This window comes from Trachypithecus francoisi, unplaced genomic scaffold (assembly GCF_009764315.1).
Source record: "Trachypithecus francoisi isolate TF-2019V2 unplaced genomic scaffold, Tfra_2.0 Lachesis_group2, whole genome shotgun sequence".
In the NCBI taxonomy this organism is placed as follows: domain Eukaryota; kingdom Metazoa; phylum Chordata; class Mammalia; order Primates; family Cercopithecidae; genus Trachypithecus; species Trachypithecus francoisi.
Window position 1 is genome coordinate 6392136 of NW_022681465.1, and position 144179 is coordinate 6536314.

The following is a 144179-nucleotide window of genomic DNA, read 5'->3' on the forward strand; positions in this document are numbered from 1 at the left end:
GAACAGTATGGGGAAAACCACCCTATGATTCAATTATCTCCCACCAGCTCCCTCCCACAACTCTTGGGAATTATGGGAACTACAATTCAAGATGAGATTTGGGTGGCGACACAGCCAAACCGTATGAGCAGCTGTGCTGCAAGCCAGGCCCCAGTGGCCAGGAGGTTGGTTCCTTAGGCGAACTTGATGAGGCCCAGGTGGCGTCATAGATACACAGGACATGAATTTGCTGTGTACATTTAACATCCCTCTAAAAGGCATAGGAACCAGTTCCATAGAGCAGGCAATTCCCTCTACCATGGGACTCATGAGCAGGGCTCCATGGTGAGCGTGGCATGGGCAACCTCTGCTGCTGTGCACGGTCAGTCTCGGTTCCCAGCCAGAGTTTGAGGACGGGTTTCCTCACCACAAGCCACTCTTTCATCAGAGGCTGACTTAGAGAAGGAAATCCACTCCAATTCCAGTGCAAAAGCCACCACGCTTTCATTCTGACCACACAAATGTTCTCCCATAGTGGTTAACTTTACTGTTTTTAAGTGCCCTATTTATGTTTAACAAGTAATACACAGATGTGGAACAAAATTTAAAGGTATACAATGTGTTCCCCTCTAATTGCCATCCACAAGGCACACAGTCTCCTCTCGAGAGATGAGTCCTGGATCAGGTTCCCTGCATGTCTCTCCAGAGACATTCGTGTAAAGTAGACACCAGAGATTCTGCCCATCTGCACCTTGCTTTTCTGCGTTCACCGAGATGTATTAGAAACACGCATCGGCAAATACAGAGCTGCCTAACTCTTTCAGAAAGTGCGCGATGCCATTCCCTTTTGTGGATATGTGGTAATTTATTCAATCAGTTCCCTATTAGCAGGTGGTTTCCCATCCTTCACTCTTGCGATGCTGTGTGATTAACTTTGCAAGTCTGCCTCAAACATTTACCAAAAGATGTGTTGGATAAATTCCGGGAAATACAATTCCTAAGTCAAAAGGTATGAGTGTTTTTAATTCGATAATTATTGCCAGCCAGTAGGTTTAATCAATGCATACCCTCATCTGCAATATATGAGGGTACCTGGTCAATACAGCTATGGGAGAAAGCTCATTGTTCAACTTTGCACCCTCTAATGAAATGGGGCATATTTCAACATGTTTAATGGCCATTAGTGTATATATAGAGATATATATTTTTACCTCTTTCTCTGTTGATCTTTTTCTGTTTCATTTGGAGGCACTCTTTGTTTATTAAAGAAGAAATTAGTCCCTTGATTTGGGATAACTTACTTTCCTTTTTTTTTTTTTGGTCATTACTACTTTATGGGTCTTTTTTCATTCAGAAGATTTTTGTGTGGTTTTTATTTTATATATATATATATAAAATACATATATAAAATACATATATATAAAATATATATATATACACATCTGGATTTGGGGTCAAAATTTTAAAAGCCTTCCCCACTCCAAGATTGCAAGTCTGCTGACTTGAAATCCCCCCACTTTCCCTTCTCACACACACTGTATCTGTATAAAATTTCACTGTACTGCATGCATGCAGCTAAACTGCTAAATACTGTCAGCCAAAATTAAGGTTATTGAGGCAGAAATAATTTGAGAAAGGTTTACTGGAAGCCAAATGTGAGGATTGTTCCAGGGTCGGGATAGTTCTATGAGAAAGTTTAGGAGCAGGGAGGGGAGGGCACCCCTTACGTTGGAGTTGTCCTTTCCATCGGAGAGTACCAGGATGTCCCAAAGAGGTTACAATCATTAGCTTCAGATTACAACACAAACACAGGCTAAAGCATTCTATCTGCAAGACAACTGGCAAAACTTCATGATTCAGAGACAAATCAGGGCGTGGTGCACTGGTTCATGCCTGTAATCCCAGAGTATTTTGAGGCTGAGGTGGGGGATCCCTTGAGGCCAGAAGTTTGAGGTTACAGTGAGCTATGATCATGCCACTACACTCCAACCTGGGCCACAGGTCAAAGCCCGTTTCCAAAAAATAAAAATAAATAAAACAGAAATAAATCAGTGTCCTTTTTCATACTGATCTGTATGTCGACAGTAGGATGAGGTTACGAGAAGATTTGAGGGATTCACAAGAAGACCCTTTACTCAAGGACAGGATGCAAACCATGTATCACGAAACCTTCCCTAAGCAGATAACTCGGAAGGCTGCCAAGTGGGACCTGTAGGCTCTCAGCACCTACCTGTGGAATGGGTGTCTCCTGAGGTCACCCAGCCACCTGGCGCCAGGGAGCTCAGGCCCCAGGAAGCCCACCCTTTGTCTCCCTCAGATTCTGACCAACGGCCACATCATCTCTTTGCCTGGTTTCTCCGGGGAACCAGGAAAAGAGTTGAAGAGTAGCTTCTGCTTTATAATGTTCACATTCCATTTCTAGTTGAAAGTCAATTGATTTTTAAATAATGCATTGCCTAAGACTGTGGGTTTTGGCAGGAATTTCAAAATACAGATACAATTCCAGAGAGTAAAAAAGAGAAACACGTCTACTGCCAATTTCTTTTGAGGGGAATAGAAAAACACATTTTTGAATAAGCTCAGCCTGGGTTGTTTTCCCTGTGAGAAGGACACATGTTACAATAAGAAATTAAGGGCTCGTCAAGGAGAGGGGCCACCTTGTGCTCACCCCCACACAGCCCTGCTGGAAAACCTAGTGAATGGTGCCCAGGTGCCTGGCTGGCTCCTGGGCTGGGAGGCGACATGGAGGGACAGTGGCCGTCAGGTTCTTTGTGGACACTGGGGATTAACTACTGCCTGTTCTCAGCTCACTGGTGTCCAGGCCATCAATAACCTCATCAATAACCTAACTTTAGTCAATTAGGTTGGAGTTGGAAGGTGACTGATTTGCTGGCAAGGGGTTTTCTTTCTTCCTCTGTTAAATGGAGTCCTTCATCATCCATCGCAAGGAAACACCTCGCTTCCTAATGCCTCTGCATGAAGGAGCCACGCTCTGCAGCTCTTTGGTACCTTATCTCAAATAGATTCACGCGTCCTTCTGCTGACACGGTGGGTACCTCCCAGTGTCCTGCACTCAGAGCATGGACACACACTCTAACTCCAGCTAGGGGAGGGCGAAGCCACTTGCACCTGGGAGGCTAGCGCTCGACTTGGAGGGGAGAGTCTTTAGTGATCCTCCCTGCCTCTGCTCCCACCGACCGGACGGACTCAGGAGGGGCGAATGGAATGTGGGGCGGGGACGGTTTGTTCAGATGGAGTCATGAACCCCGGGTCCGTCTGGTCTTTTTTATTCACTGCATATTAAGGTACATGCGCCCTATGGCTGGTCCCCGCCCTGCACCCTGTATGGCCTGGACTAGGCCCGAGCGCCTCAAGCGCCGGATTCCCTAGCGCCCAGGCCCGTCTCCAAAGAATTCCCCCCCGCTTCCCGCTCCCCCGAGAGCAGGTCCCGGCTTCTCAGGCGTCGGGGCTCGCCGCAGTCACGCTGCACACCCACCCGACCTACGACGGCCCCCAGCCGGGGACTCGCGCCTCTCCCCGCGGCGCCGTCCAGGGCCCGGGCCTCGGAGCCCGGCAGCACCCCCTGCTGGCTGCTGGGCGGAGGAGCCGCGGGAAGCGGGGAACGGAGCGAGCGGCAGAGGGGGCGGAGCGAGCGGCAGAGGGGGCGGAGCGAGCGGCAGAGGGGGCGGAGCGAGCGGCAGAGGGGGCGGAGCGGCAGAGGGGGCGGAGCGGCAGAGGGGGCGGAGCGGCAGAGGGGGCGGAGCGGCAGAGGGGGCGGAGCGGCAGAGGGGGCGGAGCGGCAGAGGGGGCGGAGCGGCAGAGGGGGCGGAGCGGCAGAGGGGGCGGAGCGGCAGAGGGGGCGGAGCGGCAGAGGGGGCGGAGCGGCCGGGGTGCGCTTTAGAGATGGGACAGCCCGGCTGGGGCTCGCCAGCTCCAGCCCTGGAACCCCGCGGGGTCCTCGACAACAGCGCCTTTGCGGCGTGGGCCCCTTTCTGCCGCTCCTCCTCCTGCGCGCTGTCGGCTCCGGGCCACTGGGGCTTCGAAGGGCGCCAGTTCCCTGCCCCACTTGCACGCCTAGGAGGGCGCAGGCCGCGTGTCCCTGTGGGTGGAAAGCCCTGGCAGCTTGCAAAGACCTCACGTCAGAGAAACTTGGCGACGTTTGCCCCTGATGCGCGCGTCAGGTGCTCCGTCCCTTCTAGGTGGCAGAAGAGAGGGAAGAGTCCCGCCTGGTGGGGCCCTGAGAGCCAACGGGGCTGCGGTGCGCGAGTGTGGACGCCGCCCCCGCCTTCAGCGTCTACAGCCAGGGGTTCTAGGACCTTTGGAAACCGCTTTGGACGAAGTTGAGCATCTCTTTCCCCACGCTGACCTCCCCCATAGACTCTGGATGGGGGTAAATGAGGGTAAGGGATGCCGTCACCGCAGGAGGTGGGTTTTCTGTGCTCCACAAGACAAAAAGCTGTTAAGTTTAATTTTCTGCAGTTTATGTTATTTTTTCTAAGTTTGTAATTTCCTCTTCCAAACGTAGAATTTATATTCATAGAACTAGAATTTATATTCATAATGCTAAATACATATGCTTTTAAACTCTACCCCTAATAACAGCACAAGGCAGTGTCTCCCCTGAGGAATTCGACCCCGCCGCACAGTCCCCACTGCTGAGGTCACATCGCAGCTAAAAATTTCAGCAGGAAGTGAGGGACTTGTCTTTCCATGGTATCTTGGATGTTACCTAACACATACACATATACATCACACATGTCATATGTGCTATAGTATGCACATGATACACGACATACTGATTTGAGAATTAGTTTGATTACCCAGGGAGCCACTCCAGGGCAAGCCCTGTATTTAAGGATGTTGCCAGTATCCAGACTGTGTGTGCTGCAAAAGAGAGCAGTGGTAGACTGGAGGGAAGGACCGAGGGAGAGAAGGAGGGGAAAAGAGAAGAGGGAGGAAGTTTTTCCACGAAGCTGTTACCCTGCAGTTCCCCTTGGTTGGTGAGCCCTGGGGTGCGATGGCCAGTACCCTGGAACATGCTCGGTGGGCTTCTTCTCTCCAGGTCCAATCCTCTCCGTGTTCTCCCTGGAAGGGGAAGATGAGATGAGCTGGGGCTTTAATTTTGTCCTAAGTATCAAACCTTTAGTCCAAACCACTCTGCCCAGCCTTGATGATGGGAAGGCCAAGGGTATGGCAACAGTGAGTGTCTCTGTTTCCAGGTCGCAGTGAGGATCTGGAAGGTCAAGAGACAAGGTAGCCCAGCACCTGGCCCTCATGAAGGAAGGAGGCCACTACTACTCCTGCTGCCCTCCTCCACCTACCTTGCTTAGTTCACAAGACAGGAAGAAAAAGAGAAAGCAAAAAGAAAGAAACAAAAGTAAGATAAATAGCCAGACAACCTCGGCACCACCACCCGGCTCTAGGAGTTAAAAAAAAAAGTAATAATAACATCAACCCCTGACCTAAACTACTTGTGTTATCTGTAAATTCCAGACACTGTATGAAAAAAGCATTGTAAAACTTTTTGTTCTGTTGGCTGATGCGTAAAGCCCCCAGTCACATTTCCCACGCTTGCTCGATTTATCACGAGCCTTTCACATGGACCCCTTAAAGTTGTAAGCCTTTAAAAAGGCCAAGAATTTCTTCTTCGGGGAGCTCGGCTCTTAAGACGTGAGTCTGCTGACACTCCCGGCCGAATAAAAAACCTCTTCCTTCTTTAATCCGGTGTCTGAGGAGCTTTGTGGCTCGTCCTGCTACATCATGATAAGCAATTTCTTCTTCGAGATGATGAAAAAAAAAAAAATCCCTGGGTCAGTTCCTTCTTGAGGTGCTGGGCTCATAACCTTGGTGTTCCCCTCACTGCCGTCACCCAGCCTTCTGTGAACAAAGCATCCCAACAGTCAGCATGACAAATCCCTGTCAGCCCCATGCAGTTGTGCTGGACCAGAGTCCATCAGCCTGGCCTTTGGGCTCTCCACCGCGGCCCACCCAGCTGCTCAGGATGGCGAGGTCCATCTTCCATCTGACACTGTGTGCTCCCTGCACCTGGCCCCAGGATGTGTACAGTAGGCTGAACTGTGTCCCTCTTGAAGTGCACGTGCTAAAGTCCTAAGCCCGAGTACCTCAGAATGGGAGCTCATGTGGAGGGAGGGTCTTTACCAAATTAAATCAAGTCATTAGGGTGAGGCATCAGCCCATGTGACTGGTGTCCCTACAGAAAAAGGGAAATGTGGCGACAGACACACACACACAAGGAGAACACAGTGTGACCATGAACACGGCCATGGACAAGCCAAGGAGAGAGACCTGGAACTGTTCCTCCCCACCCAGCCCTCAGAGAGGACTAGCCCTGCCCACACCTTTACTTTGGACTTCCCACCTCCGGAACAGAGAAACAATCCATCTCGGTTGTGTAAGCCTCTAATTTGTGCTGCTTTGTGACCGCAGCCCCAGGAAACCGAAACAATGAGCCAGCAGGCAGTGAAAATGGCAGGCCCACCCCAGGCCAGCTTCACAGTGAGTCATCTTCCCCTCTCCTTTCCTGAGAGGTGGCCACCTTCGCCTGCTGTCCCGGCTCACACCAGACACCGTGCCCAAATACTGGTCAGTCCCCAAAGGGCACGGGAGAAAAGCCATCCATCCCTGAAATTCACAGGGAAGGCAACCACTCGGCACCCACTTATCTTAGGAGCGTCCTGAAAGGGGGTGCAATCAAGCCAGTTCAATTTGGAATTGCTTAAAAATGTGGATTTTAAGCAGAATGTTAAAAGGAATGATTTCAGACAGTGCTAGTGAGGTTTTATTTAACTTTTTACAACTCCTAGGAAATCCAGAAAGTTCACTCTAGAGAAGCTTGTTTGGCCAAACATTGCCTTGGGCGGTGAAGACAGAATATGATGTCTCAGATCAGCGTGTGGTGACTTTGGAGGTATTTACACACAGCTCACTCCAGCTCTGCCACTGGGCTGGCTGAGGTGGCTGCAGTACACGGGGCCCATCCTGAATCCCAGGTTCCTCACATGTGAACAGCATGAAAAGTGCCTCTAAGACATCCACAGGTGTGCAGTGTTAGAGTGGGTGAATGTCCTAGTGTAGACTCAGCAGAGTGGGGCTAGGGCTGTGGGTAGTGGGTGTTCCACCCCTGCTTGCTACCCAGCCCTCCCTCTCCCTCAGACCTGGCCTCAGCCCTCAGGCAGACCCATGTCTTCTCTTCCATCCCCTCCTGCCTCCTCCCTGGCACTCAGCCTTGCCCTTCTACTCTCTACCCTCCCTCTCCAGGCAGCGCCTCAGCTTGGTCAGGTCCCTTAGGTGCTGTGGCTCCCTTAGGACAAGGCTCTGTCCCTCAGAGCACTGAGCGCCATCTAATGCTGGCCTCTTGGAGACGTATTCACTAGGTAAGATGGATTCACCATTGCACCCCAGAGTGCCTGGCGCACAGCAGGGGCCACATAAATACATCTGCTGGGCGCACGAACACTTCCTCCTTCCTTGCCACCAGCCAGCATCACAACCAGCCTGGTCAGGCTCCCAGCCCAGCCCAGCCCAGCAGCTAACCCCAGCCTACAGAGTGTCACAGGCCAAGAAAATCGGGGTCATGACCAACTCAGTATACCACTGGGAGCTCTATCAGTGAATGGAAAAATGTTCTCATGAACGCAGGATGTTGGAAAACTGACAACTGCATCTGCCCCCAGAGGGAGGGCTGAGGGCAGTCACGCCCTGTTCCTTGTGATTATCTATAGGAACATCTGAAGCCTGTTGTAGGAAGAAAGCAATTATGTGCACCTGTGATTAATTAAGCAACTGACCAACCATTACCTCTCCCTCCCTGCTTTCTCCCTAATAAATACAAAGGGCTATGGAAGCTCAGGGCTGCCTTTGCTCACTAGAAGCAAGGAGCCCCTGACCCCTTCTTTTAAAACAGATCCTCTTGTCTTTTTACTTCTGCATTCGGCCCTCTTCGTTCACTTCTGTAGAAACTGTCAGCAACAGCACAGCGTTCATCACATCCACGTGGGAGCCCTTAGGGACCCCCTTCTTTACTATGTAGTAAGTATTTCCTGAACACCTCGTGCCGACCTCGCCAGGCACAAGGCACCTGGAAGCCTCCGTGGACAGAACGTGCTCATGGAGCTAGTGTTCCATTAACAGGACAGATGCCTTAGAAGGTCATCACACATGGGCTTTGGACTGCAAGTTGCGGTAAGTCCCATGAATGAAACCAACAAGTTGCCAAATGGAAAGAACCGGAGGAGCTCAGTGTGGACGGGTTAAGCAATGGCCCCTGGAAGAAGGGAAACTGAAACTGAGACCTGAGCGACTAGAGGCTTGGCAAAGTGATTTTGGGGATGCAAGGGGTGGAGTGAGGTGATGAGATGCTTCCACGCACAGGAACAGCATGTGCAAAGTCCCTGGTTCAGAGTCAGAAGGACCCCTCCTGTGGCCGGCCTGGGGGCATGGCACCAGAGGAGTGGGCGGGACCAGTTGTGTGGGTAGGGCCATTGCTGGCGCTGGCATCAGGGTGGGAGCTTTCTGGCCACAGCAAGGAGCCTGAGCTTGCTTGGAATGTCCTAATCTTTAAAAAATTGCTTCACCACGTTTTGGTAGAAAAATGTGGACTCCAAATCAGGAAACCTGGGTTTCCCACTGGGCTGTCCCTAAATGCAAATCTTTTTTAAGTGACCCTAATTTCTGGGGCAGATGAAAACTCCTTTCCCGAAGCACCTCACAGATCTTGTGTGAACATTAAAGGATGAGCCAGAAAGCCACTGGGAAAGCCACAGTGCCATCCAAGGAGAGTGATGGCCACTCCAGATGCTGTCCTTGTGAGGCAAGAGAGAAACTCCAGCTCCATCCCCCAGCAAGCCCCTCTGCCTGCACCTCAGCTTTTTCATGGAAGACGAGCCAGGTCATGATACCACCAGGGAGCATGTTTCCATGTTGAATTGAGACACTAAGCCCTTGGCAAATGTTGGCTAAGAAAAAAAGGGGACTCCAAGATGGGACCTGTGGTTCAGGTAGAAGACGGTGAACAAGCATTGCCTGAATCAGAGTACGCTACTCTGCTTACGCAGGTGTCCATGGCGGATTGGTCAAAAGCCCTTCCCTCCACTGGGAGAGGGAGGCAAATCAAAGACCCCCACGCACCTCCCTCATGGATGGCCAGAGCGCTGGCCCCACCTCCTTCCTTCCAAACTGCAACCCGGATCAGCACAGCGGAGAAGTCTCCTGTGGCTGGGACTGGTCTGGGATCACACAGAACACTAGATGCTGGGGATTTGTTCACCAACATTCATTCAACAAACACTTACTGAGGCTAACACCGGGAATGGAGACGAACTTCCCGCTCCTCATAGAGCTTGCTTTCAAAAGGGAAGGAGGCAGACAGTAAACAAAACAATCAAGTCAATATAAAGCATGGTGCAGAAAAGGTGTGATGCCACCCTCTTGCATGAGTTTAGAACAAGCAGAAGATATTGTTTTAAGAATTAATTAAAAAGAGTGCAGGCAAAAAACCTGGTCTCGGACTTTCAGGTGTTGCTTAAGAACATAGTTCCAGTTTTTGTTCTGATTCTTTGTGCATCTTGCACTAGTGAAAGATTCTGCCATGATTGCCACCTCTGGAGACGTCACAGCCAGCACAGCCGTGACCAGGGATGAACTTGGCCGTCATCCAGCAGCACCATGGGAGGACCAGCTGCTGTAAGTGAAGGTCATCATCCATCTGATTTGCTGGCTTTTTGCCACTACTGCGGTCGAAGTCTTAGAGTAGCCACCTTCTCTGTACTCAGACCTTCACTTCGCCGGATGTCAGCATGGCAGTGTCAGCAGCTTGATCAAACACAAACACCGCCACCTCTCTGGATCAAAAGCACATGGAAAGCCCACTTTCCAAGAAGACCCAGCGAATCCAAAAGAACCCATATCCCAGTAGCATCCTTTTGGCTGGATGTCACTACTCCTTAAACTTGTACCACTTTGAAGAGTAAAAATTTAAATTCATTCATATTATCATTTTTTAGTTTTTAGTATAAGTGGAGCTGTTTATTGGCCATTTGTATGTCCTTTTTTTTTTTTTTCGCAAATTACTCCTTTGCCAAATTTTCTCTCAAATGACTCATCTTTTTCTTATTGATTTGCAGAAGCTATTTATATATTATGGATGTGGAGTGTCTAACATACACAGCAAATACTTTCTCCCAGTGTGTCACTTTTTTAAAAAATTCCTTATGATGTCTTTCATCCTTATAAAATTATTAAGCTATTGGGGGCTTTTATGCCTTTTCAGTTTATTTTCTTACATAGATAATTATGTGACGTCAAATAGGGGCAGTGTTAGTCTCATCTTCCCAAGGCTGCACCTCAGACGTGGAATGTTGACAGCAATATCTGTTACCTTGTTCCTGTTAAGATTTTACTGTTAAGGCCAGGCATAGTGGCTCATGCCTTTAATCCCAGCACTTTGGGAGGCCAAAGTGGGTGGATCATTTGAAGCTAGAAGTTCGAGACCAGCCTGGCCAACATGGAGAAACCCTGTCTCTATTTTTAAATACATTTAAAATATTAGCAATTAAAACATTTTACCATTAGTATGATGCTTGATAAAGGATTTCTGGTACGTACTCTTAGATATCAAGTTAAATAGGTTTCCTTTTACTCTTGTTTATTGTTTTGTAATGTTTGTTTTGTTTTTTTGGTTTTTTGAGACAGAGTCTCACTCTGTTGCCCAGACTGGGGTGCAGTGGTGAGATCTCGGCTCACTGCAAGCTCCGCCTCCTGGGTTCATGCCATTCTCCCGCCTCAGCCTCCCAAGTAGCTGGGACTACAGGCGCCCACCACCACATCCAGCTAATTTTTGTATTTTTAGTAGAGATGGGGTTTCACCTCGTTAGCCAGGATGGTCTTGATCTCCTGACCTCGTGATCCTCCCACCTTGGCCTCCCAAAGTGCTGAAATTACAGGCTGTTGTTTGTTATTTTAAAAAATAAGGAATGAATCTTGGATTTTAGTGTATCAATAATTATATTTTAGTTGTTCTTTAACTGCATAATATTCCTTATAATTCCTTATGTCATATTAAAGATGTAAATTCCTATTTATCATACAAATGATTCATAAATGTATAAGCATGTCATCATATGAGAGTATACTTCCTTATGTTTCATGAATGCATCGTCACAGGCTCTTTTTTTTAATCACTGCTCAATTTGTGCCACTGATGTTTTATGAGGCCTGTTTATGCCAGCGATGGTAAGAGTGTTAGCGTTTCCTCTGTGGATACCTTCACCTACCATGAGTCTCCTGGATATGCTAGCATCACAGAATGGCAGGGGGACATTTCCAGCTTTTTCTATAGAATGAGTTTAACATAGAAACTAGATCTTCCTTGAAAATTTGGTAACACTTACCTGGAAACCTCCCTGGCCTAGTGCCTCTTTTCTGGGGTATAAATGGTATGAAAATGGGTAGATCTCCAAATGCTTTTTCCGTTTTTCTATGATTATTATTCCTACTCAGGCTTTTCTCTTCTTGGAACAATGCTGCTAACTTGTGCTTACTTGGATATTTCTACTTCTTGTATGTTTTCAAATCCATTGGTGTGCAAGTGGACTTAGTGTGTTCTTGCAAGTGTAAGAGTCTCTCCATTAGTGTAATGACTTTCTCTCTTTTTGTTTTCCTTGAGCAATTAACAAAGATTTCTCTATTTTATTGGTCTTTTCAAAAGAATAAGCTTCTGAGGTTGATCACCCCTACTGTGTGTTCTATCTCACTATCCTGCGTTTACTCAAGCTTGTTAATTGATACTCAAATCTCTGTATTTTGTCAATTTCTGTTAGATGCTAGTATTAAAATTTCTTTATATAATCACGGATTTGTCTACTTCTTATTTTATAAGTAACAGTTTTTGCTTTTTCCAGTATTTTGTTGTAAGGTGCTTTTTAAAGGTCTTTTTGAATTATTTTGTATTTGTGGTTATTGTTGTAAGGTGCTTTCTTAAGTTCCTTTTGAATTATTTTGTATTTGTGGTGATTGTTGTATGGTGCTTTTTTACGTTCTTTTTGAATTATTTTGTATTTGTGGTGATTTTCGCATGGTGCTTTTTTACGTTCTTTGTGAATTATTTTGTATTTGTGGTGATTGTTGAAAGGTACTTTAAGGTTAAGTACTGTCACGTGTTCTTGACAGGTTATTCCTTTTATAAATATCAAATGTAGAAAGTTTCCTTGTTCCCCCATTTACTGTGCCTTGCAATGAAGTATAGTTTTTTGACATATTGACGTACCTAATACCTATCATAATTTAAAACACACATACTCCTTGACCAATAAATATGACTCCTAGGAATTTATTTGAACGCACACACATGTGCAATATTTGAAATGAAAGATACAACATTATTCATCGCAGGCTTTGCAGGTAATAAAGGATTGGAAGAAATCCATATATGTATTCACAGGGGGGTCTGGATACACAAGGGACCCTCTGCCACTCTGGAAAGAATGAAACTACTTATGTACCAATAGGAAATGATCTGTCAGACCTATGATTAAACAAAAACAAATCCTAGGAACAAAACATTCTGTTCCTAGGATTGAACAGATGTCAATATTTGTTTAACAGAGTTGGGCAAGGTGGCTCATGCCTATAATCCCAGCACTTTGGGAGGCCAATGCAGGCAGATCACTTGAGGTCAGGAGTTTGAGAGCAGACTGGCCAACATGGTGAAACCCCACGTCTATGAAAAATACAAAAATTAGCTGGGTGTGGAGGTGCATGCCTGTAATCCCAGTTACTGGGGAGGCTAGGGCAGGATAATCACTTGAACTTGGGAGGCGGAGGTTGCAGTGAGCCAAGATCATGCCACTGCACTCCAGCCTGGGCGACAGAGTGACAACCTGTCTCAAAAACAAAACAAAAGAAAGTTTTAACAGGGGAAAATCACATCTACCTATCTGAACAGAGTATCTCGAAGGATGGACGGGAAACTGTTACTGCTGGCTGCCCACAGAGGATGCGGCTGGGCAAGGGGGTAGGAGGCAGCATTTCACAGAGCTGAATCTCTCAAATATTGAACTCCATGTTTAACTATTCAAAACATAATTAAAATTAAGTGTCCACACCTGCATCTTGCATTAGCATTTGCCTGTGTATGTCAGTTTCATTTCCATTCTGTGAGCTGTTTTGCATTTTCTGTTTAGTGTGTATTCTCGCTATTTCTAACCTTCTAACCTTTTCTTTTTTTTTTTTTCTTTTTTTTTTAGAAGGAGTCTCGCTCTGTCATCCAGACTGGAGTAGTGCAATGGTTAGATCTCGGCTCACTGCAAGCTCTGCCTCCTGCATTCTTGACATTCTCCTGCTTCAGCCTCCCGAATAGCTGGGACTACAGGGACCACCACCACGCCCGGCTAATTGTTTTTGTATTTTTAGTAGAGATGGGGTTTCACTGCGTTAGCCGGGATGGTATCATCTCGATCTCTTGACCTCATGATCCGCCCGCCTTGGCCTCCCAAAGTGCTGGGATTACAGGCGTGAGCCACCGCCCACCCGCCGCCTTCGATCCTTTTTTCTCCCTTTCTTCTCTTTCCCTAGACTGATGCAATTTTGTGACTTTTCTTTTCTAGTGATTTGGAGGTTATACTTCCTGTTTCTGTCTTTCTCATCATTACTCAACCATGTGAACAGATGTATGGAAGTGGTGCAGCAGATAAGGAGGTGTTCAGGGCTGGAGCTGTCCAGGAGCTGAGACAGTGTCAGCTGGGAGCCGAGACACTCTTAGCGAGTTCCCCCAGCTGAAGAAAGTCTCCCTACCTAAGGTCATGATCTTTCCCAGGGCAGCCCACACCCCACATCTAATGACTGGTTGATATTGGAGGTGCGGTGTCAACTCTCACCCCAACTCTGCCAAGTCATGCAGCTCCAGAGCGCCCCATGGGACCCGCTGAGGCCTGTCATGCCTGCAGCACAGCCCCGTGTCTCCTTGAGCCCCATCCACCCAACCCTGCTTCTTTCACTCGGCTGCAGGGAATGATCCAAACTTCCTGCATGCAAATCTCTAGCAGCGGAGTGTTTCCCAGGGGACCTGGCTTCCAAACAGCGATTTCTCTAACAAGTTCTAACACACACCATCACATACAAATGGGCAGTGCCGCTCGTGAAAGGCGATACGAGGAGGCTTATCTGTATATTGGTTCTGGTAATATCCCATTAGTACATTCTCTGGACCCTTTATATTGTAGTTGTTTAAAATGGGTTGAAATTTTAGAGATCTTGATACTGGAAAATGTCATTTGTTGTAACCAAAATCCACCTGGAAAAGCATACCACAGATATTTCCATTTTAATTGTAAAAAGTGAAGTTGTTCTCTTGATACCAACAATGATCTTATAAATAACCTAATTACCTAATTAGAACACAAATTTGCATCAATTGCCAGGTGCCTGGATACTTGGAGCACAGGGCCAATGTTTTCTAGTTTTTATTAGTTTTTCATAAGGTACTTTAAAATAATCTTTGATGTTGAAGCTTGGCATTGAGGAAGTGAGAGGTAGGCAGTAGAAATTTGTGTTTGACATTAAAAAGCAGTAATGCAATTCTGTGTTTCCTGCTGCAACCAGCTCCAGGGTGCGCTGCCACTAACAGCTCAACAGAAGGGCATTAGGCACCTCTTCCCAGACTGACACAAGGAAATGGAACAAGAATATATGAACTACCTGATGCTCCTTGGTTCTCAGGGCTGTGATTCAATGACTATGTTAGTTTCTGCTAGTACTGAAGATTTTGCAGCAGCCAAATATGTGAGCAAAGATGACACTGAAGTTCTAGATGCTTCACCCACCTCATCTTTGGATCCCCCAATCAAAAAGTTTTATTTGCTAGCAAATAGATAAACAAATGATTATCAGTACATGTGCAGTCTTAGCACCTCGCACCCCAACCAGCCCCCACCTTGAAACACTACCTGTCGGGTGCCGTTCTCAGTGCACTGCACATATGTTGGGGTGATCAGATCCAACACCAGGTTGTGGGGGCGACGAAGTCTGGCAGTCAAAGGATTGAGAAAACGTTTGAGACATAGATTGGGACCGGGGGGGGCATCATGATCGTGCAGGCTGCGAAGGCCCCAAGCTCTGGGAGCCCACGCTTTTTATTGGTAATCCAACAGAGAAACAGGCAGCGAGAATGTGGGGGTCAAAAGGGTGCGTTGCATAAAGCACATGATTTACAGTTGTGGATGGTTTAGCATTTGCTCTGCTACTTGAGATAATGGAGAGCAGGTTCTTTTAACTCAAGATACAATCAATCCTGGGAGAGCAAGGAGCAAGGAGCCAGCAAGTCTAGACACATTCCAGAGCCATGAGCCCTAGATTCCATCCAAGCCACCAGGGATTTTATGCCTTGGGCTTAGATTATGGTTCGTCAGGGTAGCCTTCCACCCTTTAGCATAGAGCTTGGTGTTCCAAAGGCCAAAAAGGGTTTTAGACCCTGGACCCCAGACATGTTCCAAGACTCTTTTACGTTATGTCGGACATGCAAGCCCTGCCTCAGCTTCTTCCAACACTCAGCTTTTTCCCAACACACATATTCACTAACTCAGGCCTCAGCACACCTTTTCGGGTAGGTGCTACCATCTGCCCATTTTATAATGAGGTAATAAAGGCCCAGAGATGTTAAGAAACTTGCCCAGGGCCATATAGTCAAGAAGTAAGGGACTGTATCAGTCATCTATAGCTTTGTAACAAATTACCCCAGGATGTAGTGGCTTGAAACAATATTTAATATCTCACAACTTCTGTAGTCAGGAATGCTGGCAGGGCTTAACTAGGTCTTCTGCTTCAAAGTCTCTGTAAACTAAAATAAACCTCTAAGCCCCTTGCTGACTGAATGGATTCCTTGTGGTCAAGTGTACCCCAGAAAAACCTTAACTCAGCTCCCAGCCATAATGAGATGTGAGGTCAGACACCTCATTCTACCCCTTCCCTTTTGTGGTTTAGACACAACTGACCGACATTAATGTTAAAACAGAGAACATAAAACTGGCAAATGGACTCTGTGGCAGTAAGAGACCAGATTGTAAACAGGACCCAAAGCCATGCTAGGCAAGGGTTAAGTTACACATCCCTACCCGTTCTTCTAACTGCCATGGGTTTTTCTTTTTCTCTAGCAACTAAACAAGCACTGGCCTTGAGATACATTAAACAATTCCAGTTCATCCAGCTCAGAGACATTGACTAACTGACCCCGTTCCACCGGCCATAACTGCAGCTTTGACTTGAACTTACTGAAATCTCTTTGTAGTACTACAAAGAGCCTGTAGTACAAAGAGATTGATTTCAGTAACTTTCTCCTGACCATGAACTGGTCCTGGCTGGCTGCACACTTGGACGCCTTCATGTCCTGAAAAGACCTTTTGACATATAGGGTCTAACTGTAGTACATTTAAATGTTAAGTCTCCATCCCAAAGTGAACATGGGTGGTATGTTACACGAATATTTGTTCCGTACACATGTGCCAGGACCATCACGAATATTCATAGCTCCTCCTGTCACCTGTTCAATATGCATGTTTAGCCTACCAGTTCAACATTAAAGCTCCTGTCCCAGCTTCTCTTCCTCCAAGGTGTTTCTCTCTGGTCTTGGCTGGAGGCTGTGCTTCCCAGGCTGCAGGATGGCCACCTTGCAGGCTGAAACCTTTGCGAGAAACAAAGTCTCCTCTGTTTTCTAAATGTATTAATTGTGGTTGATATGGTTTGGCTGTGTCTCCACCCATATCTGATCTTGAATTGTAGCTCCCATCATTCCCATGTGTTGTGGGCGGGGCTTGGTGGGAGGTAATTGAATCATGAGGGCGGTGATTTCTCACACCGGTCTCATGGTAGTGAATAAGTCTCACAAGGTCTGATGGTTTTATAAATGGGAGTTCCCCTGAACAAGCTCTCTTGCCTGCCACCATGTAAGACGTTATTTTGCTCCTCATTCACCTTCTGCCATGATTGTGAGGCCTCTCCAGTCATGTGGAACCATGGGTCAATTAAACCTCTTTCCTTTATAAATTACCAGTCTCAGGTATGTCTTTATTAGCAGCATGAGAACAGACTAATACAATGGTTTTGTATTTTTAAAGTTAACATCTCTCAAGAAGTGGGTTGACTCAAGCCTCAACTAGGGCAAGATCTGTTTCCAAGCTCATGTAAGGGGTTGTTGACTGGATTAGGGTCCAAGGCAGTTGCTGGACTAAGGGCCCCAGTTCCTTGCTTTTCCAATACCACACCTTACTTCATCACAGTAAGGCAGGTATGAGGACTTTACCCAGCAGGCCCAAGGCCACGCTCCCTAAAAAGGCCTGAATGCAAGACTGGACCTTAGCTGGCCTCTGGGAACTTGGATTTTGGGAGTGTTCCCACCATCCCAACTGATACGTGGTTCACTGTACCTAAACTGTGTATGCAAACAATACGCCGAGTGCCTGCTTTCCCTGCCAGAGTCTGGAATGTTGGAGGTGTGAGACAGAAGGTGCCCACATGACCCCTGTAAGCTCCCTGAGCCCTGAGTCTCTAATGAGCTTCCTTAAAAGACAACACTTTTCATGTGTTATCACAACTCACTGGGGGAATCAAGGGTGTCCTGTTTGATTCCTCTGGGAGAGGACTCTCAGCAGCCTGCACCTGTTTTTTTCTAGATGTTACCCCATGTGCCTTTCCCTTTGCTGCATTCATTCACGAGCCTTTTGTGTAATAAATCATAGCAGAGTAGGACTATGTGCTGAGTTCTGGGAGTCCTCACTAAACCCAGGGGTGGGTCTTGGGGACCCCAACACAGCACAAGAGTATCACCACCAAGACAGAAGTCGCAGCCTTCTATATAATCTCATTGGAAGTGACACCCCATCGTCATTCTATGAATTAGAAGCAAGTCACAAGCTGCAGCCCACACACACAGGAAAATGCACCAGGACATGAACCCCGGAGACGCGGGTCAAAGGGACTGTTGTGGAGGCCCACAGGCCACCGCGGCAGAGCCAGCAGTCAAGCCCCTCACCCTCCACCCCAGGTTGCTCAGCATTAGCCAAAGTGAGCAAGAACAGAGACGTCCCAAACCCACTTCCTGAGAAGTGCTAGGGAATGGAGCGCCATTTGCTAGGGTGAAGCGTGTATATATACAATCCCAGACTTGTGCATGCCCAGTAAGAATTTTGTCCTCTGGGCTCACAGAGACACAGATATCACTTTTGCAGCACTTAATCATTACTCACTTACTAAATGAATAGATCTAAGATTACCACGTTTTAACAGAGAGGGCCCCTGCCTTACAATTCAACTCATGATCTTTTGGCTTTATGGTGGTAGGAAAGCAACACATATTCATGAGAAACTGTACTTTGGATTTTGATCTCTACCTGGGCTATTGATCTGGAGTCGATATCCTTGTGATGCTGGGCAGTGGTCCTGAGTTGCTCCATCAGCCATGTGATCACAAGGGTCAACAACCAACCCTCTGCAGAGGACTGTGTTACCAGATGATTTTCCCAACTGTGGCATGAACTGTTCTGAGCATGCTGAAGGTAGTCTAGGTGTACTTAATGCACTTTGATGTAGGACATTTTCAACTTATGCTGGCCTTATCAAGACATAATCCCATTTTAAGTTGAAGAGCATCTGTATTTAAAATCTTGTCATCGTTGGCCCCAGTCCACATAGATCCCCTCCTCTATGAGGGGCAACCAATACTGTCAATGTCTTCTGTATCCTTCCAGTTATTTTACGCAAATTCAAGAGCACGTCTGTCTCTAAGCCTGCATATTTTCTCCCTTTACACAATGGCATCAGAATGCACATTCTTCTCCACACCTTGCTTTTTTCTCTTCGTGGTCACTGGACTCCAGGACACAGTGAGCTTTTTAGCCCCTTTGCTGGCCACAGTGTCCGTTTGGGGGCTCTGCACCATTTGTATCCCAGTGCCTCCTCGTGCATGCTGAAGGGCTTCTGCTATTATCAACAACATTGCATCCAATGACTCTGCAGATGCATCTGACTCATCTGCGGGCCTGTGAAGCGGACTTGCTGGCTCAAAGTTGTCCTTTTTTATTTTAGGAAATTTACTTTATTCATCTACTCAACAGGTATGTCAAAGTTCAAAGGAAACAGTTTTCCGTAAAAAGTTTTTCTCCCATGTAAGCACCCCCACCAGAAGGCAACTGCTATTCCCAGCCCACGGGGCTGGCTACTTCAGAGAGGCCCTCATCATAGACAAGCCTGCCTGGGCGGAGGCAAAAAATCCTTCTTCAGCCAATGTCTTTTCTTCTGCAGTGCACTCTTTGGGACTCGGAAGACCCTTACCAAATGCTGATTAGAGTTAGAGAAAGAAAACCCTTCATGTTAGGAACAGCCTTCTCTTGAATGTTTCCTCAGGCTTATCCATGCACCGTAACTGTCCACCTTATTTATCGTTTTAAGTTTTCTTCTCCCTGTGTGGTCTGTACTTGCTAGCTGCTGCTCTGTTGTCTTTGACCTCTGTGTCCAATGCTGGAGGCTGCTCTCAGGTGTCTGGTTACCCAGGGTTGTCTACTTTAACAAGGCAAGGTGCTCACGGCCAGTGCAGAGTGCGGAAGTGACTCCTCGCTTTGAGCGTAGCCACAGGGTGGTAAGAGTGGGCCATTTCCCAGGAACCCTAAGGCCACTATCTTACGGCTTTTCTGGAGCTGGACAGTTTCCCCAGAGAAGTATCTTCCAACAATCTCCTTCTATAGACCAAGATCTCATTCCCCTAAACGTTCTGGGGGCTGAGGGAGGACAAGGATGCCGAGAGCACTAACCGCATCCCCACACACCTGTGTGGCCCCCAGGTCCCCACCGTGCCCGGTGTCCCCAGTCCAGGGCCTGGACCAGCAAGTATCCTTTATCGATAATGGGGCAGGTACAAAGACACTGAAACTGACTGGAAACACTTCCCACTGGCCAATTCCCAGACAACCTGAGAACCAAAATAAATGACAGTAAAAATAAACAAATGATGGAATAAAATAGAATCCTTGAATCCATACTGATAGAAATGAATAAAGAAGTAAAGGAGAGAGGAGTGCTTATTCTATGTAGAATGAAAACTAATGATGTAGAAGGGATGAAAAACAGGGAAAAGTCATTTGTTGGCTATCGCAGTAAAAACTAGCTAAGGCAAATTATCAAGAAACACTAAAGCTGGCAGCTAAACATTTGATGAGAGAGAGGAATCTAGTCTTGAAATGTCTCCTTGCAAAATACTTACAAATTTTTCAGTGGAGAAACTCAGCAGGCAGACACCATATTAATAAAACAAAAAACAACAAAAAAACTTCACCACCACTGTAAAGAGAAAAACCATCATCAGTCTCCTGACACGATGCAGCGAAAAGAACACAGCACCACCACTGTGGTATTCCTGTCAAAAATGCACAAATCACAGGGCACATTAGACCAAACCAAAAGGAAGCACATTCAGACTACCTGACCGCTATCCTGCAAAACTGTCTCAGTCATAAAAGACAGAGTGGGAACTGTTTCAGACTGCAGTGAACTTGAGACAAGACAGCCAAAGGCAACAGGTGTCACCCCAGACAAAAATTGGACATTGTGACTGCAAAAGACATTACCGGGCCGCTGGAGCGAGCTTGCTGGTTGACCTGCATCTGCATTTCTGACACCTATGCTGCGAGCTGTAAAGAGGGCCTCTGTTTCCAGGAAATACCATAGGAACAAAGGGGGAACGGAACACGTCTGCAACTTACTGTCAAAGGGTTCAAAAAAAAAATGAGTGACATGCAAACACACCAGAAGATGCAAATGCAAATGCAGAGAAATGTTCGGTGGAGAATTTGGGCAAAAAAGAAACAGGAGCTCTTCACGACACAGAGCTTCCAAGTATTTCAGAGTGGAGACTCCAGAGACAAATCCAGCAAAGGCAGTGTGTGGTCGGTGTTTGTACAGACCAACACACAAAATGAGGTAGACAGAGAGACAGCAGCCTTCACAGTAAAACTGCTTTCACTGGAGAAAAGACGGATGTATTCTAACACTGCCATTTAGCAGAAAGTCTGTTCTTTCTGCTTCCTAAGAGCGAAAACAAGAATCACACATGTATATATTTTATCATTCATGACTTTATTTAAATATTTCAAGGATCCCAACCCCATTTAAAAATAAAAATTGTAAAGCACTCTATTCAATAAAAGCACGTAAGTCCCCCTCAACAATAAGTATGACAATTCACGATACGGCTCTTACTCTGGGAGTTTATTTTACCCTTTATTCCGAAAGGCACAGTCATCTGAGGCCTCAGATACTAACCCCACTGTATGTTTATGTCACACCACTAATGTGCAACTCAATGGAATTATTAAAGCTTTTAACACACTTCCCCAACAATTTATAGAGTCTTTCTATAAGCAATAATTAAAAAAATACTGGACCTTAAGACCAATACAGGCTTAACAAGAGACCTGAAATTTCCGCAAGGGGAGTTTTGTTTCTTGATAGAAGTATGACTTCTGAAAGTCTATTCCCAGCAACAGAAACACTAGACCCAGCTTGGCCAAAGAAACAAAGTAAAACGAGTGATTTCTAACACGCTAAAAGAATACGTTTTCATCCGCTCCACAAGAAAGCAGTCCTGGTCATTCAGAAGGCTCCTGTCATCCCACCCGTCTGCAGTCATTAGAAATATATGCTTCACAGGCCACAGGCTTGTCCTGGACTCGGTTTCAGACACCAGTGACACGAAGAGGCCAGTTTCGCGTGTGAGGGATGTGGGCCCCCACTGCCTTGGGCCTGCTCACCGGGATGGGTGGACCCCCGCAGGGTCACAGCCTGCTGTCACGTCTGGACTGCTGGCCTCTTCTGCATCCGGGCTGTTGGGCTCTCCTGCTCTCTGTCCCTCAGGCACCTCATTCTCTGGCTGTCCGGTGCTGGCTGCACTCTCATTGGTGAGGATAACCCCTTCCTTCTTCTTTTCTCCCAACACCTCCAGCCCCATCATCCTGAGATAATGAAGCCGCTCATTCTTGGGCACAAAAGTTCGAATAGAGGCCTTTCCCCGCCATCCACATAAGACGATGGGGCACTGCAGAGCGTCTGGATTCCTGCAAGCGAAAGTGGCTTCATGCAGAACATTAAACATTCCCGTAACTAAATCGAACGAGATATAACATGCAACTGCTTAACAAAGAAGACCACAGAAAACCCGTACCCACAAAACTCCCCAAAACTACTGGGAGGACATTTTCATCTGTGATCCAATGGGCAGGTTTTCTCAAAGGGAGATTAGCTTCCTTCTTTGTGTCCTGAATAAGATTCTCACCCTCACTTTCCCCTTGCCTCTTTAAGTTCACAATGGAGTAGGCCCCAAGTCTACAGATTTCACACACACTTTCAGTGCTGGAATTTCTACATACATCCTGCTCAAACTTAACTTACTGTCCCCCCACCCTGTGCCACCTCACCCCACTAAATGAGAAGCGTTTCTCGACAGGCTCCTTGCAGCTCACCTCTAAGTTTCCTAAGTGAACTGAGGCTCCTGAGAGGCTGGGAGACTCAGCCCCTAGCAGGGCTGCCAGAGCAGGACCCAGGACCACCCATCCTTTTGATTCTCAGCGTTTTGCATGATTTGTTCTGTAGGGACCCCACATGGCAATCTGAGCCCTGCTGGGCACACAGTGCTCATTTCCGTTCCCAGCATACAGTGTTACCCACAGTCAAAAACATCCCCGCCTCTCTGAACCTGCTCCGACCCCCCCTACCTTCCAGGCTCCACCTGTCCAGCCAGCTGGCACCAATGCCCCAACAGAGATGGAAGCCACTATTTCCAACCTCTCTCATGTTACCTAATTTCTTTCATACGGGACTCTGAGCTAGATTTTAGGTTCCTAATGGCCATGTTTAATCACCTTTCCATTTTTCCTAATGTAAAGCAGGGGCACTACGTTGGTTTTAAGAAGTGAGAGGAAAATATAAGAAATTCCCAACTCCCATCTTCTTTAAAAAAAAAAAAAAAAAAAATTATTCCTGAAGTTGACTTTTCACCTGTGTATTTCACCAAGTAGAAAAGTTTAAATATGGAAAAGTGAATCCACACCTTAAAATATCCCAATGTTTTATACGTGGGCCACATGGGACTGTTATTTTAAAAACCATTTCTGTGTCTTTACTCAAACTCTTGTAAAAACACCCAGAAGCCATCAATCACTAGATGCTCCTGCCCCTTCACCATCCAGACACCATCCGCCTCCAGCAGGTCCCCAGGGTGCCCATGCGCATGGCCTCACTGACTCCACAGCCCATCCATCTGTTGTACCTTCACCAAGTGCCTGCCCCTCCCACCTCAGCCCCTACCTGTCCTCTCTCCACATGGCAGCCTGACAGCCTGAACTCTGAGGACATGCGGCCCCTCGGCCTCCCTGCCAACCTCTTACCTGTCCCTCCTCTTTCCCTCCTTGGCTGGGCCTGCCCCGACCCCCAGCTTGCTCCTACTCAGGATCTGCACTGTGGTGGTTCCTTCAAGCTAGCACTGGATCCCCAGTCTAACACTAACTTTCCAAAGAAATCTGTACAATGGTTCTACCTATTCACTCCCCCAAATCCCAGTCAGCCCTGGACCCCATTTTATTGCCTCCTCTCAGAAATGGTGTTTCATGTCACCAAGAGGGAGCTGTTGCAGGTGAGATCCTAATTCTGCCATTCATGAGCTGAGGAGCTCTGAGCAGGCCACCTAACTTTCTGTCCCGGCTTCCTCCTCTGGCAAGTGCTGCCAAAACCAGCACCTGCTCCCCCAAGGTCCCCCATGAGGATGCAGGGTGAATACATGCAAGCAGCATGGAGCAGTGGTCCCGTGGGGACCGTGAGCATGAGCGTGAGCAAATCCCATGCTCCAGCCCTAGCACTCCTGATGCAATAACATGTCAGCAATACACACGGCTGAACCAGCCATGAGGATGAAAGAACGGAACCTCACTCAACCGTCCAATCTTTACACTTACTCTGTACAAGACAGAAATTTTCACTGGTTTCTAATGCTTAAAAAATAAGTACTATGCATTTTATTCTCTATAAGTAAAACTTCATTTAGCCTGAGCTGAGTGTTCTATGAAACAGTATCTTCATGATGACCTATAGGAATATTTTGGTTCTGAAGTTTTCACAAGGTTACTTCTGAGGAACAATCATAAAAGGCGTGAAGAAGGTCCCCACCTTCCCAAGTCACTTTCCTCACCAATGAGAACACTGTAGCTAATGACAAGGCGTGTGCATCTAAGGACAGGGTTTGTACTGACTTACGCAGAATCTGGTTCATACTTCAGCACGATGCTTCCCTTGGCTGGAAGAGAAACAGACACACATTTGCCAAGTTTTCCAGGTAGTGGCTGTGCGCTGAGCACGCTTCTGCACCTAGTGATGTGTTCGGGATTCGGAAGGAAGAGAACAATAAATAATCTACATTCTTGGCCTCAAGGATCTAGATGGTGAAAAGAGGCCGTCTGGACACATGAACCAAGTCCAAATGGCGCAGTAGGGACGATCCGGACGAGGACCGAGGCAAAAGCCATTCAGGGACTTCAAGGGATGTCACCTGACAAGCCACTCTGAGAAGCAAGGAGGCCGATTAACTGCTGGTTCATTCTTCAAAATTCAAGATTAAACAAATGTAACAGCAACTCCCAGAACGGCATGAAATACACACAAACTGTCTAAAACAATACTCCAATCATCTAAGTGCAGGATTAAAAGAAAACCAGTATAAACAGTTCCCTTATCCTTTACAAGAATCTCTACTTTAAATTGTGGTTCTTGCCTGGAGACGGCAGCAGGAGACAGACTCCACAGAGCAAGTTTTATATCCTGAAGGAACGCCAAGTTTTAAACACAAATAAGAGACATAACAGCAAGAAGTGATTCATGTACTTTTGATCAAATGGAGCCAAAAACATTAAACAGCAAGTTATTTAAAAAAATAAACAAGAATGAAGACAACAGAAAAAATTAGAAGAGCTTGGAGAAATGATTTTTATGCGTAGGGGAAAAGGTCACTGGAGTGATGTGAAGCGGAAGTTGATGAAATATAAAAGCAGCAATATGACCAATAATCTACTCTGGCTGGCTAGCAGAAAAGTCAGAACCGCTGGCAAGACTCTGACTTTGCTCTAACACAGGAGATTAAAATCCGCATGTTAGCGAGTCTTGTGAGGCTGTGTACGTTAAAAAAACGAATTTACCGGCCGCGGGCGGTGGCTCACGCCTGTCATCCCAGCACTTTGGGAGGTCGAGGCGGGCGATCACGAGGTCAGGAGATCAAGACCATCCTGGCCAACACGGGGAAATCCCTTCTCTACTAAAAATACAAAAAATAAGCTGGGAGTGGTGGCGGGCGCCTGTAGTCCCAGCTACTCGGGAGGGCTGAGGCAGGAGAATGGCTGAACCCGGGAGGCGGAGCTTGCAGTGAGCCGAGATCGCACCACCGCACTCCAGCCTGGGCGACAGAGTGAGACTGGGGCGCGGGGGGGAACAAAAACAAAAACAAATTTACCCACGCACAGAGACCTACTTCCACCCACCCCCGACCTGCTGACAGGCAAGTGGGTCAAGAGCTCTGGCTGCCGGCCTTGCTAGGGCTGCTCACAGGCCGACCCCTCCTCTCCCTGGCCCAGCAAGGTGAGCGAAGGCCAGCCCCGCACGCCACACAGACACACCACAGGCTGCTGCGCAGCAGCGGGGTGCCACCAGGGCCTGGGGAAGTACAGCAACCCCAAGATAGCTTTGACCCTTAGCATTCTGAATTATCAATCAGGGATCTACAGAGCCCTCTGGAAATTGATGTAACCATAAATAAAATGAAAAAATATGACTGATAAATATGCCCCAGAGTACACCACATGTATTTCTGCCATCCTTTTAAAAGGGAATACAAGCTACGTGTCTATGCATTTCAAACTACTCACCCAGGTCCTTCGCTTGACTGTACGTCTCACTGCTGAGTTTTCTAAAAAAGGGATTTTCCTGGGTCAATAGTATCTTAACATCTTCCATTGATACAGTAATAATTCTTGAATTAATAAATGGATACAATGTATATATTCCCTGTGTGAATAAAGAGAAGGGATGCCATGATGTCAATCACCAGCAGCAGCAGCCTGCTCTCCGGCCGTGGTGACGTGTCGGGCCCTCACTGTGGCCCCTCCTCTTGGACACGTGTGGAACCTGCCCCCTACGAGGGGAAACCAGCACCCTGGGTGAGCTCAATAACCTCTGAGGGTCAAGTGGCTGGTACGTGCCAGCCAAGCCCTGAGCCACTCAGACCATCTGGCTGGCCAGAAAGCCCATCTACTCCCAACTGCTTCAGTCATCTGTGGCCACTGCTGTTTAAATCCACTTCCAAAATTACCTCCTGTGCCAGCCGGAAAGCACAGTCAAACTCTTCACCACTGTTATTTCGACACCAGACTTTTATCCCTGTGTTAATAACCTTTAAGTAAAAAAAAGATGAGTAAGTAAATATAAGATGAAACACACAGAGATGAACACAGGACCACCTCCTGCAAGGACGCTGGGCCACATGGAGCAGCTGTCATGAAATGGGAAAGGAGAGGAGAAGCAGAAACCCACTGAGAAACCGCGGTAAGAACCAATTGATATTCGCAACTTGTGTTGACGTAGTTTAGAGGACAGTAAAACAAATGAAAGAAGGGTCCCCAAATGGCCAAATTCTCAGGGAAGTGTCTCAGTGGACAAATCCCAAGGGTCGAGGCAGCAGGACTCGCAGCCTCTAGGCCCTCGGTACCTTCTCTGCCCAGGAGGGCGGGCTGTGAGAACTACACCAAGGCTCACCCGGCTGTGGGAACGGGGCACAGAAAAGACACAGGCCACCAGATTCGGGACTCTGGTAGGAACCACTCAGCCCTGTGCCAGTCAACAGCTCTGAAATCACAGGGCAGGCTCAGGGACCCACAGCCGTCGCTACAGGTGGGGAGGGCAAATGCCAGGGTCTGCTCCCAAGGAAACCTAAGCGGCTGTGAAAAGCCACACGCATCCTGAATCACACAGCACTCGGTGTCTGTGTGGCGGGCACCTTCATCTTCTCGCTGTTGTTCAGCAGCACGTTCCGCAGCTCCTTAGAAACCATGTAGAGCTGCCTTTTCTTCCCTTCTGTAGTCCGAGTCAGTAAATTCATCCTCGGGAATGAAGGGGACAAAGCATAAAATTTCCTGCACACAGAAACAGTGTTGTTTACACACAAGGAGTTCAACATCTGGTAGACTGTTTCTAAACACCTTATTCTCCTCCTCTAGAATTCACTCCCTAAAACTGCAGTGCGGTTCAAGGGCACTGGGCTCTGTTCTGGACTCCAGCTTCTAAGCGTCATCCACTTCCACCTTCTAAACGTCACCCACTTCCACCTTCCAAACGTCATCCACTTCCACCTTCCAAACATCATCCACTTCCACCTGACACCCCCACGCGACATTTATTTGGGGCACGACGTGATCAGAAACCTAAATTAACAAGTGCAGCTTCTCTCCCTTGGCCGCTACTCCAATGACAACGACCTGGTAACACTACTTCCGAGACTTTTTTTTTTGAGACGGAGTCTTGCTGTCGCCCAAACTGGAGTGCAGTGGCGTGTTCTCGGCTCACTGCAACCTCTGCCTCCCGGGTTGAAGCGGTTCTCTTGCCTCGGCCTCCTGAGTAGCTGTGATTACAGGCACACACCACCCGACTCATTTTTTTTTTTGTATTTTTAGTAGAGACGGGTTTCACCAGGTTGGTCAGGGTGGTCTCAAACTCCTGACCTCGTGATCTGCCCGCCTCGGCCTCCCAAAGTGCTGGGATTATAGGCGTGAGCCACCACGCCTGGCCGAGACTTACTTTTTAATAGACTTTTACAAATGGATGCAAAGGACCAGTTATGCAAAAGACGGTAAGTGACCGCCCTGGTAAATAGATTCTAAAATGCAATGAATAAGAAAGAAATGAATGTCAGACTTATCCTAAACCCTTTTCCTCTATGTTCTGTCTATGTTGTCCCTAATTAGCCCCCACATGCGCGGCTCTTCATTTTTCTACAGAAACTGAACTAGACAGCCTTGGCCACTGGTCTATATAGTCAACTCAGCAATTTAGGTTCAGGATCACAACTAATTTAGATTCATAATCTAAATAATCAGTTTTTTTAATCTATCATGTTTACAACGTTTACTTTCTCCTAAAATTGAAAGGTTGAGTAAATAACCTCTAAAGTTTCATCCTACTCTAATATGCAGTTAAAAAGGTTAAAAAAAAAGCTAGAGAGCTACATATAAAACAATGGTTACATGTGATCAGTTGTGCATTTGATACTCTATAGTCAATTTCTTTAAATGAATAATTAAAAAGGCTGAATCCTTACTCAATAGGTGGAAATAATGGGTCATCTTCAGGAATAAATACAAATGGGTCTTCTTTAAATCCAAATAACTTCATTTTCTTTGATGGAGGAGGACTAAAAAGGGAATCAGGATGAGACAAATCAATCTGTAATGGGTGGTAACCTTCAATACCAAAAGCACATTCTTCCGTTCCGTCAGTTCTGTGCAACATGGGGTTTGCAGCAGCAGGTGCTGACACCTCGCAGCTTCCGCAGGGTCCATCCCTCACACTGCATGTACCCAACACCACACATGCACTGGCCCCTCAAACCCACCAAGAAGTGGCTCTGGGATCCCATTTAATCCAAAAGGACTGTGAAGACACCAGAGTGTTAGATCAAGACATAACCCCCTTTCTTACCCACACACGCCATCTTTCTTATTGCCATTATTCTCTAAATCCTCAGCTGCATGAGATAGTTCTGTGTCACCAGTTCCTGTGAATGACGGACTTTCCAGCTTAGAGGGATCTGCGGGTTTCCCTTCTGCGGGACCTGCAGGGCTCAGCTGTGTGCTTTCTCTGGTCTCTGCAGATCTGCCCTGCAGCTGTCATAGAGAACAATTTCACTGACACACAAAGAGCAGCATTCTTTGTGCTGCTACGAAAAGTTAAAAATAACAAGCTCACAAAATCCATCAGTTCTATTTTTCCTACAGCATTGTATGCAGAGAAAGACAACAGAATTTTTTTAATGTGTCATGTTAAATCTATTTGCTATTATAAACAAAATTCATGGACAGTTTCTTTGGAGTTAAAGCTGATTCTACCTTAATCCCACAAAGAGCATATATAGCCTGTTCCTTAGCAGGGGCTCACACCACCAGCTTGTTCTCATGTAAAAATGCTTATCATGCATTCTGCTCTGGGTAAGGCACACTGAAGGACACACAGTGCGCCAAGCACGATTTCTAAAATACCCGGCGAGGCAAAAAGACAAGTATATATGTAACGGGAAAGGAGGGTAGGAACTGTTCCTGGGCACCTGGACAAACGGCCACAGGAACTAGAAGACAGAGTGCCCCAGGCACCACGGAAACACCTGCCAAAGAATGAACTTCTGAATTAGGGCCATGGTATAATTTAAATTTGGCTTTGGGAATGAGCAAAATGTTTTACTTTTATTAAAGATCTTGAAAAAATACGTGTCCTTTTTACCAAGTCACAAAATTGATAAAAGTCGTAATTTCTCAGTCCCTATGAAGTAAGTTTAAAAAATAGGATTATTTCAGCACAGGCAAGTTCATTTTATTCAGAGCCACAAAGCTACTAAGCAGAGAAGCTGGGAGCATCCCAGGAAACACATTTTATTTCCATGTTAATATAATGTAAAAAAGCAAAAAACAAAACAGATGAACCCCAAGCCTGTGAACAGGTCAGTGAGGGCACACACCCCTCCCGTCCAACCTTAGCTTCTCCCAAAGGGGCGTTCTTGTCGAGTCCAAGGGCACGTTCTCCCATCTCTGTTCTACCTCAACCACCTCATTCTAGACCTTCAAATACCAAGGTCAGTGTCAGCTTCTCTGGCCTGACTTCTAGCCAAGTGCTTACAGGTCTCAGCACCGCAAAAGATCACGGCATCCTGACCACGGGGACTCTACCTGCGTTCCCAGTAGGACCAACAACAGCACAGGCCATGCCAGCACTAGATCTATTGAACTAAATGAATAAGAAACTGACATAGTAACAGAAACAGAGAAGTATTCATATTACTTAAATGAGAAAATGACAATAAGTTGTTCTAAAAAGTAAGATTATACATAAGGGACGAACTGAAAAAAATGTCAAAAACCTTTCTACAGAAGTATTAACACGTCAGAAACGTCAATGTAATCCCCAATGCAGGCCAACCTAAAGCATGCGTCTCTAGGACAGGCTCCTCTGTGACTACACTGTGCTGTGCAGCTGGGCAATCACCAGCCTGTGGGCACTGACCACTTAAAATATGACAAGTGCAAAGTCTAAAAAAACACAAGCTACTGAAACCTAGTACGAGTGAATGCAAAGTATCTAATACTTGACAATATAATTTCTTACACTGATTCCATGAAAATAACATTCCATCAGAGTTAAGATACCTTGTGAGACTTTTAGCCTCAAAGTGAAACACTGTCTAACCGGACAGAAAAACCCTGGTGACGGCAGAAGTGCAGTCGCCCTCTGCCAGTCTGAGGCTGTACGTTCCAACGTCAATCTGCACAAACTGTGCCCCAGAAAAAGGCTGGAGCTCTTTGCGGAACTGCTTCCTTTTTGTTCCTCCACAGGCTGAACTTTTCTGTCCTAATTTTCAAGCATGGATCTTAAAGAAATAGAGACTTCCAGACTTTGATTCCAGGCCAGGTTCTATCGTCGGGGAAGGCAGATTTATGAATAAATAATGCTGGCGTGATACAGGTGAGACAGCATGCTTTACAAAGGACTGTGTGTCAGGATGAAGGCAACACTCTTTCTGCACCACTCTGCTTCCTGGCCCGCCTCGGAAAGCAACCAGCAGGCAGTTTAGATCCATCGCAAACAGGCCGGGCTGCATCTTTCCAGCCAGGTCTGGACGAGGCTGTCACCATTCCTCGCAGCCAAGGTGAACCCGGGCTGGCCTGGGGTCAGCAGACCTCTGCTATCTGTCCTCGGTGAAATAAGCCACTCACAAGGACTGGAGCACAGATACCTGGAGCTTCCGATTCAGAGCTACCGAGCAATTTTTCGTGTCTTTTCAACTTGTATGAAATAACTGGATTTACAGTGTGGCAGGAATACATTCCCCCAAACACTGACTTCTCCACGTAACTATCACCTGTGAGAAATTTCTGCTTTTTGGAAAACTTGATATTTAAATGAATGTCCCCCTCATTCAGGCTCAGCTCTCCTGCTGCCCACAGGAAGTAGCTCTTCTTTCCTCTGCACTTCTACGACACTCCGGCTAGTTCTTGTCTTAAATGTACAAGATCAAATGTTATGTCATTTTGGAAAAAGAAAAACTCACCTTTGGCTGACGTTTATTCCACGGCACTGAAGATTTTTTCACCAATACTGCCACAAAAAACCCTCCAGTATTCTGATGATGGGGTAATATCCTAAGGCTAAATATATATATATATGTATATATAAAATTCACACTTCTGAACTAATCAAATATGCATTCTTTTACTATTAAGACAAATACTGCAAAGATGATGCAAGAGAAAAACCATGTCTTCAACCGTCACTCATAGAATGGCCAATATATAAACTTAATTTTTTTTTTTTTTTTTTGAGACAAGGTCTGGCTCTGTTGCCTAGGTGGGAGTGCAGTGGCATGATCTCGGCTCACTGTAGCCTCCACCTCCCGAGCTCAGGCAATCCTCCTGCCTCAGCCTCCCAAGGAGCTGGGACTACATACAGACATGCAACACTCCGCCTGGTTTTTTTTTTTTTTTTTTTTTTCCTGTAGAGATGGGGTCTTGCCACATCGCCCAGGCTGGTGTCAAACTTTTGAGCTCAAGTGATCCACCAGCCTTGGCCTCCCAAAGTGTTGGGGATTACAATCATGGGCCACTACACCTGGCCCACTTTGTAATCTTTAAAAAGTTCATGAAGGCTGGGCATGGTGGCTCATGCCTGTAATCCCAGCACTTTGGGAGGCCGAGGCAGGCAGATCACCAGAGGTCGGGAGTTCGAGACCAGCCTGGCCAATGTGGTGAAAATCCATTTCTAATAAAAATACAAAAATCAGCCAGGCATGGCGGCAGGCACCTGTAATCTCAGCTACTTGGGAGGCTGAGGCACGAGAATTGCTTGAACCCAGGAGGGAGGTTGCAGTGAGCCGAGATTGAGCCACTGTACTCCAGCCTCGGCGACAGTCAGACTCTGTCTAAAAAAAAAAAAAAGTTCCTGACGTACCCTAAGCATTACCATTTACATTCTAGCCAATTCCAGTATTAATAAATGCCCAATGCCAGCAACTAACAGGCAAGAGAGCCATACTGGCAGGGAAGTTCACACACATGGGGTTGACCCTGGCATAGCCCAAGCCTCACAGCAATGTCACCTGCTGCCTCCAACTCACCCCAACAAGACTCACCAGCTCACCAGGGACGGGGCTTAACCTTCCCCCTCCCCACACCTGGAGGCCCCACCAACTCACCATCGCTCCAGGTGCATGGCCTGCAGCTTTTCCGGGTCTTTTGGAGGGAACATGGTGGGTCGGATCTGGGTATGTCTGCTGTGGGGAACAGTGTCCCAGTCTGTAAACCACTGCCCATCTTTCGTCATTACCTGCAGAACCACAGGGTACCTTCCAGATTACTAGCACTATCCAGTAACAAAAATCACAGGGTAGGAGGGTCCATCCTCTCAAAGGTAACGAATGGTCATTCTCATTTGCTCCAAAGACAGGAAGATTATTTGCCAAGACAAAACAAGACAGTCTTTACAGAAAATCTCCAAATTATTAATACATAAATTCTGTTAAAAACAAAGATGAAATACGTTTATTCTAAAAACCAGTATAAGCATGATAAAATAACACTTTTTATCTAGTTCTTTCTTTTTAAACAAGCCCCAGGCTGTTTCTGGCCTAAAATTGTACTGAATTATTTCATATTGGAAACAAGACTTGAATCCCAGCTCAATTTAAAAAAAAAAATTAAAAAATTAAAAAAGCAAAGCTACCCTTACAGGAATGAGAGTAAAGGAGTTTATTTCTGTACATGGAGTAGAGAAAACTTTTCCACTGCCAGGAATAAACATGCCACTTGTCATGAAATGTGTCATGAAATAACACTCTGAAATGGATTCTAATTGGCATAGCAGATGTAGTATTTACTCAAGTTACCCACACGTGAATGCTTTGAAACTTGACTCTACTTCGGTGATGCTGCACCTACTCTTTAGAATGAAAGTTCTCGAGGAAAGGTTACCTTCCACTGTGTGATTCCAGGCATCCACTTCAGCCCTGGCAGTTCATCAGACACATCAGCAAGCTCCAAAGCACCTGTGTAGCAAAAGCATGGACGTCTTTTGTTTTTCAAAAAAGTATAAATACTATGCCCAGTGAAAAAAACCAGACACAGATCACATATTATGATTCCATGTACAGAAAATGTCCAGGGAAGGCAAACCTATCGACAGAAAGTGGATGAGTGGCTGATGTGGCTCGGCTGGAACGGGGAGCAAGTGCTGTTGGCCAGGAAGGGTCTGCTAGGGTGACAGGAATGGCCTAAAGCTGGACTGCGGTAAGGGGCTGCCAACTAGGTAAACTTACTAAAAATCACTGAACCGTACACTTAAAACGAGCGAACGTTAACAATATGTAAATGACACCTCTAAGTTGTTCCAACAACAGGGCATTGAGGAGTCCTGCCACGAACGCGAGACTACTCCGTAAGAAGATAACCAGGAGGCTGGGCTGCAGGACGCCTGCTCCGTCTCCCCATTCCAGTGCACACCAGGGCGATGCTGTGGGTCTTCATGCAGGCATGTCTAACAAACACCCCAGAGCAATGCTGAAAATGAACTGTGGGAATTTTTAAACCTCAAGTTTGTGGTCCCAGGAAGTTTCCTAAAATTGCCCATCAGGACACAGTCAGCCCGATTTTAAAAACAATGCAGTAATAGCTGTGAACACACACTGGCCTTAAGTGTCCATACCAGTGACACAACAAGAAGCTATAAGGTGAGGCCATTACAGGAAACTGGTGAGACCAGCTACTAGCACAGATACTGATGTGACAGCCTCTCAGCAGAGGAAAATTCAACAAATCTCCCAGAAAATACGAAAATGGGACAATGACAAAAACAAAGCAGAAGAATCCCCAAGACGGAGAGCAGCAGTAAGACACCTCTGAAGCAAGCACTGGACTGACTGCTGCCATCATTTCTGCATTCTCTTCCTTTTAAAAGCTAACACTAAATGACAGTGCAGGCAAACACTGACGGGCTTCTCCACCAAACACTGTCGGGGCCTCATAAACAAGCAGGGCAGGCATCAGGTGTTACCTCACCATCCCAGCACCTGGGTTGGAAGCTGTCAGTGCTGCCCCATGTCGCCCTTTCTCCAGTAAAGCTGTTGAGCACTTTCAGGTGGGGAACGTACCCCACTCCAGTCAAAATCACCAGCAACCACCTACTCTAAGGCTCAGCCAAGGTCTGCTTCTTCCTGGATAGAGCCATATCCATGCACACCACCTCTGACAGAGGAACGGTAGGAAGCATCTCCAATGCGGTCTGAAGTCCTCCACAGGCAGAAAGCTGGCTGTGACGTCATACTGCACACCGGGCCCCCACATGCAGAAAGCTGGCTGTGACATCATACTGCACACAGGCCCCCACACGCAGAAAGCTGGCTGTGACGTCATACTGCACACAGGACCCCACACGCAGAAAGCTGGCTGTGACGTCATACTGCACACAGGACCCCACATGCAGAAAGCTGGCTGTGATGTCATACTGCACACACCCCCACACGCAGAAAGCTGGCTGTGACATCATACTGCACACAGGCCCCCCACACACAGAAAGCTGGCTGTGACATCATACTGTACACAGGCCCCTACACACAGAAAGTTGTGACATCATACTGCACACAGTACCCCACATGCAGAAAGCTGGCTGTGACATCATACTGTACACTGGTCCATGCTGGAAACCCACGTGTCTAGTAAGAAAATGAATACAGAATAGGAGACCCACTCAATGAATTAATTCATTTTTGATACTTCCTAACAGGAGAAACTACTATGACATACTGGAATGTTAGGTGAAAAGCAAGGTATTTAGATACACACAACACAATCAAAACTATTCAACACAGTGAAGACTAGAAGTTGCAAAAAGCAATGTAGTTACTCGAAGGAAAAGAATCCATGTACCTTTTTTCTAAATATGAATGCCCTTACACATAAAACCCACTGGCCAAACGGTGCTGGCTGTTCTCTGAAATCTCCTATGGGGAGGCAGAAGCCAGTCCCTGACCAAGAACTCCCTCCACCCGCGAGGTGTCTCCCCTGGCATCTCAGAAAGCTAAAATGATTCCAAAATTTGAATAAAGAACCTGAGCACACTCTTTCTTCTCGTCTTGCAGTGAAGCTTGCCCTTAGAACAAAGTTCAAATGTATGTCACAGTCTAACACCTTCTGTGCCCTGTGATGATGAGGAGACAGGCCTCATGTTAAAGGTGAGTATTTGAAAGCACATCATCTGCTCTACTGGTAATAAAGGTGCAATTCTGGCCTTGGTGTGCCTTGCTCCATTATCTTATTTGTCAACTGGTTCAGAACCTGGACAGGGAAAGAGGGCGTTATTTACTGGGCTTTCAAAAGAAAGCCTGCCAGGCCGGGCATGGTGACTCACACCTGTAATCCCAGCAGTTTGGGAGGCCAAGGTGGGCAGACTGCCTGAGGTCAGGAGTTTGAGACCAGCCTGGCCAACATGGTGAAACCCCATCTCTACTAAAAATACAAAACTTGGCTGGGCGTGATGGCACATGCCTGTAGTCCCAGCTACTCGGGACGCTGAGGCAGGAGAATCACTTAACCAGGGAGATGGAGGCTGCAGTGAGCCGAGATGGTGCCACTGCACTCCAGCCTGGGCAACGGAGTGAGACTGTTTCAAAACAAAACAAAACAAAAAAGCCTCCCACCTCACAAACACACATAGACAGACATACAGCCAGCTAGAACCACAAATTTGATGAAGTCTGAAAAGATTCGCAAGTGTTCACTCAGAAAACCAGCAGTAACATTCTGAATACAAGAAAAATACAGACACTCCAGCCTGGGGAACAGAGCAAGACTCCATCTCAAAAAAAAAAAAAAAAATGCTTGCCATCTTGCAAACACACATACAGACAGACATAAAGTCAGCTAGAGCCACAAATTTAGTGAAGTCTGAAAAGATTGGCAAGCATTCACTCAGAAAACCAGCAGTAACATTCTAAATACAAGAAAAGGAACCAGCCAGCCAGTCTGAAAATCAGAAAGACCAGTGAAAACCCACAAGCAAGAAAGGTTTCAGACCGATGAAGACGAACCCATCAGTACTCCAGCACAATCCCATCTGCTAGTCCCTCCTCACAGTCTTGGATCACCAGCATTCCCGTTTTCTTTTTCACCCTGCAGCTCTTCCTCACTGCCCCGTGCCTGGGTCACGTTTGCTCACTCTTAACTTTCCAATGCCGTGCACTGTGTGTGAGGTTCTGTCCACTCTTCCCCGACTAGAGATCAGTGGGTTTTCAGGAGAATGATGCCTCCCCACTGCTGCTGCAGAGATACCCATGGGAATGAGAACCAGAACTTGGATTCAACCTGCTTTCAGATGACAACCCCTCACGAAGCCACTCCTTCAAACACTGGCATGTTCAGGAAACAGGAGAGGGTGGCAGAAAGCATCTAGAGCTCCAGGCAAGTAACCCCGTCCTACAGCACAGCCAGCCCAAAGAGCACATAGCGTGTTCTCTGAACGGTGACAATTTCGTGGTAATGAGACAGGCAAACGGCAAGTATCTCAAATGTGAGGAAAGTAAAGCCTGGTGGACTCAGGTCGGCAAGTCCTGCCTGCAAAGGATGACTCCAGCCACGAGTAAGGACAGGCCTGTGCAGACAAGAGCCTCTCTCGCCTAAGAACTTAGGAGACCTGGCTTTTGGTCCCAGCTACAAGCTTACAACAGAAAAAGGGGAAAAATTAACCACCTAGAGTACTTAACTAGGCAACAGAGACTTAGAGTAGCAAACGCTTAAAGAATCTACAAACATTTTAAGTTAAGCAGCACAAGATGGGCTGTGACTGCTTACCCCAAGTTAACAAAGCCGCTCACCAAGAAACCGGGAGAAGCTGTCTTTAAAAAAGACAAAGCGTACCAGCAAAGAATGCAGTGAGAACGCCCAGGAACTGGGGCTCGCCCTCAAGTCTGAGTCGTAAATGGCAACTAGGCATGCAAATTAATAAATGCAATCCATTTTCCTTCTCAGGGATCTGAAAGCAGACTGTGGCAAGGGAAATAGGAGGTGTTTGTGCTGTTCAAGCTGCCTGGAATCATGGTTTTCTAAATTCCTAGCTAATGAACACAAAAATCTGAGCAGGATTCAACAGTCCTAAACAATCGATCCCAAATCACACCTGAAGGAGTAATTTCACTACAACTAAACTATTATGTCCCCCATGCTCCCCCTCACACACCTTTTGGAATAAAGTATCACCAACACCATGGCAATTATGACCACGCAAAAAACATCATCCAGAAATGACATCTTTACAGAGGTCTACGTAAGCACAGGAAAATAAACACTACATTAAATTCCAGCTTAAAGGACTGTGAAGGCATCAGCAACCACAGGGCTGAGGGCACAACCCAGACCAGCCAGTCGCCGAGGGGAGCCTCACTGGAAGGATGGCAGTGGGTGGCACTGCCCAGAAAATGCCTGTCTCACTGGCGACGCACCAACTGACTTCACACACATGGGTATAGGAAACACAGTAAGTTTGAAATTTCTCATTATTGACCCTAAGGAGAATATGATGGGAAAAGTTAACATTTTGGCAAAACATAAAAGGAGAAATATTTTCTATCAATACACTGTAGAAATACGTACGTTGCTGTTTCAGAATATTCTGTATTATCTGTCGGTCCCTCAGTATAAAACTGTATGAGGTGACCTCACACCCACTAGGATGGCTACTAACAACAAAGAGCCCCAGATAAGAAGTGTCCCTGAATGTGCAGAGAAATTGGAGCCCTTGTGCACTGGGTGTAGAAACATAAAATGATGCAGCCACTGTGAAAAAGAGCATGGTGGGGACCCCTAAAATTAAACACAGAATTACTATATGATCCTATGATCCAGCCATTCGACTTCTGAGCATATATCCAAAGAATTGTAACCAGGGTCTTGGAGAGAGATCTGTATACCATGCTCACAGCAGCATTGCTCACAACAGCCAAAAAATGGAAGAAACCCAGATGTCCATCAACAGATGGATGGGTAAACAAAATGCGGTTTATATAAACAACAGAATACTGTTCAGCCTTAATAAGAAATGCAATTTTGACACACACTACAACACAGGTGAGCCTTGAGGACACTGCAGTAAGTTAAATAAGCTCCCAGTCACGAAAAGACAAATACAGTATGATTCCGCTTCTGTGAGGTCTAGAGTAGTCAAATTCACAGAGACAAAAAATAGAATGGTGGCATGAGGGGCAGCGAAGAAAGAGAGAGAGACGGCAGCTACTGTTTAAAGGAGTTCAGAGTTTCAGTTTTGCAACGTGAAGATTTCTGGAGATGGATGGTGGTGATGATTAACAATGGGAATATACCTAACGGGACTGAACTGCAGGCTCAGAAATGATTAAGATGGTAAACCTCATGTTATGTGTATTGCACCACAATTAAAAATTTTACAAAAACAGTGATAAGGATCTGACAATTTTTCAAATTTAGGAAAAAACAGTCAAAGCTCCTTTTGTTTCCAAACCTCCAAATTCCAATCAATTCACAAAATACAGCAAATCCACATATCCACGTGTTTTTAACTAGGACATCTCCTTAATCCATAACCGTAAGTTAGAGGTTCATCATATAAACAAATTCCCAGGAAAAGGTCTACATGAATACAAAACACAAAGAAAAATAGTGTTTCTGAAAAGCACACGCTGTTAATAAAAGATCCATCAAGTGTGCTTACCTTCACTTTTTTCCAGTAAAGATGCTATGACTGCTTCATCCTCAATAGGGTTTAGTGAACACGTGGAATACACCATCCTTCCACCTTCAGCCAGCTGTTCGGCCCCGCGCGTTGCAATCCGCAGCTGTAAGCTAAGGGGAGATATCAGATGACTGTAAGGCCAAACATATCCATGAAGCACACATATTAGAAGCACCTACTTACATCACATATTCATTACAAGTTTTTATAACACAATTATACTTTTAAAAAATCTTCTAGGGATCTAAGTGAAGTTAGAGTAAACTTATATGAAGTATTTCATGTTAATAAAAAATGTATTATATAAATATTCTTACTGGTCTGTTAACCTTTCCCAATATGTCAACCAGCAAAGCATAAAGTTCAGTAACAACAGAATTCAACGTATCAGATGAAATTTCACTATTTAAAAAACGTCCATACTTTCTAAATATGTGGTATTTCTATGAAAAATTGTTATCATACATTCCAGTCCTAACTCTTGTCTTTGTATTGCAAAACAGTAGACAGTATTTTATGGAGGTGAGGCCTCCTGCTATAACTGGCTGTGGTGGATGCTAATTAGTATTCTTTGGCTCAGGCACAGTACAGTCCTGCATGCAAGACCATGGCATTTGACATGTCAAATAAAAAAAAGAATACAAAGTTTTACAGACAGCATGATCAAAAGTATTTGAAAAAAGTACTGTAAAAATCCCTATAAACAGAAAAACAATACACCAAACATTAACAGACATGATCACTGTGTTATGAGATTTCTCTTTAAGAATGTTCCAAATGTTCTTCAATGAACAGTTCCCCATCATAAAAAGCCAACTGAAAAATATTTCTAAGAGATCAAAATGTCTCTTAGCAAAACAATGATACAAGAGAACAAAAACAGAGAGAAAAGATTAGTAACACACACATCAAGAGGTAAATGGTCATTTCATGGAAAAATACATGTTTGAAGTGTTGCAGGAAATTTTTACAGAAGGCATTTTTCATCAACACGTTATCTGAAAGGTCTATAATGTGCAGTTACTGCTCCTGAAAGGTTTTCAAATAACTTCTGACCAAACTGCTGAAGGTGGCCATTGCCCACCCTCTGATGCTTACAGCTCTATAATGAAAGATTGGATGCTCAGTTGCATAACAATAAATCTGTGCTAATCTACTTGTCACACAGCATTAGCAGTGATGAAGTTTTACTTACCCATGGAGCTGCAAGCTATTTAAGGTGGTCCACTTTTTCCAAACATCAATGTTTTTTCTCATAGTGCCGTCTCCACTGGAAAAAAAGGTATTTAAGAGTGTAAAGCTCCCTACAGGTGGATGACTGCACTTCAAAAGATATGTCACATTCAAGCTAAGTGACAAAACAAGCATTACAAATATCAATTAGGAAACAATCTCCATTTTCACCAACTACAATTAACTTTCCGTTTTTGTTTTCGGGATTTTCTAATGTATTATACTTTTAAATTATACTTCAATTTTCAAACGGAAAATCATGGATTTGAACAGCAAACTCCACTCGCTATCTAAAGAGATATTAATGTGCTTCCATTTAGAAAAAATACTAGGCAAGACTAATTTGCAGACCTAGGACACAGACCCTAAAATACTATTGAAAACCTCAGTTAATCAACAATGATATTTTAATCAGAATGACATAATGACTAATAAGAAATTTTCCACAGTTCAGCTAATATATTAAATTTTTCCTACAACCACAGTTAAACATTTCTGACTTTCCACTTTTATTTAATGGAAGTTATCTTCACGTTTTTGTTAATGGAAGTTACTTCCATGTGTATTTCATAATAAAGACTGGATTTGTTACTTTCTGTACCTAATTTTATCTATCCTGTTTTCCCAGAAGGTAATGTGTTTCTGTTGGCTTCCTCTGTAAATGCTGATTTTCCTTGGTGGTCTAGCCCTGTGTACAGGAGGGACTAGGTCTGCAGGATGGAAGTGTCCCACGAGATGTAATCCCCACTTTACAATGGCATTCCTGGCTGTACACTAGTGGCTTGCATGGTAGAAATTCCACTACAATTTCAGAAATTTCCCCAGCTTGCAACCTCTTGCTCATAAGGTCACTGTGTTCTCAGATCTCAGAATACGATACAAGGAACGAGTTTATCTTTCTGATCAAAAAACAGGTGTGGGAAAACATGAGACCCAAAGGAATACTGAAAAATTGCAGCCTAGGGGAAATAAAACTTCAGTTCATGACCTATTTAAAATTTTACTTTCAAGAGGACTTTTTCCAGATATTTTAACACTCGGCTATATTCAGAGCCACCAGCAGCAAGTTTCATCCTGAGTTCTGCCATGAGCAGTAACTCTGCCACTTAATGAAACAAAATGGCATTCTTCCATAACGTGGTATCGTATTTAAACCTTGCATTCTGTGCTAACAAGTTTTGTGGCAGCTTTTGGATTCTGGTCTTGACAAACTTATGTTATTCAGAAGGCATTACCACCTGGGATCATCATCTGTGCACCTCCTGTGGGAACAGAACAGATGACGTCTTTACTTGTGTTTCTTTCCTTTTAAAAAAACTGTTACTCAGTTATACCATGAGTATTATTTTATAATAATAAACTAAATAAACTACTTTAGTTTATTAATAAAACTAGCTTAATAAATAATAAACTATTTTATAAATATAAACTAAATAAATATCTAAAATGTTGACGTATTATCTCAAGAAAGGTATAAATACACAAGTAAAATGAATTTCTTAAGGGCTTGAACTCCAAAATGTCTTTTTTTTCTTTCTTTCTTTCTTTTTTTAAGATGGGGTCTCTCACTCTGTAGCCCAGGCTGGAGTGGTGGCACCATCTTGGCTCACTGCAAGCTCCACCTCCTGGGTTCACACCTCAGCCTCCTGAGTAGCTGGGACTACAGGCACCCACCATCACACCCGGCTAATTTTCTGTATTTTGTTTAGTAGAGACTGGGTTTCACTGTCTTAGCCACGATGGTCTTGATCTCCTGACCTCGTGATCCACCCGCCTCGGCCTCCCAAAGTGCTGGGATTACAGGCATGAGCCACTGCGCCCTGATTGAAATTTCTCTCATTGAACTAAATACCATAAAATCCAATGTGATTGCGTATTATTCTATGACAAAGTTTTTTTATATTCTGTACTCACTGGAAGAACTAATACAAAATAGTTGGGGTGCACAAATTGTTCCAAGCAATAACATCCTAAAACACACCACAATGAGTCTAAGATTCTATTTTCCTCTTAGGTATTTTCTCAGTTTTTTTTTTCTCTTTATCTTTCTGCAGGCTATGGCAACCACCCCTTTCTGTTCTTTATCCAGCATCTGCTGTGCTGTTTATCATTAAGACTCTACGTGTCCATCTTTTGGTTTTGGCTCACGCTATCTCTCTCCGCACCCCAAGACTCACGTACAAATGTGTCATGTTCACGCACAACTTCATCTTAGTCTCTGTTTGACTTGATTTCTTTAGTGGATCTGGGCTTTCTGGCCAATAAGATAAATACCTGCAAGGGACATCACATAAAATTCGATCATAGAAGAGGATCTCTTTCCTGCCGTCCACATCTATCTGGAGCCTGGGTATGCTGGAGGCATCATGGTTGACCACCATGATACAGGGGCTGCTCAGCCTCTTGGCTTGATGGACGAGCAGGTAGCAGCGCTTGTTGTCCACATCATTAGCAATAACAAATCCCTCTGGGGGCACAGAATTGCAGTATCAGGTGAAACAGAGCCTAATGGAGTCACATCCTGAAATATGTGACCTCTAAAGGTCAACCAGTGAGAAGCTGCAATCCACCAAACTTAAGACCCACAGTCAAGGTTTTCTAGAAGTATGTTAACTGGTTCAAAAAAACGGACCAGGTGGCTCTGGATGGATTTTATGGACACTTGAATTTTGAAAGCCTCAGAAGTCATCTATTCAACAATTATTCACTTGTGCCAATTACCATGCCAAAAGTATCTTTTCTATTAATAGTAACAATTACCAAAAAAAGATGAGAAGAAAGGTGTAGAAACAACAAAATCACCTTACAAATGTTTTAAAATCCTGAACATGAGCCGGGACTCTGCTCCGACTGTGAGTCAGGCTCCCAGGGTGGGGCCCCAAGCACCTGAACGTGGAAGCTCTTCCTGGGAGGCTCTGCAGGCTGAGAATTCTACTGGGTGTGCCTCTGCTCATTTCTGGTTCTTCTCACACCCCCAGCAAAAAGGCAAATATACCGACAACATTTATAATCAAAGCCACTCTTCAAAACAGTATAAAACGCAAAACATCCACAAAACAAAGAGGAGAACCTGCTGCTGCTGGGACACCAAGGTTCTTTACTGCCAATGTGGAGAAAAAAACTAAAAACAGGGAAAAGTGAAGCAGGCTTTTTAGCCAAGGCATTATCTTTAAATAACGTAAAAAAGAAGACTTCAAAAAACAGACCTAACAAATATGCCTATTAAAACAGAACTAGAGAAGTTTGCCTGAACAAAGGTAGGACGAGAAGAAAGCTGACTCTAAAACATCACGAGAGGTATTTGTTTCCACTTAATAGAAAGGGGCGCGGTGTCAATAGAACAGCTGCCATTTCCTGAGTACCTCGCAAGCTACATACTGACGCATCCCATTTTATAAGGGATGTCTAACGCTGTAAGTAACTTGCTGATTGGGATTTGAACCCAGGGAGTCTGACAGTAGCTTTCAACAACTACACACTACCACCCTTCATGTAAGGCAGTAAGTAATAATAATAATAATAATAATAATAATAGTAATAATAATGAGAAAAAGTGGGGGAAGGGGGAAGTTGTTACTAAAAATTCAAAGAGTGACATCTATCTTCCGTAAGGAGGCCTGATAAAGAAACACCATTTGCTTTTATAGGAAACACACATAATTCTACAATAAAGCTCCCCCACGGCATGAGTGTGTTGGTCTGAGTACTACTGACGGTGGTAGGCAAGATGTCCAGTTCTACTTCCGGTAGACAGAAAACACATCTGCTTGTCACAGGAGACTTCAGGGCCAAATGAGCAGGCAAAGTTAGAGTCTTTTCCTTGTCTACAATCTGCCAAAGTGGCATTCCTACCCTTCTGAACACAAGTCCAATGCATACCTGGAAAGGGGACATTCATGTCGGCATGTAGCATTTCAATTAACTGTGTGGTCTTTGAGCCAGGTGCTGCACACATATCTAAGATCTATTAACAAAGCAAGAAACTGTTTCATGTTTTTAAAAACCAAATATTCTGCATTTAATTTAAAGCAATTCTAGCTTTTCAATTTCTATTCCCAGATCTAAATATACTTCCTTACAGAGTCTATAGAATGACATATTTTACTTTTAGGGATTCCATCATATACACTGCTTCAAAATCACAGAATGATATAGGTCCAGTCTCCAAAGAGGATGGGAGCAGAATGAAACTGGAAGCCAGTGAGACTAAATATAGAGATGAACAAGTAAGAATCATGAGAATATAATGCTAAGGAACAGAGCTACCTAGGCTCAAATCTCAGCTCAGCCACTTATCAGCTCCGTAACATCAGGTCAATTACTTCTCCTTGCTTCCTTTTCCTCATCTGGAAAAATGGAAATGGTGACAGTATCTGCCCTTGGATGGTTGTGTCAATGATAAAGCAAACTAATTCATCTAAAGAGCACAGAGCAAGGCCAGAGGCCGTGGCTCATGCCTGTAATCCCAGCACTTTGGGGGCTGAGGCAGGCGGATCACCTGAGGTCGGGAGTTAGAGCTCAGCCTGACCAACATGGAGAAACCCGTCTCTACTAAAAATACAAAATTAGCCAGGTATGGTGGCGCGCACCTGTAATCCCGGCTACTTGGGAGACTGAGGCAGAATTGCTTGAACTCAGAAGGCGGAGGTTGCGGTGAGCCAAGATTGCGCCATTGCACTCCAGCCTGGACAACGAGAGTGAAACTTTGTCTCAAAAAAAAAAAAAAAAAAAGGAAAGAAAAAAGAGCACCGAGTGATGCTTGCCATACGATGAGCTCTTGATACATGTTCACTATCATCTTCAACCTAATTTAGCCAATCACCATCACTGAAGACAATCCATATAGTAAACAAATCAATAAAACTAAATGGGAGAAAACAGTTTTCTAAACCATAAAAATTAAGTAGGACAAAAATGAAAAAAGAGAAACTAAGATATGTACATATTACTCTTTCTCCAAAGTGAAAAGGAGAAAAAAGGACTAATTATATTAAGAAAAAATGGTTTCAACAAAACAAACAGGCATGACACTGTTAACAAGCTGCCCGCCCACACGTTTCTAGTTGCTGTACGCTACCTTATGATGAGGCCGGACGTTGAGGAGTAGTGGTGGGATCATGCTAACAGCTTCTTGACGACTGATATTACCCTTGAGGAAAAAAAAGGCAGCAACAATTACAAAAACAAACAAAAAACGCAGAGAATTTCAATCTTTGGCATTGTTTCAAAGGCAACAGGAAAACAGCACAAAATCTTACATAGAACAAGAGAACTCATACTATCGCACAGAACACTAAATGAGGATGGATCTGTACACTAGCGGACAAATGGTAGCTATACCATTCAAGTATTAGAAATTCAGGTAAAATACCAACTTTTATGAAAGAAAAGGGACTTGAAGCTTACAGAATCCCAACTCCCCATCACAGGAGAGCACAGAAGCTAGAGGAGCAGCTCTCAAAGACAGAAATGCTATTAAATATTTAAACAAAAACGTTCAACAGCAGACAGCATCAACTGAGGACAAAAAGTGACTGTCAGATGGTTTTTCCTTCTTGCCTAAAATTCTGTTTCTTAGTCCTCCACTATTTTCAGACATGGCCCATGTCCACTTTCTATTTCTCACAACTACCCTTCAAAGAGATGAAGACATCAACCACTGCTTAGATCTTTCCATCTTTAAACCATCAATATCTAAAATCCCTCACCACACTCCCTGCCCCCCGTCTTCTCCAGCAGGCCAGGGTATCTGTTACAAGGCAGAACTACTCAGGTGCAGACAAAATCCTCCTGCCCTGGCCCAGCACTAGCCTCAACCACACCTCTATTTTAGCCACCTTGAAGCTAAGGCTTTGCTCCATCACAACCCTACAAAAGCTGGGCCTTCTGGAAATGAACAGCCACCCAGGCAGCCATCACTCAGGCTGTGACTGTCAATACAGGCTTTCACATTGATGGCTGCTAATTTTCACCTCATGGGTTTCTGGCCAGCATGAGTCTGTAATGACTCACTCACTAGGCACATTGATTCCAAGCTTTTGAGTTATATGTGTGATCCCGATATGGTGGCCTTCTGTTTCCATCCAAGGTTTAAATTAAAGCATTAAGTAAGATGGGGACATCCCGGCAGACAGTCACCGGATTCATGATCACCCCGTGTAGACGTTTTGTGGCCAACTTTCCATAACCCAGAGGTTACTGCCATTCATCTCAAGAACTCTCATCACGCTGACTCCTAATCAAAAACCTTCACTAGTTCCCTACATCTGCTACCCACACTAAATTCCCATCTCCTCCATCTTCCAAACACGCCAAAACCTGGCTCTTCCAACCTATCCATGTGTATCGCACCCCACAAACCCCCTGCTCTCTTCCAAGTGCAAACCTGAGCTGTTCTCTAGCAGCTTACTGATCTTTACTTGGCCTTCCATCTAAATTAAAAGTTGAGCAAGAGACTCCTCTCCTGCACTGGTCTCAAGTACGGAACGGGGTATGTGGCAGCACTTAGTTCCTGGTTCTTGTTACTATTCAGGAAGGAAAAGCCAGGCAGACACAAGCCCAGTTTAGCCGGTTACCTAAATGACAGAAAACCAAAGTGACAAAGAACCATAATCTGGTGACACACAGATTTACTAGAAAGTAGTAGTTTAGAAAATAGGAAGGAAGAAGCCTCTGATTTTAAATGTGAGAGTAAGAATTCCAAAAAAAACACATAAATACTCAAACTTTACGGGCATTCATTGAATTATTTACTACATGAGCAAATAGCTGTTTTGCCGGGGATGGTCTGCCGCTAAAGGTAAAAATCTCAGCACCTGAACTGCACTCAAGGAATGTGGGTGCCAACAGAGAAGGTGAAGACAGATGCCGCCCTGTGAGGACCACAGATGGGCTTAGGTGTTTTGTGGTTCTTACATGTTTTGCGGTTACCAAGAAGAACATGTGCTAAGAAAAAATACATAGTATAAAAAGTAAAATCAAAAGCTTCATTTTTAGTAAAATAAATTGATTTTAAAAAACAAAACCAAAAACGTATTCCCCACCAAGATGGCCTTAAAAATATATTACTTTTTATGGACAACAGGCATCTGAAATGTGAACCTAAGAAGGAAATGACAGTGCAGTGCTCACCCCAACCCTACAGCCATCCCCAACCCTACAGCCATCCCCAACCCTACAGCCATCCAAATACATGAGCAAGAGGAAACAAGAAATAACTAGCCGGGACTGATATCCTTACTAAACTTCACGATTAGATACACCACACAAGGCAATGGATACACAAATAGTCAGAAATCACAGGTGGTGCAAGCACTGTAGGTATCTTTACTGTGATGTCCACCTATTGCTTCTAGCGACAAGAACCTAAAAACAGAACTATGCTACATCTATGCATTCACAGCTTTAAGGAAACTAGCAAATCTAAAGAAATCAACTTACAGATTCAGTTTCACTAACTAGAAACTGATGAAACTTTTCCAACTGTGGCGATTTTCTCAAGATTTTTCGACTTAAATTTGTGTGCCAGGCAAGTTCTTCAGGATACCTGACCAAAAAGAAAGCAAAACATTTATGGATTATAAACAGTGAAGTCCTCTGTTGACAACTTTGTGCTTCTCTCAGTCACATGCCAAAAGAGACTTCAAATGTTCTCTCTGTTCCTATTCACAATCCTCTAAGGACAGTCAGCAACACTCAGAGATGTCCCTGTAGGCATAAGGAACATGGCTCTAGCTACATCATGTGCCAATCAGAAACAGGAGACTCATGCACGATTATAAGACATATGCATATTATTGCAAAATTATAATGATGAAATGTTCAAGATCAGATGGAAAAGTGAACACTCTTCTGCTCTTGACCAGTATAAGGTAACAACGGTAAGGTCATCAGAAATAAAAAGATACAAGATGACTTACTTAATGTGCAGATCGCACAGAATCAAAATAATGCAGTGTCAGAGTGTTCCACAAACATCTGATTAAGAGTTTAAAATATATTTTTCATTATTTCTAATATCAGTTCAATAATGTACTAAAATATTTTACATACCAAAAAAATCCCTACCTTGGAAACCACTAATGTATTAATTTGAGCTCCTAGGCTGTTACCTATATATAAATAAGAATAAAGCATTTCCTGCCATCATTTCTGTGAATATATCTGAACTTTCTATAAATGATGACATCAATGTTTTTACTATTATTATTACTTTGTCTAATTGGGGGAGAAATGGGGGATACTAAAGACATTGTCCTTTTCTTTTTTGAGACAGTCTCACTCTCTCACCTAGGCTGGAGTGCAGTGGTGTCATCTCAGCTCACTGCAACTTCTGCCTCCCAGATTTAAGCAATTCTCATGCCTCAGCCAGCCACCTGAGTAGCTGGGATTACAGATGTGTATTTTCAGTAGAGATGGGGTTCTGCTGTGTTGGCCAGGTTGGTCTCGAACTCCTGGCCTCAAGTGATCTGTCCGTATCAGCCTTCTAAAGTGCTGGGATTACAGGCGTGTAAGCCACTGTACCCAGCGGGGATGTGCTTTTAAACTTGGCCTGCACCTACACAGGAATCTGCACTGTACGAACGAGCACACTGATGTCACACGGCACCATGCTCCATCCAGTGCCAAACCAAGTGTAACATGTCACGCGGCCATAAATCTTACTGCAGTTTCAGCAATTCTCACTAAATCTGAGATGCAGTAATACACTCAATTTAACAATGCAGGCTCACAATGTTTCCATGCGTCAAATTGTAGCCAGAGTGAAAACCATGAAAATAAAATTGGAATGTTTGGAAAACACAAACATATTTGACTGCTTTTAAACTTCGATTATTTGATGGAAACAAACTCGGGACTTAAAAGTCTAAGACACTGCTCAAGTCATAATATTACAAGATATATCTGAAAAGCATTTTCTACCAAATAATGAAGATGAAACTGGCTGAATCTGTCCACGGCCACCCTCCAAAGGTCCCCAGTGCTTTGATTCTATCTCATAGAAACCAGTTCCCTCCTCGACGTTTAATGTGTTTCAAAAATATAAAGCCAAAATAAAATCATATTCATAAGGCAATTTAAAGAAAGAACTGTTTTAAATAATCTTTTGGACTCATTAAAGGCGAAATAGGAGGTTACATGCAAATTTGGCATTTGCTATCATATTGGGCAAATATCTGCTGTGCCACTATAACCTCTATTTGCAAACAGCCAAATGCCAGCTCATACAGTATCTGGTCTTCCTGAACTTGTCTGTGTCAAAGCTAGTATGATGATGTAAATGAAATATATTTTTCATTATTTCTAACACCAGTTCAATAATGTACTAAAATATTTTACATACCAAAAAAATCCCTACCTTGGAAACCACTAATGTATTAATTTGAGCTCCTAGGCTGTTACCTACATATAACTAAGAATAAAGCCTTTCCTGCCATCAGTTCTGTGAATATATTTGAGCCTGGGAGGTCAAGGCTGCAGTGAACCGTCATGACATCACTGCACTCCAGCCTGGGTGTCACAGCTAGTATGATCATGTAAGTTACCAAATCACCAAAACATCAATATGAACACCACATGCCATTTAGATTTATTGTAAAGAGCTGAAGTTTCATTTTTAAATACAGATAAGCAGTCTAGATACACTTTGAACAAATATACCCTTACATGTCTTATTCGTCAAATTGCTGATGGTCAAAATGTAAATGTACTATAACAAGATTAAAATTTTACAGTATTTATAATTGTGAAGGCTGCTGATCTTATGAATAGAAACATTTAGGAACTCTTTAACAGTTAAATACAAACAAGAAAATAACAGATAAATGTACGTTTCCTCTGGGTACAGAGAACAGCCTGGGCAACAAAGCGAGGCACTGTTTCTACAAGAAATTTTTTTAAATTATGTTTCTTATATAGCTTGAGGAACAGCATCATCTTTTTATGAGCCAAAAAAATGTTTATCGAATCTTTGTATAGATTTTAACATCAAACAAAATGATCTTAAAGAGGTATATTTTTTAGTTACTTAATTCAAATTTAGTCCGTATATTTTAAGAAAAAATCTTACTTGGGCCTTTTAAAGGATAAATTAAAAGGACCACTGTCATCTTCGCACGTCAACAATTCTCAAGTGGTAAGAACTCTGTAAATATATACAATACCTATGACAAACCATCCTCAACCTAGACATTAAAAAGCACATAAATATGCCAGGTGCAGTGGCTCATGCCTATAATACCAGCACTCTGGGAGACCAAGGTGGGCAGATCACTTGAGGTCAGGAGTTCAAGAACAGCCTGTCCAACATGGCAAAACCCCATCTCTACAAAAAATACAAAAGACAGCTGGGTGTGGTGACGTGGGCCTGTAATCCCAGCTACTTGGGACGCTGAGGTGGGAGGATCACCTGAGCCCAGGAGGTGGAGGCTGCAGTGAGCTGAGATCATGCCACTGCATTCCAACCTGGGCGACAGAGACTTGTCTCAAAAAAAAATAAATACATAAACAGCACATAAATAGAATGACAATAAGATGCACTCTGAACAATTGGTTGTCAAAACAATGCTTTTTAAGAATGCTTTAGGATAATTTCTCATTGTTCTGAGTCTACGAATATAAGAAAAAAAATGAAATTGGCCCAAGCTATGGTACGATACATAACTTTCCTTCTAGAAAATGTAGTTCCAAAAAACACTTTCCTAAATTGTATTTCGCTATGTACCAGAGGATTGGGAAGAATATTACACGATCTATTTCTGCATCTTGAGCAATACAGAAAACTACCAGAAGTCCTAAAAAGCTTCTGCTTTACTTGCTTGCTGAGAGATTTAGTATCCTAAAACTGACAGGTGAATTTGAATAAATAAATGTTCAGAGAACAAAGCTGCCAAGAAACTGGCACTGGCCAGGAATGGTGGCTCACGTCTCTAATCCCAGCACTCTAGGAAACCAAGGTAGGAGGATCGCTTGAGCCCTGGAATTCAAGACCAGCCTGGGCAACACGGTGAAACTCCATCTCTACAAAAAAATAAACAGATTAGCCAGGCATGGTGGCATGCACCTGTAGTCCGAGCTACTCGGGAGGCTGAGGTGGGAGGATCGCTTGAGCCTGGGAGGTCAAGGCTGCAGTGAACCGTCATGACATCACTGCACTCCAGCCTGGGTGACAGAGTGAGACCCTGTCTCAAAATAAAATACAGAAACCATCATTGATACATTATCATTGGAAATTTATTGATACATACATTACTTGGAAAAAGCCAAGTATTAGAAACCTAAATCATACAACGTTTTGTTCATACCCTTCAGCTGTGTGTTCAGAAAATTAAAGCAAACAAAAACATAACTGGCTGTTGGCAGACAGCGATTCGCTTTCATTCTTCAACTACAGACAACCTGCAGATTCTAAGAGTTTGGTAATTACCTTGTCACACACCCAGACACGTTGTTCAACAAACAAGGTGGAAAAGCAGCCATTAAATGTTAAAAGGGCTGATTGAATCAAAGTTTAACTGTAGTTTGCAGAGAGTAATAAAAGCTAGCAAGCCTTATTAACATTGCATGGTTTCTCCCAGTTTGCTGGAGCCTGCAGAAGAAAAGGCCCACACTGACGTGCCTTGAGAACACACCTCTTCCCTACAGACGCATGCTGAAACCCTCCTCCTGGACAGGAACTTCATCTTAAAAGCATTTCTTATCCCATCTCTGTACTTCTAAACACAAGGTTTTAGAAACAAATGTTTCCAGGTGATCGTGTGAAGCAGCACATACATCCATCACTGCTAAAATACAAACATGCCCAAGGAGAATCATAATCCTGTCTTCTTAAAATATTTTATATGGTTTGGCTCTGTGTTCCCACCCCAATTTCACCTTGAATTGTAATATTCCCCACGTGTCAAGAGCAAGACAAGGTGGAGATAATTAAATCACGGGGGCAGTTTCCCTCATGTTGTGAGGCTGCAGTGAACCATCACTCTCATGACAGTGCGTCTGTTTTCAGGGGGAGATCGGATGGTTTATAAAGGGCTTCTTCCTTTGCTGGGCACTCATTCTCTCTCCTGCCGCCCTGTGAAGAGAGACCTTCCGCCATGATTTTAAGGTTCCTGAGGAGTCCCCCGCCACGTGGAAATGTGAGTCAATTAAGCCTCTTTCCTTTATATACACATTACTCGGGTATGTCCTTATAACAGCATGAAAATGGACTACTACAGTATCAGACCTCTACTTCAAGCAGAACGTAATCAGTGTCGTCAATATAATCTTCAAACGACTTGAGAAAAGTCTACAACCTAGTTACTAGTTACTAGGAGGAAGAAAAGCTTGATCTCATGAAGGCTACCTCTTCTCAGCAATGCCATAACTAGAGGCTGAAAAATATTTACCCTTTCCACTGACTTCACTACAGTGGACAATTAGTGACCACTAACAGCAACCTAGCACCTGAATCATTTTCCTATACTGTACCCTTCAAGCTTTTAAAAATCTAAGATGTGGCACATCTATTATTTTTTTCTTTTTTGAGATGGGGTCTTGCTCTGTGGCCCAGGCTGGAGCACAGTAGCATGATCTTGGCTCACTGCAACCTCCACCTCCTGGGTTCAAGCAATTCTCATGCCTCAGCCTCCCTAGTGGCTGGGATTTTAGGTGTGTGCCACCATGACGGTCAAATTTTTGTATTTGTAGTAGAGATGGGGTTTCACGATGTTGGTCATATTAATTCCTATATCCCAGAAACACATTCCATGATGGTGGTATTTGGTCTTGATACTGGTTGAATATTGACTTAATGTTTGGCCAGTCTGCATTCATTGTGAATGTATAAGCTAATCTGTGATAGATAATGAAAGTCCAAATAGCCAATGAAAGAAAAGCAAGCAAACCTGTACCCCACGACTAATGAAAATCTGACCTCGATTTGCAAACACTAAAGGTTATCTAGAAAGGAAAGATAACACTATGTACTGGAAGAGTCAAAACCTCAAAAGTTGATGCAAAACACTGAATTCGGCAGGGCGCAGTGGCTCACGCCTGTAATCGCAGCACTTTGGGAGGCCGAGGTGGGTGGGTCATGAGGTCAGGAGATCGAGACCATCCTGGCTAACATGGTGAAACCCCGTCTCTACTAAAAATACAAAAAATTAGCCTGGTGTGGTGGCGGGCGCCTGTAGTCCCAGCTACTCAGGAGGCTGAGGCGGGAGAATGGCATGAATCGGGAGGTGGAACTTGCAGTGAGCCAAGATCATGCCACTGTACTCCAACCTGGGCGACAGAGTGAGACTCCGTCTCAAAACAAACAAACAAAGGCTTAATTCACCTTTTCGTGCATTACTTTTCTTTTCTGAGAACTCAATACCTCAAAGTTAACAATAATTGCTTTTCCACTTATAAGTTAACCGAAGGACTGGCGCCTCTGGAGTTCTCCAAGCATCTTTACAAGATGCTGTCAGCACAAGGGATCACCTTCATACAACTGAGACTAGAACTGAGCCATGAGGAACAGGTAACCCAGAGGGCACCTGCAGGACAGGTCAGGAAAGAGGTGGCTCCCGGAGTAGTAGTACGCATGGGTGCCAAGACTCGGAAATGCTACGCTGGCTGGTGCAGTCTGTACTGGGAAGTAGCAGGAGACAACCTGACAGCAGACAGTGGTAACCTGTCTGTAATGGAAAACACTAAGAGACCACCTACCAGGAGACTGTTGTCAAGCTAAGTCCATCCTTTTTCTGAAGGCAAAGAAGCCACTCTGCAACAGTTTTGATGAGAAAACAAGCGCTGTAACATGGAGCTGGCAGACTTGGTGACATAAAGGAAGAGGTTGGAGGTACTAGGAAGAGTTGGCTGAACTCAGTGACTCATAAAGCTGCAAATCGCATGAAAACTTGGATACCAATGTAATGTTGATAAAAGCACCAGGTACTAAAACATTAGGATGTTTGCCAAGTATACCCAGGCTCTTTCATGTTAACAGCAAATGCAGCACCAAGAAATATAATTCAACTGATAGAGATTAATATCCTAAGCAAATAATCGGCATGAGGCATTGTGGTACCTACCAACTCAGTGGCTGTGGAACTTCAACTTTCTGACCGTCCACCTCCAGGTCCTCCAATTCCTTAAAATATTTGTTCTTTAAGCAATGGAGAATCTCTTTTGCATGGCTGTTGAAAAACAAAAAAGTGTCAAACGGATCTAAAAAGCTAAGTTAATACATTGTATCTTTTTAAATTTAAGACTGCAAGTATTTTAAAACTAAAACCAACTTTTGCATGGAGAGTAAACATTCTTCAGTCACTACTTTTACACTGTATCCCTTCAAAATTTAAGCAATCCACACTGTTTATCCCTAAGAGCACCACTGCATTCCTTCTCTCCTAAGTATACCTACAGTTTTAGTTTTACTTACGACTCATTTAGAAAGATGTAACTACAAAGATGAGGGGGAGGCGCGGAAGGGGGAAGGACCAACGGGTTTTATACATTCTCTATAAATTCTCTTACGTTCCAAAAGGTAAGACCCTCAGCTTCCCTCCTGGAAGATTCCCCAGGAACCGAATCTTCCTCAGATCCCATTTTCATTTCCTCTTCTAACCTTGCACCTGCAATACCTCCGTGACCATTTCACTGGACCCTGTGCTCCCACCTCAATACTTCCTGAATCCAAACCGCTGAAACGCCACGGTTCTCTAGCACTGTAACACTTGTCGGAGAAAACATCATCGCCTTTAACCTCCAGCAACCTGGCCCCAACTCCCAAAAAATCAGGCACTGTCCCCCTACCTTTTGTAACCAGTAATTCTTAAAGTGGCCGGGAGGGGCTCCCTGAGAGCGTCCATGAACTGGCCCCACTCGCCCTCGGGCACGATCTTGAGTTCCTGGTAGTAGTGCTCGAACAGCTTGTTCTCCTTGACGATCTCGGGGTAGCCTCCTTCCCAGCCCTGAGAAAGGAAAGGGACGTCTACCCCGAGGCCCGAGAAGCCGCCCCTCGCCGCCGCTTCGGAGGCCTCGGGGTCCGGGAGGCCCACGAGGAGCCCCTGGCCCGCCCGCCGGGTCCCGGCTCCTACCGCCTCGCCGCGCTTTCCACCGCCCTCGGCGCCATCCTCCGCGTCCTCTGGCCGCTGCTGTTGCTGGAGCCGCCGACCCCGCGACCGCCGCCCCATAGCCCACGCGGCCGCACGCGCAGCACGCAAAAACCTGCCCGCCACGGCCAGAACTCGAGCCCTACAGCTCCCGGGACTTCCGGCCGGAAACCAAGGCCCCACGTGTCCGGGCCTGGTCCTTTCGGGGGCCTTTGGGGACCGTCCAGGAATAAGCCTAAAGCGCGCAACCCGTCTTCCCTAAAAGCAGCGAGAGAGGGAAAACCGCGGACAGCTCTGAGGGGGAAAAAAGCTCCAGGAAGCAGCCATGAAGGCGTCTCCGCGCGAAGCGTCCAGGTTTCCCACGCGGTCTCAGGGAGCTCCGCGGACAGCCTGAGGCCGCCAGTGCGCAGAGCGCCGCCGGGTTACGGCGGCCCGGCGTGGGCGGGGCGCTTGCAGGTCCCTCCCCGCGCAGGTGCTCGCCCCGCCCCCGGGGCCGCGCCCACAGCCCCGGCTGCCCTGGAGAAGCCTGGGTTGAGAACCCTTTCTGCAGTGTCCCGGCAGTGCGGGACTCGGGGAGCCGCCCGTCCCGCCCCCGCGCCGCCGCCTTATATGTTGCCTGCCGCGGCCTCTGGGGCATGGAGCACGCTGCCCTGCCCCGGCGATGGCGACGGCGACGGCGGTGGCGGAGGAGCGCTTGCTGGCCGAGGAGCGCCTGCTGGCCGCACTCGCCTACCTGCAGTGCGCCGTGGGCTGCGCGGTCTTAGCGCGGAATCGTGAGACGAACTTGGCGTACGGCCGCCACGCGCCACCCAGCTTTAGGGTCCGAGTGCCGGCGCGGGCCGCCTGGGTGGTGCAGGAGCTGCCCTCGCTGGCTCTGCCGCTCTACCAGTATGCCAGCGAGTCCGCCCCGCGCCTCCGCAGCGCGCCCAACTGCATCCTCCTGGCCATGTTCCTCGTCCACTACGGGCATCGGTAACCTCCCCGGCCCCCGACTCCCGGCCCGGCGTCCTCTCCGACCCTCCCCTCACTGCCCGGTGCCCTCTCCCCGAAGCCTCCCCAACCCAGATACCCTCTCCCTGCCAAAGCCCCGGGGCGTCCCGCATCTGCACGGGTCCCCTTCCCCTGCCGCCCCTGGGGTCCCCCTCCCCGAGTTCCCCGGCCCCGGGAGTTTGGAAACCAAAAGGGATTCGTTTAGAAAGGGCGGGAAGCAAAGGACTAGAAGGGAGTGATGGAAAAAATCATGATGAAACTGATCTGGAAAGAGCCACTCGGTGGTCCTAGGTTTGGTTTCCTTAGCCGGGCGCGGTGGCGCCTGTCTGTAATCCCAGTTACTCGGGAGGCTGAGATGGGAGAATAGCTTGAACCCCCGGGAGGCGGAGGTTACAGTGAACCGAGATCTCGCCACTGCCCTCCAGCCTGAGTGACAGAGCAAGACTCTGTCTCAAAATTAAATAAATAAAAATAAAGAATTAAAACGTAAAAATGTAAAATTAAAATGAAGACTAGATTTTGTTCCCTTAGATCACAACTGCGGGGGCGGGGGGTTGGGTGGGTGACCTAGAGTCTAATGCTGATGGTCTTCAGTCTTGAGGGCCACTGGTTTCTACTCCTTTATGCCGCTTCCCCCTTTGGTATCTTTGGTGATGGTGGAGCTGTTTTCTCCCAGCCAAGTGATCAGCTGCAACTGGAAACCTGGTATGCTAAAATTGCCTAGGAGTTTCTCTAAATAGGCTTGATCACTTTCACACTTTCATCTCCACCTTATGCAAGGGACCCCAGGATTGTGGGGGTGGCTTTCCAGGCAACAACCTTAAACCTTAAACGAATCAAGTCTTAAAGATGACTTCTAAATCTTTCAAGGTGTTTTTTTTTTTTTTTTTTGAATATTTGAAAACTGGCTGTGTCTGAAATCTTCAAGTCTTCTAGTAAGTTGGGGTTCTCTCCAGGTCCTATCTTTTGGCTTTTACACAGCTAAAGCAAACAGCAGGTCAAAAGTTTAAAATCAAATTTTAAATGTTTTCATTCAGGCTCTGGAAAGCTTCACCGTTAAAAAGGATGTCTCTGCACCCAAGGAAGTTGAACTTACTAGCTATGTGACTATGGGCCGTTTACCCAACCTTTCTGATTTGGGGTCCCACCTTAAAACACCCACTTCCCACCGAGACAGGAAGAACTCAGTGTGTCTTTATAAGCCTCTGTTCTTTATCCTGGTGTCATGCATTCCAGCGAAGAATTTTTTTTTTGGAATAGGATCAACCATTGCTACACATGTGTGAATGCACATCCAGACATGTACTCTGTGTGTCATTCATGTACACTGCTGCCAGCCTCATGTGCCAGCAAAATTGTGGCATTGGAAATGGAAAATGGAGCACTTTACAAAGTTTTGCCTGACATCCGAAATGGAAGCTTTTTCACTGGAGACATCATGTTTAATTGTACCTACATTCACTCAAGCAAAAAAATGAATGCAACCTCCCAAAGGGCCAGGGTCACCTTGAATGATAGAACTTGAATGGCTCATTCATACAGAGTAAAACATGGAGACACAGCATGCTGCTGTCTTCCCTGAGGCTGTTGGATGAGGAGCTGCTAGGACGAAAACCCACTTCCTATACTAATAGTTTAAAAGCTGCTCCAAGAGGATTGGCTGGGTCAGGTATAGTTTTTGTAAACTGCTAGGCTATTTTTTTGGGGGGGGGCGGGGTTGTACATGTTATTGTGTACATAGCCTATGTGGTTTGGGGACATTTACGTTTTCCAAATAGAAGAGATAAACATTTTCCATTCTACCCAAGCAACTAATTTATTAAACAGTCATTTGATCTAAGTCATGAGCACTTGGAAGAGAACCAGAGTGGAAATAGCATTTAGCACTGAGCACAAACCATCCCAGCAGCCCCTGGAAGCGTCCTGGAGCCCCTTATTTGCACAGGGCCCTGCAGAGAACACCAGACCCAGTGAGAGGAGGCTGTGGGCACAAGGATGACTCTTAGAGGCAGGAGAAAGGTGAGCCTGAGGAGGCGCTGGCCAGGCAGAGCCAGTAGCACCTTACAAAACCTGACAGGTGTGCTCACAGGCCCTGTGCTGAGCTGTGAGGTTTCGCAGGAGTGAGGTTGGGCCCTGCCCTGGGGAGCTAGAGCCTCTTTTGGGAGTGGCGAGGACCAGAGCCCAGTCCAGGGACTTTCCACAGTCCATGAGGCCTGAAGGCAGCAGCAGAGCTACAGCTCTTGCCAGAGCAACTGACAGTTCCAGGAACAATGAGTACAGGACAGTCAGCTCAGGAGAGAGGAAAAGTGCAGGAAAGGATAGAGGGAATAGTGCGCTTTCATTTATTTATGCAGCAAACACTGAGGACCTACATGCCAGTGAGGATTTCTGGACCTGGCGTTGTGCTGGGGATATAGTGACAAGACATTCCCTTTTAGTTGAGGAGTAAAAGACAGGTTGTGGAGAATCTATGGGGACTTTTGGACACAAACACCAGGGAGGGAAGGACAGGCTGCCTGGAAGGGGACAGGGCTGGGGTGGGGCGATAGCCGTGACGCAGGACGAGCTGTGGTCCTGACCAGTTCCCCCAGGACGGCAAAGGACATTTTCAGGAACATCTTTAGGGCTCGCGGTGGCGACAAAGATTGCCTGCATCCTATCTGTGCTGAGGCCTCCTCCTTCTGATCCCAGGGCGCTTGGGTTCTTGGGGGCAGGGGCGGCAGCGTCTCACTGGGGCCTTAGTCATGCAGCACGTGGAGTGGCGTCTGGCACGGTGGCAGCCCCTGGAGGCAGGTGCCTTCCCCAGCCTCCTGGCAGGCCTCCCTAGGGCCTTCCGAAGCCTATGCTTACTCCTGTCACCTTTGCCCTCTGCTCTGTGGTTACAGTGACGCCCCGCTGCATCTACCCTGTTCCCTAGCCCTGTATTTTGTTTCCCTGGGCTGGTGCTGTAACCCAGGTCCTCATCGCCTGTGTAGGTTCTTGCTGGGCTTCTTCACTCTTCCCCACTGGTCTTTCTTTACCCTCGTTTGTGAATCCTACTTTGCTAGATACAGCAAAAGTCTCCTGGAGTCAAGGGCATTAGCTCTGAACTGTGTTGGAGTTGCTGGGTGGCTTTGCAGACTGCTGCCTGACCTCAGGCTCTTTCTCTCCACCCAGGCAGGTTTGTTCAGTGTTCCCTGAACCCAGGCTGCTTTGCTCATGGATTTTCCTTCGCCACTATCAGCAGTGAGTTAGGGGATTGTCTCTTCGTTGCACATTCATTTAACAAATAACTCTGAGGAGCCTGAGCAGGAGGTGCTGCTTGCCACGGGAGCCCTCAGTGACTGCCTCTGTTAGGACTGGTGGCCAAGTGGTGCCCAGAGTGCAGACAGTCAGGTGCCCTGAGATCTCCTCTTTCTGACATCTGCCCCAGGTCTGTACTCAGCCAGGTCCATGACCTTGTGGGACTTTGCTTCTGTCTTTATCTCTGACGATAGTGCCTCAAAAAAATTGCACCTACTTTTATTCCTTGTTTCTCGCATGTAATTCTATTAATGGGCTCTTGTGGGGAGCCTAGCCCAGCTTCACTTTTAAATGTCGTGGGTAATGATAAAACACAGCAGGGAACTTTGAGGGTGAAGTATGTTAAAAGATAAACTCAGGTGCATTAAAATTGTAGTTTTTTAGGCTGGGCACAGTGGCTCATGCCTGTAATCCCAGCACTTTGGGAGGCTGAGGCAGGTGGATCACACGAGGTCAGGAGTTCAAGACCAGCCTGACCAACATGCTGAAACCCTGTCTCTACTAAAAATACAAAATTTAGCTGGGTGTCATGGCACATGCCTGTAATCCCAGCTACTTGGCAGGCTGAGGCAGGAGAATCACTTGAATCCGGAGGTGGAGGTGCAGTCCAGCCTGGGCAACAAGAGCGAAACTCATCTTAAAAAAAAAAAAGTTGTAGCATTATTTTGGAGCAGACCAATTCATGAATCAGCACCAAACCACAAGCAGTGTAAGCTCCACCTAGAAGGCGTGTAGGAAAGCGATTTTGTAAGATGTGTTTGCACAGGCAAGACAAAGGAAGCGTTTGGTTGGTCAGAGTGGAAAGTCCCAGAGATTAGTGGGTGGTTTCTGATTGGCACAATCTCTCATTAGAAGTCACTTGGCAGTTTCTGATTGGTTTAAGTTTCCTTCCACTGTTAGGTTTCCATGTGCTTATGTAAGACATAAGACACCATCTCAGCCTAATGGCCTTCTAATTAATTTGTTTTAATGAGGCCATACTGAATCCTTGGCCCTTGTCTCATGGATTGGAATAATCTGAGAAAAGAAAAACTTCTATTCGAAAGTGTAGAATGATGAAAAGTGAAATAATGATGGCCAAGTGCTTATTTTAAGCATGCTTTGTTGGCAGCTGTGCAATTTGGCCATCATTTCAAAAGTCTTTTACAGAAGGAAAGGCTAGGCGAAAGGAACAGACCCAAATCTAAGAAGTGCTATAGATTTCAATGGTCTCAAGTTGTTGAGGGAAAAAAGCAATAAAGTCAATTATTAAAATTAACCACTCTCAGTTTTAAACATTTAAAAATGATTAAATCCACCATGGCCTAAATTACTCCCATATAACCAAATTCTCTATTTCATTGTCCCCAAACTTGGGGGTACAACATTACAGGTTGTCCTGAAAGATGACGTCCAGTTGCTTTGAGAGTCTAATCATTTGCTGAATAAATGCCTATTTGTTACAAGTCAACCAAGGGATTATCATTCCCAGTTTGTTGGGAAGATATTTCAAGACATACTTTTTTAGTTCACTGTGTGAATTAAATAGGCATAGAACTTGCTTCCAAGATGACAAAACCCAAGAATCTTACTTTAAACGTTTGAAAGACTAGTCATTCCAAGTTTGCATTTTCATCCCTGGAATGCATACTGTATTATATTTTGAGTCTTTCCGCTTTGGAGCAGATGACGTCAAGCAGATGAGTAGGAACAGTTATTTACCAGTTACTTGGGTTTATACTGTATGGGTAATTCTGCTGGTTTGAATAGCTGGAGAAATCACTCGAGTGCTGCTTAGGAGTAGACGTTTGAGAAGTTCGGAGTTCTCAGTGCCCTTATGTGGGTGCCACCCCACAGACCTCGCGGAGAGTAAGAATGGACAGGGAAGCAGCCCCAATGATTTTGTTCTTCTCGATAATCTATTTTTCTTCTTGGGTGCTTATAGGGTATTTTCTTTTTCTTTAGATGGATAATCTGTGTTTGCTTCTTTATTAATTTCGCCTGCTTCTCTCTGAGCCTTTTTAGGAAATTGAATTTAGCCCAGGAAACTGAATTTCTCCATGTCTCCCATTCTGTCTGTTCTGAATGTTAGGTGCCAGGACGTAAGACACTTGTCAATATTGTATGTGAACAAACTGACAGGTGAAATACATGCTTGTTGTAGAAAACTTAGAAAATAATTCAAGGAAAGAAATAAAAGGTGCCTATAATTGCATCTTAGAGATAAAGCGGACAGTATTGTGGTACTATCTTTTTCCCATATCTTTCATTGTTTTTAATCAGTTTTTTTTTTCTAAGCAGTGGAAATACAAACATACAAACACATACAACATCTTGTAACCTACTTTTGGCAGTTGGTATTTCTTTTGACTTAATAGAAACACTTAGTGAAAATGACTGACAGCGACAATTTCATATGGTCGAGCCAGACATTCCCACGTCTCAACGGGTCCTCATGGTGTGGTGGCTGGAGCACCTGGGAAGGGGACATTGCCAGCCAGCCCGGCCACTGTGATGTTCTCTGGCCACGTCACCATATTCCTGCGAGCTTCCATGTTCTGATCTGTAAAATAGGGATAATAGTCACAGGTTTGCAGTGTTAAAAAAAGGTGGCATTTAGTATAGGATTAGGAATTACAGAAACACTTCTATAAGGAACTATAAGATGCACTTTTATATTATATCTAAGCTTGTAAACTCAACCAAAAGGCAACTGCAAATCGTCCCGGTCATTGAAGCACCAAAGAAATTCTGGCTCATTAATGCTCTCAGTTCAGCTCCATCATCAAACATGTCTCCCATTCCTGGTGGCCTCACAGACACCAAGGTTTGCAGTTTTCATGGGTTATAAAAACAACTTGATGAAAAGCAAGTGTCATTCTTTTTTTTTTTTAAATTGAAATGAGGTCTCCCAATGTTGCCTGGGCCGGTCTCAAACCTCTGGGCTCAAACAGTCCTTCTGCCTTGGCTTCTGAAAGTGGTGGCATTACCACCACACCAGGCCAAAGTCTGGTTCTTTACATGGAAAGAGATAAGATAAAATAGGAAAACTAACATGACGGAGAACGAAGTGTCAGATTTAATCTTACATTTACTCTGATGAATCAGCAAACAGAGTCTCTGTGTAGCTTCCCAGACCTGACTGTTTTGTATTCATTAGCTTGTAATCAGAACAGAAAACAGATTTATAACACATTACTTAACGTTCTTTTTAATCCAAGTGCTTCATAGTTTCTCTTAAATATGGTTTCCATCCTAAGGGATTGTCACCTTGTTCAACCCTTTATTTTCTCAAAGAGAGGGGATAGTTGTTTCCCATTGTTCCTCTGTGGAATGCTGACTGTGTGTGCGAATGGGACGGTGTAGGAGAACGGGCTGTGCGTGCCCACGCCTGTCCTAACTGGGGTAGTCTGGGCCGCAGACTGATGTGCTGTGAGTTCCATGAGTAATTTATATCCAGGCAGGTGCGCCCACCTTGCTTGCTCTCTGAAATTGGCCCCATGGCCCTAAGTAGGACCCTGTCATTTATGCTTGGAGTCCACTGCACTCTCCGAAGTGCTGTTGTCCCTCTAGAGTCTAGACAAAGACTCAGGTAAAAGCCATGCCTAGACACCTTCTTCCCGACCCTACCCCATGCGAGTTCCAAACTGACCACAGTCAAAGGAAAATCTTTGCCGACAACAATGGATTTCCAAGGAAGGAAACTGAATAAAACTAAAGGGAATGGCCCGAAACGAGAAAAGCCTTCCAGAAGGTGCTGAGAGGGGCAGAGCGCTTCCTCGGAGCGGAGTGCCTAGGTCCAAGTCAGAGCTCTCTAGAGAGAGGGAAGTCGGGGGAAGATCTCACCTTCTCCTAGTGGTTGGAGGCAGAGGCAGCATTCCCCTCCCCTCCCCTGTCCACCGCTTTGTTGACTTCAGCGGTTTTATGACAGGCCTAGTCATCATCAGGGTTACTGGTGTCCCCTTCCAGGGCAGGAATCAGAGAACAGCGGAAAAGACTGGTGTCGATCTTTGTAAGGCTTGGTCTCTAGTCCTTGCAGTTCTGAGACATTCACATGAGACAAAAAAGAGGGACAAATCTTATCCTGAGGTTCTTTGTGAATGTCTTATCCAGGGCATGTGCTAGAGCAGAAGTCATTCAAAAATGCAGATACACTTCCAGAGCACAGCCAAACCTAGATCGCAGCAGCTCCAGCCATGTAGCACCAGTGCCCTGAGCAAGAGCACTTTCTAAGGAAGTCAAGTTGATGTCTCCAAAATATAACACTTGTGCTAATTCAGACTAATTGTCAGCAGGCTTTTCTGGAAAGAGCCAGGTAGTCCATATCTTAGGCTTTGTGGGCCAAGATACTGGGTAGGTATTTATGATGAGAGAAAACAAATTTTCACAAAAAGTTTCAGTGGTAAATTCAAAATATATTATCTTAGTGCATTTTTTGTAATATATGTCTAATGAGAAGAATAGAATTCTTTTGGTAAGGGATAACATTTCACTTACTAGGATTCACAGTTAGTGTTTCCTATTGTCAACATCTATTGTAAATGTTCATCTCGTAGTGTTGATCTGTAATGAGATTGTGCGTATTTTCTCTCTGTAAATGGAAGCGTCAACATCAGTCCACGTGTATATGATTTTAACTGAGCACGGTCATCTCTTGGAAGGCACTCATGGAATCCTGTTAGATTCTTCTCTTGATCTTTGCCTTTCCTTATCGTATTATGTTGCAGATTCATATCTTCCTGTGGAAGATTAGATGGCAGCTCTTCCACTGCACAGCTGAATGGATTTTGAAATATGCAAATCCAGGTTCACAAACACACTGTATTTAAACTTAGAATTTATATTCTCTGCAAATGTGTGTGAGCATGGAGATCTCACTTCTTTTAATTTTAATAGCATGGAAAGTACAGAACGCAGTTTGATATGAATTTGATTGGAACAATGTCAGTTGTCATCAAAATGACTTTAACACAGTATGAGTTTTGCACGAGTGCTGTTTTGCCTTGCAGCTAGCTGTAGGTTGAATTTATTATCAAGTCTTTAGTAAAAGCTACTTTCCAAAGCCCTTCAGAACTCAGTAATGGTGGTGAGGGCAGTTCTTGTTCAGAAAAGTTTCAGTCTCAGCTCTGAGCTCAAAATAACGCAGTAAAACTTTATTAAGCCATCAAACTGGTGTATTTACGTGGGACAAATCAGCATAGTCAGCTTATTTGTGACAAAAAGTTAGAGAACGGATGATGGTTGAGTCCATGAGAGGGATTGTCATTCATTGTTGACACTATGGGCTCAATCACACACAATAGATTTTCTGCAAAAGACCTGCTGCTACAAAGAATAGCATGAAACACCTTACATTTTTACAAGCTTTCTAAGTTTGTAATTTGTTTGTTTTTTTGTCCCATACATTCTTATCACCATCAATTGTAATGGCTTAGCAGATTCCACCTTGGATTCTACTGAATTTGTGTTTTCTCAACATCTTTGAAAATATTCTCACCGGTAGTTGTTCTACACAGACTATCTAAAGAGCCTAATCCTTCATTCACTTCAGCCTTGATGTGAACTCCTCAAATAAACAACTGAGCCGTGTCAGTAACATCCATAGACTCACCCAGAGCCAACAAAGAATGCTCATCATCTGCCTTGCTTTTTTTTTTTTTTAATTATTATTTTGAGACAGGATCTCACTCTGTCACCCAAGCTGGAGTGCAGTGGCATGATCCTAAGCTCACTGCAGCCTCCACCTCCCAGGCTCAGATAATCCTCCCACCTCTGCCTCCCGAGTAGCAGGGACTACAGGCATGTCCCACCACATGCAGCTAATTTTCATATTTTTTGCAGAGAGGGGGTTTCGTCATGTTGCCCAGGCTAGTCACGAATTCCTGGACTCGAGCAGTCTGCCTGCCTCGGCCTCCCAAAGGATTACAGGCATGAGCCACGGCACCTGGTCTTGCCTTGTTTAAATTGACTGTCGAGGTTGCTCCCAGTGTCCTTAACTCCTATAGCAAGTGTTCTCCCTGAAAGGCTAATTGTGAGAAACAAGTGTGTATTCTCTGGACACGCCTCTTTGGCTGCCGTGTTGATTAACTCACCATCGATGCGCAGCTTTCCTTCCTTCACTAACCCATGAGCCGCCTGATAGCCTACTTTGGTTGCAGCCTCATTTTCCTTTGCTTTGTGAAGAAATTCTGCTGCCTCGACCTCCCTGTCTTAAATGTTCTAATTTCTCTGACCAGTGCTTTTCTGTGAGTTGGGAATAGGCTGGTGAGTGCAGAGTCTGGTAATATTATCCTCTATTATATTCTTTTGACACAGTTCTAGTGTCATTGCCAGCTGACGTTTTTCAGGTCAGTATTCAACCCACGAGGTTCCCGGAGGGAACGTCCACCCCATACGCAGAATGTTTCCCGGGCGTTGCTTCTCTCGCACTGCATTTGTCCATTGTTTAAATGGGTGACATCCAATGCAGAAGTGTCTTAGACCATTTTCAGGCTGTGCATTTCAAGCTTGCTAATATTTTCTCTTCCTCTTTTTCACCTTGCCTTCCTGTTATCCATTATTGAATTTAGGATGGAATTTTTCCAGGTCCAGAGGCCTGACCTCTTATGAACTGAATCCTGTCTATTTCAACAGACTGTTTTCTAAACCATATCCAGGCCTTATATTCCCCACAATTTTTATGTCTTGCTCTTTTTTTCCATATGTCTTCTGACTTAGAATTGGAACACTTTCTCAGCTCCGTCCTGCAGTTTGCCTACTGGGAAATATCTTGAAGCCATAATTGTCAGGGAAGTTTTCTCTCAACTTTCTCATACCGGTGTCCTTTCTGCTCTTTGCCACACTGAGAATCTCCTAAGCTGACTTCAGAAGTGGGCTGCCAGCTTTTGGTGCTTCTCAACTTGGTACACTGAGGGGTAGAGTGAGAGCCACTCTGTCTTCTGCCATTAATTCTGTCCATCCGGGTCTAACACAAGGCCTCCTGTTCTGGTTGACCAATGGGCAGAGGCAAGAAGGATGTCTGATCACAAGTCAAGGTTGCCTCCTATTTTTAAGGGCGCCTATGACAGTCCAAGAAGTGCACACTTATCTCCATCAAAACCAAAGTCTGCTTGTTCTACAGAAAATGTTGGTATGCAAGCGCTTGCAGTGTGCCTGCATCCCAAACGCCAGCCCGCGGTACCCATTGTCTGCCTGGATCTAAATCGTGATTCCAAGATGCAGAGAGAAATTGCTGGGATTCCTTGTTCTTATTCATTGCTTGGCAACACTACAGCTTCCAGGAGAATACCCACCTCACTGATGACACAACGCCTGAATGCACACTTACTGGCCAACACGTACTTGGCTGTAAATCAGTATGAAGTCTTCCTAGGGATCCTGGCCTGAGTGAGAGGAGAACCTTGGAGGCTGCTTTTGACTTATGTGAGTGTCTTCCCCAGGAGTTGAGTAGGAGTGCTGGGGAGAGAGTGGCTTGAGGATGCACAGCCAGCATTACACTACTATTATCACGTGATGACTGTTGATGTTCATAACCGTAACTGATGACTAATTATGATTTTACCCTGCCACAAATGGTCAGAATGGAAACAAATAACAAGCTTTAAACTTTTTCCTGCTCTATTAAGGTATAATTCACAAATAATAAAATTCACCCATTTTAAGTCTAATTTGAGCTGGGCGCGGTGGCTCAGGCCTGTAATCCCACCATTTTGGGAGGTAGAGCCGGGTGGATCACCTGAGGTCGGGAGTTCAAGACCAGCCTGACACACATGGAGAAACCCTGTCTCTACTAAAAATACAAAATTAGCCGGGTGTGGTAATGCATGCCTGTAATCCCAGCTACTCGGGAGGCTGAGGCAGGAGAATCGCTTCTACCCGGGAGGTGGAGGTTGCAGTGAGCCAAGATCACGCCACTGCACTCCAGCCTGGACGACAAGAGTGAAACTCCATCTCAAAAAAAAAAAAAAAAGGTCTGTAGTTTGATGAATTTTGGTGATTGCATATAGTTGTATAATCATCACCGCAAATCAAGAGATGGAACAGTTGTATTCCTCTAAAAAAACTCCCTTTGTGTCTTTGCAGCCAGTCTCCACCCTGACTCTATTTTCGCCTTGTCTGGATTTCATAAATCTAAATTCAGTTTCACAATATTTTTTTTTAATTTTTTTTTTATTATTATACTTTAAGTTCTAGGGTATATGTGCAGAACATGCAGGTTTGTTACATAGGTATACACGTGCCATGGTGGTTTGCTGCACCCATCAACCCATGGTCTACATTAGATATTTCTCCTAATGCTATCCTTCCCCCGACCCCTCACCTCCCGACAGGCCCTGGTGTGTGATGTTCCCCTCCCTGTGTCCATGTGTTCTCATTGTTCAGCTCCCACTTATGAGTGAGAACATGTGGTATTTGATTTTCTGTTCCTGTGTTAGTTTGCTGAGAATGATGGTTTCCAGCGTCATCCATGTCCCTGCATAGGACATGAACTCATCCCTCTTTTTTTTTTTTTTTTTTTTTTTTTGAGATGGAGTCTCGCTCTGTCGCCTAGGCTGTAGTGCAGTGGCTGGATCTCAGCTCACTGCAAGTTCCGCCTCCCAGATTTATGCCATTCTCCTGCCTCAGCCTCCTGAGTAGCTGGGACTACAGGCGCCCGCCACCTCGCCCGGCTAGTTTTTTGTATTTTTTAGTAGAGATGGGGTTTCACCAGGTTAGCCAGGATGGTCTCGATCTCCTGACCTCGTGATCTGCCCATCTCGGCCTCCCAAAGTGCTGGGATTACAGGCATGAGCCACCGCGCCCGGCCGAACTCATCCTTTTTTATGGCTGCATAGTATTCCATGGTGTATATGTGCCACATTCCAGACTATCACTGATGGGTATTTTGGTTGGTTCCAAGTCTTTGCTACTGTGAACAGTGCTGCAATAAACATACATGTGCATGTGTCCTTATAGTAGAATGATTGATAATCCTTTGGGTATATACCCAGTAATGGGATTGCTAGGGCAATGGTATTTCTAGTTCTAGATCCTTGAGGAATTACCACACTGTCTTCCACAATGGTTGAACTAATTTACACTCCCACCAACAGTGTAAAAGCATTCGTATTTCTCCACATCCTCTCCAGCACCTGTTGTTTCCTGACTTTTTAATGATCAGCATTCTAACTGGCATGAGATGCTATCTCATTGTGGTTTTGATTTGCATTTCTCTAATGACCAGTGATGATGAGCATTTTTTCATGTTTGTTGGCTGCATAAATGTCTTCTTTTCAGAAGTGTCTGTTCATATCCATTGCCCACTTTTTGATGGGCTTGTTTGTTTTTTTCTTATAAATTTGTTTAAGTTCTTCGTAGATTCTGGATATTAGCCCTTTGTCAGATGGATACATTGTAAAAATTTTCTCCCATTCTATAGGTTGCCTGTTCACTCTGATGATAGTTTCTTTTTCTGTGCAGAAGCTCTTTAGTTAATTAGAGCCCATTTGTCAATTTTGGCTTTTGTTGCCACTGGTTTTCGTGTTTTAGTCATGAAGTATTTGCCCATGCCTATGTCCTGAATGGTATTACCTATGTTTTCTTCTAGGATTTTTATGGTTTTAGGTCTTATGTTTAAGTCTTTAATCCATCTTGAGTTAATTTTTGTAGAAGGTGTAAGGAAGGGATCCAGTTTCAGCTTTCTACATATGGCTAGCCAATTTCCCCAACACCATTTATTAAATAGGGAATCCTTTGCCCATTGCTTGTTTTTGTCAGGTTTGTCAAAGATCAGATGGTTGTAGATGTGTGGTATTATTTCTGAGGGCTCTGTTCTGTTCCATTTGTCTATATCTCTGTTTTGCTAACAGTACCATGCTGTTTTGGTTACTGTAGCCTTGTAGTATAGTTTGAAGTCAGGTAGCGTGATGCCTCCAGCTTTGTTCTTCTTGCTTAGGATTGTCTTGTCTGTGTGGGCTCTTTTTTGGTTCCATATGAAATTTAAACTAGTTTTTTCCAATTCTGTGAAGAAAGTCAATGGTAGCTTGATGGGGATAGCATTGAATCTATAAGTTACTTTGGGCGGTATGGCCATTTTCACGATATTGATTCTTCCTGCTCATGAGCATGGAATGTTTATCCATTTGTTTGGTCCTCTCTGATTTCCTTTAGCAGTGGTTTGTTGTTCTCCTTGAAGAGGTCTTTCACATCCCTTATAAGTTGTATTCCTTGGTTTTTTATTCTCTTTGTAGCAATTGTGAATGGGAATTCACTCATGATTTGGCTGTTTGTCTGTTATTGGTGTATAGGAATGCTTGTGATTTTTGCACATTGGTTTTGTATCCTGAGACTGCTGAATTCGCTTATCAGCTTAAGAATATTTTGGGCTGAGACGATGGGGTTTTCTAAATATACAATCATGTCATCTGCAAACAGAGACAGTTTGACTTCCTCTTTTCCGAATTCAATGCCCTTTATTTCTTTCCCTTGCCTGATTGCCCTGGCCAGAACTTCCAATACTATGTTGAATAGGAGTGGTGAGAGAGGGCATCCTTGTCTTCTGCCAGTTTTCAAAGGGAATGCTTCCAGTTTTTGTTCATTTAGTATTATATTGGCTGTGGGTTTGTCATAAATAGGTGTTATTATTTTGAGATACGTTCCATCAATACCTAGTTTATTGAGAGTTTTTAATATGAAGAGCTGTTGAATTTTGTTGAAGGCCTTTTCTGCATCTATTGTGATAATCATGTGGTTTTTGTCATTGGTTCTCTTTATGTGATGGATTACGTTTATTGATTTGTGCATGTTGAACCAGACTTTCATCCCAGGGATGAAGCCAATTTATTGTGATGGATAAGATTTTGATGTGCTGCTGGATTCGGTTTGCCAGTATTTTATTGAGGATTTTCCTGTCCATGTTCATCAGAGATATTGCCCTGAAATTTTCTTTGTGTGTTGTTTCTCTGCCAGGTTTTGCTGTCAGAATGATGCTTGCTTCATAAAATGAGTTAGGGAGGATTCCCTCTTTTTCTATTGTTTGGAATAGTTTCAGAAGGAATGGTTACAGTTCCTCTTTGTACCTCTGGTAGAATTCGGCTGTGAATCCATCTGATACTGGACTGTTTTTGGTTGGTAGACTATTAATTATTGCCTCAATTTCAGAATTTGTTATTGGTCTATTCAGGGATTCAACTTCTTTCTGGTTTAGTCTTAGGAGGGTGTATGTGTCCAGGAATTTATTTATTTCTTCTAGATTTTCTAGTTTATTTGCATAGAGGTGTTTATAGTATTCTCTGATGGTAGTTTGTATTTCTGTGGGACCAGTAGTGATATCCTCTTTATCGTTTTTTTGTTGCATCTATTTGATTCTTCTCTCTTTTCTTCTTTATTAGTCTGGCTAGCAGTCTGTCTATTTTGTTGATCTTTTCAAAAAACCAGCTTCTGGACTCATTGATTTTTTTGAAGGGTTTTTTATGATTCTGTCTCCTTCAGTTCTGCTCTGATCTTAGTTATTTCTTGTCTTCTGCTAGCTTTTGAATTTGTTTGTTCTTGCTTCTCTAGTTCTTTTAATTGTGATGTTAGAGTGTCGATTTTAGATCTTTCCTCCTTTCCCTTGTGGGCATTTAGTGCTATAAATTTCCCTCTACACACTGCTTTAAATGTGTCCCAGAGATTCTGGTATGTTGTGTCTTTGTTCTCTTTGGTTTTAAAGAATATCTTTATTTCTGCTTTCATTTTGTTATTTACCCAGTAGTCATTCAGGAGCAGGTTGTTCAGTTTCCATGTAGTTGAGCGGTTTTGATTGAGTTTCTTAGTCCTGAGTTCTAGTTTGATTGCACTGTGGTCTGAGAGATTGTTTGTTGTGATTTCTGTTCTTTTACATTTGCTGAGGAGTGTTTTACTTCCAACTATGTGGTCAATTTTAGAATAAGTGTGATGTGGTGCTGAGAATAATGTATATTCTGTTGATTTGGGGTGGAGAGTTCTATAGATGTCTACTAGGTCCACCTGATCCAGAGCTGAGTTCAAGCCCTGGACATCCTTGTTAATTTTCTGTCTCATTGATCTGTCTAATATTGACAGTGGAGTGTTAAAGTCTCCCACTATTATTGTGTGGGAGTCTAAGTCTCTTCGTAGGTCTTTAAGAACTTGCTTTATGAATCTGGGTGCTCCTGTATTGGGTGCATAGATATTTAGGATAGTTAGCTCTGCTTGTTGCATTGATCCCTTTAACATTATGTAATGCCTTTCTTTGTCTCTTTTGACTTTTTTGATTTAAAATCTGTTTTCTCAGAGACTAGGATTGCAACCCCTGCTTTTTGCTTTCCATTTGCTTGGTAAATATTCCTCCATCCCTTTATTTTGAGCCTATGTGTGTCTTTGCACGTGAGATGGGTCTCCTGAATACAGCACACCGACGGATCTTGCCTCTTTATCCAATTTGCCAGTCTGTGTGTTTTAATTGGGGCATTTAGCCTGTTTATATTTAAGGTTAGTATTGTTATCTGTGAATTTGATCCTTTCATTATGATACTACCTGGTTATTTTGCCCGTTCATTTATGTAGTTTCTTCATAGTGTCGATGATCTTTACAATTTGGTATATTTTTGCAGTGGCTGGTACCAGTTGTTCCTTTCCATATTTAGTGCTTCCTTCAGGACCTCTTGTAAGGCAGGCCTGATGGTGACAAAATCTCTCAGCATTTGCTTGTCTGTAAAGGATTTTTTTTCTCCTTCACTTGTGAAGTTTAGTTTGGCTGGATATGAAATTCCAGATATGAAAGAAAAGAAAATTCTTTTCTTTCAGAATGTTGAATATTGGCCCCCACTCTCTTCTGGCTTGTGGGGTTTCTGCCAAGAGATCTGCTGTTAGTCTGATGGGCTTCCCTTTGTGGGTAACCCAACCTTTCTCTCTGGCTGCCCTTAACATATTTGCCTTCATTTCAACTTTGGTGAATCTGACGATTATGTGTCTTGGGGTTGCTCTTCTGGAGGAGTATCTTTGTGGTATTCTCTGTATTTCCTGAATTTGAATCTTGGCCTGCCTTGCTAGGTTGGGGAAGTTCTCCTGGATAATATCCTGAAGAGTGTTTTCCAACTTGGTTCCATTCTCCCTGTCACTTTCAAGTACACCAATCAAACATAGATTTGGTCTTTTCACATAGTCCCATATTTCTTGGAAGCTTTGTTTGTTTCTTTTCACTCTTTTTTCTCTAATCTTGTCTTCTCGCTTTATTTCATTGAGTTGCTCTTCAATCACTGATATCCTTTTTCCACTTGATCAATTTGGCTATTGATACTTGTGTATGCTTCACGAAGTTCTTGTGCTATGTTTTTCAGCTGCGTCAGGTCATTTATGTTCTTCTCTAAGCAGGTAATTGTAGTTAGCAATTCGTCTAACCTTTTTTCCAGGTTCTTAGCTTCCTTGCATTGGGTTAGAACATGCTCCTTTCGCTCAGAGGAGTTTGTTATTACCCACCTTCTGAAGCCTACTTTTGTCAATTCGTCAAACTAATTCTCTGTCCAGTTTTGTTCTCTTGCTGGCAAGGAGTTGTGATCCTTTGGAAGAGAAGAGGAGTTCTGGTTTTTTGAATTTTCAGCCTTTTTGCACTGGTTTCTCCCCATCTTTGTGGATTTGTCTACCTTTGGTCTTTGATGTTGGTGATATTGATACTATTTTTTTTTTCTGTTTGTTAGTTTTCCTTCTAACAGTCAGGTTCCTCTGCTGCAGGTCTGCTAGAGTTTGCTGGAGGTCCACTCCAGACCCTGTTTGCCTGGGTTATCAGCAGTGGAGGCTGTAGAACAACAAAGATTGCTGCCTGTTCCTACCTCTGGAAGCTTCATCCCAGAGGGGCACCTGCCAGATGCCAGCCAGAGCTCTCCTATATGAGGTGTCTGGCCCTTACTGGGAGGAGTCTTCCAGTGTGGATATACAGGGGTCAGGGACCCACTTGAGGAAGCTGTCCTTTCTCAGAGTTCGAACGCTGTGCTGGGAGAACCGCTGTTCTCTTCAGAGTTGTCAGGCAGGGACGTTTAAGTCTGCTGAAGCTGCACCCACAGCTGCCCCCTCCCCCAGGTGCTCTGTTCCAGGGAGCTGCGGTTGGCTCCACCCAGTTTGAACTTCCTGGGGCTTTGTTGACACTGTGAAGGTAAAACCATCTACTCAAGCCTCAGCAACGGTGGATGCCCCTCGCCCCACCAAGCTCTAGCATCCCAGGTAGACTTCATACTGCTGTGGAGCAGCAAGAATTTCAAGCTGGTGGATCTTAGCTTGCTGGGCTCCATTGGGGTGGGGCCTGCTGAGCCAGGCACTGGAGAGAATCTGGTCTGCTGGTTGTGAAGACTGTGGGAGAAGCACAGTATCTGGGCCAGAATGCACCATTCCTCCTGGTGCAGTCTCTCACGGCTTCCCTTGGCTAGGAAAGGGAAATCCCTCAACCCCTTGCACTTCCCAGGTGAGGCGATGCCCCACCCTGCTTCAGCTCGCCGTCCCTGGGCTGCACCACTGTCCACCCAGTCCCAGTGAGATAAGCCAGGTACTTCAGTTGGAAATGCAGGAGTCACACACCTTCTGTGTTGATCTCGCTGGGAACTGCAGACTGGAGCTGTTCCTATTCAGCCATCTTGCCTGCCCACCCTTCACAATCTATCAATATAGAGAGAGCAGTAATATTGCCCAAAAAGGGAAGGTTAATCTTTGTAGTTAATCCTCTCCCTTGAGTCTCATTTTGCCTTTTCTAGAATTTCATAAGTCTAAACTGGATTTATTTCATTGGTAACAGTGCTATTCATGTTGTCTTTCTTCCTTCTTGGGTCAGTTTTGGTCATCTGTGTCTTTCAGGGACTTTGTCTATTTCATCAAGTTGTCAAATTTATTGGTATAAGGTTGTTCATAATAGTTCCTTATTATCTGGGTGGATCACATGAGCCCAGGAGTCCAAGACCAGAACTAGATACCAGACACAGAGAGACCCTGTCTCTACAAAAAAAAGTTTTTAAATTAACCAGGTGTGGTGGTATGTGCCTGAGGTCCCAGCTACTCAGGAAGCTGAGGCAGGAGGATCACTTGAGCCTAGGATGTTGAGGCTGCAGTGAGCCATGATTGCCCCACTGCACTCTAGCCTGGGTGATAGAACAAGACCCTGTCTTGAAAAAAAAAAAAAAAAAAGAGTTCCTTATTATCCTCTTAAGATCTGTAGGATATGTAGTGATGTCCCCTCTTTCAGTGTGTTATACACTGATATTAAAAAGAAAATTCAGGCCGGGCGCGGTGGCTCAAGCCTGTAATCCCAGCACTTTGGGAGGCCGAGACGGGTGGGTCACGAGGTCAGGAGATCGAGACCATCCTGGCTAATCTGGTGAAACCCCGTCACTACTAAAAAATACAAAACACTAGCCGGGCGAGGTGGCGGGCACCTGTAGTCCCAGCTACTCGGGAGGCTGAGATAGGAGAATGGCGTAAACCTGGGAGGCAGAGCTTGCAGTGAGCTGAGATCCGGCCACTGCACTCCAGCCCAGGCGACAGAGCGAAACTCCGTCTCAAAAAAAAAAAAGAAAAGAAAATTCAAACAGAGAATAACATTTAGCATTCGCTTTATAATTTTCTAATTTCTTGTCCTTTTATTTTCACTCCTTAAACCTTTAGTAAAGTGCATCTAAGCCAGTGTGGTACAACAGAACATGATATTTGAATTGCCCCAATTTATGTTTAATCTCAGCCACTCACTAGCCCGTGGCCTTGAGCAACCTACTTAACCACTCTGAGTCTTAATTTTATCCTCTATCAAATGTGGATAAGAGTGCCTCTGCCGGGTTAGCTGGGGGAGGCGGGGGGGCGGGGAGTCGCAGGGGGAGTGGGGGGCGGGGCTAGCAGGTGAAAGTGCTCAGTGAATGGAAGCCATTGCAGTGGTGATGGATGATGTGATGATGTGTTCCAAATCTCATTGCTCAGACTAGGACTAGTTAATGGTTTTAGGATAGTGGAAATTTTGAAAGCCTCTTGAAGCCCCTAGTTTTCCTAAATTCAATGTATTCTGTTTTATATTGTATGTAAGTAGAATCTGGAGTTTGTACACTGTGGCGAACATAATTGAAACGTGGTAATGCTTTATTTAAAAGTCTGCTTTTTGGCTGGATACAGTGGCTCACACCTATAATCCCAGCATTTTGGGAGAACAAGGCAGGAAGATCACTTGAGGCAGGCATTTGAGACCAGCGTGAGCAACAGAGTGAGAACTGGTCTCTACAAAATAATAATAATAATAATAATAATAATAATAAGTGTGGTGGCACATGCTTGTAGTCCCAGCTACTCGAGAGGCTGGGACAGGAAAGTCGCTGAAACCCTGGAGCTCAAGGGTGCAGTGAGCCATGATCATGCCACTGCAGCCTGGGCAACACAGCAAGAACCTGTCTCAAAAAATAAAATTAAAATCAAAATCCACTTTTAGCTTAGATATAATAAATCAGTATGAATGTTACTGAGGATGACGTTTGTACAAGAAAGTAAGATTTAAAACCCAAATCATTTAAGGCAGGATTACAGAAACGATTATCTTTAAGTTTTTAAAAATGTGTGCCTGTTTCTTATTTCCTAAGGTGCTTAATTTACCCATTTCTGATGCGAGGAGGAAAGCCTATGCCACTGTTGGCGTGTACAATGGCAATTATGTTCTGTACCTTTAACGGCTATTTGCAAAGCAGATACTTGAGCCATTGGGCAGTGTATGCTGATGACTGGGTAACAGATCCCCGTTTTCTAATAGGTGAGTGTCCACAGCAGTGAACTCCGCCTTGTTCACATCACTACTTTTATGTGAGAACAAAGACTCACAGCAGAGAAAGCAGCAGGACCCTGGAGTCCCAGGGGTCTCAGCACAGCTTGGGGCAGGGAGGTGACACAGGTGATGGGAACCTTCCCCCGCATGGGCAGGCGCTGAAGCACAGGTGCCTGGTCAGGCCAAGAACCCAAAAATAGCAGCGCACTGTAGCAGAATGAGCAGGAACTAAAGATTGAGACACTTTGGCCACTCATTGACCACTTAATCTAAGACAGGACCCAAACCTCCTGCGGTTTCTTCTGTGACATGAGAAAAACCCAGCCTGGGTTATCTTCCTACAGTGCAGCTTTTGTGATTCTATGAACTTGAATCAGCTTTTAGGTTTATGAAGTTGATGAATTTTTTTATTTGTGTCCGTTCATGTGAATTAATGTACATTTTCAACCTCTAATTATAACTTTATAAGTTCTGAGCAAAAATGAAAATAAAACAGCCATCAACGATATTTGCAAGAGCATTAAAAATTCATAATCTGGCTGGATGCAGTGGCTCCCACTGTAATCCTAGCACTTTGGGAGGCTGAGGTGGGCAGCATCATTTGAATCCAGGAGTTCAAGACCAGCCTGGGCAACGTGGCAAAACTGCATCTCTACACAAAATACAAAAATGTAGCCGGGCATGGTGACACACATCTATGGTCCCAGCTTAATCAGAGGCACTGAGGTGGGAGGATCACCTGAGGCCAGGAGGTCAAGGCTGCAGTGAGCCATGATTGTGCCACTGCGTTCCAGCCTGGGTGACAAAGTGAGACTCTGTCTCCAAAAAACAAAACAAAACAAAAAAACTCCGGAGTCTTGTATATAAGAAAGGTTCTTCTATGTATTTGTTTAGTCTATCCTAGCATTTAGATATTAAACCATACTGAGGTGTAGCTTACTCACAACGGCAGCATGCTAAAAGTTAGTCTGTCAGATTTGGAAACTACCCTGCAGTGCTTCCCCTTAAGCTACATAAAGTGACCTGACATTGCATTTTGCTGCTTCTCCATGAGTATTAATTTATAATCATAGAAATAAACTAACACTTGGATAGCACTTTGTTGCTGAGAGGTCCCTTTCACATTTCTCAGTCATGTTTTTTGTCGGCGAATTAGAATTTTATTCCAAGGTTTCACCATACCTAAGGATTGTTACAGTGAGACACCTGTCCCTCCTCTACAAAAGGAGGGTTGGCTGAGAAGGCGTTTCAAGATCCTTTTCTAGCCCCAGAAATCTGTGCCTTCATGAAATGCTAGACTAAATTGTTTGGTACTCAATTGTTGTACAGTACTCCCAAATATCTTCTTGGTTTACCTGCTTTTTGACTACTTTATTTTCTTCTGCCCTACCTGTCAAGAGGAAGAACAGGCTTTTGAGTTCCTATGCCAATCACACAATTTATGCCTCCCCGTGTTCTCTGAGGCAGAAAGGATGCCCATAAGACGTGAAAGGTCAGAAGAGTTACACAGCTGGCCCAAGATATCTAGACACAGTGAATGGCAGAGCGGTGATTTCTGCCGCCTCGCCAAGCTGAGTGCCCACAAGTGGCAACAAGAAATAAGAGGAAAGGGAATTTCTTTTTTTTTTCTTTTTAACTAAAGATATAGATTTTAAATGTTTACTAGAGAGTCTTGTGGGACTCACTTCTATGATGAACAACAACAAAAGAACCTTCCTATTTAAAGTAGCTCCGCGGATGGTTCGCATCACGTAGAGGTGACTGTGAAGCTGGTCAGAGATTCCAAACACCAATAAATACAGACCTCTTGACTTCTCTACAATTAAACAGAAGGATTTGAAAAGGAAAAAATATGCCAATTGGAAGACAATCTAGGTTACGTTTTGTGTGTTATATTTATTGCCTAGAGTTGTTTTTGTGAGGGAACAGACATGAAATTACATAAATAAGTAATTATGCCTACTGTAGTTACCATGAAGTAATAACCAAATAATAATAAATTTATTTTTCTTTGTTTTATTTTTGAGACGGAGTCTCACTCTATTGCCCAGGCTGGAGTGCAGTGGTGCAATCTCGGCTCACTGCAACCTCTGCCTCCTGGGTTCAAGAGATTCTCCTGCCTCAGCCTCCCGAGTAGCTGGAACTATAGGTGCATGTCACTATGCCCAGCTAAGTTTTGTATTTTTTTAGTAAAGACAGGGTTTTATCATGTTGGCGAGACTGGTCTTGGACTCCTGACCTGGGGTTATTCACCTGCCTCGACCTCTCAAAGTGGTGGGATTACAGGTATGAGCCATCGTGCCCAGCAAATTTCTAACAAAAGGTTTTCCAAAACAGCAAAAGTGGTTAATCTAAAATATTTTATAGAAAGATTTTAAGATTTTTTTTTTTTTTGAGGCAGCCTGTCATCCAGGCTGGAGTGCAGTGGCACAATCTTGGCTCATGGCAACCTGTGCCTCCCAGGCTCAAGCAATTCTTGTGCCTCAGCCTCGGAGTAGCTGGGATTACAGGTGTGCACCATCGCACCTGGCTGATTTATGTATTTTTAGTAGAGATGGGGTTTCACCATGTTGACCAGGCCGGTCTTGAACTCCTGGCCTGAAGTGATCCACCCATCTTGGCCTCCCGAAGTGCTGGGATTATAGGTGTGAGCCACTGTGCCCAGCTAGATTTTAAGATTCTTATAAATGGAATTAAATATTTAGCTTAGATGAACACAAGTACTAGTTTTCTTCCAATCTAAGCAATAAAGGGAGCTTGTCTCCTAGAAGAAACATAAAGTAGCCATGGTATTTAGACAACATGATTTCTTTCTAGAACCTCATATTGGAAGCCCAGTTACCTAGGGGTGAAATACTAAAATCCCAAAAAGGTAGCAAATCAACTATAAATGTATGGATCCAATAAATGACTTACAAAACCTATTATAAAATGTTATGAACTGCTTAGAAAAAAAAAAAAAAAAAGCTGATTACAGTGGCAAAATCAGAAGGAAGAAATCTTGAAACCCTTGCTATAGACCGGAAGGTTTTCCATGTCCTTGTTCTAACTGTGAAAAAATGTTCAATGTCACTGATGTGATGACTCAAATAATAATGATACCCCACGTGTACACTGATTTAATATTGAACTAAATGCCAGCATTAAGCAGCATGTGTCTTTCACATTTTTAAAAAGTATATCAGAACCATCAAGTTAACCCCTTTTTATCAATATTTCTTTTATAAAGCACTGTTTTGGCCTTTGCCTTTTCTTGATGGAATTAATTGATGTGATACTAAGAACTCTCCTTTAAGTGATGAAAAATCCCTGCAGATTTGTTAGAATAGGAAGAAAACTTGGGATACCGTGGGATTCTGGGGAGAGCCGTGCAGCCAGCCATGGTAGACTGTTGTCAGTAACCGAGGAAGAAGGACTGACCAAGGAATGCTGATTGATGAGCCGGCAGGAATTCTGCGGTAGGGGAAACGTGGATGTGCATTAATTTGTTTAAATGAGGTTGTAAATAAGAGAAGATCAGAGATCGGCTCCTAGGAACTGCCATTCCTCAAGGGGCAGTGTACAGCCAGTGGGGACAGAGCAGCACAGGAGCATCACCCCTCCTGATCCATGTGGTGGAGATGGTAGCAGTGCCTCATGCGGATTTTGTGAGAAATAAGTGGGATGAGTCTGATTGGTGGGCTGACTCCCTGATGCTCCCTAGAAAGAAGCCTTGTGCCCAAGTCAGATTTCTATCCATACCTGTCATCCTGAAAATGTAGATTGTGATGATCAGGTCAAAATATTTTGAATGCATTAGATGATGTATTTGTATTATTAGAAAAACAAAGCCCTGCTTAGCATACCTGACAACAGTGCTTGATGGTTTTTACTATCAGTTATGGCTAATATGTTGCACTAACAATGGTAATATGAAGGGTTGCAATAATACTGTTCAGTCAGGCTGGGGCTCGTAGTGAAATTTTATGGTTTATTAGTCATAATCATCTTGCAATTTTTTTCCTTTAGGTTTTGGCTTGTGGTTAACGGGTATGTTGATAAACATCCATTCAGATCATATCCTAAGGAATCTCAGAAAACCAGGAGACACTGGATACAAAATACCAAGGGGTACGTACTGAAAGTGAAGAATTTCTGTGAAAGTTGTGTGCCATGGTGCCTGTCTATTTTAGTGTTGCCAGCTCTAAGAAGTAGTAGCATGGTATTTATTAGCTACAAGTTTTCAGTGTAAGTCATCATTATTAATAACTAGTGCTGTTGTTATTGTCTTATTAGAATAACAAAAGAACCAAATCTGGCTAACTGAACAGTTATTAAACAAAGCAGAAACTCCAGTTATATCTGTGCTTGGAAAGAGAGGATGAGGAAGAATGTATGATTTACAAGGAGTGTCTGACACTTCTGTTTCTAGCAGTATAATGGAATAGATACTTTGACCCTCCTCTGAAAACAGTTTAAAATGTTGAAATATTTTGAAAATCTTCTTAAACGCATCAGTATACTATCAAGAAAGGAAGTAATCATCAGAGGACAAGATCTAGGTGAATGATGGAATCTGGAGTGTGTCTTTTGAAAATCTGTGACGAGGCACCAACCCCCATGCTGGTTTATAACCCAGATTTGCACTACTTGTATAGTATGAAAAATCTCAAGCCTTGAATTAATTTCCATGGCCTAGGGTGGTGGTGGACTCTCCTGGCCAGCAAAAGCCCAGATTCCCAAGGGGATCTGCATTCAGCCTGAGTCTCAACCCAATGTGCCACACTCCACAGAGTAAGAGGTACGGTCACAAGGTACAGAACCCACAAGGAAGTACAGCACCATGAGGGAGAATGTAATTCAACGTGAAAGATTTCAGATGTTAGAATTAATGGAAACATTATAAAGTGAGTACTTTAAATGCTTTTTATAACTAGTAATTACAATTAGGAGTAAAGAAGCAATGTACCATAAAAAGGACTAGAAACCAACAGAGTTTCAGAAAAAAAATTTTAAAGTACAGAAATCTAAAACTTTAATGGAGAAAGGGCGTGACATCACTTAGTTTGAACTTCTTCCACTTATGTTCCAAGAAACCATATGAGAATAGCAACAAAAACAAACAATGCTCCAAATCCCAAATTACTAAAACTGTGACCCTGAGAACCTGGAATTAGCAATGCCAGCTCCAAACGTGATGGTAGTGTGATAGAAGCGGCAGAGAAGAGAAAACATGACAGAGTCCTAGACAGGCTGCTGATCACGCATTCAGCCCCTGGGCGGATTGGGGAAGAATCTCCTCGTTGGTGTTGGGCTTATAAGCAAACTACACCCTCATGGAGTCATCCCAAGGAGCCACTTCCTCTGGCAGGTACAGTGGCTGGGAGAGTGCAGTGTAAGCTGGATGGTGGCCCCTCGCTTCATGCCCAGCACCCTCACATGGGGAATAGCATGATTCCAGATTCCTCGGCAAGTGTTTGTCCCCTGAAGGAGAGGGCCCTGTCCTAAGGAGGGGCTGCCATGAGCCAGACAAAGAAGGGACAGGGCACAGTCCTGGGGGAGGGAGAATGAAAAGGTGCAGAAGATGCCGGAAGCCACAGACTGGCAGATTTGAGAAACACCACTTCCAAAAGAAAGGGCATCCCCAGAGATGGCAGGATCCCATGGGAGGGCCCTCCTCGGCCAGGCTGGTCACGGAAAGGCCTGACGTGCCTCATACAGAGGGTCCTGTCCACTGTCCCACAGTAGTTGAGATGCCACAAAAACTTTTCAGCCTCTTTCCCTCCATTTCCTGCTCTCATGTCTGATCCTTGTTCTAATCCAACATATTGAAACCTGAAGAACAAAAAAGGTACGATCCCCAAATCTGTGCAGTCATAACATTGGGACAGCAAAGAAGCAGCAAAACTTACCTGAGCAGAAACATGTTTCACAAAGCAGGGGAAAATTGTGATCAAAATTCCAACATGAGTTTTAAAATGTAAATGGAGGCTAGGCGTGGTGGCTGCACCTGTAATCCCAGCACTTTGAGAGGCCGAGTTGGGCAGATCACATGAGGTCCGGAGTTCAAGACCAACCTGGCCAACATGGTAAAACCCCATCCCTACTAAAAACACAAAATTTAGCCAGGCGTGGTGGCACATGCCTGTAATCCCAGCTACTTAGGAGGCTGAGACAAGGCTGAGACACGAGAATCGCTTGAACCTGGGAGGCAGAGGGTACAGTTAGCCAAGATCATGCCACTGCACTCCAGCCTGGGTGACAGAGTGAGACTGTCTCGAAAAAGTAAAAAATAAAAATAAAATGTGAACGGAGCAGTTGCAGGGTCTATACCCATCAGCTGAAGAACACCTGCAACGAACCTGCAATCTACAAACTTAGCTTATTTTCTGTCTCAGTAAAGGGAAACCCCTCCCTGCCACATTTCCCTACAGTGCATAGCCTCCTTCCTGCAGCTAGTAATCAACCCAGCTTCCCGACGGCCTATGGCCATCAACGGCATCTCTGAGAACAGATAGGCCAAAGGACATGTAGAAGCTTGGCTGCGACTCTCAGGCAGCAGGAAGTAGCACCAGACGTCGGTGCAGATGACATGGGACACATGAGACTTAGGGAAGAAAATGCTTCTAAAATTTTTAATTTCTCCTATCCAAGTACTAACTAGGCTCGACCTTGCTTAGCTTCCAAGATCACACCAGATCAAAATTCTTTATTTCTAATCATTAAATTTAAAAGGCCCACAAGACCAGGAAAAAAAAAAAGAAAACACCACAGAAGCATGTCAGAAGACAGAAATGAAAAAGCAAAGAATATGATACCTAGACTGGGTGCAATGGCTCACACCTGTAATCCCAACACTTTGGGAGGCTGAGGCAGGAGGATCACTTGAGGCCAGGAGTTTGAGATCAGCCTAGGCAACATAGCTAGACCCCCATCTCTACAAGCAAAATGAAAGAAAATTAGCCAGGCATGGTGGTGCACACCTGTAGTCCCAGCCACTCAGGAGGCTGAGGTGGGAGGATCACTTGAACCCAGGAGTTTGTGGCTACAGTGAACCTCAATCACGCCACTGCACTCCAGAGGGAGACTCTGTCCAAAAAAAAAAAAAAAAATCATTTTTATTGTGAATGACGTTTTTGGTGATAGCTGGAGAAGTAGGGAAAATATATCCATCCTAGGCACGTTGAAGTCCATGAAGAAGAAATCCAAAGCATTGGAACAGAACATATTTTAAAAACTAATTCAAGAAAGCTTTTGTGAAGTAAAACAAGACGTAAGAGCGTCTGCCGTTTGCAAGTGCACACCCTGTACCAGGGAAAGTCGACAGGAAACAGTGACGATCATCTGCACGTGCCGTGAGTGGCTCATAAGGGAAAGTTTGTTAGATTCTTCAGGGCAACATTCAGTGCCAAGGCCTTAGAGGCAGCACCATGAGAGGCCCGAGGAATGTGGAAGCCAAAATTTTATCCTAGCTTTGGAGTCCCTCGTGTAAAATCTGTCAGGTTTTGAAGACTGCAGGTATAGGGGGTCTGGGTGCTGAGCCCCATGAGGACTCCACCACGGTCGGCTTTGTGACCGGCCCCCCTCACTGCAGACTCTTCATTTGCAGGGTGTTTTTACGTGACACACTCATGGTTTCTAATACACAGGTGTGCCGTCTACATCCAGTGATTACGTGAGGTCTTTCAGAAATGCTTCCCAGGACTCTGTTAATAATGGTGCTGTAACTGGTTAGGGTCAAAGGAGCAAGTGACAAAATGAACAAATAAAGAGATAGAGAGAGGTGCACAGATAGGATGCCCATAGTCGGTACATACAGGCTGAACTAGGGTTTAGGGCAAGTGCTGTGGGCTGTGTGTGACAACCAGTTTGTGGTTTTGTAATGCGGCATCTGTAAACAGCCTGTGTCTTAAGATGACATTTTTTGGCAGATTGGCATCTCCAGGTTTTCCAGTCTAATTACATGCTTACTAGTCCACCCATGTGGTTCCACCAAATAATGTGCCCCACACTGGACCCTTAGAGAGAAGGTTCACTGAGCAGGCTGCATGCGGGAAGGCATCACAGCCCCCCAGCCCTCCCCACAGGCTGTCTGCCCTTTGGGTGACTGGCATCTGCAGGATGGGGTGCAAAGGTCCTTCCACGTCTGGGAGTCAGCCGCCCAGGGCTCTGAAGAAATACAGATGATCGTTCATGTAGTCTTGTAGAAAGTTGAAGCAGTTACAGACATGGGTGAATAAGAAAGTGAAAGTGACTAAGCTCCACGGTTCAGAGGGAACAGCACTGTGAATGCTTTGGGTCCATTCTTACAGGCTCTTCTGCAGGTGCATATGCCCACACATTGTGAATGACATTCTATGTATTGGGCATTAAGTTTGATATTTTTATGTATTATATTGTCATTAAAAAGTTTACTTGTCAATGAATATTGATATTTGTATCAGTCTGTTTTCACTGTGCTATAAAGAACTACCTGAGTCTGGGTAATTTATGAAGAAAAAAGGTTTAAATGACTCACAGTTCCGCATGGCTGGGGAGGACTCAGGAAACTTACCATCAGGGCAGAAGGCGAAGGGGAAGCAAAGACCTTCACATGGCGGCAGGAGAGAGAGCGAGCGAAGGGGGACCTGCCTCACACTTTCAAACAATTACATCTCATGAGAATTCACTAGCACAAGAAACCGCCCCCATGATCCAGTCACCTCCCGCTGGGCTCCTCCCTTGTCCTGTGGGGATCACAGTTCAAGATGAGATTGGGTGGCGACACAGAGTCAAACCGTATCAGTATTATTTTACAATTATGAATTATTTCAAGCTTACAGAAAAGTAGTAGAAAGCTCAATATTGCAAACATCTACACACCCCCACCTTCCTTAAATAAGAAAAAGAAAAGCACTTTGCTGTCTTGGGCTCAGCAAAACCATTTTCTTTCTTTTTAAAAAATAGACCATCTCAGGCTGGGCGCCATCGCTCACGCCTGTAATGCCAGCACTTTGGGAGGCTGAGACAGGTGGATCACCTGAGGTCAGGAATTCAACACCAGCCAAGCCAACATGGTGAAACCTCATCCCTACTAAAAATACAAAACTCCAAAAATAAATAAATAAATAAAAAGATAATCTCAGCTCCAGCCAAAGCCCTCACGCACGTAGGTTGCAGTGTGCTCAGAGAACTAGTCTCTACCCTATGCTGCAGTATTTGTTGAAATTGGTCTTACGACTTAGGGTGTAATTGGTTTGTCTTCTTTTTTTTTTTTTTTTTTGAGACAGAGTCTAACTCTGTCACCCAGGCTGGAGTGCAATGAATGGCACAATCCCGACTCACTGCAACCTCTGCCTCCTGGGTTCAAGCGATTCTTATTCATCAGCTTCCCGAGTAGCTGGGACTACAGGCGTGCACCATCACACCTAGTTAATTTTTGTATTTTCAGCAGAGACAAGGTTTCACCATGTTGGCCAGGCTGATCTGGAACTCCTGACCTCACATGATCCACCTGCCTCAGCCTCCCAAAGTTCTGGGATTAAAGGTGTGAGCAACCACACCCGGCCTAATTTTTTAAAAAATGCTCTGTCCTTATGTGCCTTCCGAATTTTCTCAGCTCTGCAGACATAGTGCCCAACCGGAACCCAGGGCAGAATACATCAGGCCTCTCTAGAACAAACGAGTAGCCACAAAGCTACAGCCTGAGGGTGAGTGCCAAGTCCCAAGGAGGGGCCTCCTGCCCTCCTTCTCTGCTAGGACCCCTCTCCCCACCCCTCGTCTGGTCCTTGGAGTGTGCCAGCCATTGCTCTCCGCCTCAGGGCCTTTGCTGCATCTCTTCTCTTGCCTAGAGCACTCCTGAGAGCACCCCCAGCACCTGCCAGGCTGGCCCTCACTTGCAAGCCTTGAATCGACCCTCACCTTCCCTGGGAGGCCTGTTCCCAGCCACTCTGTGATGGTGACCTCCTACACCCCATCCCAGTTCCAGGGTCCCTCACTCTGCCCTGTCCCTCGCTACTCCTCCCCCTCCATGTGCTGCCTGCTCTCTTTGTTCATGACATTGGGGTTTATGGTTCTAGATGTGGGGAGGGGGTCTGTCCAAGTGCCTGGGCAGGGCCTGGCCCATAATACTGACTCAGCACATTTGTGAAGATGTGATGAATGAATGAATGAATGAGTGAGTGAATGAATCTGCTGGAAAATGAATATCTTTGTCACTCATTGCTCTAGGGTTCTATTTAGGTCCATTTTACGTGCTAGTTCATTGTTAGTTGTTACTCTGTATTCTCTGCTTGCATGATCCATCAACAGGTGCAGTGGTTTAGTGGTATCTTCCACTGTAACTGTACATGTATGTATTCACATAGACGGGTATTGATATATATATATGTAGTTGATGATCAGAAGCTGTGATATGAATTAGTAAACCATGTAATGCTGGATATGTCTTATTGATTAACATTCTATAAGGGAAATGTTTTTCCGTTCTTGAATTTATGTTCTCCAGGTAAGTATTCACTAGCATCTCTGAAGTCCATATTTCATTTTGTAGTAAATGTACTACTTTGGTCTGTGTTTTCTTCTAGGAGGCTTATTTGAATATGTAACTGCAGCCAACTATTTTGGAGAAATCATGGAGTGGTGTGGCTATGCCCTGGCCAGCTGGTCTGTCCAAGGCGCGGCTTTTGCTTTCTTCACATTTTGTTTTTTATCTGGTAGAGCAAAAGAGCATCATCAGTAAGTTTTAAAACACTTTTACCATTTGTAATTGGTTCTTTGACTATATTATTACTCTTTTTCAGGATAGATTTTTGAAGTGTTCATTTAAATTGCTGAATTCCAGTTTATTCTGTGCTTTGACCAAACAAGTACGAAACCAAACCAATAGCTGTAGAATCACCCAGCTCTAAGGAACTGTCAGATCCACATAAGTAGAGTTGTTCTCTATACCACGCCTTTAGCCTCTCTGCATTGACATTGCTGGAGTCAATGGTCCAGCTGGACACCAAGCAGGGGATTCGGGGCTCTGAGTGGGAAACACTGATTAAAACAGAACCATGACTGAGCATAGCCAATGGCCAGCTTGTGAATGCCACAGGTTGAGGAAGTCCCGAAAAGGAAGGTGAATCCCAGAGCCCGGCAACACTGGCAGAACTCGTGCACACAAGAGCTCTCTAGCTGTGTGGTGACTCAGGCCATGGCTCTGAACCTGGGGTCCTTGATAGGCTACAGAGGCTCTGTGTGCCCCCTAAAATGACATTTTCCAGAGACCAGGTCCTTGGCTTTTATCTGATCCCCCAAAGGGCTTGTGAGCCTTTTGACCAACACACTCATAAAGAAATCAAAGGGACCGGGCATAGTGGCTCACACCTGTAATCCCAGCACTTTGGGAGGCCGAGGCCAGTGGATCACTTGAGGTCAGGAGTTCAAGACTGGCCTGGCCAACATGGTGAAACCCCATCTCTACTAAAAATACGAAAATTAGCCAGGCATGGTGGCGGTCGCCTGTAATGCCAGCTACTCGGGAGGCTGAGGCACAAGAATCACTTGAACCTGGGAGGTGGAGGTTGCAGTGAGCCGATATCGTGCCACTGCACTCTAGCCTGGTTGAGAGAGTAAGACTCAGTCTCAAAAGGAAAGAAAGAAAGAAAAAGAAATCAAAGGATGTCAAGGCTGAAGTGAATTTAGAGAACATCTTTCTAACCCAATGGATGAGGAAACTGAGGTTCAAGGAGCAGAGTCTGAGGCCTGCCAGGAGCCCTGTCTCATTGACAGGAAGAGATCTCAGCCACAGCGTGGAATCTTTACCTGCCCTGACATGGGCGTGTGTCCCTGACAATAAATGATGCAGACTGGGCTTAGCAAGCGCCCAGCCTGGTATGCACATTTACCGTGTGCCCTGAGCCACTCACTTCATCCACTCAAAACATCTAATCAAAATCTCCAAAGCTGCCAATGCTACGAGGCATGCAAAAATGTATAACTCTGTCCTTCTTCATGGAGTTTATCATGTTTTTTGGGACTGAGGACAGAGAGAAAAAGCTAAAAGAAGAATAGATTGATAGCATGGTATAGTGGGAAAAGTACCTAGGTGTACTTCCCAGCCTCACCACGTGTTTGCAGATGCAAAGGATGATTATTGGAGATAATAAGAAGAAAGGTCATATCTGAAGTATCTCTTTGTCTAGTTTTCTTTTTTTTTTTTTTTTTAAGACAGCGTCTCGCTCTGTCACCCAGGCTGGAGTGCAGTGGCACAATCTCAGCTCGCTGCCACCTCTGCCTCCTGGGCTCAAGCGATCTTCCCACTTCAGCCTCCTGAGTAGCTGGGATTACAGGCACACGCCACCAGGCCTGGCTAATTTTTTATATTTTTTTGTAGAGTTGTGGTCTCACTACATTGCCCAAGCTGGTCTTGAACTCCTGGACTCAAGTAATCCTCGCACCTCAGCCTCCCAAAGTGTTAGGATTAGAGGCATGAGCCAACGTGCCTGGCCTCTGTCTAACACTTGAAGAAGTGATAGCATAAATGTGAGAGCTGATGAGAGCTCTCAGGGCAGTGCCCTGCATTCTTTCGAGACACTCCATCGTGCCAGTGACCTGGTATTTTCACGCATAGACAGTGAGGAGAACAAAATCAGAGCCACGACGTACCTAAATCCTGCAGCTGCTGAGAAAAACAGAGGGGTCTGCAGAAAGTTGAGTGAGTGCCGAAGGCAGAGAGGGTTTGAGAAGGAGGCTCGATACCAGGCATGGCAGAAAACACTATGGGCCAGGAATGGGCCTTCCGTGCTGGGAACTGTGTTTGCCAAAAGGTCATGTGGGAGTCCTAGGCCCTGGTACCTGTGAAAGCGACCTTACTGGGGAACGTCTTCAGTTGAGATGAGAAGGGGAAATGTGGATACAGACATACACCAGGTGATCACACAGAGTGGGAAGGCCACGGGAAGATGGACAGAGAGGCAGGGGCAATGCAGCCACGAGCCCAGGAACACGTGGCACCACCAGAGCTGGGGCAGATGGGACTGGAACCTTCCCTGAACCTCCAGAGGGAGCGGAGCCCTGCTGCCACCTTGATTTCCAACTTCTGGCCTCCAGAACTGGGAGAGAATCGATGGCCGTTATTATAAGCCACCCAGTGTGTGGTAACTTTGTTTTAGCAGCCACAGGGAACTGATACACCAGCCTTCTGGCCATTTAAAATTGACTGGGAAGGCCGGGTGTGGTGGCTCAAGCCGGTAATCCCAGCACTTTGGGAGGCCGAGACGGGTGGATCACGAGGTCAGGAGATCGAGACCATCCTGGCTAACACGGTGAAACCCCGTCTCTACTAAAAAATACAAAAATCTAGCCGAGCGTGGTGGTGGGCGCCTGTAGTCCCAGCTTCTCGGGAGGCTGAGGCAGGAGAATGGCGTGAACCCGGGAGGCGGAGCTTGCAGTGAGCTGAGATCCGGCCACTGCACTCCAGCCTGGGTGACAGAGCGAGACTCCGTCTCAAAAAAAAAAAGATATTTTCTCAAATGAAATCAGGAAACAGGAAAACCCCTCTCAGTATATGAATATGAAACATATAGAAACATATAGAAAATAAGGAATTCAGTTATCTAAATGAAAGTCTTTGCTAATAAAAACCCAAAGATACTCTTTGCAGAATTCATGAGTTGAAAGAGCTCTTTGTCATTCATTGGCTGTTACATTGGTGTCAGTGTGAAACCAGTTTTAAGTCCTGAAGAATTAATCACTTCAGTTTTGCAGAAGTATGTTCAGAAATGTAGGACTTTCACGCTGAGAATAAAATAAAAACTCTTTTTTAAAAAATATTTTCATAAATCCAACTAATTAAGCCATCAAATAAACGTATTCCAAAAGAAAACATGCCAAGGATCTATTCCTTGCACTCCATTTGATGGATTATAATGTTCTTTTTTTTGTGTGTGTGTGACAGTCTCGCTCTGTCGCCGAGGCTGGAGGGCACTGGCGCAATCTTGCCTCACTGCAAGCTCCGCCTCCCAGGTTCACGCCATTCTCCTGCCTCAGCCTCCCGAGTAGCTGGGACTACAGGCGCCTGGCTAATTTTTTTGTATTTTTAGTAGAGACGGGGTTTCACCGGGTTAGCCAGGATGGTCTTGATCTCCTGACCTCACGATCCGCCCGCCTTGACCTCCCAAAGTTCTGGGATTACAGGCGTGAGCCACTACACCTGGCCAGATTATAATGTTCTAAAAACAAAACTGTATTACAATGAAATTCTTTCTAAAATAATTAGTATTTAAATTCATAAATGATTGCATTGATAGTTAAACTCTAGGTCAGAAACAGTCAACTGTGCTGGGTTGCTAACAAATATTCTGTTTAAGGGCAAAATTTAAAGGTATTCTAAGGAGCGAGAAAAATTTAATCATTTAACAATAAATATTTTATTTCCATGTAATGGTTTCTGTGAAATACATTTAACCTCTTCAGCCAACATCCCTTCATTATGTGAGAACGTTCTGACCTCACACGTGTTCTTTCTGATGTCACGGAGTCCAGCCTTGCTGCCCAGCCTGGCTGGAAGGAGCGTTTTTTCGGCGTCCTGCGGCAGTCCTGTGTCTGCTGTGTCCCGCCTGCCCCTCTTGTGTTTGCCCATTTCAGGCTCTCCTGCTGTCATGTACTCTGCCCTTGACTTTTCGGGCCAGGGTGCCCATCTTCCACGGGCAGTTTCTGGGTGAGAGGAGCTCACCCGCTATGTCCCTGTGCGGCATCCAGTGCCACTGGCCCGTGGGGAAGCTCTTCGGCACTTGGAAGGGGTGGATGGCCTGGATCCTAGCAGGCCTGTGAAAACCTTCAGCCTCTCACCAGCGAACATGTTTGCAATCCACTTTCACAGGTTTCACACCAGCTGTTGGGCGTGGCCACGTTGTGTGTTGGGCACTCAGGTCCATGTGCCACCACTGAGCCACATAGCCGGAAAGGCTGCCGTCTGGAGGCCTCATGCCAGGGGAAGTGACGCTTGACCTGGAAGTCCTGACCGACTTCTTAGAATTGTTCTTACTACATGCCCTTTTGGGGACACAGAACATAAAAAAGTAACTCTAGCCGCCCAGTATGTTCAAATTCTCTATTTGTGGATTCTGGTGTTAAACTTAGCTAAGACCAGCAGGGTTTTGCCAACTGCCTCTCAGTTTCTCCTCCTCATATGTTTCTACCACATTAACAACGAGCTAATTGCTTTCTCTTATGATTTTTAGTCTGTTGTTTAATCTTTGTGTGTTTATAGAAACTCCCTTTTATGACTATTTCTCCATCTTGTCAAATTATTTCTAATTTTTACTCCATCCACTTAGTTGCCACCTTTCCCAACTAGCTATTACCCCCAAAACAAATGAGCATGCCTTCGTTGATACAATTTATATCAAAACTGAAAATACTGTTTGTTTTGAGCACAATGCTGAATTGTGGACAATGCCGTACTGCATTTTCCCAGATTTCGCTGACTCCTTACTAAGAGCTGCTCCTGAGCCTCCTGGTACACAGCTGGGTGCCCACTCTACACACCCTGGGCTAGGCCAGTAGTTCTCGACTGCAGGCTGGAGAAGACTCTTAAGAGTCACCAGCAGATATTCAGAAGCACCTACTTGGTCCTGCCCCTCCTCCAGCCTGCATGCTTTCCCCAGGGGCTGAAAAGACAGCTCCACAATGTGCTGTTCAGTATTTTCATCAAATGTCAGTAATTTTCCTTCCAGATAGAAAACTGAATTCTATGGGCTACTTCTTCTGAATCACACTTTATGATTAGATATATTTAATTCTTCATGATATAGGCAAAATTAAACTATAAGCATGAAATGCCAAAGTTTTTGTTACTACATTTAAAAACTGAGTAGTCTTTTGTCATGAAAAATATTGTCACTTTTGTTAGCATCTGTTAAATGTCTAAGTGACAGAATTATTCCCTTTTTTAATTTTTTTTTTTCTTATTTTTAGGTGGTACCTCCGGAAATTTGAAGAGTATCCAAAGTTCAGAAAAATTCTAATTCCATTTTTGTTTTAAGTGCATTTTCAACGAAATTATCTTCAATTTGAAGCTTTCCAATGGTGTTTCTCTAGGGACTTTGTAAATAAGTTATATCTTTGTAATTTTTCTGCTACTTCATCATTTTCAAGATGTCCTCTAGAAATATTTTTTCCAGTAATTTTGCAAGCTACCTAATAAGTACTTAAATAAACTGAATGGAGGTTGAAGTATCCTACTGTGTAACAGATCAGAATTTCAAACTCCAAGTAATAACTGCTGACATTTTTTCTAATTTCGAATTTACCTCTTTTGGCTATGTCTTGCCAAGTGTGTCTAAGACTAGAGTTTACAACTGTCAAATTGACGGCATTTTCAGAACAATAAATGTCACAATCCCTTCTATAGCCCCTACAGTGATCCCTTCAAGGTGAACAGCAGTGTTGCTTTCCTCTCCTTGTAGGGCTGGGATATGTCTTGGAGCCCTCTCTCGGAGGCCACAGAGCCTGGGGGTAGCCATTGTGCAGTCATGGCCCAGGGGAAACTTGCCAGCCTTCGTTGTCAGGTGCTGTGTGTAAGTGGAGAACTTGGGGATAGAGGAGGAAGCTCCTTGTGGCCCTTCCAAGGCGGGGCAAAGGCATCTGGACTTGTTCCAGCCCAGCCTCCCGGGTGACATCACCAGGCAGGGAGGGGTGCTGGTGGTGGTTTAGACGGAGTAAGTTGCTTTGCCTGTGCAAGTGGCTCGTGGGCCCTAAACAGGCACCTTTAGGCCATGGGTCACTCACCGTGAGCCATCAATATGCTCTGGTCTGACATGGTTTCTCTTTGTCCTCTAGTCTAGACCTAGTTTTTTGTTCTGTTCTCCACGTATGGATATAGTAGAGATTATTGTCTGTGAAATTTCTCCTTTGTGGATTTTGAGTTTTCCCTTGTAGTGCAAAGAATGATCACCTTCTGTAACAATAACAAGACCACTTTTTAAGATTTATCCTGTTCTTTATCAATTGAAACATAATTATATTGTTAAGATTCTCTACAGCCTTCTTTTTCTTCCATAGCTAATCTTCTAATAGTTTTTTGCTTTCTGTTTTGCTGTTGCTGCTTTGCAAAGCTTTTCCCTTATAGCCTGTACCTGTTATCAATATAAAATAATCTTCCTGTTGAATGCTTCATGACTTGAATTCTACTTTGATAAAAACATTGCCATACTGCTTTTTATCTTGATGAATTCATCTGGCATTTCTTTGCTTTATCATCTCATCTGGAGTTTTTAAATGCCATTTGTTTTAGTTGTCTTTAACAACATAATAAATAGACTTTGCCATTTAATAAGGTAGCTCAAATTCTTTTTTTTTTTTTTTTTTTTTTGAGACGGAGTCTTGCTCTGTCGCCCAGGCTGGAGTGCAGTGGCCAGATCTCAGCTCACTGCAAGCTCCGCCTCCCGGGTTCCCGCCATTCTCCTGCCTCAGCCTCCCAAGTAACTGGGACTACAGGCGCCCGCCACTCGCCCGGCTAGTTTTTTGTATTTTTAGTAGAGACGGGGTTTCACTGTGTTCGCCAGGATGGTCTTGATCTCCTGACCTTGTGATCCGCCCGTCTCGGCCTCCCAAAGTGCTGGGATTACAGGCTTGAGCCACCGCGCCCGGCCCAAATTCTTTTACTAATCGTTACATCGAAACATTCTTTCATCGTGTTTCCTGTTTTTATTTGGTTTTTTCAACTTCTTCTGTTTACTCTCTACAGTGATTTGGAAAGGAGATTTCCTTTAAAACAAACAAGCTTATTGGGAATGGCTTTTATGATTTTTAAAGTAGCCTTGAGAGCTTCCAGTTAAATCTGATGAGCTGAACATACACCTTTCCTTCTCCCCTCTCTATCCTGACCCCAGTTGAAATCACCTAAAAGGAGTTTAAGTGGGGGAGTGGTCCCACAAAGAGAGTGAGAGAGAGTCATCACTGCAGACAGATCACAGCACGGGGGGAGATGGGCCTGATGTGGCAGAGCAGAGAGGCCATGACAGCATGCGCCCAGCCGAGACCCTGGGTCCTCACACCTGGGCTGACAGGGCAGAGGGATGTGAGCACCTCAAAGTGAGACCAAATAAACATGGTGCCCGCAGCAGAAAGCAGTGTCCTCTGCACTCCCACTTCCCACGGAGAGCACATAGAGCCCAGAAATGAGCACAGAGAGCCCAGAAATGTCCTCTGCACTCCCACTCCCCACGGAGAGCACATAGAGCCCAGAAATGAGCCATGTGCCCATTGCCGGGGAACAGAAAGGTAGGCTGAGGAGGTGGTTTGTCCTAACACAAAAATTAACTAAGTGGGGAAAACAGAGAACTAGGTGTTGGCATCCCAGGAAAGAAAATAAAGTCTCCACATTTTGATCTTCAGGGATCCTGCCCCATAATGGCTGGTTACCTCCTGCCTCAAGCTGCAGGGAAGCTGGGGGTGGCATGGTGCCCCTGCAATTAACTCTCCTGCTCAGCCTTTCTGGTCCTTTTTTGAAAATGTGAACCAGTGAGCAAGAAGCACCTGGTACAGAGAAAAATCTGCATCATGAAAGAACAATGAAAGCCTCTTCAAGAAAACATGATCCTAGGCATCAAAAGGGAATTTTTAAAAAGAAACTGTAACTTCAGGGAGATTCAATGTCCACAGAGGAATGGCCATCACTCACTGTGGGACATCACATACTGGAATACTACTCAGCAATGTGAAGGAATGGACTGTTGATGAATATTTATAAATCACATATCTGGTAAAGGTTTTAATATTCATAATATGTAAAGAATTATCAAAATTCAATAATAAAACATAAGTTTTGTAAATGGGCAAATGATCTGACACTTCACCAAATAATACATACAGTGGCAAATAAGTACATGCAAAGATGCTTAATGTCTTTGGTCACTGGGGAAACATTAATAAGGTATCAGTACACATCTGTGAGCCTTTCACAAAACTGATTTGAATGCTGAAATCTATAAAAAGTCATTCTGTTGAACAGTAAGCTGAGGCACAAATAAATTTTAAAGAATTTATTTGATCAAACAATTCATGAACCAGGCAGCTCCAAACCAGACATGGTTAAGGAGCTCCACTCGGGGGAGCAAGGAGAAGGCCTCCATAGGATGGACACAGAGGAAAGCAGCACAGTTTGTGGCTCCAGCTACACAGCTGCCTCATTTGGTCTGTTCCCTTGGAAGATCCCTGGTTATGTAAATTTGGTGCCTGTCCTGGTCAGTTGAGCTTACATCCTGTTTTTCTTCAGTATAGGTATTTACAACAAATAACTCAAGTTAAGTTTTGCTTATGTTTGCAAAGCAAGCAAGGGTTAGGTCATTTATGAGGCCTAACTGGTTTTGTCTGCCCAGGGATTCTTCAGGTCTGGTCTCCATTCTAATTTACTTTAACGCTTCTACATATGATAGTCCCCAAAATATGAACATTTTCCCAATAACACTTGTAAGCCATAACTTATTTTCCTCCATTAAATATTGTTACATTTACTTCAGATAGTTTTAAACCCCTTAGAAACTACACATTTGCTCAAACAGCCTGTTCTTCAGTTAACGTTCAAACCTGTTTGACCAGAGAAAAGCAAACATTATTAACTAAGAATATGATTGTGTTAGTCTGTTTTCATGCTGCTGATAAAGACATACCCGAGACTAGCTAATTTATACAGAAAAAGAGGTTTAATGGACTCATGATTCCACATGGCTGAGGAGGCCTCGCAATCATGGCGGAAAACACGTCTTACATGGTAGCAGACAAGAGAGAATGACAGCCAAGGAAAAGCGGAAACCACTTATAAAACCATGAGATAGCGTGAGACTTATTCACTGCCCTGAGAACAGTATGGGGGAACCGCCCCCATGATTCAACTACCTGGCACTGGGTCCCTCCCACAACACGTGGGAATTGTGGGAGCTACAATTCAAGATGAGATATGGGTGGGGACACAGCCAAACTATATCAACCATTTTTTTTTCACTTGTGAAGGTGAAACATTTAATTTAAAAATGTTGACACTACAATGTATTAAATAGTTATAAATGGACACAGTGTATTCTATAGCTGCCAAGTTTACTTTTTTTTCTTTTTTTTTTCTTTTTTAAGGAAACTGTAAGTTATACTGTGGTTAAGACTTGTACCTTCACCCTTGATAAAACCCACATTCTATCACAGCGATGTATGGTCAGACTTAACAGCCCAAATTGTTAAACACTTGGATCAAGTCATAACCGGTTTTATTGCAAAAGGACCCTGTACACATTTATCAGTTCTAGTACCTTAATAGCTAACTGACAAGTCATTAACATACAGAAATATGCATCATGAGAAGCAAGAAATATCATCCATCCCTTCTGCCTATTAGCAGCTTGTCACTCCTGAGCAACAGTGCTCACATCCCTGCGGTCTGTGGACACTCACCTTCCGCATTCCTCCTGAGTGAAAGATGGAATGACCTAAGTACAAATGCAGCATATTATAAACAATTTCTTACAAAAGTCACAAACCAAAGTATTTTAGAGAATTTACTACAAAACGCCATAAAAACTGCCTTCACTGAAGCTCTCTCTCCCGGTATCCGGCGAGCCAGCTGGATGTCTTTGGCCATGATGGTGACTCTCTCAGCTTGGATGAGATAGTATCTTCTCATGGATGAGATAGTGTCTCTCAGCGTGGATGGATAGTATCTTCAAACAGACCCACCGGGTAGCTTCCTAGCCTCCTGCGGCGCACGGATAGCTGCGCTGGGAAACCTCAGGTCGGTTTTGAAATCTGGCGCCATCTCCCGCACCAGCCTCTGCAAAGGCAGCTTCCGGATGAGCAGCCGGGCGGACTTCTGATAACCACGAATCTCTCGCAGCGCCCCGGCCCCCGGCCTGTAGCTTCTTCGCCGCCCCCGGAGAGGGGCGCTGTCCTGGCGGCTTTCGTGGCCAGCTCCTTGCGGGGGGCTTTCCCCTGGGGGATTTACAAGCGGTCGGCTTGGTTCGGGCTATTTTTTTTTCCCCAGCGCCGAAGTTTGAGGCCACAGTTGCGGAGCGAAAAACCGACGCTCCTCCAACGAAAGACCAAACCGCTCTGCGCTGCAAAGACCTGACATAAAAATTTAACCTTTTTTATTAATTAAAAAAAAAAATTCAGTCTAAAAATGGTTTCATTCTACAAAGAGGCATCTTTTCCAAATCGCAGTGAAAAAGACGAGTAATTCTCAACTTTACTTTCTATTACTTGCTTTGGAATTCCCTCACAAAATTGCTCTCCGGCACACCAGAACAGCATTTGTAGAATGGTATTAGGGTAATGACAGTGTGACGCTAATTGTCTGATACACATTAACAAAAGCAGGTCACTGCTGGTCACCACAGCAAGACATTCAGCTAATAAATGGTTACCCGCTGAATCTTTACTTAGGACATTAATTGCTTCACCCACATAAAAATAAACAGCAGCCAGGAGACTACCCTAGTCAATGCCCAGAGGGTCCCCTTTCTTTCCATTTTCTGCAGGCGAGTCCTTTATGTTTAGAAACCTTGCCTGCGCGGCATGCTCATGCCACCATGAGCAGGAGGTCACCGGCAGCTCAGGAGCCTCCTATTCTCCAGGCTGACTGGGGCCGCGGAGGCTGGGGAGTGGGCACACACGTGCCCCCATTAGCTAGATGAGGCTTACGTTCCGTTTCTTCCGGAAGCGCCGCGCTAGACTGTGGCCTGCTGGAGTGCAGCAACCAATTCTAAGCCATTCGCTGCCATCCACCCTAAGACCTGGTAGGAGGCCTGGGACGTAGTCAGGGCTCAAAACACATTTGCTAAACAACAACAAAATGACTCACATATTGCTTCTCACTCAAAGCAGAAAACCAAGGTAGAAAGACGACAGGGAAACGCAGCCAGGGGTGTGGATCCTGAAGAGATGCCTGAAATGAGTGTCCTGTACAGTGGGAAGGCTGGAAAAGCGTTTGCCAGTTACTGTTCCTGGCAAAACGTCATTCAGGTCCACATGCCCAAACACAACTAATCTGTGCATTTTGAGATCCGTGGACAGCCTCGTAACCCTGTGTCCTTGAAAGCAAATTAGTGAGTGCCCAAGGTAGCCTGGGAGGGTGTCCCCTCTGGGGTCACTTCTGGGTAGAAGCAACTTTCAAAGCCAAAGCCTCCCAGGCCAGTTTGGGGCCCCCACATCTGCTTCTCCACTTACTCTGTTATCTGATCTTCTTAAAGTGCTGGCTCAGAGCTGACCAGCATCACCACTGATGAGACTGGGTTATCTCTGGGTTCTGATGAAGCCCAAGATTGCCAAATAAATCATGACTCCAGAATCTGTAGCTTAACCCTGGTTGGGTGTCCTGGGTCCCTCCAGCCTTCCTCTAATGTCTCCTGGTGAGGGCCCTCTGTCTGTTCTGGCCGCTGACAAAATACCATAAACTAGGTGACTTATACTCAACAGAAAGGTATTGCCCACAGTTCTTGAGCATGGAAAGTCCAAAATCAAAATTCGGTGTCTGGTGAGGCCCCTGTTCATGGTTCATAGGTGATACCTCCCTGTGCTCTCACCTGGAAGAAGGGACTAGTCAGCTCTGTGGGTCTCTTTCTAAGGACACGAATCCCATTCATGAGGCCTCCACCCTCATCACCTAATCATCTCCCAAAGGTTTCACCTCCTAACACCATTGCATTGCGGGCTAGGCTTGAACATTTGAATTTTGGGCTCACAAACACTGGGACACTGCAGGCCCACTGGCTTTGCTTTTCCTATCTGAACACGTCCCCAGCCCATGCCTGCAGTGGCCAGCCCTTAGGAATTCAGCAAGGGGACTGTGCCACTGCCCACCATCACACCCCCATCCCAGGCAAGGGGCCCATCCCATGGAAATGGCCCTGCAGTGCTGGGGTTGTGAAGCCTGCTCCTCAGGGAACCTGGGGGTCTGGCCTCTCTCCAACCCATCAGGGCCAGTGCCCCCTCGCTCGCTCTGCCCTCTGCCACCCTCCTCTGTGGTTTGGGGTTCTCAGGGAGCTCACTGCACCCAGGCACCCTGCCCCAGTCCTTGGCCTAGCATGGTGAGCCCCAGCCTTGCCACAGCGCAGCTTCCTTCTGAACTGCCCTCGGGTGTCTGTGGGCACCAGACTGGGTCCCCTTCCTCCACTCCATACTGGGGATGGGATTGCTCTGAGGTGGCCACCCCAGGCTGGTATAGTGGCAAAAGCCCCAGCCCACAGTGCTCTCCTTAGCTTGTCTAAGCCTCTTCTCTACCCCGGGCCAGGGGCTGGAGGGAGGAGCGCAGAACCCAGCATCTCCCCGCTGCACTTTCCTCCTCCCTCCAGGACCCCAGGGCCCCCTAGGGCAGGCATCTCTGTTGGGTCTCCCTTGCCTAGCTGGGACTCCTTTCTAAGGGCTCCCTGACCTCAACCTGTGGTTAAGCCTTGATGGTGGGTGGGGTGCAGTAGAGGAGGCAGAACTGGCTTAGCAGGAGAGGCTTTAAATCAGGCAGTACTTCAGAAATCGTAGCCATGCTGCGATGGTCAGTTGCCTTATTTGTTTTAAACCAAGCACTTTCCCAGCAGCCCTAATGGTCCTCTGCCTTTATTGCCCAAAAATCCCCTTCAGCAATCCTAAAGCCTCTCCCAGCTTGACTTGGCCCTTTCCCTGGCGGAGACATCAGGGCTGCCAAGCCTTGCTTCTCTCTTTTCCTACCTTTTACCTGCTTCTGACTCAAACCACCTCCGTGCTAGGCTTCTTCCTCGGAGAGGCCTCTGTGCATGACTTCAGTCACCCAACACTGACAGAACTTAGAACGCAATAGCCCATTTCTCTCCTTCCATCCAGACCCTGTCTGCTGTTATCTGAAGGAAGACCACAGCCAACTGCTATCATGACCAAAGCTAAAATCCAATGAGACAGAGGACAATAGTTGTACCTGTCTCCTCCTTAATCTCCAAGGCCAGTGGTGCATGCATTTGTGCATTCAACAATATTTGCCAAGCACTTACTATACGTCAAGCACAGCAGTGAGTGCCGAGGACAGATGCGTAGACAAAACAGTCCTGGCCCAGGTGGAGTGACAGGTAAGAAACAAGTAAGTAGCTAAAATAGAAAAAAATGGGTAGAAAAAAATGACAAGAATAAAAGTAAGGAAAAGGGAAGGGACCCTCTCTTGTGTCTGATACAGCCATAATCTTCTCCATAGGCCATTGCTATAACCAAAGTTTGCCCACCTTTCTTAAGATACTCATCGACCAGGTCATTGCAAGTACTGTTAACTGATTCCTTTTTATGGCTGAGTAGTATTCCATTGTGTGTGTGTGTGTGTGTGTGTGTGTGTGTGTATGTGTGTGTGTATATATATATATCTGTATATGCGTATATATATATATATATATATCCCACAGTTTCTTTATCCACTTGTTGACTGATGGGCATTTGAGTTGGTTCCGTGATTTTGCAATTGTGAATTGTGCTGCTACAAACATGTGCGTGCAAGTATCTTTTTTGAATAATGACTTCTTTTCCTTTGGGTAGATACCCAGTAGTGGGATTGCTGGATCAAATGGTAGTTCTACGTTTAGTTCTTTAAGGAATCTCCACACTGTTTTCCATGGTGGCTTGTGGCTGTACTGGTTTACATTCCCACCAGCAGTGTAGAAGTGTTCCCTGATTGCCGCATGCATGCCAACATCTACTGTTTTTTCATTTTTTGATTATGACCATTCTTGCAGGAGTAAGGGGGTATCGCATTGTGGCTTTTATTTGCATTTCACTGATCATTAGTGATGTTGAGCATTTTTTCATACGTTTGTTGGCCATTTGTATATCTTCTTTTGAGAATTATCTATTCATGTCCTTAACCCACTTTTTGATGGTATTGTTTTTTTCTCATTGATTTTTTGAGCTTGTTGTAGATTCTGGATATTAGTCCTTTGTCTGATGTATAGATTGTGAAGATTTTCTTTGACTCTGTGCATTGTCCATTTACTCTGCTGACTGTTCCTTTTACCATACAAAAGCTCTTTAGTTTAATTAAGTCCCGTCTATTTATCTTTGTTTTTATTGTTGGAGACTATTATTCTAAGTTAAGTAACTCAGGAATGGAAAACCAAATATCGTATGTTCTCATTGATATGTGGAAGCTAAGCTATGAGAACACAAAGGCATAAGAATGATACAATGGGCTTTGGAGACTTGGGGGGAAGTTGGGGGCGGTGAGGAATAAAAGACAACATTTATGTTATAGTATATACCACTTAGGAGATGGGTGCACCGGGATCTCCCAAATCACCACTAAAGAATTTACTCATGTAACCAAATACCACCTGTACCCCAATAACTTATGGGAAAAACAAAAGATATTGATCAACCTATTCCAGGCCCTCTTTCCACCAGTGAGCCTCTTGGGGACATAAAGAGCTGCCTGTCCTCCCCTGTTCCCCTTGCCTGTTTACAGCAGGTACAGGCTTCGTCACAGTGCATCCCTTCTGAACTCCTCCAGCAACTTCCATCTGTCATGGATCCAGGGTAGAATTCTGTCCTGGATTCCAAGACACTGCAGGCTGGATCGCTCTACCCCACTGCTCCCATCTCTGGAACCTCCTATCCTGTTGAGTAGGATCCTCCTGACATTACAGATTACAGAAGAGGAATGCCAGGAGGCTGGATGTTGGATGGGCCCCTTCCCACAGGGAGGTCATCACCAGAGGGCAGTCTCACTCTCCCCTGGCCAACCTTGGTAGGGAGGGAGACTCTTGTTGAACAAGCTAACCCCTGATACCCACGTGAAACCTGTGCTCTGAGACTTGCAGTCACCACTGGGAGTCAGAAACAGGACTTTTGGCTCTAAAACAGTCACGTGAACCAAGTCTTTATGAAATTCGGGTTCCAAAAGCAATCATGCATTTGAAAATCCAAGTATATTTTAGAACAACTGAAAGAAAAAAGACATCAGAGATGATGCAAATAAAAAGATGAATTCATAAGAGATAAACTCACATCTTGCCTTTTTTATTTTTCTGGAGACATTTGGGGGCTGTTTTGAAGGAACGAGATGAGCTGGCCCACTGAGGCTACACCTCTTGGCGCCATTAGCCAAATTCATCACAAGAAAAGGTGCCTTGCTGTCTACCCTGGACATTCTGCTGGAGCTTTTGTGACCAACCGCACTAATAACTGGCCCTTTTGTCCCACAACCAGCCTAAACCTCTCGTTCTAATGGGGCCACTCTCTCCAGGCACCCAGGCTCCTGGTGCACCTGTCCAAACTCCCAGCACCAGTTGCACATCTTCATGCTTTTCCTCGCTGTGTTTCAACAGTCCCTCTCTCAGCCCTGACATAACACTTCTCCTGCCACCAGATCACTCCCTTGATTTTTCCTTATGTCCCAGCCTTCCCTGAGATTCTGAGTTTCAGGTGGCATGAATGAATGATTAATTAAAGAAGACCTCTTCCACCACCCTGACTCCCAGCCCTAGCTTCCAACTTAGCGTAGAGTGATAGAACATGCAGAGCAGTTAAAAGGACTGCCCCAAGTCCTGGCTCCACTGTTTCATATCCATGCAACCCTGAATAAGTCACCTAGCTAAACGTCCTGCACCTTAGTTTCCTCATTTGCAAAACAAAAATAACAATAGCATTGACCACATGGGGCAGTTGTGAACATTAAACGAGTAACATTTGGAAAGTTATCAGATACTGTCTGGCACATGAATGTACTTAATAAGTGTTTGTATATATATTTTTTCATTATTGGTGCATTCAACCCTCATACTGAATGCTTCAGTACACTGCATTCAACTCTGTACCCATATACTTCTAAAATCACATTTATGAGAGACACTCTGCTGTCCCATGGTCTTAGCGTATCAATTTCTTTTTTAGTCCATGAGTACAGTTAGCTCCTTATCTCATGCTCTTAGAGTGACATATTTCTACATATAACCAAAAGCTCTAATAACTTTATAAGATGTATTATTGCAGCAGAATGAATCTATGGTGGCCCCTGTAATGCCCACCTCCTGGCATTAATAGTTTTGTGTGATTCTCTTTTTATGGCTGATATGATTTGGCTCTGTGTCCCCACCCAAATTTCATCTTGAACTGTACTCCCACGATCCCCACATGTTGTGGGAGGGACCTGGTGGGAGATAATTTGAATCATGGGGGCGGTTTCCCCCATACTGTTCTTGGGGTAGTGAATGAGTCTCATGAGATCTGATGGTTTTATCAGGTGTTTATGCTTTTGCATCTTCCTCATTTTCTCTTGCCACCACAATGTAAGAAGTTCCTTTTGCCCCCGCAACACGATTTAGAGGCCTCCCCAGCCAGGTGAAACTATAAGTCCAATTAAACCTCTTTTTCTTCCCAGTCTCAGGTATGTCTTTATCAACAGCATGAAAATGGACTAATACAATGGCAAAAGTGGCAGAATGTATGTGATTGTGATACATATGATTGTAACACCTGTCTCTGGAGGACACACTTCTTAGACAGCTTTGAAGAACCCAGCTGCTGTGCTATGAACTTACCTGTGGAGAGGACCATGCAGTCGGGAGCTGAATGTTGCCTCCAGTGGACACCAAGCAAGAAACTGAGGCCCTAACTCTGGCAACCACAAGGGCTGAATACTGCCAGTAGCCACATGAGTGAGGAAACAGCAATTTCCCCAGTTGAGCTCCTGATGAGACCACAGCCCAGCTGATACCTTGACTGAAGCTTGGTAAAACCCTGAGCAGAGAACTCAACTAGGCTGTATGTCCCCAGACTCCTGACCTACAGAAACTGTGAGATGACAGATGTGTATTGTCTTATTCCTCTAAGTTTATGGTACTATGGTTATGCAGCCATAAGTAAATAATGCAATAATGAAGAATATCATACCTTGCATTGTCTGAAAACTACAATTGACTAGAGAAAAAAAAAAAAAATTTTCAAGATAGCCAAGACAAATATCCACATGTCAGGACATCAGTTGTCCCTCACAAAGAACCAGACCACTTTTATTACAAGACTGCCTTTTGTCTACTTGTTTGTGGTGGTGAGTGCAGTAGAGCACTGTCACATTACCCTAGCTGCTTTAGGTCTTTTAAAAACCTGACTTGTCAGAGGAAACTAAATGGAAATGCTAAGTCAGCAAAATAGTTTTTCTGAACTTCTAGAACCTTTTCCACATTGAAAGAATCTAATTAACACTATGAACTGTGGACCATTTTAAAAATTGTGCAGGTTTCATTTTTTCTTAAATTACATTCTCCACTTTTCCCTGAATAAAATAGAGCTGGGAAGACATGTTTATATCACTAGTGACTAACAGAATCTGAGTAATATTTTATAATGTTCACCTCTCATTTATGAAAACTTCATCTCTGTCAAATAGAATACCAATGAAATATTGTATTATTACTTCTTCAATTCCTGGTTCTCCTAAAGCAGTCAGTTTTTTTTTATTTTTATTTTTTATTTTTTATTTTTATTATACTTTAAGTTCTAGGGTACATGTGCATAACGTGCAGGTTTGTTACATATGTATACTTATGCCATGTTGGTGTGCTGCACCCATCAACTCATCAGCACCCATCAATTCATCATTTATATCATGTATAACTCCCCAATGCAATCCCTCCCTCCTCCCCCCTCCCCCTGATAGGCCCCAGTGTGTGATGTTCCCCTTCCCGAGTCCAAGTGATCCCATTGTTCAGTTCCCACCTATGAGTGAGAACATGCGGTGTTTGGTTTCTCTTCTTGTGATAGTTTGCTAAGAATGATGGTTTCCAGCTGCATCCATGTCCCTACAAAGGATGCAAACTCATCCTTTTTGACGGCTGCATAGTATTCCATGGTGTATATGTGCCACATTTTCTTAATCCAGTCTGTCACAGATGGACATTTGGGTTGATTCCAAGTCTTTGCTATTGTGAATAGTGCCGCAATAAACATATGTGTGCATGTGTCTTTGCAGTAGAGTAATTTATAATCCTTTGGGTATATACCCAGTAGTGGGATGGCTGGGTCGTATGGTACACCTAGTTCTAGATCCTTGAGGAATTGCCATACTGTTTTCCATAATGGTTGAACTAGTTTACAATCCCACCAACAGTGTAAAAGTGTTCCTATTTCTCCACATCCTCTCCAACACCTGTTGTTTCCTGACTTCTTAATGATTGCCATTCTGACTGGTGTGAGATGGTATCTCATTGTGGTTTTGATTTGCATTTCTCTGATGGCCAGTGATGATGAGCATTTTTTCATGTGTCTGTTGGCTGTATGGATGTCTTCTTTTGAGAAATGTCTGTTCATATCCTTTCCCCACTTTTTGATGGGGTTGTTTGTTTTTTTCTTGTATATTTGTTGAGTTCTTTGTAGATTCTGGATATTAGCCCTTTGTCAGATGAGTAGGTTGCAAAAATTTTCTCCCATTCTGTAGGTTGCCTGTTCACTCTGATGGTAGTTTCTTTTGCTGTGCAGAACCTCTTTAGTTTAATGAGATCCCATTTGTCAATTTTGGCTTTTGCTGCCGTTGCTTTTGGTGTTTTAGACATGAAGTCCTTGCCCATGCCTATGTCCTGAATGGTACTACCTAGATTTTCTTCTAGGATTTTTATGGTATTAGGTCTAACATTTAAGTCTCTAATCCATCTTGAATTAATCTTCGTATAAGGGGTAAGGAAAGGATCCAGTTTCAGCTTTCTACTTATGGCTAGTCAATTTTCCCAGCACCATTTATTAAATAGGGAATCCTTTCCCCATTTCTTGTTTCTCTCAGGTTTATCAAAGATCAGATGGCTGTAGATGTATGGTGTTATTTCTGAGGACTCTGTTCTGTTCCATTGGTCTATATCTCTGTTGTGGTACCAGTACCATGCTGTTTTGGTTACTGTAGCCTTGTAGTATAGTTTGAAGTCAGGTAGCGTGACGCCTCCAGCTTTGTCCTTTTGACTTAGGATTGTCTTGGCAATGCGGGCTCTTTTTTGGTTCCATATGAACTTTAAAGCAGTTTTTTCCAATTCTGTGAAGAAACTCATTGGTAGCTTGATGGGGATGGCATTGAATCTATAAATCCCTTGGGCAGTATGGCCATTTTCACGATATTGATTCTTCCTATCCATGAGCATGGTATGTTCTTCCATTTGTTTGTGTCCTCTTTGATTTCACTGAGCAGTGGTTTGTAGTTCTCCTTGAAGAGGTCCTTTACATCCCTTGTAAGCTGGATTCCTAGGTATTTTATTCTCTTTGAAGCAATTGTGAATGGAAGTTCATTCCTGATTTGGCTCTCTGCTTCTCTGTTACTGGTGTATAAGAATGCTTGTGATTTTTGCACATTAATTTTGTATCCTGAGACTTTGCTGAAGTTGCTTATCAGCTTAAGGAGATTTTGGGCTGAGACAATGGGGTTTTCTAAATATACAATCATGTCATCTGCAAACAGGGACAATTTGACTTCTTCTTTTCCTAACTGGATACCCTTGATTTCTTTCTCTTGCCTGATTGCCCTAGCCAGAACTTCCAACACTATGTTGAATAGGAGTGGTGAGAGAGGGCATCCCTGTCTTGTGCCAGTTTTCAAAGGGAATTTTTCCAGTTTGTGCCCATTCAGCATGATATTAGCTGTGGGTTTGTCATAAATAGCTCTTATTATTTTGAGGTACGTTCCATCAATACCGAATTTATTGAGCGTTTTTAGCATAAAGGGCTGTTGAATTTTGTCAAAAGCCTTTTCTGCATCTATTGAGATAATCATGTGGTTCTTGTCTTTGGTTCTGTTTATATGCTGGATTACGTTGATTGATTTGCGAATGTTGAACCAGCCTTGCACCCCAGGGATGAAGCCCACTTGATCATGGTGGATAAGCTTTTTGATGTGCTGCTGAATCCGGTTTGCCAGTATTTTATTGAGGATTTTTGCATCGATGTTCATCAGGGATATTGGTTTAAAATTCTCTTTTTTTGTTGTGTCTCTGCCAGGCTTTGGTATCAGGATGATGTTGGCCTCATAAAAAGAGTTAGGGAGGATTCCCTCTTTTTCTATTGACTGGAATAGTTTCAGAAGGAATGGTACCAGCTCCTCCTTGTACCTCTGGTAGAATTCAGCTGTGAATCCATCTGGTCCTGGACTTTTTTTGGTGGGTAGGCTATTAATTGTTGCCTCAATTTCAGAGCCTGCTATTGGTCTATTCAGGGATTCAACTTCTTCCTGGTTTAGTCTTGGGAGAGTGTAAGTGTCCAGGAAATTATCCATTTCTTCTAGATTTTCTAGTTGATTTGCATAGAGGCATTTATAGTATTCTCTGATGGTTGTTTGTATTTCTGTGGGGTCAGTGGTGATATCCCCTTTATCATTTTTTATTGTGTCTATTTGATTCCTCTCTCTTTTCTTCTTTATTAGTCTTGCTAGCGGTCTGTCAATTTTGTTGATCTTTTCAAAAAACCAACTCCTGGATTCATTGATTTTTTGGAGGGTTTTTTGTGTCTCTATCTCCTTCAGTTCTGCTCTGATCTTAGTTATTTCTTGCCTTCTGCTAGCTTTTGAATGTGTTTGCTCTTGCCTCTCTAGTTCTTTTAATTGTGATGTTAGAGTGTCACTTTTAGATCTTTCCTGCTTTCTCTTGTGGGCATTAAGTGCTATAAATTTCCCTCTACACACTGCTTTAAATGTGTCCCAGAGATTCTGGTATGTTGTATCTTTGTTCTCATTGGTTTCAAAGAACATCTTTATTTCTGCTTTCATTTCGCTATGTACCCAGTAGTCATTGAGGAGCAGGTTGTTCAGTTTCCATGTAGTTGAGTGGTTTTGATTGAGTTTCTTAGTCCTGAGTTCTAGTTTGATTGCACTGTGGTCTGAGAGACAGTTTGTTATAATTTCTGTTCTTGTACATTTGCTGAGGAGTGCTTTACTTCCAATTATGTGGTCAATTTTGGAATAAGTGCGACGTGGTGCTGAGAAGAATGTATATTCTGTTGATTTGGGGTGGAGAGTTCTATAGATGTCTATTAGGTCTGCTTGGTGCAGAGATGAGTTCAATTCCTGGATATCCTTGTTAACTTTCTGTCTCGTTGATCTGTCTAATGTTGACAGTGGAGTGTTGAAGTCTCCCATTATTATTGTATGGGAGTCTAAGTCTCTTTGTAGGTCTCTAAGGACTTGCTTTATGAATCTGGGTGCTCCTGTATTGGGTGCATAGATATTTAGGAGAGTTAGCTCTTCCTGTTGAATTGATCCCTTTACCATGATGTAATGGCCTTCTTTGTCTCTTTTGATCTTTGATGGTTTAAAGTCTGTTTTATCAGAGACTAGGATTGCAACCCCTGCTTTTTTTTGTTCTCCATTTGCTTGGTAGATCTTCCTCCATCCTTTATTTTGAGCCTATGTATGTCTCTGCATGTGAGATGGGTCTCCTGAATACAGCAGACTGATGGGTCTTGACTCTTTATCCAGTTTGCCAGTCTGTGTCTTTTAATTGGAGCATTTAGTCCATTTACATTTAAGGTTAATATTGTTATGTGTGAACTTGATCCTGTCATTATGATATTAACTGGTTATTTTGCTCGTTAGTTGATGCAGTTTCTTCCTAGCCTCGATGGTCTTTACATTTTGGCATGTTTTTGCAATGGCTGGTACCGGTTGTTCCTTTCCATGTTTAGGGCTTCCTTCAGGGTCTCTTGTAAGGCAGGCCTGGTGGTGACAAAATCTCTAAGCATTTGCTTATCTGTAAAGGATTTTATTTCTCCTTCACTTATGAAACTTAGTTTGGCTGGATATGAAATTCTGGGTTTAAAATTCTTTTCTTTAAGAACGCTGAATATTGGCCCCCACTCTCTTCTGGCTTGTAGAGTTTCTGCCGAGAGATCTGCTGTTAGTCTGATGGGCTTCCCTTTGTGGGTAACCCGACCTTTCTCTCTGGCTGCCCTTAAGATTTTTTCCTTCATTTCAACTTTGGTGAATCTGGCAATTATGTGTCTTGGAGTTGCTCTTCTGGAGGAGTATCTTTGTGGCGTTCTCTGTATTTCCTGAATTTGAATGTTGGCCTGCCCTACTAGGTTGGGGAAGTTCTCCTGGATGATATCCTGAAGAGTGTTTTCCAACTTGGTTCCATTTTCCCCCTCACTTTCAGGCACCCCAATCAGACGTAGATTTGGTCTTTTTACATAATCCCATACTTCTTGCAGGCTTTGTTCATTTCTTTTTCTTCTTTTTTCTTTTGGTTTCTCTTCTCGCTTCATTTCATTCATTTGATCCTCAATCGCTGATACTCTTTCTTCCAGTTGATGGAGTCGGTTACTGAAGCTTGTGCATCTGTCACGTATTTCTCGTGTCATGGTTTTCATCTCTGTCATTTCGTTTATGATCTTCTCTGCATTAATTAGTCTAGCTGTCAATTCTTCCACTCTTTTTTCAAGATTTTTAGTTTCTTTGCGCTGGGTACGTAATTCCTCCTTTAGCTCTGAGAAGTTTGATGGACTGAAGCCTTCTTCTCTCATCTCGTCAAAGTCATTCTCTGACCAGCTTTGATCCGTTGCTGGCGATGGGCTGCGCTCCTTTGCAGGGGGAGATGCGCTCTTATTTTTTGAATTTCCAGCTTTTCTGCCCTGCTTCTTCCCCATCTTTGTGGTTTTATCTGTCTCTGGTCTTTGATGATGGTGACGTACTGATGGGGTTTTGGTATAGGTGTCCTTCCTGTTTGCTAGTTTTCCGTCTGACAGTCAGAAGGACTGTCTGTTGGTCTGTTGGAGATTGCTTGAGGTCCACTCCAGACCCTGTTTGCCTGGGTATCAGCAGCAGAGGTTGCCGAAGATAGAATATTGCTGAACAGCGAGTGTACCTGTCTGATTCTTCCTTTGGAAGTTTCCTCTCAGGGGTGACTCCACCCTGTGAGGTGTGGGGTGTCAGACTGCCCCTAGTGGGGGATGTCTCCCAGCTAGGCTACTCAGGGGTCAGGGACCCACCTGAGCAGGCAGTCTGTCCGTTCTCGGATCTCAACCTCCGCGTTGGGAGATCCACGGCTCTCCCCAAAGCTGTCAGACAGAGTCGTTCGCGTCTGCACCGGCCCCCGCTGCTTTCTCTATTGGACTTCAGCTGTGGGCTCTCCCCAGAGGTGGAGTCTACAGAGACAGGCAGGCTTCCTTGAGCTGCTGTGAGCTCCACCCAGTTCCAGCTTCCCAGCGGCTTTGTTTACCTACTTAAGCCTCAGCAATGGCGGGCGCCCCACCCCAGCCTCGCTGCTGCCTTGCGGATAGATCGCCGCAGACTGCTGAGTTAGCAGTGAGGGAGGCTCCGTGGGCGTGGGACCCTCCCGGCCAGGTGTGGGATATATTCTCCTGGTGTGCCTGTTTCCTTAAAGCGCAGTATTGGGGTAGGAGTTACCCGATTTTCCAGGTGTTGTGTGTCTCAGTTCCCCTGGCTAGGAAAACGGATTTCCTTCCCCCTTGCGCTTCCAGGTGAGGCGATGCCTCGCCCTGCTTCAGCTCTCGCTGGTCAGGCTGCAGCAGCTGACCAGCACTGATTGTCCGGCACTCCCTAGTGAGATGACCCCAGTACCTCAGTTGAAAATGCAGAAATCACCGGTCTTCTGTGTCACTCGCGCTGGGAGTTGGAGACTGGAACTGTTCCTATTCGGCCATCTTGCTCCGCCCTTTAAGCAGTCAGTTTTTAACATAAAATGAATATATATCTAATGTAGCAATATAAATATTATTCAGCATTTAGTGGTCTATCTAGACCATCTGTTGGCAAATGAACAAATGCCTGCCTATAGAGCAGAATATGAAGTGTTAAACATCATTCCCCTGAATGTTAGAAGGTTGGTGTGCCTCTTCATCCCACAGGAAATAAAAGAGAAGGGCATCCCAGGATGGTTAGGAGACAAGATTGGCCCAGCTGGAGAGGAGCATTGTAGGCGGAAGAGGGCCATGAGCATTGAGCTGAGGATTTGGGGTTTGCACCATCTGCGCAACTAGTCCTGTTATGAGGCATCATTTCTGCTTCAAATGGAGAAAGGAGTTGGTAGTCTACATCTCTCAAGGACCATGTGTATGCAGTAGAAGAAAGAGCCTACCTATGGGCCCCCCTTTTCCACTGTGCCTCCTTAGCTTTGCATTCCCTCTGGGAAGATGCTGGAAACCAGATTACTTTATGGATTATACTGGGAGAATTGATTCTTCAATGTCTACAGATGAGCTGGTTAAAAAAGAATAACTGAGATTGTTAAAACTCTATGTTTTAAAGGAAACACTGGGAAAGTTTTACGTAACACTCAGAGGTGAGTGAAAATGGTAGTAGGTGACGGGCTTTGGGGCTAAAGACAAACTTTAGACAATGTTAACAAGCTCCTTTCCCAATCTTGCTTCTTAAGTGATGGTAGTCATGATTGGCCAGAATTAGGATGAAGAGAAACAAAACCCATAGTTGAGATCCAAAAGTCTGGGAGAACTTAGGAGAAGTGTAACCTGGATTCCTGAAAATGTTGACTTATAGAGACATTTTTGAGATATGAAAGTTCATTATTTCCTGGTGCTTAAGGAAGAAAATAATTGATGTTGTGAGCTGGGCAGGACTTTAGGGACCATGCTGAACAATCCACTGACCACTGCAGGCTCCCATTTAGGATTTTGGGCTAACAGCCACCAGCCTCTGTTCATGCAGTCTCACTGAGGGCAGTTACTTCTTTGGAGTGGCACACCTCTGAGCAGATAATTCCAATAATCAATGTCAAACTCGATATTGAAACAGCCCAGGTATCCTGGTCAAGCTAGCTGTTGATACTCCTGTTGCATTATTTTGTTTTTTTGTTTTGTTTTGTTTTGAGACAGAGTCTCACTCTGTCACCCAGACTGGAGTGCAATAGTGCGATCTTGGCTCACTGCAAGCTCTGCCTCCCAGATTCAAATGATTCTTCTGCCTCAGCCTCCCGAGTATCTGGGATTACAGGTACATGCCACCATACCCGGCTAATTTTGTATTTTTAGTAGAGATGGGGTTTCACCATGTTGTCCAGGCTGGTCTTGAACTCCTGACCTCAGGTGATCCATCCACCTTGGCCTCCCAAGGTGCTGGGATTACAGGCCTGAGCCACAGCTCCCGGCCCAACTGTTGCATTATTATTTGCAGATGTTGGCTATCCCTGCAGTTGTCTATATATCAATTCTGTCTACCCAACACAGCTGTAAACTTCTCAAGGTGAGGAGTGAGCCATCACTCTTTGCACCTCTTGCTGTGATTGACATGGTATACCTTAAGATATGTGTTAATTCCTATGTTTTAATAAATATTGGCTTAGGGAGAATTTGCTGGAGCAAGTACAGACAGTGTGTTTAACTTCTTTTTATTCAACAGAATTAAAAAACTAGCTGGTTCTCTCAATGAAATAATACTTTCTTTTCTTTCTTAAAATCTAGCTGATCTGATCTCAAATACACATGTGGGAGGTGGGATTGTAGAAATATCTCAAATTAATCGGCATCTAGCTCTTTGTAAGGCATTTGACAGTCTGAGTTGGTCGCTTCTCCCACTGCAAAGCAGCAAAATCTGCTCTCAAAGGCTTCACGTGGTTGGGAAAACTCTGTTCCCAATTCAGATCCTCTGGGGAGGGCATCAATTATTTCCTCTTGTTTTTAGCACTGATTGTTCTGTCTAATTTGGAAGGATCCAAAAAAGGAAATGACACTTAGCATTAGTATCATTCTCCATCACTTTTGAAAGATATATGAAGAGAATGTTGGCGCAATCAGTCTAGAAACATATTTCTCCTATAAGAGTAAGCCAGTTCTTTTTGCTTTGAATCAGAAACAACTCCAGTAGACCCATGAAGGAAAGGGAAACAAAGCTGAGTGCCAAGCATATGATAACATGCTCAGCATCATAGCACATTAGGGGCTTGCAAACTGAAATAACAATACTGCTACACACCTATCAGAATGGCCAAAATCCAGAAGACTGACATCACCAATGCTAGTGAGAATGTGGAGCAACAGGAACTCTCATTCACTGCTGGTGGGGATGTAAATTGGGGGAGACACTTGGGAAGACAGTCTGGCAGGTTCTTAAAAAGGTAAACAGGCCGGGCGTGGTGGCTCATGCCTGTAATCCCAGCACTTTGGGAGGCCAAGGTGGGTGGATCACGAGGTCAGGAGATCGAGACCATCCTGGCTAACACGGTGAAACCCCTTCTCTAGTAAAAATACAAAAAATTAGCCGGGCATGGTGGTGGGCGCCTGTAGTCCCAGCTACTTGGGAGGTGAGGCAGGAGAATGGCGTGAACCCGGGAGGCGGAGCTTGCAGTGAGCCGAGATGGCACCACTGCACTCCTGTGCAGTGTCTGGGAGACACAGCAAGACTCTGTCTCCAAAAAAAAAAAAAAAAAAAAGGTAAACATACTCTTACTATACCATCTAGTAGATTTGCTCCTAGGTATTTACCCAAAGGAGTTGAAAACATGTCCATGCACATGAATGTTTATAGTAGCTTTACTCAAAGTTGCCAAAAAATTGGAAGCAACCAAGATGTCCTTCAATAGGTGGGTGGATAAAGAAATTGTATCCAATTCTATTTCTATAAGGAAAATATATTCATATAATACAATATTAGTGTCAGAGTTTTTTTTAACAAAGAGCTATCAAGCCATGAAAAGATAAGGAAGAACTTATCTTCCTTATGTTCCTGAAAAAAGACAGTTTGCAAAGGGCTACATACTATACGATCCCAACTGTATGACATTCTGAAAAAGGCACAACTATGGAGACAATAAAAAGATCAGAGTTTTGGGTAAAGGGAGGGATGAACAGGCAGAATGCAAACAAATTTTAGGACAGTGATTATTATTATGATACTGTAATGGACATAGAATATTATGCATTTTTCAAAGCACACAGAATATACAACATGAAGAAGGAATGCTAAAGTAAACTCTGGATTTTCAATAATAATAATATATTATTATTAACTAAAATGATTTATTTTATTTATTTTCATTATTATCTAAAATGTTATTTAATTATTAAATTTAGATGCTACTTAATTTTTGCTTTATTATTATTATGTTAATATCATCAACTGTAACTAGTGTACAACACTAATGCAGGATGTTAATAGGGGAAATCGTGTTGGAGAGGGAGATATGTGAGAACTCTTTCTCACATACTTTCTTTTCAATTTTTCTGTAAACATAAAGCTGCTCTAAAAAATAAAATCTATTAATTAAAAAAAATAACTGAGTGGAAAAAGAGCATTTTGCTCATTGGACGGACTTTTTGTCCTCCCTGTGATGGAATCAGCTGGCTGGGTGTTAACCTGCAGAAGGTGGGAGAAGGCTCTGCCAGCCTCACCCCTGAGGTTTCCACCCTCCCATGCTCTGATTTCCTGGGGTTATGCTCTGTTGCCTCCGGTGAGAGGTGGTCAGTAACTCTACGAGCTGCTTCTGGTGCCTTTGCGCCAGACAGATTTCACAAAGGCAGGTGTGTCAACTACAACCAGAGGCCAATTTCCCTGGAGTCAGATTTCAGACCACATGCATCACTCCTCCTCACAATGTAATCTCCTCCCCAGGCTGAGCCCTGCCAGAGGGGAGAGTTAGGACAGGTGGGAAGGGCTTGCCCCCTTGGCTGCAGGAAACTCAGGTGGCACCTTGGGGAGAATCCTAAAAAGATGCTCTTCTTCAAGATGCCTCACATCTACCTGTCAGAAAATTGTCAGACTGTTCTGATGTTTCAGACAACTCACTTTCATCTGCTAGCAAACTGTCTAGATAAATACAAGCCTGTGATGTCTGTACCTCTGATGATGTCCCTTAGACATGGTGTCCTCCTCCACCTATTGTCAGAAGGTGGCCCATCTGACCTCCTGGTGGCCAAGTTCCCTCCATCCACTAGGACAGGCAGGCCACTGGGAAGCATCCTTCTCCACATCCACAGGCCCTGTTCTTGGGAGCTGGGAGACATCTCAGATGACGTGCAGAATCCCTTCGTGCAGCCTCATCACGAGCCCTTTGTTCCTTAGGGTAATAGCAAACAAATGCGCCGTTGTTCCTCATTTCCATGTATTTCCATTGGTTAATTGGAAATGGTTCTGCCTGAATAGGAAATTTTTCTATCTTGGGCTTCTTGAATAGAGAAGCTTTGGGGCACAATCCTAAATCTTCAGAGGACAGAGAGCCCACATGCCACCCTTCCAGTACTGAATAGCAGCTTGGGTCCTGAGAATTTCCAATACCCATATTTTAGGGATTTTTTGTCTACTAAAAGTAACAGTGTCATTCAGGACAAGAGGTTATTCAAAAATACATAAATAATGGCCTCTACTGAGGACTTACATTGTGTAGAGAATAACGCATTGGAAAATGCTAAACTACCTAGTGAATAGCAAGTGTGGAGGCAGGGAGGAGGAACAGGCTTCCATCTGGATTCAGTGAAAAATAAAATAATGATGCTTTCATTTTTATTAGACAGTATGTCATATACAAAATCCCAATTTTTCTCTTACTAACAGAGAAACCGCATCTTGCCCTGCGGAGAGGACCAACTCTTTAGGTCCACTCTAAACCTGTCCTCCTTCCTGTCTTAGCATTTGCTCTACCAGCTTTCATTCAGCACAGAGCCTGGGGCACTGGTGCCATGAAGATGAATACAGGAGAGATCTTAGCCTTAAGGGGCTCATGGCCTGATAAGTGCATAAACAAAAAAATTTTTTAATACAACATGGTAGGTGCTATGATACAAATTATGTACAATACACATATAAGCAGAGAGGGAAATGTCTGATTATACATGGGGGTTCCAAAGAAATCCGATGACAGTTGAGATGGTCACGGTAGAGCAGGTTATTAGGCAGATATGAGCAGGGCATAGCGTCCCAAAGAACATCAGGTGACTGTCAGGTTACTGACGGGGGTGGTTGTTGACAGCCAGGGAGCTGGCAATAGGGAGGGGAACATTTCCTAACAAACAGGAGACATCTTGAGCTTGTGGGCAACAACTTCCCAATAAAAACTTAAAATGGTGAAGTTTGATCTTCCTTTAGGACATGTCTAAGCATGCACAGTAAGGAGCAAAATGGCAGCACTGGACCTGTATATGACCTTCCTCTGACCAGTAAGGGAAAATTGCCCTAAGACAGCATGCACATAGCTTCAACCACCAAATGGCACCTGTGGTCCCTCATACACTAGCAAGTCACTATGCACTTGGCAATTAGCCAAAGCCCACCCAAAGGGAAAGACGAGAGGAAGAGATTGGGAGAAACTGAGAAATTATAAATCTATGAGAGCCCTGAGCCAACAATCAGGGGAAGCATTCAAATCTTTTGAGTTGTCCACTTGATCCCTTCCAAGTGTACTTCACTTTGCTTCAATAAACTGTCATGTCTGTCTTACATCTACCTTTGTCTCTTGGCTGAATTCTTTCTCCCAAGACAAGGATCAAGGACTAAGGGGAGCCCATCCAGACTTGCCACCAGTAACAGTCATGGCAGAAATAATCCAGAAATAGCTCTAATTATGGCCAACCATTTAATTCTCTTCCTGGACACTCAGGAGGATCACATTTACCCTATACCTGAGTAGAGCCATGAAACTAATTCTGACCAAGGTGGATATATGGGCAAATGTGATGTGTGACACTTCCAGGCTATCCCATGAACTGTCTCGTAAACATCCAGTCCTTTATCCTCCTGTGGCAAATGTGAAGTTACATGTTGGGGATTGCAGTATCCCAAGATGCAAGGAGCCTGGGTCTCTGAGTCACTCCACTGCCTGGAGAAGGATGACCCAACTGGAACATCCTCACTGGACAACAGGTGGGTGGGAAATAAACTTTTATTTTATTAAGTCACTAAAATTTGGAGGTCGTTTGCAACAACTGGCATGATTTATTTAATACTACGGAAATTGGTATTCTGAAGTGGGTTGCTGCATTAACAAAAATATGTGGCCATTTTCTTAGCAGTTAAGCAAGAGGTGGGGTGGAAACAGCGTGCTGGGTGACTGGACATCTGTGTTACATAGTGTCAAGACATCTGGCAAATGGTCACGTGCAGAGACTTGGAAGGCTGACTCCATCACTATAGGTTCATGGCAGTTACTGGACAATGGAATGTTAGAAATGTGTACAAATTGGAATTTATTCTCTTTGGAAAGGCAAGAAATACAAGAAAGAGATGAGCATGGATGTAATTGGCTATTTTGGAAACAGAAAACCAAAGGTAACAGGCCAGAAATTTAGGGCCTTATAGGGTTGTAAGAGGTAACTGCTTTTGGTCCCCAGACAGTGAAACATGAAAATAAAAAATTATTTGAGCTGACAAAGGTCTAGTGAACTTTCTCTAAGCTCATTAAAGTAACTCAGGGCAAATATGTGAGTAAGGGTATAGACTTCCCACTCAAGCCCAGTGGCATGAAAGAAGCTGCCATTCTGCTGAGCAGGAGGGACACCGTGGAGAAGAGGTGAGAACCAAAGGAGATTAGAGAACAGTGTCCAGAAAAGGTCTTTAAATGTGGTCACTGATACATGGAATTGACTGGAAGCAAACAGATCAGAAGTCACTAAGATTTTGAGACAGCTGCACTGCCAAAAATACCATAACCCTGGACCAAAAAGTTCTTTGAGTATTGGAGACTTAAAAACAATCTTGGAGCACCCAATCTTTCCTGAACAGAAAGTGACTTCCAAAAGCTGCACTGCCCCAAGCCAAACACATTGGCCAACATCTATTCTTAGGTGACTGTGGATAATAATGAGGAAGGAAGAGCCCCTCAGAGGGTGAATTCTGAAGCCACAAGAACAGGATCTAATCAGAGTTTTCCCAGCATGAAGAACAAGGAAACATCACTACGCAACATCGACAGGACTCAAGTATGGCTATGGGCTAGAGATGGACATCACTACGCAACATCGACAGGACTCAAGTATGGCTATGGGCTAGAGATGGATATCACTACGCAACATCGACAGGACTCAAGTATGGCTATGGGCTAGAGATGGGTGTGAGACTTCCATTCCTCCATTCCAAAAGGAAGAATTACACACAGTTCTGTTCTCGAATCATCACTGTCTATCAGAAAGCAGGGTGGCAGATAGCACATCACGCAGATCATAGGAGCTCAGACCAACAGGAGCAGTTCAGTTTCCAGTGGAGAGTCCTGAACGGCTCAGGGATCCTGGGCTCCAGCTGCATACCATGACTGAGTGGGCACCTGTTTTCTCTCCGTGGGGCAGAGGGGGAGCAAGTTTTATCATATGGGAAGAGAAGTAAAACAATTTGGTGACCAGAATGGTGGATAGCTATGCCTTCATTAAACTGTTTTCCTCCCGGCTCCAGCAGACCACATTCCCCAATCCTGTTGCATATGGATGGAGCCATGCGATCAGCTTTGAGCAATGTAATATGGGTATTACAGCTGCTGGCGCCAGGCTATGGCAAACAGGCAGGAAGATTGGTCCTCTTTGCTTTCTCTCTTTCTTCTGGAAAGGGACACTTTTCTCCTCTGGCCTTTGGACATCAGACTCCAGGTTCTCCAGCTTTTGGGCTCTGAACCTGGCACCAGCAGCCTGCCGGGAGCTCTTAGGTCTCAATGGGGGCTGCACTGTCAGCTTCCCTGGTTCTGAGTCTTTGGACTTGGACTGAGCCACTGGCTTCTCTGGTTTTTCAGCTTGTAATTGGACTATCATGGGACTTTGCCTCTGTGATTTTGTGAGCCACTACCCCAGTTCCGGTAGCCACCTGAGACTCTACGGCAGAATGGAGTCTGGCCACTTCCCCACTCTCCAAAGATTTTACAGAGCCTTTCTGCCCTTAGGCTGCACGTGCCCAGCATACAATGCAAATGACCATGTATCAAGGGCGCTGGAAGCATACAATGCAAATGACTATGTATCAAGTGTGCTGGACTGAGGCCTCAAGGCAAGCTTACCCCTGTGCAGGGTTAATGACAAACCCAAGGTGGGCAGCCTGGAGCTAGCCACGGTCCGAGCCAAAAGCTCCAGTGACATCTGCTCTGTGTCCAAAAAGGTAGAAGGAAAGGAAGGAACACAGTGTGCTAACTTATCTCAAATAAAATAATTATTTATTGCCAACATCAAGTATGAAATGTGAAGCTATTCAGTGCCAGTTACAGAAAAGCTATATTACTATGTATCTTACAGAATAGTTAAATTACTAAGTTTTGACTAGAGAATAAAATTTGCCTTAATTTCTAATAAGTTTTATTTGTTGAAATACAGACTCACAACATTCAAGACAGTGCTGGGTGTCGACTTCTGAACGCAGCACACGCTGGATAGTGTACGAAATGCTGTGCAACACAACAGGGCAAGAAATTGGAAACCTGCTTTTCTGCAGTAACTTTTCATTCGCCCTTAGACAAGGAACATTGCACGGCTTATTTTGACAATGATGCTCTTGTATTCATTGAATAAATCACCTAATTTGTAAGAATCTACATTTTATTCCCATGGGAATTAATAAAGCATTTTCATTCTGAATAAAAATGTGAACTGCATAAACATTTGTGTGTTTTTTTTTTTCATTGGTCCTCTTAAGGGGGACATAGGGCATTGTTTTTCACTGCTTTATACAAATGTAAGGCATAGAATCATTCTCTTAAAAAATTAAAACAAAACTTTTCATTAATTATTTACTTATTTGCCTAAAAATGTCTTTATGACCAACAAATGGAACAGCTTTTGCACTTCAAAGTAAAATCTTCACTTTCACAAATCACTGGAGTCTTTGGCTGCTGGAAACTGGGCTTTGAATTGCTTCCCCCTAAGTAACTGGGACTCAGTGGACCCTGTCGCAGGACATCTGGCTTGGTAACCATTGTCATGATGAGTGCATGCCTCCTGACACTCTGGGCTTGTGGAGAGGGGCCAGGCAGGCAGGTCCTGTGGCTCCTCGTAGGTGGAAGTAGGGGTGCGGTGTTTTACTGCAACAGATGTGCTTAGAGGACACAGAGGGATGACAGGAGGACCCACGGAAAGTAACAAGTCAATTAGAATGCACAAGGGACTTACAATGCGAGGCCTGTCTGTTTCATAATCAGAATGATGAGGCCTCTGAGCACCCTTCCTGGGACCTGGGAGGCTTCACTAGTGGTCAGAACATCACTCGGCTGAGCATGAAGTGAAAAGTAGGTTTTCTCAAAGGAGATATTGCTTGGCCCTGGAAAGGCCTGTCTGCCCAGGTAGCTTCCTCTCTCCTTTGAACAACATCAACTTTGTCTTCCTAGGTTCTCTTTCTGAGCCATTCTTTCTTTGTACACGTTTCTGGCCCAGCCAAGGCCTTCTTGTTCATCGATTTGATCCCACTTGTAGAAATATCCCCTGATTAGCCAGATCGGTCTTGGGAGTTCCCAAGTCTCCTCTGCCCCCTCTCAAGTGCCAGGTACTTTTACTCACCCTCCAATTACTCATTCAGCTAATATTTAATGTGGACCTGCTATGTGCTGTTCTAGGCATTGTCCAGATACTGCAACACATCAGTAAACAAAGCTTGTATTCTAGTGGGAGAAGATAAAAACCAATCAATAAAGAGTAAATAAGTGGGCCAGGTGTGGCGGCTCACACCTGTAATCCCAGCACTTTGGGAGACCGAGGCAGGTTGATCACCTGAGGTCAGGAGTTCAAGGCCAGCCTAGGCAGCAGGGTGAAACCAAGTCTCTACCAAAAACACAAAAGATAACTGGGTGTGGTGGCGGGCACCTATAGTCCCAGCTACTCAGGAGGCTGAGGTAGGAGAATTATTTGAACCTGGGAGGCAGAGGCTGAAGTAAGCCAAGATCGAATCTTGCCACTGCACTGCAGCCTGGGCAACAGAGCGAGGCTCCGTCTCAAAAAAATTGATGGCAGGGTAGCAAACAATTGAAAGTCATGCTAGGCAGGACTTGGGGGGCAGGAGTGCAAGGGAGGAGAGGTGAGTCTGGGTTCATCAAGGTAGGATCAGCCAATAGGGGAAGACATGAGCAAAGTATTGTGGATGAGGGAATTAGCCAAGGGGACACCTCGGGGAAGAAGGGCTCCCAGCAGAGGGAAGAGCAAGGCAAAGACCACAAGGTGTGAGTGAGCCTGGCACATTCAAGAAGCAGCAAGGCAGCCAGTGTGGTTGGAACTGCAGGAGCCAGGTGTAGCGTGGGAGTGTGGAGAAGGACAGAGACGGCAGGGCCGGTGTGGGCAGAGCCTTGGAGGACTGTGACACTGTAATGACCGTGGCTTTCCTTTCAGCCAGTTGGGAAAGGGTTTCCAGCAGAGGGGGGCCTTGAGCCTGCGTAGGTTTTCACAGCATGACTCTGGCTCCTGCATGGAGAATAGCCAGGGAGGAGTGAGGTTCAGTGCAGGGAGATTCACTAGGAGGTTATTGCATTGACTCTGGGAAGGGATGATGGCAGCTGGAACATGCTGGCAGTGGGGCTGCTGAGAGGGGCTGGGCCAGGGTTCATGGTGAAGGGGAACCAGCAGGTCTTGCTGAAGGGGTAAAGCCAAAAGAGAGGAATAAAAGATGACTCCAACGTCCTAGGTCTGAGCAACTGGAAGGATGAAGATGTCATTGTTAACAGAGGTGGGGAAGGCTGCAGGGGTGGGGACTTGGCTCCTGGAGAGGACCGGCAGCTCAGGTATAGATGTGTGGGATGTGAGGTACCCACTCACAGCAGGTCTCTCCTCTTGATTCTGCCTAGTTTCACTTTCACAGAGATTTATCCCCAGGTATTAGATCCCCCTACAATAACAACAGCTGGATATTAATTTTCACTGCAAAATGACACTGTTCTATAAAAACAAGTAGTAATCAGATGTTGCATATGCATAGGCAACGTAAAGTTAAATGTCATATATTGATACTTTTATATCAATAGGTTTCTATAAAAATCATAACATGTAGCTAAGTAACATTAATCACACATTAGTGACTTGATTTCATCTCAGTCAGATTCTTGAGGCATAAGAAAAACAAAAATGACAGAAATTTCCTAATTGACTTTATTCAACTGATTGATACAGAAAGAAAACCAGATACCTCTATCAAAAAGCTTATACTTTATATGGGTACGTTCATCTATTCCTAATGCAGGTGTTTTGATACCTGTATTATATTTCAAATACGTACATGTATCCCTCAGAGTTTTCAAGAGACATGGAACCGATAGAGTGGATAGATGGACAGATAAATGTATGTATTTTAAGCATTACCTCACTGAGCTGTGGGGGCTGGTAAGTCTGGAATGTACAGGCCAGCAGGCTAGAAACCCAGGCAGGAGATGGTGCTGCCATCCTGAGGCGGAATTTCTTCTCCGGGAAACTTCAGTTTTTGTTCTTATGGCCTTCAACTGATTGGATGAGGCCCACCACATTATCAGGGGTAATCTCCTTTACTGACATCTACAGAATGCCTTCACAGCAACACCTACATTAGTGTTTGACCAAACAAAGAGGCACTATATCCTACCCAAGTTGACACATAAAATTGACCATCACAGCAACCTTTACAAGTTAGTGTCCCACTCTTTTTAGAAGACTTGGAACTGGGAAATATCAGGACATATATAAAAAATTACCAATTTCAATGGAGAGTAACTCATAGAAAGGGTTTAAGACCCTCCTGGTTCGAGAACAGCCTAGCCAACATGGCGAAATGCCATCTCTATTAAAAACACAAAAATTAGCCGGGCATGGTGGCTCACACGTGTAATCCCAGCTACTCAGGAGGCTAAGGCAGGAGAATCACTTGAACCAGGGAGGCAGAGGTTGCAGTGAGCTGAGATTGCACCACTGCACTCCAGCCTGGGCAACAGAGCAAGACTCCATCTCAAAAAGACCCACCTGGGCAGGTGGAGGCACAGATATTGTGCAGAGGCTGTCACAGGTGACCCTGGGGAGGCAGACGTGCTTCTTCCCACATAGCAGACAGTGTGGGACACACAGCCTGTGCCTGCTCTACTGTGTTCGGAGCATGACTCCAGGGCCAGGTGAACCACACGGGTTCTTGGGTTTCCACCTGTGCCATGTGTTGGGGTGGGACAGGAGAGAAGCTAACTGTTCATTTGCTAGTGCTCCTGCCCCCAAGCCCCTGTGCCTGTGCTGCCCCTCCTTTCAAGGTGGATTCACTCCATCCTTCTGCATGCCACTCCTGCTGTGGGCCCTGGAGATGCGAGGATGAGGAAACTGTGGGTTCTACTCCAACAGAGCCCACAGTCTGAAGGGGGAGGCTGCCAGGGAAACCATGACTGAGGGTGGAGGGGTGAGTGTGGAGATACATTAGCCTGAAGGGAGGGCACTGGCAGCTCTGAGGTTGGCTTTTGGGGAGGTAGGAATGGCCTTCCTACATTCCAGGAAAGTCAGGGAAGGCTTCTGGGAGGAGGTGACCCTTGAATAATTTTGAGAATCCTTCAACAACATCATAAATAAAGATCAAACCACACATGTCTCAGGGCTATTTGTGACAGTTTTGAATTGCCGCAAGTAGTCTCAGGAAAGATGGGTACTGATCCTGAAGACTTTTCCTATAGCATAGATTATAAAAATATGAATTAACCCTGGCTGCTCACCCTTCTCCCCATTCTTGTGTTTCTGACAGGGTCTCAGAAATTATCTCCTGGGGTACCATAAAAACCTCTCCAAAACACACACATTTAATATGTAGTGTGATAAAGCAGCTTAAAGTTGAGCATGTTAGGGGAAAGTGATTAAAACTCAAACAAGAACAATGGCCTTTCCCATTTCCAAAAGGGATGAAAATTTCCATCACAAGGGTGAAGCAGGTCAGATGGCTGCCACGTGTGCCTTTGAAAAACCAATCAAGACGTGTTCGGGAACCAGAAAACGGACTAACCCAACAGGAGTATTTTTGAGTGCACATTTACTGTCTGAGCCCTTATATCTGAAGGAAATTAATTGCCTCACCACCACACTACAGTTACTTATAGAGCCACTTGCTGGGTAGGCAGTGGAAGCCCCTATTCATGGGCAACTCCTAGATGAGAAAGCCAATGAGCCAGTACCCGCGAAGAAATGTGTGATTAGAATCCAATTCACGCACGTGTGAACCTCATGGGGCACAGTGCTGGGAGGGGCAGGGGGCCAAAGAAGGCCTCTCCAAGAATATGACATCATAGCAAAGATGAGGCAGGACAGGCGAGAAAGGTGGGAAGGAGCCAATCCCTCCAGTGCTTCCAGACAGGAAATAATAGCCTGGTGCTCCAGGCAGGAGGAGCCTGCCTTCTGGAGACATTGACAGTGCTCCAAAGTGGAGGGTTGGAGAGTGAGCCACACCAGATCTGCCGGATCACTGCAAGGGCTCTGGGCCAAGCTTGATGGAAATGAAGGGAGGACTCGGCACAGTTTTAACCCACAAGTTGTTCTTACTTTCCTGGTAGATATTTGCTATTATGTTTGGCAGAATTGGGCACCTGGAATGTTCTCTTGGTCAAGTAATTTTGATGAGAGTTCCTTTCTTTCCTGAAGGTCAGTCAGATGTGCTTGCTCCCTCTTCCCATTATCCCCAGCAGGTCTGCTGAACAAGTGCACTCAACTGCCTGGGTGCACCTCTTCCCATGACATCAAATGTCTAGCTTGTGAGAGCTGCACTATCTTGCAGTGTTTCTATTTCTTGCTCTCAGCAGTACTGTAGTGGGGCCTGTATCTTGATAGAGGCAAGGAAACCTGGGTCTGGAGGCTCAGAGGTTCTTGACACTGGCTCTCCGGTAAGATCACCATGGACACTAAAATGTTTCTGTTAAGGCCAGGGCCCCCACTCAAACCTGCCTTTCTGGGTTGTCCTGGCCCCAACTGCCCTGTTCAGGTTTTCAGACATTCAAAGAGAAGAGTCGAGGTCAACCAACATTTATGCCGGCAAATGATCAGATTTCTCTTAGGAGAGTAGACATTTTCTTCTCTTTCCTGTGAGTCCCAAATGATAAGCTGCAAGTTGTTCCCTACTGCTCACACACAGCCCCTCTGAAAAGCAGAAAAACTTTGAGGTATTGAGAGAGGTGTTTTAACACCATGGACAGCGCCCCTGGTTCTTTGACCCGAACGTGCTTCCTAATAAACCCCATTCCAGGTTCTAGAAAGCATTTCGGCAAAACAGGCTCAGAAACACCAGATTCAAGAGAATAACTACTATATGTGATTACACTTAAAAATAGATCACACACTCTAACAACTGAAATGTACAGAAAAGATGAAAGTGCATCCGTTAACGTTTAAATGCCCATTTCTACTGATAGCATTCATCTGTACGCTCAGCACAGCGGAGCAGCTAACCTCTAGGACAGCGCCTGGGCAGAGCCAGCAAGGAGCCAGCGCTGCACAGCTGTGAGGGGCGGGCTTTAGGCTCACACCGCCTGTATCCGAAACGCTGGGACGGGTATTTAACCCCCTGAACCTCGCTCCTCTTGCCTGTGAAATGTGGATGCTCCAGCGGGAGTTTCCGAAGATTGGAAGCTTGACATGTAAAGGCCTTAGCAGAAAGCTGCCCTTGGTTTTAGGACCACTTAAATACGCAATCAGGTTTCCCTTCACCACTTTCATTAAAGCTTTTTAAAAAATATGATGCTTCTTCCGTGGAGCTATTTCCTCCTTCTCTCCACACCCAAAATACAAACAAAAACACACCCACCTGCATACATTTGCACATGCACTCGATCACATTCACAAGCATTCACACACTCATATCTATGCTATCACTCACACCCAGTCACACCCACCTGCACACTCTCACACTCCCCACGCACATATTCATGCATACACGCACGCACACATTCACTCACGCACCCTCACACACACACAGCAGGCTCAGATGAATTTGAGATGTCCCTCTAGCTCTCCCACATCTCAGGTATTATGCTCAGAGCTCCTGGCATTGATGTTTGGAAAATGTGAGAGACCTCTGCCTCTAGACCACATTATTATATTATTCATTTTCTATTTCTTCTATATTTTTTAGTTTTATGATTTTTATTAGAAAAATGACATGTGCTCATCACAGCTGAGGAGGGGACAGGGAGAGAGAGAGAGAGAGAGAAAGACTTAAGGGAGGGTTTTAAATACTTCTCCTGACTTCAAATCTCTCACCTCTGAGATAGCTGCTGGTTTGTTTATGTAGTTATTCTTAACTGTGGTCAACTGAAAAATGGCCCCAAATATGTCATTGTCCTAATCTCTGGCACCTGTGATTGTGACCTCACATGGCAAAAGAAATTTTGCAGCTATGATTAAATTAAGGATCTCGAGATTGGGGATTACTTTGGATTTTCCAGGAGGACCCAGTGTCATCTCAAGGGTCCTTTAAGAGGGAGGCAGGCAGGTCAGAGAGGAGAAGGCCACGTGATGCTGGTGCAGAGGACTAAGTGATGCGCTGTAAAGAGGGAGGAACAGGCCACAAGCCAAGGAATACAGGCCACACTGGAAGCTGAAAAAGACAAGGAAAGGGACCCTCTCCTTAGAATCTTCAGAAGAAAACAACCCTATCAGCACCTTGACTTTAGCCCAGTGAAACTCATTCTGGACTTCTGACCTCCAGAACTCATAACATAATAAGTTTACATGATTTTAAGTCACTAAGTTTGTGGTAATTTGTTACAGCAACAATAGAAGATTAATACATCAAATGTTTTCTATACTCGTGTGTGTGTGTGTGTGTGTGTGTGTGTGTGTGTATACTTCACTTTTTTGGCCAAATGAAATTATGTAAAATATGTATTTTTAAAAATTTGATCGGGAGGCTGAGGCAGGAGAATGGCATGAAGCCGGGAGGCAGAGCTTACAGTGAGCTCAGATCACGCCACTGCACTCGAGCCTGGGCGACAGAGCAGGACTCCATCTAAAAAAAAAGATATCAATTCCTATAACACTATCTTTTTTAAGAGTTTTATGGTAATCCTTTGTATGGGTGAACATATTGCATTTAGTCTACTATCAACATATGCATACTTATTATCTTTGCATTTCCACTATTAGAAATGATCAATGAATATTCATATCCATGTCGCTTTGGCCACATATGGCTGTGTTTCTGTAGGATAGATCCCCAGCGGCAGAAGGAGGTCTAGGTTCATTAGACACTGTTGAATGCACTTCACACTCACTGTGGCACAAGAGTGGCCACTTACCCACATCTTAGCAACAATAGATAACATCATCCTTTGCCCACATTTTTCTATTGGAAATGTTCATTTTTTTCTTATTGATTTGATATCGATCTTTATACACTAAATATACTACTTATATGTTGGATAAGTTGCAAATATTTTCCCTCTTTGTGTTTGTCTTTTAACTTTTTCCTTTCGGCAAGAAAATGTGCTCACTTTTTATGTCTTAGAAGTAGGAAAAAGGCTTTTTTAAACCCAAAAGTCTATCAGAAAAAGATTTTCTAATAAATACCCTCCTATAATTTCAACTTTGTAGTTTCACTTTAAAATATCTTAATCTCTAATACATCTGAAATTTGTGTGTGCATTGGGAAACAGAGATACAACCTTTTTTTTTTTTTTTCCTTAAAGAAAAGCTAATCATTTGTATTTTCCTCAGGTATTTGAAACACTACCTCTTTTCATTTACTAGGTTCCACAGCTATCTGGGTCTGTTTTAGTGTTCTCTGTGTGCTTATTAATTTACTATATATGAAGCCAGGCACGGTGGCTCATTACTGTAATCCCAGCACTTTGGTAGGCTGAGGCGGGTGGATCACCTAAGGTCAGGAGTTCGAGACCAGACTGTCCAACATGGTGAAACCTCATCTCTACTAAAAATACAGATTAGCTGGGCATGGTGGCACATGCCTGTAATCCCAGCTACTCAGAAGGCTAGGGTGGAAAATCGCTTGAACCCGGGAGGTGGACATTGCAGTGAGCTGAGACTGTGCCATTGCACTTCAGCCTGGGCAATAAGAGAAAAACTCCATCTCAAAATAATAATGATAATAATAATTTACTAGATATAAGATTCTGGGAATACAACATTCTTATAGTACTTTTGGATCTCTGGAAGGTAAACTTCCCTAATTCTTTTTCTTTTTTTTATTTTTAAAACTTTTTGAATGTTTTAATACACTTATTATATTATTTTATGTTTTTAGTTCATTTCACTTTAATTTTTAGTCAATGGAGGTAGCCAAAACAACCCATAACAGACTCTGCCAATGTGTAATGAATACGCAAGTTTTCAGCAGAATGAGTTACATGAAAATGTGCTCCTACCGGTTGAGACAAAGCAAAGCCAGCACCGAGAAAGACAAAGTTATAGACAAGGCTGGGAGCGAGCACAAGACTGTTAGAATACAAAGAACAAAATTATTCTCAAAAGAGAAGATTTGGAATGTCAAATAAAATAACAGTGCAATTTAAAAACTGCATATGAGATACCAGATTCAGTTAAACGTGTGGAGAAGTGGCAAGGAGAAGACAATTAAAATCATTGTGGAGTATGTGTGTGTGCGTGCAGTTATACAACGGTGAATCGGGTGGATCGGGGCACTAGGTGGTAAATTTTAAAAAGCATTTGAATTTTAACTCTGAAAATTAAGGAAGACACTTACATTTAAAAATCACCAATATAACCATTTCTAGAATTAAAAGCCAAGATATATAACTTCAAAGTAGTAGAGAATATAAAATGCCTCCTCAACACCAGCAAAAAATTAATTAAAAGACAAAGGATGAAACAATAAGGAAATGGAAGATAAATTCAAAGAACAAGATTATAGAAGTAAGCAAAAATTTATCAATAAGATTTTTAAAAAATAGGTGGTACAAGTATCCATGTAAGGAAGAAAACTTTCAGAAAGTTTCTTAAAACAAAGCACAAGCAACTGGCTGGGAGCAGTGGCTCATGCCTGTAATCCCAGCATTTTGGGAGGTTGAGGCAGGAGGATTGCTTGAGTCCAGGAGTCTGAGACTGGTCTGGGTAACATGGCAAGACCCATCTCTACAAAAAACAAACAAATAAAAAGCACTACACACACACACACACACACACACACACACACACACACAGGCAAGTGCCATTTATGAGTTATGCCTACAAAAAACTGATACTAACCGGCTGGAAGTTGAAGGAAGATACGGGGAACAGAGGTCTACAATTTTGTCCTTTTAATTCAAGATTCTCTTGGCTAATCTTAGCATTTTGCATTTCTATATGCATTTTAGAATCAGCTTGCTAATTTCCACAATAATAATGTGGGAATTTTACTTAGGACTGCATTTAACCCGCAGATCAATTTGAGGGAATTGTGGCACCTGTAATCCCAGGTACTCAGGAAGCTGAGGCAGGAGAATCTCTTGAACCCAGGAGGCAGAGGTTGCAGTGAGCCGAGACCGTGTCACTGCACTCCAGCCTGGGCGATAGATTGCAAAATTGGTTTTTCCAATCCATGGAGATGACGTATTCCTCCATTTACATAAATATTCTTTAATTTCTCTAAAGAGTTTTGCAGTTTTCAGTGTAAAAGTCCTATACATCTTTTAATATATCTATTTGTAGGTATTTTATTTTTATGATAATGTAAACAATATATTTTTAAAAATCCATGTTCTACTTATTTATTGTTGGTATACGGAAATACAATTGATTGTGTACTGACTTTGTATTGTGTACCCTTGATAAATTTGCTTATTGATTTGAATACTGTGTAGATTTCTTTGGATTATCTATGTATACAATTATGTTATCAGCAAATAATGAGTTTTATTTATTTCTTTATAATTCTTTTGCCTTTATTTATTCATTTTTCTTGGCTTATCACACTGGACAGGACCTCCAATATAAGGGCAAATAGAAGTGTGATAATGGATATCTGTGTCTCATTTCTAATTTCATGAGAAAAAGTTTTAATATTTTATCATTAACAGGTTTACTTTAGTTTTTTGTTAATTTTTAAATTAAACTACAAATTTTCCATTCTATTTCTGATTTCCATTAGTTTTTTGTGTTTTCTTTTTATTCACAAATAGGTGTTAAATTTTATTTTAAAAAATTATCTGTATCTACCTAGATAATATATTTTTCTCCTTTTCACGTTAATGTAGAAATTACATAGATTGACTTTCAAATATTAAACCCATCTTATATTGTCATAAACTCACATTAGACCTGATGTATCATCATTTTTATATCTCGCTAGATTCAGCTTATATTTTATTTAGGATTTTTGCATCTATAGTCCTTAAAGACATTGGCCCATAATTTTCCTTTCTTGTAATATAATCGACAGATTTTGGTTCAAGGTTACACTGGCTTCAAATGTGACTTGAAAGCTGCATCTTCTTCTTCATTCTCTGAAACAGTTTGTGTAAGATTGGTGGCTGTAGGATGTATAGTAATTTCCCTTTCTCTATTCCTGATGTTGGTTATATATAGTCTTCCTTTTTTCTTTTTCTTGATCAATTTTATTAACATTTTCAAAGAATGAGCATTTTTTCTTTGTTGATTATCTCTATTGCATATTTGCCTTCTATTTAATTGACTTCTGCACTTTTTTATTGCATTCTTGTTTGTTTGTTTGTTTGTTTATTTTGAGACAGAGTCTTGCACTGTCGCCTGGGCTGGAGTGCAGTTACTGGATCTTGGCTCACTGCAATCTCCGCCTCCCAGGTTCAAGCGATTCTCATGCCTCAGCCTCCCAGGTAGCTGGGATTACAGGTGCCCGCCACCATGCTTAGGTTTTTTTTTTTTTTTTTTTTGTATTTTTAGTAAAGATGGGGTTTCACTATGACCAGGCTGCTCTCGAACTCCTGACCTTGTGATTCGCCTGCCTTGGCCTCCCTAAGTGCTGGGATTACAGGCATGTGCCACCATGCCAGGCCTCTTCTATTTTTAAAAATTTGCTATTCTTTTTCCAGTTTCTCGAGGTTATAATGAAAACTAAAATTGACTTTTCGGTCTTTTTTTTTTTTTCATTGTAATATATGAATTTCAGGTCGCGCATTTTTATTTTAAGAATGGCTGTTTTAGTCCATTCTCACACTGCTATGAAGAAATATTTGAGACTGAGTAATTTATAAGGAAAAGAAGTTTAATTGACTCACAGTTCTGCATGGCTGGGGAGGCCTCAGGAAACTTACAATCATGGCAGAAAGCACCTCTTTATAGGGCAGCAGGAGAGAGAAATGAGTGCCAGCAGGGGAAATGCCAGAAGCTTGTAAAACCATCAGATCTCATGAGACTCCCTCACTATCATGAGAACAGTAGGATTCAATTACCTCCCACTAAGTACCTCCCATAACACGTAAGGATTATGGGAACTACAACTCAAGATGAGATTCGGGTGGGGACACAGCCAAACCATATCAGTGGCTTAACATCTTTGCCAGGTTTTGGTATGTCAACAGTCTTTATCACTCAGTGTGAAACAGTCTCTAATATTCCTTCTGATATCTTCTCTCACCCATAGCTTATTAGAACTGCAGAGCTTAATTTTCAAACAAGTGGGGATTTTCCAGTTTCTTTTTTCCCAAGCTAACTTAAATGATCTTCATTGTTTAAACTTTTTGAAATTTTGGGAGCTTGATTTACTGACCAGCTATAATCAATTTTGGTAAACGTTTTATGTGCAATTAAAAAGAATGTGTATACTATGGATTTAGAGTGCAGTATTCTATAAATGCTAATTAGACCAACCTTGCTAATTGTGTTACTCAAATTATCTGCTTTGAAATATTTGTGTTAAAATCTACCATTATGGTTGTGAATTTATTTACTTGTTCTTCATATTTTGTTAGTTTTGCTCTACATATATTTTCAAGTTCTGTATTGGATTCATGCAGATTAAAATTTATGATATCTTCTTAGTGAATTGACTCCGTTATCATTTTCAAATGTTTATCTTTAGTAACACTTCTTGCCTTAAAGTCAATTCTGTCTGATATTAGTATAAATATATTAGCTTTCTATGCCTATAATCCCAGTGCTTTGGGAGGCCAAGGTGGGTGGATCACTTGATTCTAGGAGTTCTACACTAGCCTGGACAACATGGCAAAACCCCTTTTCTACCAAAAATACAAAAAATTAGCCGAGTGTGGTGGTGCATGCCTGTGGCCCAGCTACTCGAGAGGCTGAGGTTGGAGGACTGCATGAGCCTGGGAGGCAGAGGTTGCGGTGACCTGAGATTGCACCACTGCACTCCAGCCTGGATGACAGAGTAAGACCTTATCTCAAAAAAAAAAAAAAAAGCATAAATACATGTATATTTAAACTAGCTTTGGTTTGGTTTTCCTGGCATATCTTTTCTCATCATTTTACATTCAATCTTTTTGTAGCCTGATATTTAAATTATTATCTCTTGGAAGCAGCATATAGCTGGGTTTTAATAGCCTCAACTGACAATCTTAAATCTTTTTCTTGGAGCATTTAGACAATTTATGTTTAATGTAATTACTGATATAGTTATGTTTATATCTACCATGTTACTATTTTGATCCACCTGCTTTGTGTTCCTTTTTCCTCCTTTCATGACTTCTTTTACATTAATCAAATATTTGTATCATTTATTTTCCCTAAGCTAACATGCTAGCTGCTACATAAACTTGAACTCTCTGATGAAATAGATATTTTGTTATAAAGGTGCAAATAATTCAAATGGATTTGTTAAGAAATAGAACACCAGAAATGGCTCTTGAAAATTTAAAATTCATCAAAAATCTGTCTTCAATGTTGGGATGGCCAGATAATTCTTACAAATAATCATGATGATATCTTTAAGAAAAAATGCCATGATTTAAACCAGAGGAGTATCACAGAAGTGAAACCTTTAATAAAATATTAGTGTATATTGTCTAGTGGTATAGTTTGGTAATAATATAACAAACCTAAACAGATTTTATTACTTGAATGTGAATGTGGTTTAACATAAATGAAGCCTCTCTATAATTCTTGAATGAATAAAAAGGTCAAGAAAGACCATAGGATATTTTCGTAAACATAAAAAAGTATTTGAGAGTATTTCTTTCTGAATTTTAAAAAGCTTCTAGAACTAGGGATAGAATATCATTTTCTTAATAATGTAATAACCTACTGGAACCAGCAACTAAAGAATATTTAACAATTATAGAATATAATTATTTTCATTAAAATCAAGAAGAGAAAATGCCTACTATTACTCATATGGTTCATCATTGATTTGCATTTGCATTGTCTAATGATTTCAGACAATGCAGTGAGAAAAATATGAAGTTGCATACTGCAAAGTAGGAAATGATATTTTCTGTCTTTACAGATGATTTGATTGTCTATCTGGAAAATCCAGGGAAATCAATTAACACTACTTTAATTGATAACAAATTCTAATTGGATGGTTGGTTAGGTATCCAAGACACAGAAATCAGTATTTTTCCAAAATAGCACCAATAACTTGAAAAGCTAAAAAACCCACATATTTTCCTTAAAAAATATATAAATACTAGTAATAAACTTAAAAAATGTGCAGAGTCACTGCAAAGTAATTAACACTTTACTTCAAGACATAAAAGTTTTGAATAAGACAGCATTCTTCTGGATTCGAGACTTGTATTAATTACTTTTTTTGAATGATAGAACCACAAATTTACATAATAAAATATAATTTTAAGCCTCTCTCATGCTCACACTCATCGGCAACTTCACATACTTTTAGTTGTACATTTACATCTAAACACAAACATATAGCTTTCATAAAAATAGAATCATACCGAACATGCTATTCCCCAGGTTGCTTCCCATTCAAGAACACATTTAGGAGTTCTTTTTATGGTTGTATAGTTATATCTCATTTTTAACTCCTACATAGGATTTCATAGTATGGATATGCATGATTTATTTACATATTTCCTTTCTAATGGGTTGTTTATAATCTTTTAATTTATTAAAGCTACTTACATATTATAGGCATCAAACCTATGTTTGTTTATTTTTTGAATTTTATGTTTTAATTTTAACTTTAAATTTTTAATTTCAATAGCTTTAAGAGTCCAAGTGGTTTGGGGTTACATTGATGAATTGTACAGTGGTGAAGTCTGAGATTTTATTGTACCCATCACCCAAGTAGTGTATGTTGTACCTTATAGGTAGCTCTTTGTCCCTCATGCTCACCCACCCTCCCCACTTCTAAGTCTTCAATGTCCACTATACCACTCTGTATGCCTTTGCATACCCATAGCCCAGCTCCCACTTACAAGTGAGAACAGGCAATATTTGGTTTTCCATTCCAATCCTGAGTTACTTCACATTGGATCATGGCCTGTAGTTCCATCCAAGTTGTTGAAAAAGACATTATTTCATTTTTTTATGGCTGAGTAGTATTCATATATATATATCATATTTTCTGTATCCACTCATTGTTTGAAGGGCACTTAGGTTGATTCCATATCTTTACAATGGTGAATTGTGCTTTGATAAACATACTTGTCCAGCTGTCTTTCTGATTTAATGACTTCTTTTCCTTTGGGTAGATACACAATAGAGGGATTGCTGTGTTGAATGGTAGATTTACTTTTAGTTCTTTGAGAAATCTCCAAACTGTTTTCCATAGAGAATGTGTTAATTTACATCCCCACTAGCAATGCATGAATGTTCACTTCTCATCACATCCATGCCAACATCTATTGTTTTTTGACTTTTTAATAATGGCCATTCTGGTTGGGGTAAGGTGGTATCTCACTGTAGTTTGAATTTGTATTTCCCTGATGATTAGTGAGGTTGAGCATTTTTTCATATATTTGTTGGCTGCATGTATGTCTTCTTTTGAGAATTGTCTAATGGCACTTGTTCACTTGTTCACTTCTTAACAAGATTATATTTTTTCTTGCTGATATGTTTGAGTTCTTGTAGATTCTGGATATTAGTTCTTTGTCAGAGGAATACTTTGCAAATATTTTCTCCCATTGTGTAGGTTGTCTGTTTACTTCGTTGATTATTTCTTTTGTTGTGGAGAAGCTTTTTAGTTTAATTACATCCCATTTATTTATTTTTGTTTTTGTTGCATTTGCTTTTGGGATCTCAGTCTTAAATTCTTTGCTTAGGCCAACGTCCAGAAGAGTTTTTTCTAGGTTTCCTTCTAGAACTTTTTTATGGTTTCAGGTCTTAAAGTCTTCAATCCATTTAGAGTTAATTTTTGTATATGGTGAGAGACAGAGCTCGAGTTTCATTCTTCTACATGTGGCTATCCGATTTTGCCAGCATTGTTTATTGAATAGGGTGTCCTTTCACTGGTTTATGTTTTTGTGTGCTTTATCAAAGATCAATTGATGGTAAGTATCTGGCTTTATTTATGGTTCCTTATTCTGTTCCATGGGTCTATGCATCTACTTTTATATCAATAACAAGCTGTTTTGGTTACTATAGACCTTGTCGTATAATTTGAAGTCAGGTAATATGATGCCTCCAAATTTGTTCTTTTCGTTTAGCATTGTTTTGGCAATTCAGGCTCTTTTTTAGTTTCTTGTGAATTTTAGGATTGTTTTTCTAATTCTATGAAAAATGATGCTGGTATATTAGCAGGAATTGCATTGAATCTGTAGATTGCTTTGGGCAGTATGGTCATTTTCACAATATTGATTTTTCCAATCTATAAGCATGCGATGTACTTCTATTTATTTGTATCATCTATTATTTCTTTCAGCAGCATTTTGTAGTTCTCCTTGTAGACATATTTCACCTCTGTGGTTAAGCATATTCCTAGCTATTTTGTGGTTATTGTAAAAGGAATTGAGTTCTCGATTTCATTCTCAGCTTGGTCATTGTTGTTGTATAGCATTGCTATGGACTTGCCTACACTGATTTTCTAACCTGAGAGTTTACTGAGTTTATTTATGAGATGTAGGAGTCTTTAGAGTTTTCTAGGTACATAATCATATGATGAACAAACAGTTCTGACTTCCTCTTTTCCAATTTGAATGTCTTTTTTCTTTCTTTTGCCTGATTGCTCTGGCTAGAACTTCCTGTATTAATTCTTATGTGTAGTTAGCCCAAGTTGATAAAATCCATTTATAGAATATAAAAATGTAATATAATAGATTTACATTTATAGAACTCCATTGGGGTTTTGTTCTTGAACTTATCAAAATTATCCTGATTTATCTAGAATAATACATTTGCTTGAATATACAAAATGTTTTCAGTAAAATAACATTAAATTTTTGAAGAGAAGTATCCTCTTACTAGATAGTAAACATATCAATTTACAGTCTAATAATCAAAACAGTATTTTTTTGGTCAATAAATTAATAGACCAATCACTGGAACTCAATAGAAACTTTAGAAACGTACTCAAGTTTCTGTAAGAATTTATGATATCATTATCTCAGTAATTGGAGAAATAGTATATTGGAATGAATTATCATTTAGAAAAACATAAATTTCCTATCTCATGTCTTACACAAAATAAATTCAAAATGCATTAAAGTTTTGTTTTGTTTTGTTTTTCTCTGGAGACAAGGTCTCGCTCTGTTGCCCAGGCTGGAGTACAGCAGTGTGATCATAGTTCACTGCAGTCTCAGACTCCTCAAGCAATCTCCCACCTCAGCCTCTGGAACAGCTGGAACTACAAAGCACATGCCACCACATCCTGGTTAATTTTTTATTTTTATTTTGTAAAGATGCAGTCTCACTATGTTGCCCAGCCTGGTCTTGAACTCCTGAACTCAAGTGATCCTTCTGCCTCAGCTTCCCAAAGTGCTGAGATTACAGGCATGAGCCACTGCACCCAGCCTGCATTAATGTTTTAAATGTGAATTGTAAAGGCAGGTGATGAATATACGTATTTGATTGGGTGAGGAAATTCTAAGCATGACTCACGGTCAGAAAAAGTACTCAATGAATATTTTTCCCCTTCACAGTGGTCATTACTCTTAAAATATTATACTAACCCACTGAACCACTGTTTTATGTTGCATGATCTGCTAGTTGGAAACTTTTTTTTGTCTTCATATCTTTCTCTCATAAAAAACTTATATATTTAGAAGATTTATCCAATAATGGGCTTACATTTACCATAAATATCATTTTTTTCTCCCATGAAATTATAAGTCACATTTTAGACATCAGGAGACTTTCAGTCCTAAGAAGTTACAATTTGAAATTAAACTTATCTAGTTTTTAAAAACTTCTAAGCTAGCAGGATATAAATAATGTGCTGGTGTTGGCAATAACTGTTCATAGCTGTTTCAAAAATTTGAGTTCTGGAAAAGCCTTTCCCTCGGCAGCATGTTTTGTTTGCTTCAGGCATTTTGCAAACACAATACTTTTAAAACACAGCTTTCTATCTCCCCCATGAAATAATTTGAGAAACACCTTTATGGTTTGTCATTTTACTGTTTAGACTTGAAATGGATTCATCTGTCTTACTAATCAAGCCTTGAACTAATAATATAATTACAGTACTTATGCATGTATTTCTTATGACACTCCAAACTTCACAAACTCCTCCTTAGAATTAGTGTAAAAGAAAGAGGTGAAATTTCTCCCATCTCCCTCCAATAGCTGTGTGCCGTCTGGAAAACACGTGCTATGATCTGTGTCTCTAAAATATGCTGAGTGCTTTGTCCTGAAAAGAGTCAGCTTCTCTGGAAAAAACGTTAGCCAAGATCCCTCTCTAACTTTATGATGAGAAGTAGCATTCCAGTTGAGACGCACAAGTCCCATTCAAAAGTAATGGAAGTGAATTTTACAACGATTATGTGATTGACCTGAAGAGGAAGACAAAGCAAATTGAATATATCTTCTCGTACCATATGTGACCGTTTCTTTGAAAGTTTTAGGACCAGGAATATGACTTTCCTAATCAAGCAACCCATTTCATTTTTTTTTTTTTTTTTCCTTTTGAGATAAGGTCTTGCTCTATCACCCAGGCTGGAGTGCAGTAGTGCAAACGCAGCTCACTGCAGCCTTTGCCTCCTGGGCTCAGGTGATCCTCCCCAGTAGCTGAGATTACAGGTGCACACTACCATGCCCGGCTAATTTTTAAAAAATTTTTGTAGAGACAGGGTTTTGCTATACTGCCCAGGTTGTCTCAACTTCCTGTCCTCAAGTGATCCTCCCACTTTGGCCTCTCAAAGTGCTGGAATAAGTCACCACACCTAGCCAATCTTTTAATTTTTACTTAGTAACTGCTTACATTTTCAAGTGAATGTGAAAACCTATGTGTTTTGTGCTCTATGTTGATCTCTTCCTGAATGTGGTTTGGCTCAGAGCCCAGCATCCTTGGCATTGACTTGGTTACTCCTTAAATATTTACAGTCCTCAATACTTTTCTTGTCCTCAGACTTACTCTTTTGCCGTTTGGAGCATTTGGAAGTGAATAATGTCTCTCTCAGTTTAGTTTGAGACTTTTGTGGCGAGTTTCTGCCCTGTGATGCTGGGGGTGCCTGCTGCAATGCCTGTTGTATTGCCCCTCCTGGAAGCATGAAGGAGTGGAGAGGCAGGTGGGTGAATTCACACCACGCCAGCATGTGTTTACTGAGGGCTTTCTGCCTGCAGGCCATGGAGCTGGGTCCAGTGAAGGGCTCAGATCCCGGGGGGCAAGGCTCCTGCTGGGACAAAGCCTATAGTCCACTGGGGATGCTGAGCAAAAGGGTGAACATTAAAAAGTGGAAGGGCTATCTTAATTCAAGGCAGTAAGAAAAGCCCTATTATTCATTTTCACAATCGCCACAGTAATTTTCACAATTGTTACAAATTTCTCTCTTCTAATTTCATTACTTTAAGGCTGATGTGGTCAGGAAAGCTTTACAGAGGTTTCGGTTGGACCTGAGCCTGGAAGGCTGGCACTGCGCTGGGAGAGGCAAAGGTGATGTTAGGGGAATGTCCAGGAAACAGTGCACCCTGAGGCACAGGTCAGAGACAAGGCAGCCCGAGGCTTGCGCAGGGGCTATGGGCAAATCAGCTCTGGTAGGTTCCAGGCTTCAGCAAGTGGGTGAGTGGCTAAAAATCAGGCTGGTCTGGAGATGAGGGTCTAAGATGAGGGAGTGTCAGAGGCTCTGTTTTTATTCAGTCAACAACTATGCATTGGACACAGCTGTCTGCCAGGCCCTTTGCGGGGCTTTTCCATACAGGAGTGGACAGAGTTGGCATTCCATACAGGAGTTGGCATTGTTGCTATCCCCAGGTACAGGCAGCTAATGAAGGGATATAAGTGAGTAAACTTGCAATGAGCTGACCATGTGTCAAAGAACCAGAGACACAAGAGAGGGTCTCCCCAAGGACAGCTGAGCCAGATTCCAGGGGTGACAGAAAGTGTGTGGGGGGAGGGGGCTTCAGCGGCTCATGGACAGCTTTCCCAGACAGACAGGGCAGTGCTCAGGCTCTGCAGCGTGGAAGCAGGCTGCAGCCGAGGGTCTGAAGGGGTTCGGGGTGGCCAGGGGAAGAGCGCCAGCAAGGTGATGACAATACTAGAACCTAGAGAGGGAGGAGAGAGTGAAATCATAACAAATGGACCCGATGGAGGTGTCCAGGCAGGAGCTGGACCGCTGACAGTGAGGTAGGGGCTGCGGAAAATGCCCTTGATGCTGGAGAGGATGTGGAGAAACAGGAATGCTTTTATACTGTTGGTGGGACTGTAAACTAGTTCAACCACGGTGGAAGACAGTGTGGCGATTCCTCAAGGATCTAGAACCAGAAATACCATTTGACCCAGCCATCCCGTTACTGGGTATATACCCAAAGAATTATAAATCATGCTGCTCTAAAGACACATGCACATGTATGTTTATTGTGGCACTATTCACAATAGCAAAGACTTGGAACCAACCCAAATGTCCATCAGTGACAGACTGGATTAAGAAAATGTGGTACATATACACCATGGAATACTATGCAGCCATAAAAAAGGATGAGTTCATGTCCTTTGTAGGGACGTGGATGCAGCTGGAAACCATCATTCTCAGCAAACTATCGCAAGAACAGAAAACCACACTGCATGTTCTCACTCATAGGTGGGAATTGAACAATGAGAACACTTGGACACAGGAAGGGGAACATCACACACCGGGGCCTGTCGTGGGGTGGCGGTAGGGGGAGGGACAGCATTAGGAGATATACCTAATGTAAATGACGAGTGAATGGATGCAGCACACCAACATGGCACATGTGTACATATGCAACAAACCTGCACGTTGTGCACATGTACCCTAGAATTTAAAGTATAATAAAAAATAAAAAAAAAGAAAATGCCCCTGAATGAGAAACTGTGTTTGTGCAATGCACATGACAATTTGTGTTGATGGTGCATCTTTTCCGCTGTTTCCAGTCTCTAGAAACTCTTTTATTACAGAACAGTTGAGAAGAACACAAAATCAGCATCCCTCTGAGGTGACTCACCTTTTCCCCACTGCTCACTCTGTTAGGAACATTGACATTTTTTACACAGAATATTGAACACCTGCCCTGAAAACCTTGCTTTTGTGCCTGCTCTCAGGTACAGGAATAACACTGGGGCTGTCGGGGAGTGTGACCATGAGTCCTGATTCTGAACCCGTGATGGGAAGCGCAATAGAGCTGGATTTCTGCCATCCATTGCTGGCCATGCACCCTGCACCCACTACATGGGGAGAACCACAGGTAGAGTCACTGCATACCTGAATATTAAATGCACGAGGAGATGCACTTAACCATCTAAGAACTGAGGGAGCTGGCCACGAAGACAGGGAAAAAGTTTTGACAGTGTTGAAAAGATTTTTTCCTCTTGTTTCTGGACATCTTGAAGTCAGAATATCCCATGCTCTTTAAGCATTTTTATGATAAAAAGCAATCACCTTATTAGTGGCTGTGTTTAAAGCTAGCCAGACTGAGGGTGGTAAACAGCACTCCATTTATGAATGTGGGGCTGCGAACTTGAGCACCAGCTGGGACCTCCCTGTGTGCACTGGGCCATGGTGAGAGAGAGGCATGGGGCATGGTGCATGGGAGAGACGCCCTTGGTCCAAAGGATGCGTGAGATGGTATTAGAACCTCCCATTCCTGCTGCATGAAGACGTCAAAAAAAAAAGAAGAAAAATAGAGCCTCCCATTTATTCTCAAGTGTTCTGCCTGTCCTCTTAGTCAGAGGTCCACACATCCCACCCTCACCATGTGGCTTGAAGGGCTCCCTGACATTGCCTTGGCCAATGAAACGGAATTTGGCATGACATTGCTATATCCAGCAGAATCTTGAGGGCAAATATGTAGTTTCATCATGTCTCACCTTCCTTTGCCATTGACTGAGATGGATTGCTACTCTTGCCTGGGTGCCCAAACACAGAAGGCAAGATGTGGGGTAGTGCCTGGGAGGAGAGCCACCACCAGTGTGTCATGTTATTCCTATGAGCCGCTGAGGTCATAGGGATGTCTGTTACTGCAGCATAAATGAGCAAGAGCTAACTAATAAAGAGATTAACATTTAAACATTTAAAAAAACATAGAGTGGGCCAAAGAAAGCACACCCTGGGCCAGCATGCTCTTTCACACCTCATGACCACTTCCGACCTTCCAGAGAGGTGCATGGGATCTTCCGCAATGCTAGGCAGGCTGCCCATTTCCTTTGCTTTTTCCTTTCCTTCCTTTTTTCCTTTCCTTTCCTTTTTCCTTTGCTTTCCCTCCCTCACTCCCCTCCCCCTCCCTTCCCCCTTCCCTCCCCTTCCCCGCCGCCTTTTTCCAGACAGGGCCTTGCTCTATTGCCCAGGCTGCAGTGCAGTGGCGCCATCATAACTCACCACAGCCTTGATCTCCTGGGCCCAAATGATTCTCCCACTGCAGCCTCCTGATCCTGGGATCGTAGGTGTGCACCACCACACCTGACTAATATTTTTTCTTTTTTTTTTTTATAGAGATGGGGTCTTCCTATGTTGTCCAGGCTGGTCTCCAACTCCTGGAAAGCATAGGAAGACCCTGTCTCTATTAAAAAAAAAAAGAAAGAAAAGAAAAGAAAAGAAAAAAGAGGTCAGGGGTGGTGGCCCATGCCTGTAATCCCAGCACTTTGGGAGGCTGAGGTGGGCAGATCACCTGAGGTCAGGAGTTTGAGATCAGCCTGGCTAGCATGGTGATACCCCATCTCTACTAAAAATACAAAAAAATTAGTCAGGAGTGGTGGCACACACCTGTAATCCCAGCTACTCAGGAGGCTGAGGCAGGAGAATCACTTGAACCCAGGAGGAGGGGGTTGCAGTGAGCCGAGATTGTGCCACTGCACTCTAGCCTGGGTGACAGGGTGTGACTCTGTCTCAAAAAAACAAAAACAAAACAAAAAAAGAAAAAAGTGACCCTCCATCTCAGCCTCTGTGCCTGGCCTAAGACAGGCTGCCAAGATCACCACCAGTATGCGCTGTCCTTTCTCAAGGTGTCTTCAAGGAGAAGTTAAGTACACTGTGGACAGCACCCTGGCAGTAACACACCTACTGCAAGCCCCTTTGTGTAGGAGGATTTGTTCTCCCGGCCCCTCCTTCCAATATGAACATCTTGAACTACAACTGTAAACCAGAGTCCGGACCTAGGGTTGAGATCCTCAAATACTCCCATGGAAGAGACCCCGTTCTCCCAGCTGCTTGGAGGCATTTCACAGCTAAAACCACTCTTCCAATTAAAGGAAGTAAATGAATGGGCAAGAGCCATAAATAATGTCCTCTCCTGTATCTTTCCCTAAACATTGGTTTTGTGGTCGTGTCTTTGCTGGTGCTGAAACACTTTTTCACAACCAGTGATAATGTATGTGATTAAAACCTCGGAAATGGATTCCCTCAGTCACTCACTCATTTTCAAGGATGCCACTAAGTTTAGAATGTTGCTGTCCCATGCTTCTCCCCACCCTTGCCCATGGCCTTTGTGCTGCTGCACCCTTTGTGATTTTAGCCATTATCTTTTTAATGGCTAAAATTCAGAAGAAAATGGCTAAAGTTCAGAAGGAAAGTAAAATTACAAGCAGCATTTTTCTCAACAAACAGACCACTGGTGACCTAGTGAGGGCACCAGCCATTGCCTACGCCTGTCCTTCTGGTGGCACAGAATTCACTGGAAAGGTCTCGGCCAGTCAGGCTCTGTGTCCAGCCTCTGTCTGTCTCTAAGGGGGGCCTGCGCCTCCCGGGCTGCCTGGCAGGGCCCGTGAGGCTTCACTGTCATGAGAAAAGAATCCACAGGTCTGTAAACTTGCTATTTTTAGGCCTCAGTGGACTTGCGCCAGTTTCCTGAGTGTAGTAATTACCCAGATATTTTATTGAACAGGGCCTTGAAAACTTACAACACACACCTCAAACCTACTCAGAAATTTAAAAGGGTTTAAAATGCCATGCAGCGAATTCTCAAAGACAAATGACAAGCCCACTAACCCATCCACCTCCCCCCACACCCTCGGGCTGCTCCTATCCTGCTTCTCTGTGCTTGCCACACCCGTCCCCGCCCTGGTGAGCTCACCCCATGCAGCTCTGCTACATGCCAGCCAGGCAGGGCTTGCTCCCTGACGGACCTTTCCAGACTGGCTTCTCTTCTAAATGCAAGCCTCTGTGTCCAACTGTCTCCTGGGGATGTACGAGGGATGCCTCCAACCTAGCGTTTCCTAAAGAGGGATGCTTCCTGCTCCACCCAGTGTCCCCCATCTCAGGAAATAAGACTTGCATCCATGGCTGAGGCCACCGACCCAAACGGATGCTTTGTTCACTCTTCGCCTCCCTCCTCACTCAGTCCCCATGGCTGGCTCTACTTTAAAATCCATGCTGCATCCAAATCCATGCTGCTCCCCATGCACCCCCCACCTCCAGAATCTCCTGCGGGACTGCCACAGCCTCCTAACTGAGCCCCTGTCCCAGTGGGTCCCCTGCTCCGTACTGTTCCACACGGCATGTAATCTTCTAGAGTATGTCAATTTGACCTTGATCGTTTGACTCACAAATCTCCAAGTCTTCACTTTCTTACCATGGGGGAAGGAAGGCCTGGCCTGCGAT

At 44.0% G+C, this 144179-nt stretch overlaps 2 protein-coding genes and 1 pseudogene across 3 annotated transcripts; 1 reads left to right on the top strand and 2 right to left on the bottom strand.

Annotated features, from left to right (window-relative positions):
* Positions 1-21090: 21090 nt before the first annotated feature.
* On the bottom strand, positions 21091-55775 carry NSUN2 (NOP2/Sun RNA methyltransferase 2). 2 transcript variants are annotated; one of them, XM_033178764.1, is made up of 19 exons: positions 55374-55775; positions 55090-55247; positions 54366-54470; positions 47749-47854; positions 45386-45457; positions 44188-44272; positions 42583-42775; positions 40271-40345; positions 39055-39185; positions 33294-33367; positions 32519-32649; positions 31379-31475; positions 28762-28946; positions 28382-28474; positions 27065-27200; positions 26381-26461; positions 25938-26076; positions 24280-24319; positions 21091-22088 (listed from the first exon to the last, which is right to left on the bottom strand). In XM_033178764.1, exons 1-19 carry the CDS (start codon positions 55467-55469, stop codon positions 21782-21784), a joined length of 2304 nt encoding a protein of 767 aa, XP_033034655.1. In that variant the 5' UTR covers positions 55470-55775; the 3' UTR covers positions 21091-21781. The 2 variants fall into 2 exon arrangements, 1 of the variants encoding a protein (XP_033034655.1); XR_004429640.1 differs by having other exon boundaries at positions 21951-22088; positions 24215-24319.
* A 39-nt stretch (positions 55776-55814) lies between these two features.
* SRD5A1 (steroid 5 alpha-reductase 1) lies at positions 55815-93670 on the top strand. Its single transcript, XM_033178765.1, has 5 exons — positions 55815-56360; positions 76214-76380; positions 80401-80502; positions 86937-87087; positions 92314-93670. The coding sequence occupies exons 1-5, from the start codon at positions 56050-56052 to the stop codon at positions 92378-92380; spliced, it is 798 nt and encodes a 265-aa protein (XP_033034656.1). The 5' UTR covers positions 55815-56049; the 3' UTR covers positions 92381-93670.
* A 3087-nt stretch (positions 93671-96757) lies between these two features.
* LOC117064663 lies at positions 96758-99862 on the bottom strand (annotated as a pseudogene).
* Between the last annotated feature and the right edge of the window lie 44317 nt (positions 99863-144179).

Coding starts and splice junctions, on each gene's coding strand:
- NSUN2 (XM_033178764.1), bottom strand. CDS start 55,469: ATGGGGCGGCGGTCGCGGGGTCGGCGGCTCCAGCAACAGCAGCGGCCA. Junction 44,273..45,385: donor ACGTCCGGCCTCATCATAAG/GTAGCGTACAGC, acceptor CTTTGTTAATAG/ATCTTAGATATGTGTGCAGC. Junction 42,776..44,187: donor CATGAATGTCCCCTTTCCAG/GTATGCATTGGA, acceptor CTGTGCCCCCAG/AGGGATTTGTTATTGCTAAT.
- SRD5A1 (XM_033178765.1), top strand. CDS start 56,050: ATGGCGACGGCGACGGCGGTGGCGGAGGAGCGCTTGCTGGCCGAGGAG. Junction 56,361..76,213: donor CTCGTCCACTACGGGCATCG/GTAACCTCCCCG, acceptor TTATTTCCTAAG/GTGCTTAATTTACCCATTTC. Junction 80,503..86,936: donor TGGATACAAAATACCAAGGG/GTACGTACTGAA, acceptor GTTTTCTTCTAG/GAGGCTTATTTGAATATGTA.